General features: G+C 42.0%; 3 protein-coding genes and 1 long non-coding RNA gene across 4 annotated transcripts; 2 read left to right on the top strand and 2 right to left on the bottom strand.

Annotated features, from left to right (window-relative positions):
- Nucleotides 1–47,447: 47,447 nt before the first annotated feature.
- On the bottom strand, nt 47,448–49,540 carry LOC123650029 (G protein-activated inward rectifier potassium channel 1-like). Its single transcript, XM_045568411.1, has one exon. The coding sequence runs from the start codon at nt 49,518–49,520 to the stop codon at nt 48,015–48,017; it is 1,506 nt and encodes a 501-aa protein (XP_045424367.1). The 5' UTR covers nt 49,521–49,540; the 3' UTR covers nt 47,448–48,014.
- A 10,651-nt stretch (nt 49,541–60,191) lies between these two features.
- On the bottom strand, nt 60,192–61,086 carry LOC123650028. The gene is made up of 2 exons (XR_006739228.1): nt 60,932–61,086; nt 60,192–60,655 (listed from the first exon to the last, which is right to left on the bottom strand). It is a non-coding gene; the product is annotated as an uncharacterized LOC123650028 (long non-coding RNA).
- Nucleotides 61,087–61,248: 162 nt separating this feature from the next.
- On the top strand, nt 61,249–108,382 carry LOC123650026 (DNA excision repair protein ERCC-6-like). Its single transcript, XM_045568409.1, is given in 12 exon segments — nt 61,249–61,309; nt 64,673–64,774; nt 65,772–66,207; nt 67,901–68,021; nt 70,227–70,338; nt 75,138–75,870; nt 91,076–91,204; nt 95,212–95,412; nt 100,893–101,098; nt 101,869–102,038; nt 103,936–104,061; nt 107,113–108,382. Coding segments are annotated over 10 exon segments (2,262 nt in total). The 5' UTR covers nt 61,249–61,309; nt 64,673–64,774; nt 65,772–65,785; the 3' UTR covers nt 107,155–108,382.
- Nucleotides 108,383–108,716: 334 nt separating this feature from the next.
- On the top strand, nt 108,717–141,783 carry LOC123650027. The gene is made up of 13 exons (XM_045568410.1): nt 108,717–109,558; nt 109,870–109,992; nt 110,960–111,119; nt 112,204–112,296; nt 112,718–112,872; nt 113,199–113,339; nt 123,066–123,208; nt 123,962–124,102; nt 128,025–128,129; nt 129,484–129,549; nt 139,315–139,375; nt 141,317–141,421; nt 141,601–141,783. The coding sequence occupies exons 2-8, from the start codon at nt 109,954–109,956 to the stop codon at nt 123,993–123,995; spliced, it is 765 nt and encodes a 254-aa protein (XP_045424366.1). The 5' UTR covers nt 108,717–109,558; nt 109,870–109,953; the 3' UTR covers nt 123,996–124,102; nt 128,025–128,129; nt 129,484–129,549; nt 139,315–139,375; nt 141,317–141,421; nt 141,601–141,783.
- The last annotated feature ends 2,396 nt before the right edge of the window (nt 141,784–144,179 follow it).

Raw genomic sequence — 144,179 nt, 5'->3', positions numbered from 1 at the left:
ATAAATATGTGGATTTAATTCTGTGTTCTTTATTCTGTTCCATTGGTCTACGTGTTTGTTTTTATACCACTATCATGATGTTCTGGTTACAAAGTTACAGCCTTGTAATATATTTTGAAGTCAGGTAGTATGATGCCTCCAGGTTTGTTCTTTTTGCTCGGTATATCAAAGGAGTACCTGCATCCCCATGTCTATTGCAGCACTATTCACAATAGCAAAGATATGGAATCAACTTAAGTGTCCATCAATGGATGAGTGGATAAAGAAAATGTGGCATTTACATACAATGAAATATTATTTTGCCATAAAAATAATGTAATACTGCCATTTACAGCAACGTGGATGGAACTTGAGGTCATTAAGTGAAATATGCTGGGCACAGAAAGACAAATATTGCCTGTTCTAACTCATATATGGTAGCTAAAATAGTGGATCTCATGGAGGTAGAGTAGAGTGATAGATGCCAGAGGCTGGCAAGTGTATGTGTGGGGGGCGGGGAGGGATCAAGGGAGGTGGATTAATGGGTACAAATATGCAGTTAAATAGAAGGAATAGGTTCTAATGTTCAACAGCAGAGTAGGGTGACTATAGTATTGTATTGCATATTTGAAAGTAGCTAGAAGATAGGTCTTAAAATGTCTCCACCTCCTAGAAATGATAAATACTTGAAGTGATGGATATCCTTAACACCCTACCTTGATCATTACACAATTTATGCACATAGCAAAATGTCAGTGTACCCCATGAATACGTACAAATATTAGGTATAAAAAAAGGTATTTTTAAAAAAGATTTCTGGAATGATTTAAAATTCTGTGATGTCCTACAGCTGGAACTATCAACTACCCACAGGTGGTGGCAAACTCCAGACAGGTCCCATATAGATTTGGATTACACAGCTGGACTACTGCTCTCTCTCACCCTCACCACCATCCCAGACTTTAACCACACAGACTCATACTGGTCAATCCATTAACCTGTTAATAATATGGCACCACATTTTATGCAACTGTTATGTTTTGGACTCTACTTGCTACAATGTGGCATGGTTGGTCTTGCTGTCATGTATGGGCACCTACCTCTAGGGGAGCTCTCAGGATTAAATTAGATAACCCACATAAAACACTTATCACTGTGACTGGCACTCAGCAAATGAAAATAAATTGTGACTGGTTCTTGTTAATTGAAATACAGATCCAAATGTAAAAAGAAGTCTTATGTTTCAGTGCTATTTTCTTACCTTTTCCAAATAAAACAATACAATGCTTTCTTCACACTGACATATTAATATAAAAAAATCTTTTAAAATTACATATATATGTATATATGGTCTATATCTGTATGTATCAATCTATCTGCTTGAAACAGAATTGTTTTAAAATATAAGTGTATCAGACTATAGAAATGTCAAGAAACAATAAAATTTAGCTAGAATTGTCTGTACCTTTCTGGCACAAACATATTCAGAAGCACTGGGCACAGCCCTGAGACCGTAAGAAGACTCCACAATGGGAACGATCTTTGCATAAATTGAATTTAAAAGAGCGATTTGAAAAATGAGGCTCTTCTGATAAAACAACAGCCATTGTCCTGGTTAAATAATCATATTTACATAGGAGTGAAGGTTGGCTCTTTTGTGTGACATCAACATATTTTCAAGTGCCATTCAGACATCTAAGTTCTGTGTCCTCCCACTGGACAAAAATAAATAAAAGATATGTTTGGATTCCTTATCACTGAACTTTTACATTGTTCTCAGATTGACTGGAAAGACTAGGATCGTAACCATAGATGCTGTTTACCAGATCTTCGAATAATGAAATGAAAGAGCATCAATATATCTAATGAATCTGTGAGGGGACAGACATATAATGCCATATGCAACAGTAAAGATCAAAACGAAAAATTATGTATGTGTAAACATGCTACACACACACACAACATATACACATCAGCACCTGCATTCCTTTCACCACTGTTATCTTGACATTCATTTGCTAAGCTTTGTCAATTGTCAATGAAAAGGATTTGCATATGAATAAAACTATAAAAATTATATGTAAGTCATAATGTATCAATGAACTACTTCCAGAATAGTTTACTTAGGAATTTCCTTTCCCTGTCCAGAATGAAATATAGATGAAGTAAGGTATGCTCAAATTAAAACTGAGATGACAATTAGTATACATAGAATAATTCAATCTGTTTGGAGTATTATCATTTGTTGGATAACAAATTTCCACAATCCTTAGAATTTCCAAGTATTATTAATAGTAAAGAATGGACAAATGAAGGAATAAGAGTGATTTGTCTGAAAAAGCATAGTTTTGGGGTTAATAGCCTTGTGGACTTGGGTGAGTTAGTTATTTACTTTGGGCTTCTGTTTTTAACTACAACATAAGAATAATGGTAACCTCTATTATTGCAGGACTGTTGGAGGATTTGAGGTAATGCCAATGATGTTGTCCATGTAAAAGGAAGCCCTAGCTCTATTAATTGTGAGACAATTGAGATAATGTATAAAAATAGCCTCGCAGGTTGCCTGACACACAATAAGTCTTCCATGCACATTAGGACTTCCAACTGCCACACTCTGACAGACACATTCACACACACAATTTTAAAAAACTATCTTCTTATAGTAATAATGCAAAGTAATTTTAGTTATATTTACTGAATAGAAAGGTTAATCTTATTCATTTATAATAAATATTAAAATTATTTTTTTTAAAATAGACATGATTTATAAAGATTCAGCTTTAAATAATCCTGCATTTTAAGTGGACATATATGTGCATATACCCCACCTCCTCAATTCCATTCATCTTACTTGCCATCCATAGTCTGAATTCCATATCTGTCATTTCAACAAATTACTTTTGGTTGGAGTTCATTACTGGAGAGCTATTGTGAATCCTTTGGGGGTGGTGAGTCAGCCTGCTTTTTCATTTTACTGAGTTTTTATGCCGGTGCCTTCTCATCTGGGGCCACTTCTCTCAGCTCATAACAAACAGAAGATATGGTGCACCTGTTCTCCTCTGCTGGGACCTCTGTTGCTCAGTGAAGATAGGGATGGATTCCTGGGTGGTGTGATTGGATCTTACTCCGGAATCTTGACCAGGCAGGAGAGGGGTGGATGCACTGTAAGCCTTTATTGCTGCTGCTCTGCTCTGTCTCCCCTGTTTCCTTGTGTTTGTCACCAGGCTGCCATAACAGGGCCAGCCTGTTGCACGGGAGGTGGAGCTGGCCAGCAGGATGTGATGTGCATCGGGAATGGAGCAGTTCAGCTGGGCATGGTGCACACATGTGCAGGCCTGGGCAGCTGAAGTGCCAGGCATGTGGGCTGGATGAGGTCCACCCATAGTGTGGCACAGTGTGTAGTAGGCGCTTAGGGCACAGCAGTCCTGCAGGCCCACGGGGTGCAGGGTGGAGTGGCCTTCAGTGTGAAATGAGCTGGCAGGTCACAGCTCACACATGAAGCAGGTGAAGCAGGACTCCTGGACAAAGCAGACCCATGGGACAAGGTACCTACTATGGATGGATCAGGTTCACAGGATGAGACACTCATGGGCATGGGCCAGGGCAGCCATGGGCCAGGGTGTGTGGGTGGGGCAGGGCAGACATTGGGCATGGCACCCAGGATGCCTATGCAGGACAATGCAGGTCCCTGTCTTGCAGACCTCCATGAAAAGGCCATGGCTGTGCTAGCTTTCATCCTGCTTGGGGGCCTTTTAGGCAGTGGTGGCAGTGGCAGTGGTCCATTAGGTGTGAATTTACCCAACCTCTCCTCCCCACTCCCTCCTGCTTGATTTCCATTGAATTTTACAACCATATATGCCCATGAGTGTTGATCTAATTAGTCCCGATTTAGTAGTGAGTACCTGAGGTGTTTGTTTTTCCATTCTTGTGATACTTCACTTAAAAGGATGGTTTCCACTTCCATCCAGGTTGTTACAAGAGGTATTTGTTCGCCATTTTTTATGGCTGAGTAGTATTCCACAGTATACACGTACCATATTTTATTAATCCACTTACATATTGATGGACACTTGGATTGTTTCCACATCTTTGCAATTGCAAATGGTGCTGCTATAAATATTCCAATGCAAGTATTGTTTTTTTTTTTTTATAGGATGTCTCTTTCTTCCTTGGGTAAATACCCACTAGTGGGATTGCTGGATCAAGTGGTAGATCTACTTTTAGTTCTTTGAGGTATCTCCATATTACTTTAAGGTATCTCCATAGAGGTTGTGCTAGTTTTCAGCCCCACAAACAGTGTATACTCAGTGTCTCCAATCATCAGGAAAATGTGAATCAAAACCAAAATGAGATATGACCTAACTCCAGTGAGAATGGCTTTTATCAAAAATCCCAACCAACAAATGCTGACATGGATGTGGAGAGATTTTCTAATATTTTGTTTAGTGATTTTTGTACCTGAGTTTATGAGATAGACTGGTTAAATTTTTTTCTTGTAATAACCTTGTGAGGTCCTGATATTAAGATTATTTTGATCTTACAAAATGAATTGGAAAGTGTTTTTTTCTTCTTCTTCTTTTTTCTCTAGAGAAGTAAGTTTAAGATTGATGTTATTTCTTCAAATGCCTCAAAGGAAAGACTTATTCTGACAGTTTGAATCACATTTTTGTGTTTTCCTTCTGGGATATTGGTCTCAAGTTTCAGCTGTCTTGGTAGCTCTATAATGCAGTCAAAGAGATGTATTTTGCATTTTATCTAGCATTTATCCTTTTTCTTGGTAGAATATTTGTTTGCTACAAGCTAATCTGTTATAAGAAAGTGTAAATATGTTACTTAAAAATTTACACTACACCAACACAACTTCTTCAAAAGATTGAAGATGCTTTCTCCTAGGATCAACTCACAAAAATCCAAGTGTTTCAGATCATATACATGACTAGAGCTACATGCCCAACCTCATTCCCAGCTCTAAGCTACACAATAAGGATGTTAAGATAAAAACAAAGATTGGTTATTCGCAAAAGCAGGTGACCATGGGATTTATTAGTCATTAGTAGTTAAATAGTATAATGAAAAGAAATGTTTTGCAGTAAGTTGGGGGTGTTAATAACAGCTTCATAATACCCAGTGCCATCCACCAAATAAACAATAAAACCAAAAAAACTTTCATAAACTTTGACTAATGCCTTCAATAGACAACAAAATCATCTCATCAGATTAGGTGGATAGTTCAAGGTTGCAGCAACTTGATGCACTGCAAACAGCCTCGAAAGAGTTAGTATCTCCTTTGCTTATGAAGCCAAGGCATTTTTGGATTTAAATCCCGGCTCTGCTTTCTAAAACATGTGGGGCTTCTGAAATGACATTTGCCTTCTATATACATCTCATTATGTATAAATGGGTTAGTCTTGTACAAATCCATTCCCACATAATTGTTGGAATGCTTTCAATACAACCTAGTCAGATCATACCACTCCCTATTTGTGAAACATTTCTATGGATTTTCATCACCTTTCAATTAGAGTATAATTTACTTTGCCAATGATTGCCCTATCCGAGCCAATGAAACTTCTTCTTCATCCCAGGACTGTACCTCAGTAGTCTTTTATAGTTTCCATAGCAATCACCTTTCCCTGTCCTGCTCCTTCTCGTAGGAACATTCTTCCTCTAGGTATTCACGTGGGGGCTGCCGTCTCCTCATTGCTCATGTACACACTAAAGTGTCCTCTCCTTAGAATTGCCTGCCCTGACCACATGATAAAAAAAGAACTCCTCTCATATCTCCACTCCGCATGATACTCTATTGTACTGTTTTTATAAAATTTGTTGCTCTTCAAAAGAATCTTGTTTATTTATTTATTTATTGTTTTTATTCTCCCCTGCCCCCAAATATAAGCCCCATGAAATAAGGATCTTTTCTTTGTGTTTCTCAATTAAATCTCCAGTACGTAGAACAGTGTTTGTTAAAACATCAAGAAGACAGTTGATGGATTAATGAATGAATGAAATACTGTAAAGATTAAGTAAAATGCCTGCCTAAATAGCATGTTCTCAGTTAATAATAATTTTCTTCCCTTTTATTCCTACCTTAAATCCTTTTCTTATGAAGTCCCCAAATCTATGTCTGCTACCCCTATGTACAGAATATCAGCTGTACCTCATGCTTGACTTCTTTGTTTTAGAAAGGGTCATTCCTTTTAGTCACCAAGTTGTCAACTCAAACTTGGGTCTACCTCCCATAATTCATTTTCATAGTTGATAAGGAAATGGTTTCTCATTTGTATTTTCCAAAGCCATCTTGCATGGATGTAACTATTATTTTAATCTGAGTTCCAGCAGCTCGATCACACTCAGAGCTCACGATCCCTGGTGGAAAGACTGAAGCCTGGCCACACAGGCTAGGAAAGGTAGCTCACTCAGTCATGGAGTCACTCAGACATAGCCTGCCGGTTACTTTTCGGGGGAAGCAACATCAACCAAGGCAGCTTCCAGCTGGTCTGTTGCCATTATTGCTGTGATGAGTGCTGCCTTATAAGACAGAGAAAGTGCAATGTGTCTGGTTCTTTGTCATAAGGAAAAATGGGAATTTGAGACATTCATGCATGCCAGGAATAACACAAAGATAATGAGACTGTGTGTGTGCACATGTGTGTGTTGTGTGGTGGTAAGGAGAGTAATCAATGGCAATTAAAAGTGGAGACTGGAGACTATGTCAAAAGTGGGTTGTTTTAAACAGAGAGAGGAGTCAGAGACTCAGAGATGAGTTTTTGTGACCTACATAGGCTTTGGAGAAGGGCACACCCAGGATCAACAGCTCATTAACAACGGGACTTCGGATATGTTGTGATGAAAGAAGAGATAATGTATGCAGAGCAATTGGTACTATTTCAGGAGTATATGGGACACTCGCTACATGGAAGCTATTGTTATTCGGACCAGTTCTTCCTTCTTTATAATTGTGCATGGAAAAGTTCACAAATGCAAAGGTTTATGAAAGCAAATATGTTCTGATTTTCCCTTCTAAAATTATTGGGTGATCCTGTCTGCTTACTGCTAATAAGCCTGGTTGCATTATCAGAGACTGGAACAGGTTTGGCAAGACTCAACAGGAGAATATCAGTCTCCTAGGATGAACTATTTATTGGTTTCCTGTGTTATTTACAAGCACCTGATCTACTCTTAACTCACACATCTAATGGCACTAGCAGAATTGAATGGAGCTCAAATATAGATCAGAACCCCACTGGCCTTTATTGATTCTTTGTCTTCATTGAAATCTTCAGCCATCTGCATATTAAAATCTTTATTTAGGAGGAACAGATTTTATTATAACAATAACCCTAATGATAATATGTGTTATGGCTTTGAATAAATCAAGCTCTGTGTGCCACAAAATCATGCAGAATCTGTGTGTGTGCTTATTCACCCATATCTGACTCTACCCAGGTATTTATATACATATTTGCATATGCTTATCTACATATTACCCATTAATTATATGTATGTGTGTTTGCATATGCCTGTATAAGTGTGTTTCAGTTTAAGCAGATATGAGTGTGTCTCAGTGTGTGTGAGTTCACTCAGATAACTATATTCATATATGTCTTGAAAATATCTCCAAAATGCGGTAGAGAATACTATCTTTCTAAGAGTCTTTACGATGTACATAAAGAGCACAAGACTTAAGCAACCAGGATTGAAATTTGGGTTCTTCCACCTTTGTAATCTTTAGGTTTGTCATATGATGCTTAAATTTTTTGACCTGCCATATGTAAATCTGAATCATAAGATTTTTTTGAAGTTGAAATAAGATGACCTATATCAGAACATTATGCCTAGCACAAAGTAGACATTCAATAAATGATATATCTTTTCTTCCCTTCTTCGTTTCTTACTTCGTTTCTTTAGAACAAAGTTACTTCAACTGTAAATGGTTTCACTGACATCTAAAATATTTTATACAACATGGTAATTGAATGTTAGGACAAATATTTATTTTTGAAAAACTAATGGATATCTGGAATACTAATAAGAGAATGAAAGATAGAATTGAAGATAGTAACTAACTGTATTGCAATTATCATGGGATTTAACCATGTGTTCATCCAAGTCCCCTGAAAAGCAGATGCCAAGATGGGATTAAATGTGCAAGAAATGAATTAAAAAATGCTTGTGAAAGAAAATGGGAAGGGTGCTGGTAGTGCCGGGGAGAATGGAAACACTATGATGCAAGTCACTATTGAAGGAGAGGTGGAAGGAGGGCAGGAAGACAGGAAGGCAGGTAGGCAGGCAGGGAGGATGGAACAAAGGAAGACAGACAGGTCAAGTGGAAGAAACTTAGACCATTGTGCAGTTCTAATGAAGGTTAGACAAGACCATTTGAATGTTCTTGAGAAAAAACTGCCATCAAAGGAATTCTATGTCTCCTAGAAATGGGAAGAACAGCCTTGATGCAAAAGCAATGACGGATTTTAAGGCATAGAAGCTGGCACATGGCAATAGTGAATCTGAGATATATATTCTCATGTGGCCATAGGTAGGTGAGGAAGACAAAACGGATGTGCATGTATCATGACAGCAGCTTTGATAGGCACAGCCAAACTCCTCAGCTTCGAAGTAACTCCTCAATTAACGATACAGTATCACTAAGTATGTGCGGGTTCCATAATTTGTGTAACCATATATTAATTTAAGCTGTTAAGATTCATGGAGGAGAATTAGAAATACAGGGTTCTACAACTTTATAAGTGCAGTAGGATTTAAAGGTTCAGTTGAGGACCAAAGCAGGGGTTTTCGAGTTAGAGTCAAAGATTAGCTCTACTATTGGACTATGTAAACCTACCTGCCTGAGTTTCTAAATCTTTATAGATGGGCATTGTGATACTTACTTCAATGGGACTTTTTAAGAATTAAATAGGGATAAATCCCAAGAAATTAGCATTAGTTGACAGTTTAGTATATGACAAACACTATTTTATGCATGTTATATTAGTATCAAGTCCTACTAGGAAACATTAAATACAATATCTTATTCTTTTTAACAACATATATATATATATAATTTTAACACATTTAAAAGATGAGGAAACAGAGGCATGAAAAGGGTAAGCACTTAACTTATCCTAGTTTTTAAAAGTGTCAGAATCAGGGTTAAATTCAGGCAGTCTTCCTGGAGCCCTTTCCCTAACCACTGTACTACACTTTCCTGTCTTTTATCAAAGACATTGATGCATTCTTTGTGTATTTTTACAATATTGGATTAAACTGTGTAATTCCAAAAGTTGTATTATACTATGATTTTCTCCAAAATTATCACATGGTTAGCAGAAATCACCAAATACATTATAATACAGCATCTCAATTTTGTGAGATAATTGCATTTCACCCACTTTGTTACTTCCTTATGTGAATATAATGTGGGATTTTTAAAAAAAAACAGGAATATATCGGACATTATTAAGCACAAAGTCACTTGGTTGGTTACAGGTTCTACATGAAATAGCAAATCAAAAGAGCTTGCCTTGTCAGAGTTGGCTGTATGTGCAAAAGAAAATAACCCACATGTGTAATAGGAAGAGGGATTAAAGATCCAACAATCCCAAACGCTTCCTACCGCTCATCCTAAATGATGCTGAATTCTTAAGAATGGTTTTAACTTACATCACTAAAATCTGTTAAAATGGATGTGCTTTAAGGGAAAGGCACATTATATTAGTATTGTTAATTGATTTATTTTAAATACAATTATCAGTTTTTATCTTTAGCAGGGATCAAATGGGGAAAGATCATGTACATTTTGATGACTTCACCACTATAAAATATCAAGTGCATTTTGTAGGCCTGCTTTGGAAGCTGAGATGTTACTCTCATCCTGGTAGGAAAGGAGACACTTGGAAGAATAGGAGAATTAAGCAAAATTTCACATGATTTTGAATCGTGTCCTTAATCCAATTTACATATGTCAATATGGACTGATACCATTAGATAGTAACACATATTTGGAGTTGTAGTGATTGGGTAGCAAATGGATGATAAATTCTACAACAGTGATAATCAGAGTAATGACGATTACCAAAAGCAATAGCTTTGCCATAAAATCACTAATGCATAAGCCAAAATAGTAAGTAGGAGTCAATCCATTTACAGTGAAGGAGATGTCAGATTTTTCGGTCTTACCACTAGGTTCTGTAAAAATCAGTTCATAAATTAATAATACTGTTCAAAATGTTCCTATCTCACCTTTAGAATATAATATGATACTGATTTTTCTATGAAAGCACTAAAATGCCCGTCATATTTTTTGTTCACCTTGCCATTTCTTTTCCTAATACATCTTGTGTGGTTCTGAACACACTCATCTCTATTTCATTTGGGACCTGTTTTGAGTGTATCTGGCACCTGGGCTTCATGAGGTGGAGGGCCAGAAAGTCTCTAAGGCAAATCATTTTCTTTGACCGTTCACAGGAGCTCATGCCCAGCTGCTGGAGTATTGTAGGTGGAGGCAGTTCCACAAATAATGGAAGGCACAATAGTTTCTACCTTGGGAGACAGCAGAATGGCAGCAGCCAGGCTTTGAGTATCCTGTCAAAATACCATGTGTATCTTATGTATCTATGTTGTCTCAAGATCTTAGAACTCTAGGTAGAGAGGAATTAGTTTATCTTTTCTGTTTCTCCTCAACTCCCTGGGGCTAAGCTCCTCCAAATCTCAAGAATCTCCAGGGTCAAGTACGTCTCAGGATGAGCAAGTTTCTATTCCTTGTCCTGGGACATTCCAGTGCTGTCTCCAGGCTCTCCAATACCTGTGGCCTCAGTTTCGCTGTCTAAAGCAAGCTTCTAAAACTTTAATTTGCAAGCAAATCTTGTGAGGGACCTTGTAATAATGCAAGTTCTGATTCATAGGTTGAAGTGGATCCTAAGATTTTCCATTTATCACAGACTACTACATAAAGCCTTTGCTGGTAACCTACTTGACTTTGAGTAGCAAGTGACTAGGGCACCTACCTTGTATGCCACAAGTGCTAAATAGATAATTAGCTCAGATGGGATGAAATTGAAGTAGAGGGCAGCCAGGAGGAGTTTAAACTGCCATCTCCCCCAAGCCCCCCAAATTCCTAACTGGATTTGGATCCAGAATTCTAATCTGAATTAAAATCTCTACCAAGCCTTGGTTTCCACATTTTAAGATGGGAAAAATAATACCAATTTCACAAATCTGTTGTTAGAATTATATAAAAATTTGTGTGAGTGTGTTCTGAAAATGGAAGCACAAAACAAATATGAATTTCTATGATTTCTGTAATAGTCTGATTCAGAACTAATCTCTCACTGTCATAAGTGTCTGTAAATATCAAGCTCTAAGTTCTCTTTCATATAATAACAGTGCTCTCTGTTTCTGTGCTTGGTTAAAAAGAAAAAAAAAACCTGATCAATATCAAACTTAAATTAAACCACAACATAATTCAAAGATTGTTTTAGAAGTACATTAATCATTTCTTTTCAAAAGTAACCAGTCCAACTCTTTTAGACTTTTACCAGTTTTCCATCCTGTTAAATTAAGATAATTGTGTTTTGATGTGATCATCTCTGTTTCTTTCTTAAACAGTGGGAAGAACCAATGACCAGTGCATCTTAATAATTAGAATTTCACCAATACAAAAAAAATGTAGAATCATCCTGAGCCTTTGTTTCTCTTGAGTGTCCTAGAAGACTAGGAAATATTTCAATTAAAATAGCCATCTAATCTTTGACAAAATAGACAAAAACATACTCTGGGGACAAGAATCCCTATTCAATAAATGGTGCTGGGGAAAACTGGATAGCCACATGTAGAAGACTGAAACAGGACCCACAGATTTCACCTCTCACAAAAATCAAATCACGGTGGATAACAGATTTAAACCTTAAATGGGAAACCATTAGAATTCTAGAAGAAAATGTAGGAAAGACTCTTACAGACATTGGTCTAGGCAAAGAATTTATGAAGAAGACCCTTAAGGCAACCACAGCAACAACAAAAATAAACGAATGGGACCTGATTAAATTAAAAAGCTTCTGCACAGCCAAAGAAACAGTCACAAAAATAAACAGACAGCCTACAGAATGGGAAAAAAATTTTGCATACTACACATCAGATAAAGGACTGATAACAAGAATCTATTTAGAACTCAGGAAAATCAGCAAGAAAAAAATCAAACAACCTTATCAAAAAGTGGGCAAACAACATGAATAGAAATTTTTCAAAAGAAGATATAAGAATGGCTAACAAACGTGAAAAAATGCTCAGCATCCCTAATTATCAAGGAAATGCAAATCAAAACCACAATGAGATATCACTTAACTCCGGTGAGAATGGCCTTTATCAAAAAGTCCCAAAACAACACGTGTTGGCGTGGATGCGGAGAGACAGGAACACTCATACACTGCTGGTGGGACTGCAAACTAGTGCAACCCCTGTGGAAAGCATTATGGAGATACCTTAAACAGATTCAAGTAGACCTACCATTCGATCCAGCAATCCCTTTATTGGGCATCTACCCAGAAGAACAAAAGTCATTCTATAACAAAGACACCTGTACCCGAATGTTTATAGCAGCACAATTCACATGCAAAGATGTGGAAACAACCCAAATGCCCATCAATCCACGAATGGATTAGTAAACTGTAGTCTATGTATACCATGGAGTATTACTCAGCTATAAGAAATAATGATGATATGACATCTCTTTGGTTCTCCTGGAGAGAATTGGAACCAATTATATTAAGTGAAGTATCCAAAGAATGGAAAAACAAGCATCACATGTACTCACCAGATAATTGGTTTCCCTGATCATCACCTAAATGCACATCGGGGAAGGATACCAATTGGATATTAGACTGAGACAGGGGTGTGGGGAGAGGATGGGTGTATGCCTACATGATGAGTGCGTTGCACATCGTCTGGGGAATGGTCATGCTTGAAGGTGCTGACCCAGGGAGGTGGGGGGTGGGGGTAGGGGATGGAGAGATGACTACATGGTGAGTGCCAGGTACACTGTCTGGAGAATGGACACGCTTGAGGCTCTGACTCAGGGGGATGGGTGGGACATGGTCAATGTATATAACCTGAACTTATGTACCCCCATGATGAGCTAAAATTGAAAAAAAAAAAAAAAAAAAGCTGTTCCTAATTATGGTGGCTGGTGTTGTAGTTTAAGTGCTTTGTAATATTGAGAATATTCTGATCTATGAGACAATAGTACATCTCTTCATGTTAGATGTATTAATAATAATTTACATTTTAAAATATGGGTTTTTTTTGTTTGTTTGTTTGTTTTGAGACAGAGTCTCACTCTGTTGCCCAGGCTAGAGTGAGTGCCATGGCGTCAGCCTAGCTCACAGCAACCTCAAATCCTGGTCTTAAGCAATCCTACTGCCTCAGCCTCCCAAGTAGCTGGGACTACAGGCATGCACCACCATGCCCGGCTAATTTTTTCTATATATATTTTTAGTTATCCAGATAATTTATTTCTATTTTTAGTAGAGACAGAGTCTCGCTCAGGCTGGTCTCGAACTCTTGAGCTCGAGCGATCCACCCGCCTCGGCCTCCCAGAGGGCTAGGATTACAGGCGTGAACCACCGCACCCGGCCTTAAAATATGTTTTTAGGTAGATTTTTCATGCCTTTCATGAAAATAAACTATGCAGTAACTTATTTCTAAATAGCCCCATCTTCATCGATTGTGTCTGTATAACGTCAAGCCTCTACTGTAACCAGTATTCCCTGGTATCCAAAAAGTATATGTCATATAGACCAAACATCTGGTTAACTGAGTTTATAGCTACTATCTCTTACTCAAATGTTGCTCCCATTATTTATTTCATTAAACTGAAAAAAATTAAAATTAAAAACAAGCAGGTTTTATAGAATATGTTCAATATCTTTATTAATGCTTAGATGAGAGCACCATTATTTAAAGCATTTAAAAAAGCGTGAAGGGGCCAGGTGCGGTGGCTCACACCTGTAATCCTAGCTCTCTGGGAGGCTGAGGCGGGCGGATTGTTTGAGCTCAAGAGTTCGAGACCAGCCTGAGCAAGAGTGAGACCTAATCTCTACTCTAAAAAAATAGAAAGAAATGAGCTGGACAACTAAAAATATATACAGAAAAAATAAACCGGACATGGTGGTGCATGCCTGTGGTTCCAGCTACTCGGGAGGCTGAGGCAGAAGGATTGCTTGAGCCCAGGAGTTTGAGGTTGCTGTGAGCTAGGCTGACACCAGGCACTCTAGCCCAGGCAACAGAGCGAGACTTTGTCTCAAAAAAAAAAAAAAGTGTGAAGGGTGAATTAAATTTAAAAAAAGATTTTAAAGGGTAAATTGAAAGCCGTATACATAATTTTGAAAAATACAGATGCTGATGTTTTCTTAGTCTGAGTGTAGTAAGAACATATGGATATGCACATACGAACACACACATTTAAGAATCCTCTTTCTCTTTCATGAAGATTCACAAAGAAATAATAAATGTTTAAGGTGATGGATATCTCAGTTACCCTGACTTGATCATTATACATAGTTATGCTTGTATCAAAATATCACACGTACCCCATAAATATGTACAGCTACTATATATCCATAAATGGCATATTCACAGGCTTTCAACACACACGAGTTTTCTCACAAGTTTGTAAATTTGTTCAGCTCATCCTATTTCAGACTGGACACAGGTTTACTTGCGATGGCAGCCTCCTGAGTCTGCCATAGAGTTGGCTACATTTTCTTTCTTTTGTTTTGCTGTTTGTCTAAGTAAAATAACCCACATAATCAACTCCTACAATAGTGCCTGCTGATTTTGGAGAAACTGGCCCTGCGCTTGGCTGAAGGGTTTGCCAAAGGTAGTCAAATCAGAATTGCCTGGAGAGCTTGTTGAAATGCAGATTACTGAGCCCTACTCCCAGAAGTTTCTGATTCTGTGGGTTTGGGATTTGCATTTCTAACAAGTTCCCAGAATGGTGTTGTATGTCCTTGCCTGGAATTATTTTCTACCTTCCTGTGCTGGTTGGAAGACCATGCTTGGAGAACGGTAGCTGGGCGGATTCCATCACTGGTCTTTGCTGCCACCGTCTGGTCACTCCTGGGAATGACATGCTCTTCCTCCGGCTCGTGTCAATCACAGGTTCATCCATCTGGCTGTTCAGTTTAATTTTTATTTCACCAAAAGTATCTTCGCTGGGATACATTCTTTTCCTTGTAGATTTCTCAAGGAAGATTTGATTTATCCATTGGGCTTTAAAAATCTGTGTCAAATTTTTCCAATACAACTTCTACCTGTGAGTTTTCTTTAGAAACCATTGTTAATATTAATTTTTGAGTCAATTAATAATTTTATCTGTGCTCTTTTGCCTATTGAATTTTGTGTTGATTATGTCTGCTATGTCTTTCTCTTCTCCCTACCCAGGCAATTTGGTCAAATGTCACTGGTGTTAAAATAGCAGGGTCAAATGTCCTGCTTTGTGGTTCTTCAGGGTTAAGAACTGACTTCTAAGAAGAAACCAAGACCCAAGAAATGAGAAATCATCAGAGTTGGAGGGTCTGAACTTTAATTCAAGATCTGCTACTTGCTGATGTGATCTTGGGTGAGTTACTGATTTGCTTTCTCCTGAGGACTGAGTGAGATAATGACTGCAAAGCCCCGGGTACACAGTAGGTGTTCCAGGACCTGTGCAGATCTGGTCTGTGTCCCCACCCCAGGCTAGACTTCACCCTGATGCTCTGTTCTCCCTGCAATGGAAATAGAAGAGCCTGAGTGCAGTCTGAAGGTTTTAGTCCTTCTTTGTGCCGGGTCTATACAGTCCCAGGCAACATCCAGGCATCGTCTGCAGGTACAGGTGGGGTTTGGTAGGAGGTGATGGGTGTGGACCTGTCACGGAGCTGATGAGGCTTGCTTAGCAATGGTGGGGGGACACGGTGGCTTTTCCTGTAGCCTTAGTCAAGCCCCTCGAAGCACAATTGGGCAACTATTTCAGCGAAAGGTGAGAAATGTTCTGACCTCTGTCATCTCTTATAGAACAAAATTGTGGGTCCATGGTGACAGCCAGGAAACATTTCCTCTGCCTTATTGGGGCATAAAGAGAGAAGTTTCCCCTCTAAATTATTTATTGAGAGATGTCAAAAGAGTAAGCGAGCAGCATTTTAAAAGTGGATTCTGTATGTCTTTATTATATAATTCATTCAAACTGGTCCATGAACAGTTTTTTTAGAAAAGGCTTTCAAACATCTCCTGAGGCAGAAGACACACGTCCTCCTCCCTCAGGGCAGGCTGGCCTTTCAGAAGACGCAGGGAGGTCTGGGTGTGCCTCCAGGAAGGACAAGTACAGTCTACTGTCGTCTGTCCCCAGGGGAGGGACAATCACCTCCCAGCTGTGCTCAGCAGCACAGGCCCCATTCAAGGGAGTCTTACTCCATTTGTGCCACCGTAACAAAATACCTGGGACTGGGCAATTGGTAAACAACAGCAATTTATTGTCACAGTTTTGGAGGCTGGGCAGTCCAAGGGCAAGGCCCAGCAGGTCCAGAGTCTGGTGAGGACTTAGTCTGCTTCCAGATTGGGGCCATCTAGGTGTCCTCACGTGGCGGAGAGGGTGGGAGGGCAAGAGAGGGCAGAGCTGGCTCCCTCCAGCCTTCCATAAGGTTGCCGGTCCCATTTAGGGGGGCAGAGCCCACACAGCCCAGGCATCTCCTACAGGCTCCACCGCGTAACACTGTTGCACAGAGGATTAAGTTTCAACATGAATTTCAGAGGGAGCACAAAACTCAAACCATGGCAAAGGAGTTTTCCTTGGCAAGAAACATCACTATTATTTTATTTGTGCTTGGGGAAGTGCTAACTGACACTGAATGCCAAACTACGAAGTGACTAAAATTTGACTTTCTTTGCCTCATTTCTAATTCCCCAAGTCCTTCCATTTCTAGCAGGGGGTGAGTCATGTTCTGAAGTGGCTTCTACGGAGCTACCGATATCTCAGACTCCAGCACAGATCAGGGTGAAGGGAAGGAACCGTGTTACATTTGAACAGAGAGAAGCGCTCGTGGCTTAGGGGCTGCTGCTGTGCTTGCTTCACTGCCGAGCTTGGCCGACACCCGGGTAGGCTTTCCCAGTGCTTCCCAGACTCGCTGCCCACCCCGGGCCTGCGCTCGTCTGCAGAGCCGTCCTGCGGGCTCAGATGTTTGGGAAGCACGGGGCTGGTCTTTTTAAAAATGCCTTGGGAAGGGAGGTGGGCGGCAAAGCAACACGCCTCAGTGAGGGTTCGCTCTGGACCCTTCCAGGGTTTCTGGAAGGAGCCCAGGAGAAGCTCTGACCCAATGGGGGAAGATCAGGGGTTGGGGCTCAGAGGACGGATGTGGGAGAACCAGGGAAGGCTTCCCAAGCAATGACGTCTGAGCCAAGTCTAGCACTAATGTGGTCCAGAGGCCTGCGGTAGCCCCTGACTGCAGGGGCGTGTGCCGTGTAATCGCTCACGTTCCTTACCTCCGTGTGCACACATGCACACATGCACACGCACACACCCATTAAGGCTGCCGGTTTTCTTCTGAGATTCCACCACGGCATCTGTCCTGCTCTTTGACCCTGTACTGGACCATCTTGCAACGGCCTCTGTAAACTGGGAGCCATCCCTGTTCCTCGTCCTATATGATCACTGGGTGGTGTTCCAGAGGACATGGGTAAGCTTGCTACGTTTGCTCTTTAGTCCCACCCCTGGGCTTGGCTCATACTCAATTCTCTGGGCCTTCCCTGCATGCCTCTGGGGTCCCTGGCGCCAGCAAGGCCAGGCAGGAGCCAGCCCAGACTCGGCTCACCCCGGCCCTGACGGAGGCCCAGACGACAGGCGATGCTGTCCCTCCCCCGTGCAGGGCTGGTGGAGCACCTGGACTACAAGCTTGGGCGGCCCGGTGAGTAGGGGCCAGAGGGCATTCAGGGCACATTTCCCCATTTGCACAGAAATGATGACACGGGCCTGGAGTTGGGAAATTGAGGTCTGTGTGTCGTGTCAACAACATGACGCAGCTGCAGCCCCTGGTTCCTGGAGGCCCTGCGGGAGCGAGATGCTGGGCTGGGGAGGGCCGCACTGCAGGGCGGGTGGCGGAGTAGGCTGGGTGCTGCTGCGAAGCCTGGGGAGGGAGCGAAGCAACCCCACCCACCTGTGCCGGGACCCTGTTTTCAGCTGACATGTGGACACGTCCTGTCACAACCTTTAGTTCCGTGGTTAGGCGATGCTGCTTCTCTTGCCTGGGTGGCCTTGGTTGGGATTGTTTCTTTGCCATTTGAAGCGCCCCCCAAAGGAGTAAAATAACCACACATGTTCTACAGGGGAGGGGAGAGACCGAATACAAGGTGGAGAAGGCGTCTCCTAGCAGCAGGGCAGCGTGGGGGGGGATTCATACGATGGGCTGGAGATGCCCTTTGGGGGCTCAGATAGACCTCAGAGCAAATCCGAGTTCACTGGGCCTAGAGAGGAGGGCGCGGATTCTCCAGGAGGAGGGGCAGCCCGGGTGAGAGGAAGCCCGCCAGTCAGAGACCCACACAAAGCTGAGCAGGCGTGATGGCGTCAGGCGGCACAGCCACCACACCTCGTGGGCTGTCAGCCTAAACTGGAGGGCATCACACGGAGGCCTGGGTAGGGCACTGCGTGCAGAGAGACGGCGTGAGACACGATGAGTTGAGCCGAGGTGGACGGTATTAGAGACCTGAATTTTCTTCTTGTATTCCCTGAGTCTTCTTCACCTTGATTGAAATGGCCATAGTACATTCATTCATCCGTCAGCTCGTTTACCCGTCCGCCTCTGTCCGTGCGTCCAGCTTGAGTTCGTCTCTCTGCTGGGCGATGCAGACACAGGGAAAATTGGGCCATGCCCTGCTGTGCAGGTTCCAGACCCCAGAGCCTTTCCTCCCGTGGTTTGGTGATGAGTTGCTCACCCCACCCTGTCTTGCCCGTGAAATTCTATTCCCCTCTGAAGGATCACCTTTCAGTGAATCCCTCCTCTGCAAAGCTCCCCCCATGGCAGCAGGCAGAATCTAAGGGTCTTCTTGGCCTTTGAATCTCAAAACCAGGAAAGTTTCCTTTTTATAATCCACTTGTACTGTCCCTCCTTCTGCAGGGCCGCGTACACCCGGGAGGAAGGGCTGAGTGGTGCGAGGCAGGGGTAGTCTGGGAAGAACGTCATCCTCCTCACTGCCTCACAGCAGCTCAACTCCCACCTGTACCACGCAGCCCCTGCTCAAACCATGGCCACTGCCATGTGCTCGCACCAACTGATGCTGCTCTACTTCTGGAACCAGAAGCCCCTTCTCCCACTCTCTGACCAGGACCTCCAGTTTCTTGGGTTCACCTGCTCCTTTCTCGTTTCTCCTGCTTCTCAGCTCACTAACACCTGTACCCCTCCCTTGTCTCCTAGTGTATCCGTCACTCCCTTCGTCTGAAGCCCTTCTTATAGTGGCCAAGGTGGGTCAGGTAGGCTTGGGCTGGGGTTTGTGTCCCCAGAGCCTAATCTGGGGTGCAGAAACCTATCTAAGGGGACCTAGGTAGGAAGTACTGGAGCAGAGGAGGGTAAACCACCAACCCTGGGTCCTGTCCTTATTGAGTCCTATGTCAGGCAGGCTAAAGTTGCTCTAAAGAGAACACATGATTATGTGACTTAAAAAACAGAGACATTTCTCTCTCACACCAGGGTCCCAGGTGCACATTTCTTGTCAGCAGGAGGCTCTGTTCCATGTGGTTATTCAGAGATCGGGGGGATGATTTTGTCCTCTTTCTCCATCATCATACGGGTAAGTTGTTCTCAACCTTGACTGCATTAAAACCACCAGGGGAGGTTTTAGACATATCTAAAGTGCTGAAAGAAAAAACTATCAGCCAAGAATTCTATCTCCAGTAAAACTAACCTAAAAGTGAAGAAGAAATGAAGACATTCCCAGATAAGTAAAAATGATGAAGTTTGTCACTAGTCACCTACCTTACCAGCAATGCTGAAGGGAGTACTTCAGGCTGTAATGAAAGGACACTAGGCAGTAACTCACAGCCACATAGAGAAATAGAAAACTCTAGTGAAGGTGACTACATAGGTAAATACAAAAGACAGTAGCATTGTATTTTTGGCATATAACTGCTCTTTTTGTTTCCTATATGATTTAAAGCAGTGGTCCCCAAACTTTTTGGCACCAGGGACCAGTTTTATGGAAGAGAATTTTTCCACAGACTGGGGGTGGGAGGTGGGGGTGGTGGGTGGGGGTGGTGGGGGGAGCTCAGGCTGTGATGTGCTGCCCATTCCTAACAGGCCCTGGACATGGCCCAGGCATTGAGGCCCAGTGATTCAAAGGACAAATGCATCCAACAATACTTATATGTTAATGGTCACACAATGTTTAAGGATGCAATTTGTGACAATAACAACATAAAAGGAGGCAGGCAGAGGTATATAGAATCAAAGTTTTTGTGTGCTATTGAAACCAACTTGGTATCAATTCAAATTAGATTGTTATAAATTTAGAATGTTGGTAGTAATCCTCATTGTAACCACTAAACATAATCTTTAAAAATAAACAAAAGGAAATGAGAAGGAAATCACAGAGATACACTGCCAAAAAAAAAAATAAATTAAGCAGAAGGAAGTAGTAATGGGGGAAATGAGGAATAAAAAAAGTGAGGCACATACAGAAAACAATGGTGAAATGCCAGGAGGAGTCCTACCTTATCAGTAATTACTTTAAATGTAAATTGATTAGACTCTCCAATCAAAAGACAGAGATTGGCAGAATGGATTAAGAAAACATGACCCAACTATAAGGTGTCTACAGAAAACTCACTTTAGATCCAAAGACACAAATGGGTTGAACATGGAAGCATAGAAAATGATATTCTATGCAAATAATAACCAAAACAGAGCTGGGGTGGCTACACTCGTATCAGAAAAAGTAGTCTTTAAGTAAAAAATTTTAACAAGAGACAAAGAAGGTCATGATGTATTTATAAAGGGTACAGTTAATCAAGAAGATATAACAATTATAAGCATATATACAACAGTCAACAGAACCCCCAAATAAATGAAGTAAACATTGACAAGATTAAAACGAGAAATAGTTCTATAATAGCTGAAAACTTTGAATATCTACTTTAAATAATGGATAGAGCATCAATAAGGAAACAGAGGACTTGAACAACACTGAAGGTCAACCAGACCTAACGCACATGTGTAGAACACGCCACCCAACAGCAGCAGACACATTCTCAAGTGCTCACGGAGCATCTCCAGAATAGAACACGTTAGGTGACGAAGCAACTCTCAATGAGTTTAAAATGTTTGAAATCATGCAAACTATCTTCTCTGACCACAATGGAACTATACTAGAAATCAATAGTACAAAAAAAACTGGAAGGTTTACAAATATGTGCAAACTAAACAACATACTCTTAAAAAACCAACAGAGTCCTCCAAATCACAAAGAAATTAGAAAATACTTAATGAAATGAAGTGAATGAAAACATAAACATGACATATCAAAACTGATGGGATGCCCCCAAAACAGTGCTCAGAGAGAGATGTGTAGCTGTAAACACCTTCGTTAAAAAAGAAGGATCTCAAATCAACAACTGTATACACTAAAGAACTAGAAAAATCAGAGCAAACCAAACCCAAAGCTAACAGAAGGAAGGAAATAATAAATGTAGAGCAGAGAAAAAGGAAACAGAGACTAGAAAGACAACATAGATTATCAAAAAAACAAAGCTGGTTATTTGCAAAGAACAATAGGATTAACAAACCTTTAGCAAGATTGACTAAGAGAAAGAGAGAGAAGATGCAAATAATTAAAATCAAAGATAAAAATGGCATATCACTACTGTTTTACACAACAAATAAAAAGAATTATAAGAGAGTACGTTGAACAATTGTATTCCAACAAATATGACAACCCGGATGAAAGGGACACATTCCTAGAAACATACAAATTACCAAAACTGACTCAAAAAGACCTCACAATAACAACCCATTTTTTATTTTTAATTTTTGTAGAGATGGGGTCTTGCTATGTTGCCCAGGCTGGTCTCAAATTCCTGGCCTCAAGCCATTCTCTCACCTCAGCCTCCTGAGTAGCTGGGACTGTAAGTGCAAGACACCGCACCCAGCCCACATTTTCACTTTCAATGTGATCTCATCTAATCCTTTATCTTTAAACACTATCTAAACGCTGATGATTCTGATTTTTTTTCTCCAGCCTGACCTGTCTTCTGAACTCTAACATGTATATTCAACTTTCTGCTCAACAGCTCCAGTATGATAGCCACAGCATTTCAAATTTAAATGTTCAAAACTACTATCCTGATTTCCCTTCAGTGCACAAGCCTATCCTATCCTGACTAATACAACCCCTTCACAGCAAAACAGTAGCTCTTTTAGAAAATATATAATAAAATTTAAATTAACCATTTTAAAGTGGCATTTAGTACATTTGTAATGTTATATAATGACCACCTCTATAAAATGCCAAAATATTTTCATCACCCCAAAAGAAAAACTTGTGCCTATTAAATTGTCACACTCCATCTCCCCACCCCCCCACTGCCTGTTTATCCATCATCCATTGATGGGCATTTGGGTTGTTACTACCTTTTGCTATTGTGACTAGTGCTGATATGAACATTTGTGTATAAGCATTTTTTTTCAGTACTAATTTTCAATTCTTTCCAGTATATGCCTAGAATGGGAATTGCTAGGTTATACGAAATTCCATATTTGAATTTTTGAGGCCCCACCAAACTGTTTTCCACAGCAACTATATCATTTTCCATTCCCACCAGAAATGGATATGTGTTCTGATTTCTCCACATCCTCACCAACACTTACTACTTTTGAAATTTTTTTAAAAAATTGTGGTCACCTTAATGGGTGTGAAGTGGTATCTCTCCACGGTTTTGATTTGCATTTCCTTAATTAGTCAATGATGCTGAGCATGTTTTGATGTGCTTGTTGGCTATTTGTATCTTCTTTGGAGAAGTGTGTATTCAAGTCGTTTGCCCATTTTCAAATTAGATTTTTGTCTTTTTGTTTTTGAGCTGTGAGAGTTCTTTATATATTCTGGATATGAAATCACTATCAGATATAAGACCTGCAAATATGTTCTGTCCTTCTGTAGTTTGTCTTTTCACTCTCTTAATTAATAGTGTCATTTGACACACAAAAGTTTTTAATTTTGATGAAGTGAAATTTATCCATTTTTTTCTTTTGTTTGTGCTTTTGGTGTCATATCTAAGAAACTAATGTGAATCCAAGGTCAGGAAGATTTACCTGTATGTTTTCTTCTAAGAGTTCTACACTTGTGCTCTTAAATATATAGATCTTTCAACTATTTTGAGTTAATTTTTGTGTACGGTATGAAGTAAGGCTCAAACTTCATTCATTTGCATGTGGCTATCCAGTTGTTCTACCACCATTTGTTGGAGGGGCTGTTCTTTACTCATTTAAAAGGTCTTGGCACACTTGTTGAAAATTGATTGCTCGTAGATGCATGTTTTTATTTCTAAGATTCTCAAGTCTATTTCATTTCTCTATTATGTTTACCCTTCTGGCATTACCACATTCTTTTGATTACTATAGCTTTGCAGGAAGTTTTGAAATAGGAAGTGTGAGTCCTTAAACTTTGTTCTTCCTTTTCAAGATTTTTTTTTTCTGGAGACAGAGTTTTACTCTGTTGCCTGGGCTAGAGTGCTGTGGCATCTGCCTAGTTCACAGCAACCTCCAACTTCTGGGCTAAAGCAGCCCAAGATCCTCAGCCTCCAAAGTAGCTGGGACTGCAGGTGTGTGCCACCATGCCCAGCTAATTTTTTCTATTTTTGTTAGAGACAGGAGCTTACTCTTGCTCAGGCTGGTCTTGAACTGCTGAGCTGAAACAATCCTCCCGCCTTGGCCTCCCAGAGTGCTAGGATTACAGGTGTGAGCCACCTCTCCTGGCCTCAAGTTTGGTTTTTTTTTTGTTTTGTTTTGTTTTGGTTTGGTTTTCTTTGGCAATTTGGGGGCCCTTTTAATTCCATATGAATTGAATGTCAGTCAGGTTTTCCATTTCTGCAAAAAAGGCCATTGGGATTTTGATAGGAATTATATTGAATTTGTAGATAACTTGGAGTAATATTGACATGTTAATAACATTTACTCTTTCAATTCTTGAACATGAGAGGTCTTTCCCATTAAGTGTTCTTCAATTTCTTTCAGAAATGTTTTGTAGTTGCCAGTGTGCAAGTCTTACACCTCCTTGGTTAAATTTATTCCTAAATATTCTTTTTTATACTATTGTAAATGGAATTTGTCTTAATCCATTTTTCTGTTGCTATAACTGAGTACTTGAGACTGGGTAATTTATACAAAAAAATGTATTTCTTGCAGTTATTTTTTTAAATTTTTATTTTATTTTTAATTGATATATAATAGTTGTACATCTTTATTATTTTCTTTGTGGTGAGAACATTCAGAATCCTTTCTTCTAGCTATTTTGAAATATACATTATTGTTAACTATAATCACTCTACAATGCAATAGAACACCACAACTTATTCCTCCTATCTAACTGTAACTTCATAGCTATTGATCAACCTCTCCCCATCTCTCTTCCCCTTCCCCAGCCTCTGGTAACCATTTTCCTGCCTCTACTTCTGTGAGATCAACTTCTTTAGGTTCCACGTATGAATGAGATTATGCAATATTTGTCTTTCTGTGTCTGGCTCATTTCACTTAACGTAATGTCCTTCAGGTTCATCCATGTTGTTGTAAATGACAAGATCACATTCTATTTTTTTTTTTTTTTTTTTTTAGGGATAGGGTCTTCCTCTCATTCTGTTGCTAAGACTCAAGTGCAATGGCACCGTCCTAGCTCACTGTAATCTTGATATCCTGGGCTCAAGCAATCCTCCTGCCTCAGCCTCCCAAGAAGCTAGGATTATAGGTACATGCAGCTAATTTTTTAATTTTTTGTAGAGGTGGGGTCTTGCTATATTGCCCAGACTGGTAGCAAACTCCTGGCCTCAAGCAATCCTCCTGCCTCAACCTCCCAAGTAGCTGGGATTATGGGCAGGAGCCACTGTGCCGGGCCAGGATTTCATTCTTTTTTATGGCCAAATAGTATTCCACTGTGTATATATACCACATTTTTGTTATTCATTCATACATTGATGTACACTTAGGTTGATTCCATAACTTGGCCCTTGTGATTAATGGTGCAATAAATACAGTTCAGATATTTCTTTGACATACTGATTTCGCTTCCTTTGGATATATGTCAAATATATAGTGGTATACATAGTGGGCTTGCTGGATCTTCTTACAGTCCTGGAAGCTAGGAAGTTTAAAGTCTAGGGGCTGCACATCTGATGAGGGCCTTCATGTTGGTGGGACTCTCCGCCTTCACTCCCACCAAACCATTCTGCCCTTCTAGGCCTGTGGGCCTCTGATGGGAGGGGCAGCTTTGAAAATCTCTGAAATGCCTTTGGGGCCTTCCTCTCACTGTCCTGATGAAAAGTCTCTGGCACTCTTCTGTCGGGACTACTCTCTCTACCAACATTTTCTCTAGGCTGCTCCCAAACGCACCTTTTTCATTCTTTCCATGGCCAGGCTGTGAATTTTCCAAATTTTTATGTTGATTCTCTGTTAACTATAAATTCTGTCTTTGTCATCCCTTTCTCCAGATTCTCACTGTAAGCATCCAAAAGTAACCATGAAGCATCTTGAAGGCTTTGCTGCTTAGAAGTTTCTTCCACCAGATATCCTGGTTCATCCGTCTCAAGTTCAGCCTTCCACAAAGCCCTACTGCATGGACACAGTTTCACCAAGCTCTTTGCTCCTTTATAATGAGCATGGCCTTCATTTCAGGTTCCAATACCTTGTTCCTCATTTCCATCTGGATCACATCAGCACAGCTTTTAACGTCCAAATTTCTACCAGCATTCTGGTCATGCCTACTGAAGTAGTCTTTAAGAAGTTGCACACTTTTCTTACAGCTCTTCTCTTCTCACCCCTCACCAGCATTGTCCTTAATACTCTATTTACAGCAATCCAGGATTTTTCTAGTCTACTTCTTCAAATTCATCCAGCATCTACCCATTACCGAGTTCCAAAGTTGCTTCCAGATTTTCAGTTATCTGTGTAGCAGCAACCCCACTTCTCAGTATCAATTTTCTATCTTAGTCCATTCTCTGTTGCTATAACTAAATACCTGAGCCTGGATAATTTATTTAAAAAAATTATTTCTCAGAGGCTGGGAAGTCCAAAGTCTAGGGGCTGCATCTGGTGAGGACCTTTTCGCTGGTGGGGACTCTTTGCAGAGTCCTGAGGCAGCATAGGGCTCACATGGGGGGGATAGAGCATGCCACACTGGCTTTTATGACAGACCCACTCTTGGGACAACTAAAGCACTCTCATGATAACCCACTAATCCATGAATGGATTAATCCACACATGAGGACAGAGCCCTCAAGACCAAATCACCTCCTTTAAAGGCCCTGTCTCTTCATACTGTTATGTGGGGGATTAGGTTTCAACATGAATTTTGGAGGGGTGAAACATTCAAATTATAGCAGAATTGTTTTCTTAATTTCATTTTGGGATTGTTTATTGCTGGCATTTAGCAACACCACTGATTTGTGCGTTCATCTTGTACCCTACAACTTTGCAATACTCATTTATTAGCCCTATTAGGTTTTGTAAAAATGGATTCTTTGGGATTTTTCATATATAAGATTATGTCATCAATGAACAGACATAGTTTTACTTTCTCCCTTTTCTATTTGGAGACTTCTTTTCTTGCCTATTTGCTCCAGTTAGAAATTCCAGGATAGTGTTGAGTAGCAGTGGTGAGAGGGGGCATCCTTGCCTTGGTCCAGATAGGGGCACCTTAGTCCATTCAGGCTGTTATAACAAAATACTTTAAACTAGGTAATTTACAAAGAACAGAATTTTAATTCTTACACTTCTGGAGGCTGAGAGTCCAAGATCAAGGCATTGGCAGACTTGGTGTCTGGGAGGGCTTTCTCTCTGGTTCCAAGATGGTGCTTTGGTTGTCCTCTAGGGTGGAGGATCACTATGTCCTCACATGGCAGAAGGGACCACAGGGCAAACTCTCTCCCTAAAGCCCTTTTATGAGGGCACTAATCCCATCCATGAGGGGGGGGGGCCTCATGGCCTAATCATCTCCCAAGGGCCTCACCTCTCAATACCATCACCTTGGGGGTTAAGTTCCAACATATGAGTATGAAAGGGGTGCATCCATGCACTCAAAACACAGGAGGGAAAAAGTTTTGAGTTTATCATCATTGAGTATGATGTTAGCTGTAGGTTTTTCATAAATGTCCTTTATTATTTTGGAAGTTCCCTTCTATTCCTAGTTTTCTGAGTGCTGTTCTCATGGAAGAGTGTCAGATTTTGTGGCATTTTTTTTCTGCATCAACGGAGATGATCATGTGGGGTGTTTTCCTTTCATTTTCTTAATTACATTGATTGATTTTTTGTGTGTTGAAACATCCTTGCATTCCTTAAATAAACTGTACTTGGTCACGGTGTATAGTCCTTTTAATATGCCATTAGATTTGGTTTGCTAGTATTTTGTTGAGAACTTTTGCATTTATGTTCATAAAGGAAATTGGTGTGCAGTTTTTTTGTTTGCAGTGTAATGGCCTCATGGAATGAGTGAGGAGGTGTCCCTTCCTCTTCTATATTTGGGGGGAAGATTTTGTAAAGAATTGGTGTTAATTCTTCCTTATATGTTTTGTAGAATTCACCAGTGAAGCCATCTGGCCCTGGGCTTTTCTTTTTGGGGAGGTTTTTGGTTACTAATACAATCTTTTTTCTTGTTATAGGTCTGTTGACTTACATACATCCTTCTTATGAGGTCTTCTTCAGTCAATTTTGGTAATTTGTATGTTTCTAGGAACATGACCCTTTCAGCTGGGTTTTTAAATTTGTTGGGTGTACAGTTCTTCATAGTATTCTCTTATAATCTCGTTTATTTCTGCAAAGCAGTAGTAATGTATCCATTTTTGTTTTTCATTTTAGTCATTTGCATCTTCTTAGTCAGTCTAGCTAAAGGTCTGTCAATTTTGTTGTTCTTTTCAAATAACCAACTTTTTATTTTGTTGATTCTCTCTGTCATTTTTTAGTCTCTATTTGATTTATCTCTGCTCTATGTTTATTATTTCCTTATTTCTGTTAGCTTTGGGTTTGGTTTACTCTGATTTTTCTGGCTCTTTAATGCCTATAGTTAGTTTGTTGATTTGAGATTTTTTTTTTTTAAATCTAGGTGTTTACAGCTATATATCTCTTGATGAGCACTGTTTTTCCTGCATCTCATAAATTTTACTCTGCTGTGTTTATATTTTCATTTACCTTTAAGTATTTTCTAATTTCCCTGTGCTTTTTGGTACCTCTTGCTTGGTTGGGCTGAAAAGAGAAGATTGTTAAAGGCTGGGCTCTTGTGTGTTTCAACATTTAGAAGTTGGAAGACAGTAAGGAGACCAGAAAAAAACATGGCCAAATCTGTCCATTTCACCTAAGTCATGAATTAATTAATTAATTTATTTATTTTTTGAGATGAGGTCTTGTTATGTTGCCCATGCCGATCTTGAACTCGTGGGCTCAAGCAATCCTCCTGCCTCAGCTTCCCTCCCCAGTAGCTGGTAATACAGGCACATTGCACCACACCCTGCTTACTAAATCATGAATTTATTGGCATACATTTATTATGATGTTTATGATGTTTTCTTATTACTCTTTTAATATCTGTAGAATCTGTAGTGATAGCACCTCTCTCATTTCTGACATTGGCAATTTGTGTCTTCTCTCTTTTTTTTCTGATGAGTTTGTCTAAAAGTTTATCATGTTTATTGACCTTCCCAGAGAACCCACTTGTGGTTTCATTTTCTCTCTTCTTTTTTCTGTTTTTAATTTTATTGATTTTTCCATTGATCTTTATTATTTCTTTTTGTTTTCTGCTTTGGATTTAATTTGACCTCCCTTTTCTACTTTTTAAAGATGTAAACTGAGGTCATGGATTTGAGACCTTTCTTCTCCAATGTAGGGGTTTAGCACCATCATTTTCCCCCTAAGTACTGCTTTAGGGGTATCTCATGTTTTCATTCAGTTTAAGCTGATTTCTAGTTTCCATTTGCATTTCTTTTTTGACCCCCAGATTATTTAGAAGTGTGTTATTTAATTTCCAAATACTTGGGAATTGTCCAGATATCTTTCTGTTTTTAATTCCTAATTTAATTTCATTTTGGTCAAAGAACATACTTTATATGACTGGAACATTTTTGGATTTATTGAAACTAATTTTATAGTCCAGAATATCTTGGCAAACGTACAACATCCACTGGAGAAGAATGAGCACTTTGCTGTGAGCATTCTATAAATGTCAAACAGGTCAAGTTGGTTGGGAATGTTCAAGTCTACTATATCTTTGCTGATTTCCTGTCTGCTTCTTCTATCAATTAGTGAGGGAAGAGTATTGACATTTGTAACTCTAATTGTAGATTTGACCATTTCTCATTACAGTTCTATCAGCTTTTACTTCATGTGTTCTGAAGCTCTCTTACTAGGGTCACCAATGTCTATGATTGTTATGTCCTCTTGATAAATTGACTCCTTTATCTTTATGGAATGACCTTCTTCATCTCTGATATTATTCTTTGCTCTGAAATCTTCTTTGTCTGATATTGATATCACTGTAGCTTTCTTTTGACTAATGCTAACATGATACATCTTTTTTTCCATTCTCACTCTTAATCTATGTCTGTCTTCATATTTTAGGTAGCGTGTAGTTCTGGTATTGCTTTTTTATTCAGTCTGTCAATCTTTGCCTGTTTAGTTGGATGTTTAAACCATGTACATTTAATGTGATTTTTTGGATATGGTTAGGTTTAAGTCTATTATCTTATTATTTGTTTTCTATGTATTCCATCTCATCTGTTCTTTGTTCCTTTTTAACTCTTTTCTTGCCTTCTTTGGATCGGAGGTTTTCAATTATTCCATTTTATTTTCTCTGTTGCCTTGTTAACTCTTTCTTTTGTTATTTCAGTACTTGCTGTAGTGTTTGTTATGTATATTTAACTTATCACAGTCTGTCTTCAAGTGATATTAAATCTTTTCACAGTCATACAGCATTGGTTTTCAACTGGGAACAATTTTGTCCTTCAGAGGACAGTTAGCAAGGTCCAGAGACTAGGGGCCTTCAGCAGGTAGAGGCCAGGGATGCTGCTAAAATCCTAAAATTCACAGGATCATTCTTCACCATGAAAAATTATCTGGCCCAAAATGTCAATGGTGGTGTGGTTGAGAAACTCTGACACATAGTATAAGAACTTATAATAGTATACTTACTCTCTCTCTTGGCCTTTATGCTATTGTCATACATTTTGCACAATACATTGTCATTATTTTTATTTAAACTATTTATCTTTTTTTTTTTTTTGACAGAGTCTCACTCTGTTGCCTAGGCTAGAGTGCCATGGCGTCAACCTAGCTCACAGCAACCTCAAACTCCTGGGCTCAAGCGATCCTACTGCCTTAGCCTCCCGAGTAGCTGGGACTACAAGCATGCGCCACCATGCCTGGCTAATTTTTTCTATATATTTTTAGCTTTCCAGATCATTTCTTTCTATTTTTCAATAGAGATGGGGTCTCGCTCTTGCTCAGGCTGGTCTTGAACTCCTGACCTCGAGCCATCCTCCCGCCTCGGCCTCCCAGAGTGCCAGGATTATAGGTGTGAGCCACCTCGCCCGGCCAGAACTATTTATCTTTTAAAGCAACTTAAATAATAGAAAGTCATACAGATTTACCCACATGGTAACTATTTCCAATGTTCTTCATTCCTTCATGTAAATCCAGATTTCTATCTGGTATAATGTTACTTCTGCTTGAAGAATTTCCATTAACATATTGTGCATTTTGGGTCTACACATGATGAGTTCTTTCAGCTTTCATGTGTTGGAAAAAGTCTTCATTTTAGCTTTGTTTTGAAAAGATGTTTTTTGTTTTTTGAATGCAAAAGGTTTTTTATTCAAAAGTCTCATTACAAAGATAGCCAGAATGTGTATGTCAGCAGAGTTTAGGAAGGAGCCCCCACCCGGCTTCTGCAAGAGTGTGTGCGGCCCCTCACTCGGCCCTAACAGGGCAGTCAGCCCATGGCACGGATGTGTGCAGCTCAGGGCAGGAGGCAGTGGGTGAGACTCTGCCCACGAGCTCTGCCCAAAGGATGGGAGACTGGGCTTGGCTAACCCTGTCTACTCGGAACCCCTCCCAACTGCAAACAACATGCTCAGGTCAGGTCTTCCCCATGTCAGACACCTGTCCTGGAGACTTTCTTCCACCTGGCTGGCCAGGAAGGCAGTGGAGTGAAAAGATGTTTTTGTTGGGTACAGAATTCTAGATGTTGCTCCATTTTGTTCCTGCTTGCATCTTTTCCAAAGAGAAAACTGCAATCATTGTGATTTTTGTCCCTCTGTATACAACATGTCTTTTTCCTGTCTGGTTTTAAGATTTTTCTCCTTATCACTGGTTTTGAGAAATTCAATCATGATATACCTATGTGTAGTTTTCTTACTGTTTCTTGTGCTTGGGGTTTGTTGAGCTTCGTGGACCTGTGAGTTCATGATCTTCATCAAGCTTGGGAAACTTTCAGCCATTATTTCTCAAGTATTTTCTGCTCCTTCCCCTTTCAGGGACTCCAATTACATATATCTCAGGCTGCTTAAAGTTGTTCTACAACTCAGTGACGCTATTTTCATTTTTAAAATTTATTTGTCTCTCCATGTTTCATTTTGGGTAGTGTTTATTATAATGTTTTCAAGTTCATTAATGTTTTCTTCTGGAATGTCTGTTCTCCCATTAATCCCACTCAGTATATTTTCCTCTTATACAATGTACTTTTCATCTCAGGGATTTGACTTGAGTCTTTTTTATAACTTGGTTATCCTACTATAGGTCATGTTTTCCTGTCTCTCTGAATGCCTAGCAACCTTTTTTTTTCTTTTGGATCTCAGATATTGAGAGTTTACCTTATTAGGTGCCAAATAACTTTCATTCCTATAAGTCTTCTTGAGCTTTGTTCTGGGATGTAGTTAATTTACTCAGAGACAATTTGATCCTTTAAGTCTTGATTTATGATCTGTTTGGTGGGTCTGGATTGGTGCCCAGCGCAGGCTAATTAATTAGTTTGTGGTACTGAGGCAAAGCTTTCCCGAGCGCTCCCGCTGTGCATCATGAGGTTTTCCAGTCTGCGTGGTGGAAAAGTGCCTCGTTCCAGCCCTGCACGAGCACCGGGCGCTGCTCCTCCTAATCGTTTTAGATAGTTCTTTTTCCAGACCTGGGTAATTTCCTTACACACACATGGGTTTTTTTGTTGTTGTTTTGTTTGTTTGTTTTGTCTGTTTTGTTTTGTTTTGAGACAGAGTCTTGCTCTGTTGCCCGAGTAGAGTGCCATGGTGTCAGCCTAGCTCACTGCAACCTCAAACTCCTGGGTTCAAGTGATGCTCCTGCCTCAGCCTCCCGAGTAGCTGGGACTACAGGCATGTGCCACGACGCCTGATGCCTGGCTAATTTTTCTATTTTTAGTAGAGATGGGGTCTCACTCTTGCTCAGGCTGGTCTCAAACTCCTGACCTCAGGTGATCCTCCCGCCTCAGCCTCTCCCAAAGTGCTAGGATTACAGGCATGAGCCACCGTGCCTGGCCACACACATGTTGAGCTGTACTCTGCTGAGTACTCTAGATCAGTGGTCCCCAACCTTTTTGGCACCAGGGACGGGTTTCATGGAAGACCATTTTTCCATGGACGGTGGGGAAGCGGAACTTAGGCGGTGATGTTGTGGCCCTGTTTTCCTAACAAGCCACAGATCTTTACTGGCCGCAGCCCAGGACTTGGGGACCACAGCTCTAGACCTTCTGTAAGTCCCTGCAATTATCTCTTTGCTCTCTCCTCTCCGGTACTCTGTCCTCTGAACTCCAACTGTCTTGGTTGTTCCAGACTCTCAGCTGCATGTTCTCAAATCAGAGTCTTCCAGTTCTGCTCGGGTTTGTCCTCTCTCTGCCGAAGGCTGGAAACTCCCTCAAGGTGGTGAGCTGGGGAGATCGTGATGCGTTTCATTCCCCCATCTCTCAGGATCCTTGTCCTTTACTGCCTGGTGTACAACGTGTTGAAACCCACGGTTTCATACGTTTTGACAGGATTTTTGGTTGTTCCAGGTGAGAGGATAAATATGGTCCTTGTCACTCCATCTCCAAATCTGGTTTTGACCACTGTGGACCTATTGGAGTGGCCAAAATGCAGAACACTGACAACACCAAATGCTGGCGAGGATGTGGGGCAACAAGAACTCTCATTCACTGCTGGTGGGGATGGGGAATGGTACAGCCACTTTGGAAAACAGTTTGACACTTTCTTACAAAACCAAATGTACCATATGATCCAGTAACATGCTCCTTAGTATTGTATTTACCCAAAGGAGTTGAAAACAGGCTGAATGAGGTGGCTTATGGCTGTAATCCTGGAGACCAGCCTGAGCAAGAGCAAGACCCCATCTCTACAAAATGAATAGAAAAATTAGCCGGGTGTGGTGGCGTACACTTGTAGTGCCAACTACTCTGGAAGCTGAGGCAGGAGAATTGCTTGAGCCCAAGGAGTCTGAGGTTGCAGTGAGCTATGATGATGCCACTGCACTCTAGCTCAGGTGACAGAGCGAGACTCTCTCTCAAAAAAAAAAGAAAGAAAGAAAGAAAGAAAGAGAGAGAGAGAGAGAGAGAGAGAAAGAAAGAAAGAAAGAAAGAAAGAAAGAAAGAAAGAAAGAAAGAAAGAAAGAAAGAAAGAAAGAAAGAAAGAAAGAAAGAAAGAAAGAAAGAAAGAAAGAGAAGAAACCAAAGGAGTTGAAAACTTATGTCTACATAAAAACCTGCACACAGATGTTCATAGCAGCTTTACTCATAATTGCCAAAACCTGGAAGCTACCAAGATGTCCTTCAGTAGTGGATGGATTAACTGTGGTACACCCAGATAATTAAGTACTTTTTAGTACTAAAAAGAAATGAGCTATCAAGTCATGAAAAGATATGGAGAACCCTTAAATGCATATTGCTAAGTGAAGGAAGCCAATCTGAAAAGGCTGCACACTGTATGATTTCAACTCTATGACACTCTGGAAAATGCAAAACTATGGAGACAGTGGTTGCCAGGGTTTGGGGAGGGATGACCAGGCAGAGCACAGAGGATGTTTAGGGCAGTGAAACTACTCTGAATGATACTGCAATGGTAAATACATATCATCACACATTTGTAAAAACCCACAGACTATACAGCACCAAGAGTGAACCCTAATGTAGACTGTGGACTCTGGGTGATGATGGTGTGTCAACGTAGCTTCATCAGTTGCAACAAACAGTGGGAGATGTTGAGAAACGGGGAGGCTGTGCATGTGGGGGCCTATGTGGGAAATCTCTGTACCTTCCTTTCAATTTTGCTGTGAACTTGAAACTGCTCTAAAAAAAGTTTTTTTTAAAAATCTAGTTTCAATTTATGGTGGGTGTGTGACGTGTTGGTGCATAGGTCAGTGAGTGATGGGATGACAAAAGCAGAACGTGCTCCAGCTGAGCTGCCAGGGCCAGCACAGGGTGACAGAGCCTGGAACCGAGCACTAGGGAGAGGCTGGAGCACACCAGACGGGTTGCCAGAGTCCAGTAGAAGGACAGAGAAAAAGCCAACCAAGAGAGTCAGGAGAACTGGGATGGGCAGGAGCCAGCCAGGGCAGCTACTGAAGAAGCAAGACGGGGGACTGGGCCGTGACAATGTGAGGTCCATGGAAGGCTCTGATGGTGGTTTGAAAACTTCAAAAAGAAGTTTCAGGGCCTGTTCCATAGGCACTTCTGTGCTACCCCCCGAGGTGCAGTTAGGTTAGCATGAGCAGGTACAGCAGCCAGCTACTAATTCTTATCTTTGGGCCTTGGCCCTTTTAAACAGATTGGATACTGGGGTCAGCTCAGGGGCCTATGAAAATCCAAAATAACCACATAATTTATGTGGGTTTTCTTTTCACTTACTGTTAGGAATATAATACCAGTATAAGGAATACAATATGGGACCTTGTTTAGCCAGATGGAGATGCATCTGTAACTCAAATTTTAAAAGACAATGGTGCTGCACTGGGACAGAGACAGAAAGGAGTGGGAAGGGGCAAGAAAGAGAGAGACTTAGGGAGAAAGACTTAAAATGTAGCATTATGTAACAGAAAAAGCTGATTTTGAAGAGGTTAATTTATCCCCAAATTTAATGATCTGACTCTGTCTCCTTGTGAAGCTTTTATGGTAGCTTGTTCCAGACATGGAGAAACAACAGAGATCTTTGCAAATGGCGAGGCTGTTCCACATTTGGAAACAGTGATTTCATACTGTGTGCTCTTTATACCCATCCCGAATCACTCAGAACTTTCTGTTGACCTACCTACTCCACGAGATAATCCATTTCGTCAGTCAAGGTGTGGCCAGGACTTTGGTTCTGGTGTCCCACTGAGGTTTGGGTTGATCCTCTTCTACTTTTTCTTTGGCAAAACTTGTTTTCTGCATCCTTGGCGAAGATTGTGGTTCTCAGGCAGGACGTCTAGAAACTCTTCATTCCTTTCTCCACTTTCCTTTCCCATTTGCTCCTTCCAGGCCTTTTCTGTTAGAGGTTCCTGGTACCCAGTGGGCACCACAGATTCTGTTGGACTTCCTGAGGGAAATAGTGCTGTACTTGCTCTTCCTTTTGCTGAAAGTCTCTGGCAGTTTGGAACAGAGTGGCCCCCAGTGGACACAGGTAGCCTTATGAGAATGGTGGGGCCTGGGGGCAGGCGGTACTAGACCTTTTACCGTAATAACCGAGGTGCCCATTCGGGCACATCCCCGTGGGAGCTTTCACATATGCTGTTTCATTCGGTCCTTGAAGTGGTCATGTGGCGTTTGGCATAAACGCATTGGGCCACTCTCTTTTCTTGGATTTCATGACTTTCTCTCCTTCCCAATTTTTCTCCTATCCCAGTGGCCTGTTCTTTCTCAGTCTCCTTCGCTGGTTTCTTGTGCTTGACCTCTAAGTGTCAGAGGTGCCAGAGCCTGGCCCACCTTCTCTGTTTACACATCGCCTCAAGGTGCTCTCATCTGGTCTGGTGACCTCACATTCCATGCACACACAGTCATGCGCCTCGTAGCGACGTTTTGGTCCACCACGGCCCACACGTACACAGTGGTCCCATTGGATTATAATGGAGCTGAAAAATTCCTGTGGCTTAGCGATGTCATAGTCGTCGTATCGGCCTATCACAACCCATCACTCTCGTGTTCGTGGAGATGTGTAAACAAACCTACTGTGCTGCCCAGTTGTGTAAAGTATGGCACATGCAATTAGGTACAGTATGTAATAGTTGATAATAAATGACTATGATACTGACTTATGTATTTACCGCACTATACTTTTTGTCGTTATTTTAGAGCGTACTCCTTCTACTTATTGAAAAAAATAGCTAACTGTAAAACAGCCTCAGGCAGGTCCTCCAGGAGGTGTTGCAGAATAAAGCCCTGTTAAAATAGGAGACGACAGCTCCATGCGTGTTGTTGCCCCTGAAGACCTTCCAGTGGGACAAGACGTGGAGATGGAAGACAGTGACATCGATGATCCTGGCCTTGTGTAGGCCTAAGCTAATGTGTGTGTTTGTGTCTTAGTTTTTAACAAAAAAAGTTTAAAAAATAAAAAATATTAAAAATTTAAAAATAGAAAAAAGGTTATAGAATAAAAATGTAAAGAAAGAAGCTATTTTTGTACAGCTGTACAATGTGTTTGTGTTTAAGCTAAGTGTTGTTACAAGAGTCATAAAGTTTTAAAAAATTAAAACGTTTATAAATTTAAAAGGTTACAGTAAACGAAGATTAATTTATTACTGAAGAAATAAAAAAATTTAAAATAAGTTTAGCATAGCCTAAATGTATAGTGTTTTTTAAATTAATCTTATCATCCAGCCCAAAATGTTATAGTGTTTATAAGTCTACAGCAGTGTACAGCAATGCCCTAGGCCTTCACACTCACTCACCACTCACTCACTGACTCACCCAGAGCAACTTCCAGTCCTGCAAGCTCCATTCCTGGTAAGTGCCCTATACAGTTGTACCATTTTCTTTCTTATACCATATTTTTATTGTATGTTCTTTTTCTTTCTTTCTTTCTTTCTTTCTTTCTTTCTTTCTTTCTTTCTTTCTTGCTTTCTCTTTCTTTCTTTCTTTCTTTCTTTCTTTCTTTCTCTCTCTCTCTCTCTCTCTCTCTCTCTTTCTCTCTCTCTCTCTCTCTTTCTTTCTTTCTTTCTTTCTTTCTTTCTTTCTTTCTTGCTTTCTTTCTTGTCTTTCTTTCTTTCTTTCTTTTCTTTATTTTAGAGCCAGTATCTCACTCTGTTGTCCAGGCTGGAGTGCAGTGGCATGACCATAGCTTACTCCGATCCTCCTGCCCCAGCCTCCCAAGTAGCTGGGACTACAGACAGGCACCACCATGCCCAGCTATTTTTTTACTTTTTGTAAGGACGAGGTCTTGCTATGTTACCCAAGCTGGTCTCCAACTCCTGACCCCAAGCCATCCTCCCACCTTGGCTTCCCAGAGTGCTGGGATTATAGGCACGAGCCACCACTTTAGTGTACCTTTCCTATGTTTAGCTACACAAATACTTACCATTGTGTTACCACTGCCTACAGTATTCAATCCAGTAACTGAATACTGTAGCCTGGGAGCAACAGGCTGTACCACACAGCCTGGGTGTGTGGTGGGCTGTACCATCCAGGCTTGTATACGTGCACTCTAGGATGCGACACCATGACGCAATAGCCTAACAACTTGTTTCTCAGAATGTGTCCCTGTTGTTAAGTGATGCAGGACTGTACTGAGAATTCCCAAACTTATATTTCTACCCTGGACCTCTCTTCCCAACACTGGACTTATGTATCTGACTGCATACTTGGAATTTCCACTCAGATGTCTGAGAGGTCTCTAATGTGACCCAGCGCCTACATTCCTCGCTCCATCCTGTGGCCCACAGTGGCTTCTCACCAGGCTTCACCATCTCAGTAAGTCACCACTAGCCAACCAGTGGCTCCAGCAAAAGTTCTTCGGCCCATCCCTAACTCCTCCTTTCCCTAACGCTCCCGTCAAATCCACCGGCAAGATCTGCCGGGTTGATCTAAAGCGTATTCCAGATCTCTGCTGCTCTGTCTCAGCACTGCCAGCCTAATCTCTCTCCTGGACAACTGCAGAAGCCGCCTAAGAAGCCACCTGCCTCCAGCCATTCCACCCCGACCCCACTGCTGCCACCACCCACTTGCCACAGGGCAGGCAGAGTGAGGTTCTGAAAACCGAAATCCGATATCCTTCTCCTACTGAAAACCATCCAGTGGTTTTCTGTCGAGGCTGGAAGACAGTTCAAACAAGGAGGCCCCTGCAGCTCCCAGAGCCTTTAAGATCCAGCCCCTACACACGACTCAGCCTCATGTCACTCTCACCCCCTGGCTTACTTCACTCACCCTTGTGCTCCTTGAGTACATCCGAGTCCCCCGGACCTCTGCTCGCCTCTCCTCTCACCTCACCCTCAGTGTCTGCACGCTGGCCTCCTCCTAGGGCCAGGCCTCGCCTCAAAGATCACCTCCCCAGAGTGGCCTTCCCTGACCACTCTACCCAAGTCCCCTGTCTGACCAGCCGGCGCCCCTCTGCCACGGCACCCTCTGTTTTCCTCATGGCATTTATCACTGTCTGACTTTATTGCATTTATTTGTTTAATTGTGTCATGTGTTTCTTTCTCTGTAAACGGTAAGTGCCAAGAGAGCAGAGGTGGTACTTGGTTCTTTGCAGCTGTGACCTCAGTGTCCGGAACAGTGCAGGCCCGTGGCAAGCACGGTAAATGCTCACTGAATGAGTGAAGGATGAGGAATCCAAGGCTCAGAGATATTAACTCGCTTAGACATTGACTCGGGGTGCACACCAGGGACTGAGCCGGGACACCAGCCCGGCATGTTGCCACACGTGCATTCCGTGGCTGTCATGAGATAGAGTCCCAGAAGCCGCTCCTCTAGTTCCCTGAGTGGACCTGTGCAGATGGCTCAAGGTAGGGCCCCATCTGATCCCCTGCTGAAGGCTGTTAGCACCAGCACTTGGGGCAGGGGGTGTGGCGTGAGCCAGGCGGCCAGCCGTGCAGTGGCTAGAGTGTTCTGGGTGCGGGTCATGTGCCAGCCAGCACTGGCGCAGGGGGGTACGGTCCTCTGCAGGGAGGATGCTGCTCCCATGGAATTGGCTGTGCACAGCGGAGGGCCTGGCTGTTCTTTCTGGAGGTTCTAGTCATAGAGAAACTTAAATTTAGGGCCCTTGGGGCATGCTGTTGCCCATCTGGATGGGGTCATTCCAAGTGTTTAAAGGAAGCTTTCAAAACTGGGAAATACCTGGGGAGTGTGCCGTCGAACTGCTGCAGTCTGATCCAGGGCTGGAGATTTGCATTTTGGTGGGTGGCAGGTGAGGGAACACAAAGAGATTTTCAGGCTAAAGGGAAATAAAGGAGGTTTGTGAGCAGGTGCAGACACTTGGCAGAGAAGCAGAGCTAATTCCAGGTGAAGTCTCACCCACAGCATCTGGTGACAAATGGGGCAAAGAACTGGCAGCATGGTTGGTGAGAGGTCTACTCCACCCTTCTGCTGCTGGCCCAGAAACTTCTGAAGCACCCCCCAACCTTGGAGGTCCTGCTAAGAGCAGAAACCTGAGCCCGGACTCTCCCAGGTGAGCTATGACCTCGGCTTCACACGGTACTTGCGTGTCACTCGGAAGCCCAGCTTGTTCATCTGAAAAGTGGGAATAATACGAACAGTCACACGCTGTGGGAGGGTAAGATGAAAGCGTGGCGTGAAGAGTCGCAGAGCAGGGCCCCCGCCTGGCAGGCTCTGAACGTTCCTCCCAACCTCTGGGCAGTCCCGAGGGATCCTTGTTTAAATGAAAACTCAGCCCCCCAGGGTTGGAGAGGACAGCTCTGGAGGGGAGAAGGTGCATGAGCCCCCAAACCTTCGTTTTTTTCCACTCCAGCAGCCAACCCGTCTCCTCACGTTAGGTCCATGAAACCCAGGGCGCAGCCACTTGCTGTTGTTTCCCCTGGAGCCCAGGTGCTCGAGAGCCGCCCCCGGTGCACTTGAGCAGCTCCTGGTCGCTTCTCCTGAGAGTGCACAGCCCTGCCTGGCCACAACCTTGAAGTTTTCAAGTTTTATGATGTCAGAGATGACTCATTAGGTCGACGCTAGCCTTACTGATTAATCTTACTTATGCACATGTCTCATGTCTCCCCGAAGGTTTGCTGGGAGCATTTATTTCTGCTACACTAGGAACAAAATCACAGGCAGGTCTCTGGAGCGTTGCATATTGCAGACTCCATCTCTTTGGCCCTCCACATTAATTTCCCTCAAATGACACCAAGGGGCCAATATGTTGCACACACACCTTTGCCTTGACAAAATTTTTGCTTTCATTTCTAATCAGTTGTGCAAAAATCTCTGGTTTGGGTTTGTTCAGACCTTTTGGGCGGGGAATTGCTGTCCTCTGAACCACTTCCAAATTGCTTCCACTGCCCACTAAGTGTCTGTGGTGCTGCCCATCCTTGTTTCTACTGTCCCCCTTCACAAGGACCATGACATTAAGGGGTGCCCAGAGAACAAGCATCCTGTGTGTGACACTCCCCCTTGCTTTTTGGAAGGGCGAGAAAGCTGGAACACTTTCCTGCAGACTTAGTTAACACGATACACAAAATGTGGCTTCCACCAGCTTGCACACTGTGCCCGGGTGCAAGAGTGCTCTGCGGCCCCATTTCTGCTGCCCTCACACCTCCGCTAAAACACATCGCTTGCTGTGTGACACTTTCATTATTTACTGCTCCGGGGCTCAGAGAGCAAAGCTGCTGGTGGGTCTCCACTCACTCATTCATTAGTTTTAATTAAACCCTCTAATTTTATTTATGCTGCCACAAACTGATTAACAATTTTCCAGCATACAGCAGGAAGTCTTAAAAAGCACCTTGAGAAATCTGGGTCTCTAAACACAGACTTCCCACAGAAATGAAAGGAATGTGGGTAGGGGCTCCTGCCAGGCTGGAGGAGACAAAATTTTGAAGCCTCGATGCTTCTTACAACTCACGGCTTCCTACAACCTTGGAACTGCCAATGGGTCTGACATTGGGGGACCCAGGGGCTGATGCATTGAGAGACAGTATCTCTTCATCTGCAGCGCCTGACCTCTCTGAGGCTGTGGGAGAGGGGACGGACCTGTGTCCTTGTGTCAGTGTTGTGGGGACAGCAGAGATCTGTGGGAGAAAGAGACATTGACCCAGCCAGTGACAAAACAGTCTGGTGAGTGCCGAGGTAGAGATCTGAAACAGAGGGCCAGCCTGAAGCTGGGCATTGGGAAAGCTTTGTACACGGGCTGCGCTAAGGCATGGGGACTCATAGAATACTGGAGACTGGCAACCTGAAGAGAAGGACATGAGCAAAGACGCAGACCTTTATTCCTCCACTCTCCGCGGTCAGGCACAGTGCCAGTTCCAAATATGAGGGGAGAGATGGGAATGAGAGACTGTAACAGGCTGAACTGGGAGTTTTAATCCAGTAATAAGCAAGGTGATTCTCCCTGCCCCAATAACCACTACTATCAATTTTGCCTTTTCAGGTTCTTTTTCTGTTCCTGAAAGTGGGGAGTAAAGAAAACCTGGTCTTTTGCCAGATATTACCTAAGTCATGCCTGGTAAGTCTGGTCAGTTTTCCAATACGGAGTTAAAACCTTTGCCTCCTTTCAGGAAAACATTCAGCTTATTTTGGTGTTTGGATTCCCTGCCCAGGTTTTCAGCAGTGAGCTGCTGGCAGAGGAGACCATGTGGCCTGCCAACCCCCCAGCCTCCCTTTTTTCCCTCCCCTCCTCTGCTCCCTGCCCCAGAGGTGACATTGTGCTGGGGAGGCGGGAGGAAGGGTCTGGCTCTTGGCGGAAGCAGGGGTGGCTCTCTTTTTGCTAGCTCTTCCCTGCAATCTCCTTTGAACGCTGGCGATCTGTGCAGCCTTTGAGGTCCTGCAGATCTCCTCGCTGCACGCATGATGCGCCATGGCCCACTGGCTGCCCCCGTGCCTTTGTGCAAGTGGCAGGTCCTCTCTGGTACCGTGAGCCCTCAGCAGGGAGCCAGTTTTTTGTCTTCCACATATTTGGCACTGAGTATGTGATAGCTTTCTGGGTTGCATTCCGTATCAGTTAGCTTTTGCTGCATAACAAGGCATTCCAAAACACAATGCTTAATACAACTAGTTTGTATCAGTTCTCACAATTCTATGGGTCAGCTAGGAATTTTTCTGGTTTGGCTCAGCTCTGCTAAAGACTCAGCTGGGGCTGGATGGTCTAGGATGTCCTCACTCACATGTCCTGAGTTGACCTGACACCCACTGGGGCGAGAGAAATGACTTGGGCTCATCCACTTGGCTGTTGTCAAAAAGTCCCATAGAAAACTTTTAAATTTCTATGAAGTGCAATTGATCTATTTTTTTCCCTTTGTTGTTCATACTTTCAATATCATATCTGAGAATTCATTGCCAAATCCCAGGTCATAAAGATTTCCTGCTAAGTTTTCTTCTAAGAGTTTTATAGTTTTTGTACTTACCTTTAGGTCTTTGATTCATGTTAAATTAATTTGTGTATATGGTGTGAGGTAGGGGTCCAACGTCATTCTTTTCTTTGTGGATATCAACTCATCCCAGCACCATTTGTTAGAGAGACTATTATCTCCCCATGGAAAGGGCTTGGCACTCTTGTTGAAAATCAGTTAATTGTAGACATATGAGTTTATTTTTTGACTCTTAATTCTATCCCATTGATCCATATGATTATCCTTAATGCCAGAATAATATTTTTTAAGTATAAATTCAGTCATGTCACTTCCTTACCTAAAACCCTCAACAGATTTGAACTGTACCTAGGGTAAAGTCTAAATTTCATGCCTAGCTTACAGAGCTCTAGATATCTGGCCTCTTTCTTTCTTTCTTTTTTGAGACAGAGTCTTGCTCTGTGGCCTGAATAGAGTACAATGGCTTCATCGTAGCTCATAGCAACTTCAAACTCCTGGGCTCAAGCAATCCTCCTGCCTCAGCCTCCTAAGTAGCTGAGACTGCAGGTGTGCGCTGATAAGGAAAACCCCCATTTATTACTTGGCACATCAGCCACCTGAGACCCCACCCCTCACAGAAGACCCACAGCAGCATAATACTAACCTATTACCTGACACATCAACTAACCTATTACCTTAGCCACCTGAGACCCCACGCCTCAGACCACCCCAACTTAATAAAAGTGGGAAAAATCAGGTAGATGGGGCTCAGAGTTTGGTGGTGAGACCCCTCTGAGCCCGTCGGCGAATAAACCTTGATTCTCCAATGAGTCTCCGTGGACCGCTTGGTTTGTCCTCGGGACCACCTGCCGTAACACTTGCTGTAACAGCGCCACAATGCCTGGCTAATTTTTCTATTTTTAGTAGAGACGGGGGTCTCACTCTTGCCCAGGCTGGTCTCAAACTCCTGGACTCAAACAATCCTCCTACCTCGGCCTCCTGGAGTGCTAGGATTACAGGCATGAGCCATGGTGCCCCTAATTTCTAGTCTTAAAATTTGCCAGGTTAGTGCTTGCCTTACCCTCTGCACTACTGTTTCCTGCTGAGGATCTTCTTCCTGATCCTTCCACAGCTATCTTCTTCCAGTCATTCCCACGACAGCTTGTTGTCAAAACCTTAAGGGGATTTTGGCCTAGGTCCAGTTGCTCAAAAATCCAATTATCTGAGATGAGGAGGATTGCCAAGGAAGAAAAGATTTTTTTTTAACATGAAAGATGTCTGGTCAGGAGAAGGGGAGAAGCTGCCTCAAATCTGTCTCTCAACCAATCGTGGGCTTTTAAAAGAGGGGCCAGCTGGGTGTGGTGGCTTACGCCTGTAATACTAGCCCTTTGGGAGACCAGCCTGAGCTACAGCGAGACCTGTCTCTACAAAAAAATAGAAAAATTAGGAGTTGGAGGTTGCTGTAAGCTATGATGACGCCACTACACTCTAGCCAAAGGGAGACCCTATCTCAAAATAAATAAATACATAAATAAAATAAGGGATGGGCCATGTGCCTTAGGGCAGGTTGTGTTATAACTAACAGGGGGCTTTGCTCACTGGGGGCAGGTTGTGGGGGATGGGGAATGTTGGAGTCAGGCAGTCTGCTGGGGCCTTTGGAATCTCAGCCCTTTTGTCTTGCAGAAAACCTACCATTTCTGGGAAACAACTCAGAAAGTCAAGTATTTAGTTAAGGTTAAAGATTATAAAAAAATATACAGGGGTCATTCAAATTTGTTCATATAGCCAGTTACAAGCTGAAAAGTCTTGTATCCAGTAAAGAAGCATCCCAATCACTCTCTGTTAGCCTATTTCACATTCCTTAATAGCATTTATTACTTTGTATATTGTTTATGCATTTATTATTTCCTCCCTCTGCCAGAATGCAGGCTCTATGAGAGGAGGACCCTTGCCTGCCTTGTTCTCCTCTGTGGCCCCCACACTCAACAGAGCACCTGGCTCATAGCAGCCACTCAGTAAAATGACTCTGCTGAAATGAATAATGCCCACACCCATTAGTTGGTGCTATGGTTCCTCTAGTAGCCATTTGTGGAATAACATTCCCTGACAGTAGGCTGACTTTAAAGGGAATGGAGCTGACCATTAAAAAACAAACTGTAAAGCTGGTGGCAGGCACCCCTCCCCTCCCTAATGGAAAAAGAAGCCCCTCCTACTCCTCCATACCTGCCCTAAAGCTGAAACAAAGAAATTCCTCACTCTTCCTGCCAAAACCTTCCCTCCAGAGAAACTCCCATCCCCCACCCCTATAAAGGTATATAAGCCCACCCAGACTTCTGGGCGGGGCGGCTTCTCTGGTTCCACTCGTGGGACCATGAGGCTTGCCCAGGCCCCTCTCTTGGGACCCATTACCCCCACCCGGGAGCACCCCAATAAAGCCTCTTTACTTATCCCTTTTAACTCTGCTCGTCTTTCTTTCTCTGGCGCCGGCCACTCTGGTCTTAAAACCTTACACAAACAAGTAAAATTTCCCCACAGGGTACAGCATACTAAAATCAAGTGATGGATGACTAATTGTAGGTGTGGACTGGATTAAGGAATACCTAGAGAACTGGTAAAGCATTATTTCTGGGTGTGTCTGTGACGGGGTTTCCAGAGGAGAATGGCATGCAAGTTGGTGATCTGAGTGGGAAAGACCTACCCTCGGTGTGAGTGGGCACCATCAATGGGCTGGGGACCCAGGCAGGAAAAAAGGTAGAGGAAAGGCGAATTCTTTCTTCTCTCCCCTGGAGGTGGGACACTCTTCTCTTGCCCTTGGACATCAGCTTTAGAAAACAGATAAGAAACTATAAGATTACAAAACAATATAGCAGCTGAACTGGTCTGGTATCCAGGTCTCCCTCTTGATCTTCTTCCAGAAACCCATCATAATACATTTATGTTTAAAGGGTTGTAAAAAACATAACACAAGTCAAAACAGAACAAAACAAAAACAAGAACAGCTAAAGCTGTTAACTTAGCTTAAAATGATGGACAGTGTTAACCTGAATGAGCTCCACGATGCCTCTCATCTCTGACATTCTCTGAGCCTGCAGAGCAGTAATTACCCAATTTCAGAAGTGCCTTTTCCAGAGATGCTGGACAGCAGCTGTCACTCTTTGCCCCGTTTGTCTTCTCTGACTCTCCTCTGGTGTGCATTGTTCGTGGTGAGCAGTGACTTCCTCTGACTTATTTAAATCCAAATCCCCGGGAACTAGAAAATGCCTACGACATTAGAAGGCAGGCAAAAAATTGTGTTGAATGTGTGACTACGTTTGGAGAGTTTGTTTTTGGTTCCATCTTCTCCTTGGCACCAAAGACAAATGAAAATGACTCTCCAAAGTAAATTATGGCTCTGTTTGTATTTAAGTTGTTGGACTAAATGATCCATGCAGCTTTTTCCACTGCTAATAAACATACCGTGCCCTCTGGACCCCTTTCTCTCTCTGTCACTATTTTCCTTCCTACATCTAGCAAGTGAGAGAATTTGGTAATCAAAGGAAAGGGCAGTCCACTCTCTTCACAGTGGATGGATGCTCCAGTTTGATCATTTTGCCAGTAACAATTCCCTGGTATATTTTTGCACCTACAGAATTTGGTTGATATAGAGGTAGCCAGAAGGTATTAGTATAGTCAATGATAGAATTGTGAATGCAATAATTTGCCAATAATAAAATCATCACAGGATTCTGAAAAAACAGGCAACGATGGCAGCCCAAACCAGCGATTCATTATTTACATATTAATGAGAAATATTTTAATTCTGGGCAGACTTAGTAATGCCCAAAGAAGTTTTATAGGAAACCCCACAATATTCTGATAAGGAACACTTCTAAATTTTCTTAAAAATCTCATCATTCCAAATCTTTATTTTGAAGGTCATCTACTGATCACTTTTGATTACTGCCAATAAGTCATAAATATCAGACTTTGGGGTTAGAAAACCATACTGCAAAAATTATTTGAGTAAGCCAGGGATCCAAGAAACCAATAAAATCAGTGTTCAACAAAAACAACTGTGTGTAAGGTATCTTCAATTCATCTAGTTTTAATTTCTCTCAGGTCTTTTCAAAACAATCCTCCTGAACTACAAATGACAAGCATGGGATAGGTACCCCAGGTGAGGAAAAAGTCTATCCTGTTACAACAAATGCCATAAACAAGAAAACAGAATAAAAAAGAGACTCAGTTAGACATACATATTTTAAGCATAATTATTTATCATCTGTTTCACTGTATCGTCATGTCTTCTGAAAGATAAATGATTGGTTTTTTAAAATGGACAAAGATTCCAGAAAAATGATGAAAATGTTTCCAGATGACTCAGTTTGAAACAGGGACCATTAATTATGTAATTTCACACAGATTCTGATATATTCAATATAACTTGGCTACTAACTATTACAATGATTCAGCATTTGTTTAGAGCTCACCTTTGTATTAGATTGTATACAAAACAAATTTCCAGATTTTAATTAGTCCAGGAAAGGACCAACTCTCAAATTAATCAACATATATTCCCCCCAGTACTAGCAACTTTTAAAAATCATAAAAAAAATTTTTAATGATATACCATGACTGGTATGATCCAGAATTTACAAGTTAAACATATAATGGTTATATTTTTGCAGGGCCATAAATAGCACAAACTTGTGTGGCTCTCATAGAAAATACAAGTGAAAACCTCCCAGGACCTTAACAGCAGAAAACATAAATAAGATTTTAAAATGACAAATAATTTAAGGCTAAAATATTTGGTATTAATAATTAATGCCAGTAGCCTCTCTATTCTAATAAAGTAAACATGCACAAGAACTACAACTTTGAACAAAACATCACAATTTTATCAGATATTTATGTATGTATGTGTGTGTATGTATATCTATGTATATGTATATGTGTGTATACATACACACACACACACACATATATGTAGTTTTATCACCCTGAAAGCTATCCACTCATGTTTGGCTTAATACATATGTTAGAAATGTTGGGGAGAATACCTCCCTTTAAATATATATATATTTTTTTTTCCAGAATATACAATATAAATATGCCATATATAAATCATGCCATAAAACTAAATGCAAAATTTGCACATTATTGCATGCTTGATGTGATAATACATGCCCATTAATAACTTTCTTATAATATCCTCCCTTCATAACCTTTGTTTTCTGTCTATTAAGCGATGTTTGGGAAGGAAGGGTTTTCAAATATGCTTATAGGACTGGGAGAAAAATGTACCTTCAGATTCCTTAGGGAGGATTACCTCATCAGCCAAATATTGGACTATTACTAAATCAAACATTAAATAATGCCTAAGGGGGTGCTTTGTTATGTGAAGCGATCAGAGTTCATTTTTCTTAATTTGGCTGGGAGATTCCCTTCCATTCTAGCTGCTCCTCCAGCCATCTTTTGAAGCTTTGGTGGCAGATCAGCCACAGACTGGCTCATGGGATCAGACAACATCTTGGTGGTTTTAGAAACCAGTTTTTCTTCTGAGTTGCCAGGAACTGAACTTATTCGTTGAAGTTTCATGGGCAAATCTCCCAAGCTGTAGGCTTTTTCTGAAGTTGTAGAACTCATCCTCAAGAGTTTTTTGGGAAAGTCTTCTCTTCCCGTAATTTTCTGCAGCTTAGGTGGAAGTTTTGTACTAATGTCATCTAGACCATCTAAGCATTCCACAGAATTATGTCTTTCTTTGCTGTTAGTTATGGCTGGTGCTATTAAAGGGGATGACATAAGAAGCATTTCCTCCTGCTCTTTCACACTGTAAGGTGGGGTGGGGACTTCAAATGTTGCATGGAACTGGGAGTAATCAACTTTAAAGAATCCTTCTTCTAAGGAAATTACAGGAAAAAAACGATGACCCCAGAGAACTTCATCTTCTGTGTATGATGTCCGAGCTTGACAAGTCATCCCAGTTGTTTCCACAATGCCTTCTAGGATGACGACAATCTCGAACTGTTCAGTTTGCATGCTTCGCTGGGATAGGTCATAAAAGGGGCTTTTGGCATCGATCACGTGGCAAATTGTGAGGGGGGACACAAGAAAAAGTTGATCTGCCCCTGTACTAAAACCTACATCCAGTTCAAGTTGGTCAAGGGGAAGGAACTCACCCTCAGGTGTCTGCCGAGATTTGAGCAGCTTGCAGCGGATCTGCGCAGAGACCATGTGGCTGTTGCGCAGGTTGCCCACCCGGAACATGAGCGTGAGTCTCCCGTCCCTCATGGAGATCACCGCGTGCTCGCTAAACATGAGGATCTCGGCGCGCTTCTTGGGCTGGGACATCTTGATGAACATGCAACCGATGAGGAAGGCATCCACGATGGAGCCGAGGATGGACTGGAAGAGGAAGAGAATGATGCCCTCGGGGCACTTGTCGGTGATGTACCGGTAGCCATAGCCGATGGTGGCCTCCGTCTCGATAAAGAAGAGGAAGGCGGAGGGGAAGTTATAGACATTGGCCACGCAGGGCGTGTAGTTGCCGACGTGGGCTTTGTTCAGGTCGCCCCGAGTGTAGGCGATCACCCACCACATGGACGCCATGAAGAGCCAGGCCACCGTATAGGTGAGAATGAAGATGAAGAGGTTCCAGCGCCACTTGAGGTCCACCAGCGTGGTGAAGAGGTCCGAGAGGTAGCGGCTCGTCTCGCTGCCCAGGTTGCCGTGCTGCACATTGCACCGGCCGTTCCTGTCCACGAACCGCTGCCGCTTCTTCTTGGGCACAAGCTGCTGCTGCAGGTCCTGGCTCGGCCCCTGGGGCTGCAAGCCTGAGCCGCTGGACGAGGTGGTCACTACCTGGTAATCGTCCCCAAATTTCCTTCGGAGTGCAGACATAATACGGAGGGGCGAGCCAGTATTGTTGCAATTTTAGAGTATCTCTATTCTGGATATTAATCTCTTTTCAGGTATGTGATTTGCAAATCCTTTTCCCATTTTTTAGATTTCCTTTTTATTTTTTGATAGTGTTCTTTGATGTACAAAATTAATTTTGATGAAGTACACTTTATCTAATTTTTCTTTTGTTGCTTGTGCCTTTACTGTCATATCTAAGAAACTGCCTAATTCAATGTCATGAAGATTTTCCCCTGTTTTCTTCTAAGAGTATTATAGTTTTAGCTCTTATGTTTAAGTCCATGATCAATTTGAGTTAATTATTATCCATAGTGTTAGGTAAGACCCCCAATTCATTCTTTTGCATGTGAATATACACTTTCCTAGCACCATTTTTAAAGACTATTCTTTCCCCATTGAATGGTCTTGGAATCAGAGTTGAAAATCATTTTAACCATCTATGAGAAGGATTGTGTCTGAGCTCCCTATTCTATTCCATTGATCTATTTGTTGTATTTATGTCTGTGCCACATTGTTTTAATTACTGTAGCTTTGTAGTAGGCTTTAAAATTAGGAAATGAGAGTCCTTACTTTGTTTTCTTTTCAAGATTGTGTTGGCTATTCAGGATTTTGGGGAGTTCATATGAATTTTAGAATTTTTTTATTTCTTCAAAAGCCTAGTTGAAATTTTCATAGGGATTACTTTGAATCTGTAGGTCACTTCAGGTAGTACTGACATGTTATTAATACTAAGTCTGCCAAACCATGTATATGGAAGGTCTTTCCACTTATTTGTGTCTTTGTTGTTTTCTTTTAAAAAGCAATGTTTTGTATTTTTTATTGTACAAGTCTTTCATCTCCTTGGTTAAGTTAATTGCTAAGTATTTTATTCTTTTTGATGCTATTGTAAATGGAATTGTTTTCTTAATTTTCTTTTAAAAGTGTTTGTTGCTAGTGTATACAAATGCAACTGATTTTTATATGTTTATTTTGTATCCTACTAGTTTGCCAAATTTGGTTATTAGTTCTAACAGGTTACTTTTGTGGAATCCTTAGGGTTTTCTATATATAAGATTACTTCATCTACAAACAGATAATTCGGGTAATTTTACTTTTTCCATTCAAATTTCGAAGCCTTTTATTTTCTTTTCTTACCTAATTGTTCTGACTAGAGCTTTCAATATTATGTTAAATAGAATTGGCAAAAGTGCATGTCCTTGTCTTGTTCTTGATCTTGAAGGAAAAGCTTTCAGTCTTTCTCAATTGTAATGATAGATGTGGGTTTTTCCATGTGTGATTTTTATTATGTGAAGGTAGTTTCCTTCTCTTCCTAGTTTGTTGATAGTTTTTATCATAAAAGAGTGTTGAATTTTGGAAATGTTTTTTTCTACATCAATTGAGGTGATCATGTTTTGTTTTTTTTTTTTTCAATTATTCTGTTAGTGTGGTATAGTACATTGGTCAATTTTTGTATGTTGAACCATCCTTGCATTGCAGTACTAAATCCCACTTGGCCATGTTGTATGATAATTTTAATATACTGTTGAATTTGGTGTATTAGTATTTGAGGATTTTTGAATCAATGCTTAAAGGGTATATTGATCTGTAGCTTTCACTTCTTATAGTGTCATTTTCTGGCTTTGGTATCAGGGCATTACTGGCTTCATAAAATTAGGGAGTATTCCCACCTCTTCAATTCTTTTTGGAAGAGTTTCAGAAGGATTAGTTTAATTCTTCTTTAAATGTTTGGTAGAATTTACCAGTAAAACCATCAGGTCCAGGGCTTTTCTTTGCTGGGAGATTTTGATTATTGATTTACTCTCCTCCTAGTTATACATATATTCAGATTTTCTATTTCTTTGTTATTTAGTCTTGGTAGGTTTTATATGTCTAAGAATTTTTCCATTTCACTTAGGTTAATCGATTTTTTGCTGTACTATCATTCATAGCACTCTCTTATAATCCTTAATATTTTTCATTTCTGTAAAATTGGTAGTACTGATCCTGCTTTTATTTCTCATTTTAGTAAGTTGAGTCTTTTCTTTTTCTTTTCTTTTTTCATAGTCAGCCTAGCTAAAGGCTTGACAATTTTGCTAATCTTTTCAAAGAACCAATTTTTTATTTTGTTCATTTTTGTATTTTCTATTTGATTCCTCTATAATCTTTGTTATTTCCTTCCTTCTGCTAGCTTTGGGATTTGTTTGGTCTGCTTGCTCTAGTTCTTTAAGGTGTAAAGTTTGATAGTTGCTTTAAGATCTTTGTTTTTTAAGAACTGTAAGCATTTTTAGGTATTAATTTGCTCCTTAGCACTTCCTTTGCTATATCCCAAAAGTTTTAGTATACTGTGTTTTCATTTTCATTCATCTCTAAATATTTTCTAATTTCTTTTATGATTTCTTCTTTGACCTTTTGGCTTTTTCAAGAGTGTGTTACTTAATTTCTACAAATTTGTGAGTTTTCCTGTTTTCCTTCTTTTATTGATTTCTAGCTTTACCCTGTTGTAAATGGAGAAGATACTTTGTATTGAGAGCAACAATTTTTTTAGCTTCCACACATGAGTGAGAATATGTGGTATTTATCTTTCTGTGTCTGACTTATTTCACTAAACGTAATATTCTCTAGGCTCATCCATGTTGCCATGAATGACAGGATTTCATTCCTTTTCATCCTTGAATTGTATTCCATTGTGTATATATACATTTTCTTTATCCATTCACCTATTGATGGACCTTTAAGTTGATTCCATATCTTTGCTATCATGAATAGTGCTGCACTAAACATGGGGGTGCAGATCTCTCTCTGACATACTGATTTCCTTTCCTTTGGATAAATACCCAATAGTGGGATTACTGGATCATATCATAGTCCTATTTTTATCATTTTGAGAAACCTTCATACTCTTTTCCATAATGGCTATGCTAGTTTACATTCTCACCAACATTGTATAGGAGTTGAACATCTTTTCATATGCTTAATTGCCACATGTATATCTTCTTTGGTGAGGTGTCATTTTGTTCAGTTTTTAATTGGGTAGTTTCCTATTGTTAAATTTTGAGAGTTTTCCATACATCTTATATAACAGTCAGATTTGTCTGTTGAAGATATTTTCTGCTGGTCTGTGGCTTGCCTTCTCATCCTCTTGACATTGTCTTTTGTAGAGTAGGTGTTTTAATTATAATTAAATCCAGCTTATCAATTATTTCTTCCAAGGATCATACTTTAGGTATTGTATCTAAGATGTCATCTTCACACCCAAGGCCATATAGATTTTTTTCATATGTTATTTTCTAAGAGTTTTATATTTTTGCATTTTACATTATGTTTATGATCCATTTTGAAATAATTTTTTGGGATGAGTTAAGATCTTTGTCTGGATTCATTTTTTTGCATGTGGATATCCAGTTGTTCCAGCACCATTTGTTTATTTCAGGCTATCTTTTCTCCATTGTATTACGTTTGCACCTTTGTCAGAGGTCAATCGACTATATTCATGTGAGTATATTTCTGAGCTCTCTATTCTGTTCCATTGAACTATTTGTCTATTATTTAGCCAATACCATACTGTCTTCATTATTGTAGCTTTATAAGTAAATCTTAAAGTTGGTATTGTCAGACTGTCCTTCTTCAATATCAAGTTGTGTATTCTGGTTTATTTTTATTTTTTATTTTATTATTTTTTTTGCCTTTCCATATAAATTTTATAATCAGTTTGTCAAATTCCACAAAATAACTTGGGGGGATTTTGATTGGGATTGCATTGAACCCATAGATAGAGATGGGAAAAAATTACATATTGGCAAATATTGAGTCTACCTATCTATGAATATGGAATATTTCTCCATTTATTTAGTTCTTCTTTCCTCAGCTTTTGTTTATCTGGGCATGTATTGATTTCTCTTTCATTTCGGAAAGACCAGGGTGCTTTCTGCCCACTCTTGCTCCTGCAAGCTGTGTGCATGCTGCTACAGGAACATGGGCCCAACTACCAGCCCTAGGACTAGGGAACTGGGGGATGAGTAGCCACTACTATGCTAAGATCTAAAAATTGATCACAATTAACAATTGCAATTTATAGTCTAAACCTTTAATAGACCGAAGAGTTCCAAAACATTTACATCAGACAGATTCTGCCAGTGCAATTGCTGTCTAAATGGGGCTACACATTCCTAGTGCTTTTTACTCCACCATCTTCCCTCTAGCTACACCACTGTTCATTTCCATAAGTTGATTTTATACTCTACACCCCTGCTGATCTGTACTATTTATTGTAAAAGTTTTTGCTTTGATTATGTTTCTATTGGTCAATGTAGAAAGCTCATGCTGTCTGCAAGAATGGGGATTTTATCTCTTTCCTTCCAATCTTTCTCTTATTGTTTATTATTATGTTGTCTCTAATCTCCAGTTTTTTTTTAATTTCACAATATTATTGGGGTATAAATGTTTGTAACCTCCAGTTTTATGTTCCACAGTTGCTGTGATAGTGGGCATCCTTGTCTTATTCTAAGCTTCTAAGACAATGTATCAAGGTTTCTCTATTAGGTATAATGTTTTCTATAGGTTTTTTGTTTGTTTGTTTTTTTTACCAAATAGAGAAAGTTTTTTAACTTTTTGGTTTTTTGAGTTATTTTATTACTATAAATTTTTGTTGAATTTTATGAAATTATTTCATACCTGTAGTGAAACTTGTAGGATTTTCTTCCTTTATTCTATTAATACGGTGAATTATGTTGGTAGATTTTTCTGATGTGGAATTATACTGCAGTACTAACTTAAACCCTTTTTGTTACTGATGTATTTCTTAAAGTGTATTAGTCATTATTTATTAGTTATTGGTTATCTAATATTTTAGTTAGATTTTCTGCAAATAGATATATCATTCTCTTTTCTTGCACTCTTTATCTTGTTTTGGAAATAAATTTCATTTATCTCAAAAATTATTTCTAAATTATTTTCTTTTCATATGTTTTCAGAAACATATTATTTAAAGATTAATTTTCTTTGAAAAATTGGTATAAGTACCTGTAAAAGTATCTGCACAAGGGGATAGTCGGAAGAGACAGACATTTGTCATCCTATCAGTTTGATGTAGTAGTTTTTTTAGGTTTCAATTTTTTCTTTCTATTTTTTTGAATCAATTTTACCCATTTGTACATGTCCAAATATTATAAGGGTTTTCAGATTCATTTATATATAGTTATTTTGATACCCTTTCTGTTTTTAATATTTCTGATGGTCTCTCCAAAAACAACTCTTAGGGTTCTAACGGAGCATTGTTAATGAGTCATCAGTGTAAGGTTTCTTTGAAGTAGCCGGCGCCAGAGAAAGAAAGACGAGCAGAGTAGAAAGGGATAAGTAAAGAGGCTTTATTGGAGCACTCCCGGGTGGGGGTAACGGGTCCCTCTCCCTGAGAGAGGGACCCAGGCGAGCCTTACAGGACCCACAGAGTGGTACCAGAGAGACCGAACCGCCCAGAAGTCTGAGTGGGTTTATATAGGTTCTTAGGACTGGGGGATGGGAGCTTCTTCGGCCAGGTGATGTCAGTGCCAGGAGTGAGGAATTTCTTTGTTTCAGCTTTGGGGTGGGTATTGAGGGATAGGAGGGACTTCTTCTTTTTTCCATTAGGGAAGGGAGGGGTACCTGCCACCAACCTTACAATCAGGTTACATGTTCCTCTCTAATTTTTTTCTTTTCTCTCCTCTTCTCCTTTTTCTCTTTCTCTTGCTCCTCCTCCTCCCCTTCCTTCTCCTCCTCCTGTTTCGTTTTCTTTGCCTGTTGCTCTGGCCTTCCTGTGACAGTGTCACATGCTGTGCACACTCAAAAACCCTGGGCTCCGCTGTCTCTTTCCCTGCATACAGCCATGTCCATTTCTCCGCTGCTCTAATCCACAGCGGCTTCTGATGGGGACTACCCAGCCTGCCACGTCCTGTTGCAGCTTCTATCACGTAACCCCAGCTCTCACTTGATGCTAGCTTTTTACCGAGTGCTGCAGCTCCAGACGTCCTACTGTCTATGCTATTCTTTTTTGCTGTCGCATAACAGCATCACTATCTTCCTGCAGGTGCTGACGTCTCCTCGTGCCTTCCTGCAACTTTTCTGCACTCCCCTTCACTGAGGTTTGCAAGATGATCGTGGTCTATGGTGAATCCACTTTCTATGAGCTTCTTAGAAGGAGCCCTAAAGCAGTCCCACATATATCCCAATGTCTCAAAGGGATTTAGTAAACCAGATCTTGAAGTTTTTGTTATTAGCCACCAACTCTCTCTTCACATGTGAGCCTTTATGCCTGGGCCAGGAGATAGATTTTTATTACAAACAGTAATGCCCGTCCTCTGACATTCAGAACCCAGCTTGTATGCCAGCATTTCTCTGTATTGGAGCAAACATTCCCCTGCTTCTTATGGGAATGGACTTCAGTAGACTAACCTCCATCACTTAGCAAACATGCCTGGATGTTTTAGCACCTCAGGATGTATATTGTTCCCTCCCCCCAGCCCCACATACAAATAAGAAGGCCAGTGGAAAATAAAACTAGCAGATAGAAATAATGTTGGCAGAGGCCAGGCCAGTGTGCTTCTGCCTCCAAGCATGGTAAATTACAGAGTAAATAAAAATGATCAGATAAAAATGGGCACAGATTTAAGCACAAAGTAATTTACAATTCCTAATTTGTTTGCCAAGTGCTCCCACCACTGGACCGTATTTGGAGAGTCTTGCCGATCAAGATGTATCAACTGACCACCCTGGGGGTCATTGTGTCTGTTTCGTGGGACTTCTCTTATCTCTTTACTGATCTAGTCAGTACTCATTATAGATCATAATCTCCAAGGGACCAACATGATACTTTTCCTTTTCAAGTTCTTGGGAATCTTGACTCCATTCTTCTACCTATGCAGCATAGATACCAGACTTGATAAAACTTACTGTGTAATTAAAAAAATTTAAGTTAAAGTCCATGCTGGCTGAGAAAGCATGCCATTCTTAAGTTTTTTGGTTCCTTTTTCCTTATTAGAGAACCACTGATGAGGCTGATAAGAGGGGTGTTGTAACGTTCTTTTCTGCTCGAAGGAGTGTGCTTGTAGGGGAACTTTGGAATAAGAGAAAGAAAACTTGAGATTGAGTCCCAGATCACCTGCTCTTCAGACCTATGACCTTGGACAAGTAATTTAACCTTGCTAAGTATACTTCCAGGCTTCTTTTTAAAAAAATAATATATAGAGTTGTTATTTCTGGCTATTATTAAAACAAACTATTGGCCTGAAAATTGGTATAAAAATACTTTATTGTCTCTAAATTGGGTGCTTGTATAATAAGATGTGCAGAATTTTCTTAACAACTAATTAGGGGCAGTCTTGTTAGGGTAGAATTAACTTATTGGATCCATTATTTGTTGAGTGTGGTGGGGTAGAAGTTAGATATCTAGTTGGATAGGCTAGTGTAAACACTTTAAACAACTACTTTACATTGAGAACATGTACCAGAAATTTGGGAAAGGGCGAGGAGTGATGGGTTTTGTTAGGCTCCAGGATACTGCTCGGTGAGTAACGTGGTCCCTCCACTTGACTCTTTTCTAGCCCCCTCCTTGGTATTTGCAAATGTGTCAAGAAGTGTTTGAACATTTTGTAAAATCTAATGGAAGGGATTTTTTTTTTTTTCTGGACTCAGTGAGAAAGTCACTTCTGAAAGTGGCTAGAACTCAAGGGGTATGGCTGGGGTACTGCTCATGTGACATCAATGTTTACATCAGAAATATCTGTATTTGATGAGCTGACTGAGAAGAGAAAACAATTGAGCTTGCCTATGAATCAATCCAGGGGCTGGGAACCCCAAGTTAAGAGACCCGCCTCTACCATTAAGAAACACCCTGTTACCTTCTTTCTCTTTCTAAAGCCACATCCATATCACCCTTTTAAAATTTGGGGACCAAACCCTAGTTTCTCTTTATAACCTAACTATTTTAGCATTTAATTTAATTTATTAATTTGAGACAGAGTCTCCATAAGTTTCCATTGGTATGAAGAACAGATCAACAATGACCTTCCTTCTCATCATAATTTCCTTCAGAAACTTTTTAATGCATAACTGCACGTGCTAGTCACAATGCTGGTTACTAATGATAAAATCACATTGCAATAGTGGAGCCTGCTAAAATCAGGGCACACTGAGATTAACCCATAGCTTGTTCTGAAGTTTGGGCAGGGCTTTGCCCATCTGTGTTTTAGATCAGCTTTGAAAAGCAAGATGTTTGCTGGAGATTATTGAAATGACCCTAAAAGATTATGAAAAAAAGTAACACCCAAAATTAATCAAGGAGGAGTTTGAGAAAATGAGAGGATAAGAGAAAGATAAAAGTTGGATAGAATATATGAGACAACAAGAGTGATAAAGGTGTGGAACATCATGGTAGAGGTGTGACTAAAAAGCTGAGAGAGTTCCTCCCCACCACATGCATGCGCATGCACACACACAAATATTTTTCAATGGATTCATGTTTTTTTTACTAATAAAAAAATTATATTTACTTAGAAGCATTCAGAATGTCAACAAAACAGCTGTAATTTTTTAAAAAAATACAGAATGTCTTTCGGTTAACAGAAAAACAATTATTAAATTTTGTATGAGCTGCATCAGAGACAACTGAAGATCAAAAAACTACCATCTTCATACATAATGAATTTGTGCTGTGCACCAACAAGAACCTGCTTTGACTTTCTACGCCAATTTAAAATGCCTGTACCATACCAGGCAAGGTTAGTGCCTATTGAAAATACCATCAGGACGGGGCTATCCAAAGACACATCTGTACAAAAAACGACACTGTACAGTTTAAAAACAAATCTTACACAGCCTTACATTTCAATTGTTTAAAATGAGAGAGCTGTGTACAGAGGAGTTAGAGGCTTTGTAAATAGGAAAAAACTGCACTAGAACCAACTTATTCATCATCTTCCTCTTCATCTTCAAGTTCTTCATTTTCTTCCTCCTTCCCATCCTCTTCATCTTTCTTATCTTCCTTCTTTCTTTATCTTGCTTTTTTCAGGCTTGACAACTCCCTTTTGTGCTGCTCCAGGCCTTCTTTTAGCTTGGTATGCAGCAATATCCTTTTTGTGTTTTTCCTTCAGTTTAGCAGCCTTCTTTCCAAAAGGCTGCTTGTCATCTGCCCAGTGTTATTATTCCTGAGAAAAGAAAAATAGCTCGGAGCAATCTGAGCTAAGCGAGGTATGTAAAATTTATCAGGCCCAGTGAGGTGAGTATGGGATTTCAATCATGCCCCTACACCCATGTCCAGGGGCAATTGGTTAAAGACTTTTTGTTCTGGACTAGCTGCCCCACCCATTATCTTCTAGTTCCAGGAATTTGTCATACAAAGAACAAGGTACAGCCAATGAAGAGCTTGTGTTATTTTAATGTAAATTGTTGGTAAACAATTTAGGAACTGCTTTATCTTTTCCTTTAAAAACCTACCTGTAACTGCTAATCCAAGTGTATATTCAGGGCAGCTTGTATCTATGCTCCAGGGTTGCAATCCTCAATCTTGGCCCAAATAAATTCTCTACTATTAATGTTAGTTTTTCCTCAGTTTCTTCCTTTTAGCTCGGCATCCCACACCTCTCCCAGTTTCTTTGCAACATCACCAATGCATGGGCTCGATGTTCTCCTGTGACTTGGGCAATACTCAGAACAGAACATGAAAAAGGTCAAAAAAATCCTTTTGGGTGCATTGGGATCCTTAAACTTCTTTTTTGTTTCTCTTTTTGGAGGGATATAGGTTTTCCCTTCTTTATCATAATAGACCTGTCCACCTTTTCCATGTCTTCAAATTGTCCTTTCTCTTTAGCAGACATGGCCTCTCACCTCCCTGAGCACTTCTTAGAAAACTGGGAAGTTGACTGAAGCGTCTGCGGGTGCTCCTTGTGGTCACCCGGACAAGTCTGCACAAAGAATATGTATGATGACATTTTGCCTCTCGGCTCCTGAGGATCTCCTTTGCCCGTGTTTATTTATTTTTCTTCAGCAAGAAATATTACAAAATCAAACTGGGGTCCACTCATCTAGTGCCGCAAAGCCAGATACCAATGCCAAGAGTTGCAGCAGGAGAAGGAGGCACTTTATTGCCTGGTGCCATGGAAGGAGAATAGAGGGTAACTAAGGCTTGCCACCCAAATTCCCAATGACTTACAGTCTAGGGTTTTTAAAGGCAGGGGCACATTTCAGGAAAGCAGAAGTTGCAGGAAAAATCATAAATCAAAACATGAAGATTATACATTGGCTTGGCCCAAAAGGGTGGGATATCTTTTTTATTTTTTTTTGAGACAGAGTCTCACTCCGTTGCCCGGGCTAGAGTGCCATGGGGTCAGCTTAGCTCACAGCAACCTCAAACTCCTAGGCTCAAGCCATCCTTCTGCCTCAGCCTCCCAAGTAGCTAGGACTGCAGGCATGTGCCACTATGCCCGGCTAATTTTTTCTATATATTTTTAGTTGTCCAGCTAATTTCTTTCTATTTTTAGTAGACGGGGGTCTCGCTCTTGCTCAGGCTGGTCTTGAATTCCTGACCTCGAGCGATCCTCCCGCCTCGGCCTCCCACAGTGCTAGGATTACAGGCATGAACCACCTCGCCCAGCCTTGCTTTCATGTTGAAGCATTAAAATGAATATCCTACCAACTGCCTTTCTATTCTCAATACTTGATTGAAGTGATTCCTAGAATTTTTTCCTTTTTAAAAAACAAGTTACATTTTTATGTGGGATGCCCCAACACAGGTTGGGGCAACTGCCAGGAGTGACAGGATGTTATTACTGAGCATTACCGGGTCCCCTTCCCAACCTTTTTCCTACCGTCCAGCTTCAGGCTTAAAAACGAGGAAGACACTTCCCTACCCAGACTTGGTGACCACCAGAAGTCACTCCATTACCAGAGGACTTTCTACCTCAGGGCCCTGGAACAGCCATCCTCTCCCAGCGCTGGAATCCCTGGGTTGAGAAGTTCCCTCTGGTTTTGCCCCGTTTTGTACAGCCACCACTCACCTCTGGTGGCTGTTTTCCTCAGGCGAAGCTCAACTTCCTACCTTTATTCTGAATCTATGCATGAACATCTTATTTCTTCAAATGCTGCAAGCTGAAATTCTTGCCTACCTCCGAGATCTGCGGACAGATGTTAAATGATTGACTTAATGCAATCAAGCCATTTATGCAGGCCCACTATGTACACACACCACCCCCGCCCAGGTGTGTGACAGAGGGGGAGGGGAACAGATATAAATAAGACCTCTCTCTAGTTCTCAAGTGTTCCTAGAGGCACCAACCAATAAGAAAAGTGACAACGCCCACTGGGCCTGGCTGGCGACCAGAATGTGGGGCTCGCTCCCTTCCCCAAGCTGACTTTCTCTTTAGGATTCGTGGTTAACTGCAAGCATTTACCTGCAAACTCTCTCTCTCTCTCTGGAAATCTCTCTCTTAATTTTTATAACCGTCTCACTAGTGAGGTATTTCTCACTAGCGGTGAAGCGTCAGCCCCAAGCCACCCAGTTGGCCAGCAGCGGCGACCACATTTCCGCAGGTGCAAAGGCCGGGCTCCGCTCAGTGCCTCAAACCACGTGGCCGCGCCCGTGCTTAACAACAAACCCGGCAGCCCGGCGCATGCGCCGGCCTCACCGCGCATGCGCCGGCCTCACCGCGCAAGCCGGGGGTCGGGGCTGTTGGGGGCGGTGCCTACCGCCAGCCGAGGGCGCATGCACCACGGCCAGTGAGGCCGGCTTCGTTGGTGGCTGGCGGTAGCAGTGGCGTCTCTGCTTCCGTGTGCGCGGCCTGCGGCCCTGTGGTGTTTCGGTAGCCAGGCTGAGTGTCGGGCGGTGGGTGTCTGGACCCGGCTTAGGCTCCCCGGGCGGCTGCGGCCCGCGTCCCGGCCTCCGGCTGCAGTGATGGAGCCTCTCCGCGCCGGCGGCGGCGAGGAGCCGGTCGTGGGGCCGGGAGTGACTTCCGGTCGGCTCACCTGCGACCGCAAGTAATGCGGCGGCGCGCGGTCACCTGGGGCGGCTGGAGCCCCGGCTCCTGCTCTGGCCCCCGCCTAGGCTAGGGACGAAGTGTCAACTTCCCGAACTTGTATAAGGCTGCTGCACGCAGGGTCGGCCGGGCCCAGTTTGATATTGGTTAAAATACTGGAGTTGTTATTCGAGAGTTTCCGGGTGAATATATGCCCTGCACTTTGGGAGTTGATGTAGTCAGGTTCGATGGAGTATGTGGAGGCTTGCGCAGTCCGCTTGGCAGTGCTGTCCCATGATTGCCCACGTAGCGTAGCGTCGCGTCCTTCTTCACTGCTGTCATCCTGTTCCAAGCTGCCATTATTTTTCTCCTAAATGTTTTCCATCATCTCATTGCACTGCTTCCTCCAATCCGTTATCCATACAGTAGTCCAAGTAGTCTTTTACAAACAAATTGAGTCATGGCATCATAACCCTACTTAAAACTCTTAAAAGTCCGTCTACTGCACTTGGAGTAAAATCCATGCTCATGTTTTCCCAGGCCTTGTGTGATCTGGCCGTTGCCAGCCCCTTTGCAGAACTGTGCGTGTGTAGAACCAACTCTCCAAAGCAGGATCCACCTGGCCCCTGGCCACTGAATTCCCCCAGTGCTCAAGAGGAAGGACAAGGAAGATACTATTTTGCCACACGATTAAGCCTTGTAGTGTGTTAGAAGATATCCTGTGAGATTTAGACAATGGAGTTCTTACTGGCTCTTTTTAACTCCAAAATAAAGTAAAAAATTCTCACTGTTCCAGCCTTCTTGTGTTTCCCCAAATGCATCAGGTCTTTCCAACCTTAGAAATTACACGTTTCATTGCAAGATGTTTGTTCCACTTTTGGCCTGATTAACTCTTGGGTCAGATGTCACTATCAGAGAGGCCTCACTGACCTCCCACTACCTCCTCAATTTCAGTTAGGATTCTCTCATTTTATCAGAAAGAGTCTTGTACTTCCCTCATACAGCACTCACCACAAGTTTGTGTGTGTGTCTGTGTGTGTGTGTGTGTATTTTTTAAATGTCTTCCCCAAAGACTCCAAGCTCTGTGGGGATAGGAATTAGTTAACCTAGTATATTGCCTAGTGTAATTGACTTTTACTAGTTGTTGAATATGACTTATTTTACTTCTGAAACTCGTCTTTATCCTTCTGATGGGAGCCTTCTTGTTTCCAACTCTCACTTCTGGAAGGCTTGCTGTTTTGGGCACAGCCAGGCTCTTACGTGCCTTCCTGACCCTTTTCTCCATTTCCAGCCCCTTTTTGGTGCTTTTTTTTTTTTTTTAAACCTACCCAGTGTGGACCCCAAGGCCAGTTACTTTAATGGCTTTTCTCCTCAGCATCTTGACCCCATGACCTTTTGTTCTACCACTTCTCTGAAAACCCCCAATAATGACATTTCCCCCAGGAAATTACTAGAGGAGGAAATTGTATGGCCTTGGGATTGTTGTGAATCCATGGTTTTGGGGGGCCAACCTTAGGTTGGTCCTCCACACCCATCATCAGTGTTTGTTCCCCATTAACAACTCCTTTTTGTCTTCTACAGGAGATTTATTCCAGACTCCTCACTCTTCTCCAGCCTGTATCCTAACTTTGCCCCCTGACCAGGAGTTGCCCAAACTTCCTACCTTATGAGGTGTTTTCTCTGTAGTCCACTTCAGCTTCCCTCCTCTGCATCTACAGATTTAGGTCCATCAGGAGTCATCCTGCTAGAGTGAGAGAAACATGGGTGCCTTCTGTTCATCTCTGCTCTGGAGCTTTCCCTGCTGCTGTGTCATCTTGTGCAACTTTCTGTGTAGGTTATTTCCCTCCTCTCCCTGTAGCCATTACATTCTCTAGTTTTTCTTGCCATAATTTTTCTCTCCCCACTCCCATCTCATTATTACTTTATCACTCTGGCTGTCTCCTTCACGGCCAAGCTCATTAAAGGATAGGGCACTCCCTTGTGGCCTCTATTTCCTCATTTGCTCATTTCATAACCCACTATGGTCTGGATTTGGTCCCCGTTGCTCCACCTAAACAGCAACTAAGATAACCAGTGACCCGTTGGTATCCAAATTCACTGGATCCTTTCTGATTTCCTTATGTGAACTTGCTATATCACCTACTGGTAACCATTCTTTCTTCCTTCTTTATTGTTACCAGAAGTGTTCCCCAAACTTCATTCTTTTTTAACCTTTTCTGTACTACAGTACTGTTACTTAATATTTTTGGTTGAATTGACATCTTTTTTTTCTTAACTTAAACCCCTGTATGTATGCAAATAAGAAAATGAAAACATTTCCAGCTAATGCAAAGGCTCTGAGCCAGAATCCTGCCTCCTCTGTTGGAAAGGGAGCTGAGCACCAAGCTGAGCCTTTCTCTTGAAAAAAGTCAGAGGGCCCAAAGAGGAGGAACTTTCTCACTGTGTTGTTCACTTTTAACCTTCCCAGTGTTAGCCTCTTCATACCCTCTAAAACGATCTCTGGTACCTGGTGGCCTTGGGAACTTGGGAGCTGCTTGCTCTGCGGATGTAGCCATATGTGCCCATACTTGCCTTGAGCTCAGATTTGCATTTCTGACTGCATGCTGCCCAGGGCACTGGTGGTGTAAGTGCCTCTCCAGCCCCTCTCCCTGCTTCCCATCGCCTGCCTTTTTGAGAGCCTCATTTTTGTGACTGAATTCACTGGTGACTCAGCTGTCCAGACCAAACTTTTTATTATTTTAGACTTCTCTCTGAGCCGTACTTCCTTTTAGCAGATATTAAGCACCTCTGTGTATCAGACTGCAAGCCAGGTATTCAAATCTTAATTCCTACGTGATGTTTCTTGGGCCCTAGACACAATGTATTGTTGCCTCCTCTGTGTTCATGCGGCCTCTTGTCCGTGTCACCATTGGCTGACCTGCCCTGCTGTGTTGTTATGACGGACTTCTCCAGTAGAGAGGGAGTCTCTGGGGGCAGTTAATGCTCAATTCTTTGAATCCCAGTGCAATGCTGGTGGGATTGTTTTATTTGATGAGGAAGGAGTGAGGCTCATTGGGGGCACTTGTGGCCATTTCTTACAAATAAAGCTTCTGTGTTGAAAGAAACCTTAGTTTCTTCACAGTTAATTAAAAAGCAAGGCTGACTCCTGCTTATTGTGTTGCTTTTTAATGTATTTATTAGTGTTATACAGGTAATATCGTGAAAATTTTCTCCTTCAATCATCAGTTCCTATGTGGAGTAAAATGTGAAATTTCCCCTTCTTCCCCCTCTCAACTGTTGCAGGTTAGTATGTATCCTTCCAGATCTTTTTGTGTTCATTCCATGCACACAGATGGGGACACACTTTTTTTTCAACATAAATGTGTTCATACTATGTCCATGACTTTTTTCACTTAACGTGGTTTTTTATATCAATAGCACAGAAAATACTTAATGACTGTATTAAACTATTAAAGACATACTGCAGTAAGCATCCTTGTATATATGTGTGAGTATTTCTCTGGAATAAAAACCTAGAACTAGAATTTCTGGGCAGAGGTCAGGTGCATTTAAAATTTTGATAGATATTGCTAAATTGTCCCCCCAAAAGGGCTTTACTAATTTATTTCTACCAACAATGTATGAGCGTGGCTCCTCCTCCTCGTCAGTATTGGATGTTACCAAACTTCACATTCTTGCCAACCTGATGGGTGAGAAATTATATTGCGAATTGAAAGGGAGTTATTTTTGAGAACATTTTAATTAATCTTTCTGAGATTCTGATTTGTTTTGAGCTCCTGTTTATTGGATTAATATTCAGCCTAGAAGTTTCTAGTCTCTGATTTATACAGAAGCTACTTCCTCACATCCCTGATTCCGTGCATTACAGTTGGTCATGCTGCTGTGATATAAATCATTTGTGCCATAATGAAATGAAGATGCTAATTCGGAAAACAGCAGCCAAATGACTTCAGCTGTTATGGAGAACATTCATGGGCATCACTCAGGATTTTGGTTGCTGGCTTTCTTAGCTGGCTGCCCAAATGTTCTTTGTTGATGATACTGCATTTCTTCCTTCTCTGGTTAATTTTTCTTAGTCTTTATCAGAACTCATTAAAATATATAGTTTGTGCCCTTTTAAGAAGTTAATATTTGGAAACTTGAATTCATTTAATTGGAAGGATATTGATCTTTTAAGAAATCAGTCTACTTTAATTATAAAATATTTAAGAAAATATATATGATCAGTTCTGTATAACCAATTGATAATCAGGCATATCAATTTTCTTTTTCCTTTTAGAGAGTCTGCAGAGGATGCCAAATCAGAGAATCCCCTACTCAAGTCAAACTCAGGAGCAAGATTGTTTACAAAGTCAATATGTCAATAATAATGAAGAAATGGCAATCAGACAAGAAATTGGTGGTGATGCGAAGGCGGAGGAATGCCTCCCCTCTCGCTCCTGTGACGATGGGCCGTCCACCTCTGCTGAGGGATGTGCATCAGCAGCTCCAAGGTGGGGGCAGGCCCTGCTGCACATCGACAGACATCAGATCCAGGCAGTGGAGCCTAGTGCGCAGGCCCCTGAACTGCAGGGTTTGGGTGTGGATGTCTATGACCAGGATGTGCTAGAGCAGTGTGTGCTTCAGCAGGTGGACAATGCAATCCATGAGGCCAGCCGTATGGCCCAGCTCACTGACGCAGAGAAGGAGTATCGGTCAGTCGTGGATGACCTCACGTGAGTGTGGCCCATCTTCAGAATTTGTATTTAAACATGACAGGGAAATTCAGGTAATAAAGAGCTCTAGTATTCCTGAAATTTCAGAGAGTCATAGAACCTCTTATTTGGAGGACAGGGTCAATAAATGCAGTCCTCAACCTCATCTTGAAGCCCTGGCCCTTGCCCTCAGGAGCAGCATTGCACACAGAAGTCATGGTCCTAGTCCAGCTCACAAAAGCCTGTTTCTTGCGCAATGTCCTAGAGAAAGGGCTATTCTAAGTGCTCTAGGACTCACCAGTACATGCACAAACTGGTCTCAGAAGTGCACCTATAGCTCAGGTGTTTCTTGCTCATTATACCAGGAACGCATCCAGCTCCCTCACGTTTTTCTCTGTTCTGTAGTTTCTTTCCCGCTTGTCCCTAAACCAAGTGTTCAGTCCTTGGCAATTTTTCAGATTTGCACTTCTGGAAATAATGAGAAAGAGCTCCCTGGTTTTCCTTTCTTCTGTCCTGCTTTTGACTCTATAAGGAAATATGAAGTCCTGTGGAGACTTCATTTGTGTTTTAGAGGCAAGATTGACTTGAGCTATTTTGAGCATAGCACATTGGTGGGGAAGAGGGGAGGTGCTGGACCTGGGCCAGGGTTGGGGGAGCAAATGGGAGGGTAAGGGAAGGGAAGAGGGTTGAGCTCACTCATCATTGCTTATCTGCCCCCCATCAGGCAGTATTCTAGGCTGTGTCAGGCAAGTGAGAAAGAGAAGGTAAAAACTGGGCTGAGTGGAGGGTGGAGCAGTGTCACAGGGGGCCACTGGGGAGGCTGGAGGCTTTTGGCACTTAGAGAACATGTTTTCTGCTAGTGTTCCCTGGTGTGTTCTTTTGGCCTCTTGAGTAGCAGGTGCTTTTGCATAGTTGTAGTCTGACCTTGAGTGTTGAGGACCTCAACTTAGTTGGAGATGTGGCCACTTCCTACAGAGTTGACAGAGGAGAGTGCCGTGGAGTCTCCAGGCATCCAGGAGGGTGCCGCTAGATGGCTGGTAGTATATGGTACCTTTAATGGCTAGTGACTTGGCACTGTTTATCCTGAAAGCCACAAAGGATGCAAACAGCAAATTACACAAGTTTCGAGAAGATTGAATTTGTGTTCTGAAAATTGAAAGCTACAATTCTATGGTGTCTGTTTTAGGAGTAATTTATTTTAAATTGATTTTTTTTTCTTTGCAGCACAAAGTTTAATGCTACAGTAAATGAATCTTCCAGTTCTGTGAAAGAAAAATATTGTTACAGATATGATTTGTATAAGAAAACGCTTAAGCATTTTTAGGACTTTCAAAGCTTCGGAAGGCTTCCATAATGGGCTTATAAAAACCCATGTATGCATTTTTTCATATAAAAGGACAACTTATTGCACATTGTTCTAGCACAGTGTTTTGAATGAAGTAGATACTTAAAGAAATGCTTGTACAGTAAGTGAATCAGCTTACAAATGAGAATGCGCTGATTTAAATCAACCAGATTAAAAAAAAAACACTAGCAGCCATTTCAAACCTCTAATGATCCTTCAAGTTCTATTTGTGGCTGGTAGGGATGTGCATTCTTGTTTAGTTTGTTTTAGTTAATAAGTAAAAGTGACATGTTTTTAGCATTTTTGTCTATGTTATGCTATTAAAATGTTACCAGAGTTGAAAAGTAGATAATTTGTCTTATTTTTCAGGTCATGTATGACATCGCTAAGGCAAATCAATAAAATTATTGAACAACTTAGCCCTCAAGCTGCCACCAACAGAGACATCAACAGGAAACTATATTCTGTAAAACGATAGAAGTATAATAAGGTGATTCAAAATGACACATAAATACTGCATTTTTTTAAAAGTCATCATTTAGGCCCATTTAATAATTTAGGAAGTATTCTAAAAAGTGCATATAAGATGTGAAGCAAATATTTATAATTACAGTAGAGAAATTTTGGGTTGCTTTTGTATGTTTAATCTTTCAGCTATTTTCCTTTAATCTCTTCTATTATACAGCATTTTTAACAACACACAGATGTGTAGACACACACCCATCCATCCATCCATTCATTGATACATGCATCCATATATATACAGATGCTTCTCACCTCAGGGTGGTACTATGTCTTGATAGATGCATCATAAGTTGAAAACGCTGTAAGTTGAAAATGCATTTAAATACCCTGATAAGCCCATCTTAAAGTAAAAAAATCGTAAGTGAAACCCTTGTTAAGTCCAGAAGCTCCTCAGTATGTGACGGGGTTGTGTCCTGCTAAATCCATTATAAAGCTATAAAATCACAACTTGAATGATTGTAAGGTGGGGACTGTCTGTATATTTGAGAATAAGTTGTTTTTGGTGTTGCTTACCTTGTCACTTACGTGCACTGCATAGTCATCCTTGCTTCACCATCTGTTTCACCCAGCTCCTCTTGGGCACTCTGGCCTCTCACTCAGTCTCCTGGTGTTGTATGAATGCTTTTCTGCTCAGCCCCTGCTTGCTGTAATTGTCTTCACTCTGTTTCCTGCTGATGCACCCATCACCCCTCACACACTCCTGCTCCCTGTTTGGAGAGTCAGCACCCAGACGCACTGGGGCTATGCTTAGGGTTGGAGAACTTAAGGGTAGGAAACATCTGTTACTTAGGATGTTATTTTTATGAGGTTTGAAACATTTTTTTAGGATTTTTGTATAGCTTTGTGAGGTAGAAATATTTTTTAAGATTTATATAACCCTTTATAAAAAATACATTGCAGTGGATAGGAATGACTAGTTTTGATCATTCCGTTCTGCCATCCAAAGTGACTATCAGTGTCCTGGTGCTTATAGTTGATTTGCTGCAGTGAGTGGAGTCCTTTATCTTTTCTTTACGCTCTCTTGGGGGTGTGCATAGACTCAGTTCATGTGGCCTTCCTTTTACTTTCCACTCACCAGTCTATTATTTTCTCTGATTCACCTTCGGAATAGCAGCCCAAAGGTCAGAGTTAGTAGTAGCTTGGGGCAACAGGGTCACCCCAAATCAAATCAGAGAGGGGACATTTGACCTTTTGTGGAAGCTTGTGAAGTTGATGTGCAGAGGCCTTCTCTGCCCTTCTTGGGCATCTGGTGGGCTAGGATTTCAAGGGCAGAGAGGACCAAACTTTAGGCCACTTCAGGTTCTACTCTAAATTATATATTCTTGGCCTTCTTTGGCAGCTCTTTGATGTTTAGAGATAGACTATTCAGAGGAAAAGTTTTAAACAGGATTTTGTTGAGAGAAAGACTGAGAAAAAACCAAATTGCAAGTTGTTGCAGTTGGAGTTTATGTCCAGGATTTTGCCTCAGTCTATGCTCATATTTAGAGTTGAAATATTCTTGACCTTGGGAAGATGAACCAGGTACCACAGGCCCAGTTCATAGGGGAGGCCCCAGGAAGGCCATGTATCCCAGATCTGGTGATGTTGAAGGTAACAGGAGAAAGAGGAGTCTGGGGTGGGAGGAGTCTAGGGTAAGGAGGCATAGCAAAATATATTTTTCTTTTAAAGTTTTGTGATCAGTAGAATACTATAAAGGACAGTCATAAATATGGTAGTTGTCAGAAGGGACTCACTTTTTTGACTGATCATTTGTGTTTTTATTTCTTACCCGTAGGACCTGTTGACCTCCATAGCCCATTGACTGCTAAGGTCAGAAACACAGAGAGGTTTAGTGATGTACCCAGTGTGTAATGGGGAACACCAAGTAGAACAGTTCTGTCTCCCAAGTCAGTGTGCAGGTACTTAAGTGCTTGGGCACATGGAAAGCTGTTTGCTGCCCAGTCAGGAAGGCGTGTGGTGCAAGGCTGCCTGCTGGGAGCGCTGAGACCCACTTTTTGCTAGAAAAGTGGTGGTTGCCCAGATAAGGCTCTCTCTAGTAATAGCAGTGTATGGAATTTCTGGTTTATTTTTGTTTTACTTTTGCCTAAAGTTTTAAAATTTTATAATGCTGTCTTTTTTATTTAACAATCATGTCATTACTGTTTTCTGTATTCAATATTTACCATTTAAGGAACAACAGCTAAAAAAGATCACTGCAAAACAAAAACGTCTCCAGGCCATCCTTGGAGGAGCAGAGGTAAAAGTTGAACTAGACCATGCCAGTCTGGAGGAGGAGGATGCAGGTGAGGATGCTGTGAGCAGTTTCACTGTGTTCTTGAATTGTTGCCCAATGCCTGTGGTCAGTGGAGGGTCTCTTTAGTCTTTGCCCGGGTTTTGAGAAAAATACATTTTTTGCCTTAGTGTAAAAAAAGATTTAGGAAAATTTTATTCACTATACTTGTAGAACCAAATTCCTCTTTATAAAGAGAATGAAAATAAATTTTTAACTCAGTTCACTGGTGGCTGCTGGTGCACATTTATTACAACATTTAATAAATTTGAAATCTTAAACATTCTCAAATAGTTAATTTGATAAGGATAACATGATGATTAAATTACACGTTGGAAGCCCAGCATCAATACACATTCGTAGAATTGCTCTCAAATATCTTTAAGGACTGTATTCGGCAGGCTTTGTAAGCATCAGTTCTGTTTAAGAAAAGACATCTTTATTCAGGTTATACCATGGCCATGATTTCATTTATATTACTGCCTTGGATAGTTGTCTTTTGGAAAACCTTTTGGGAAATTGCATAAGCTCTAGAACTAAATATCTTTGCAGTCATTTTGTGTGTGTGTGTGTGTGTGTGTGTGTGTGTGTTTAGAAATTGTTGGTAGCTATTTAGTCATTTACTGCTTGAAATACAGATTAAGCCTTCTTAATATTTAAGCTCTACAAGCAATTATTTTCTACTAGCTCCAGAAGTTTATTCAGTAAAACAAGAGAATTATTATGAAGAATTAATTGAGGCAGTAGAGAAGTATGTGCTTTTAAAGTTCAGTCTCTCAGAATTCATTAGGCCTATGGCAGTGCTTTCTGCTGCTGTGGTACCGTGTGTCTCATTGGTAACAGATGTTTGTTCCTGTCTGGCTACTGAAAACCTGCTGCTGTCTTTCACCTTTTGCTGCTACTTCGGTAAAACTTAGCCCAGGGTTAATAGTTCACCTCCCCAAATCCAAAAGCCCCTTTTCACCCTTGCTCCATTTGGCCTGTCTACAGCAGCTGATGCTTCCCGTGCCTTCTGAGATTCCTGTCTGTCTCCTGGTTTTCCTTTCTCTCTTTGACTACTTCTGTTTAGTTATTTCTGGCCAGCTTTCTTGGCCTTATCTTAAATGCTAATGTTTCTCAGGATTTCTTGTTGAGCCCTCTTCTTGTTCTGCTACACCCCTTAAACCCCCACCCCCAATAATCTAATCCCCTGGCTTTGGCAGCCACCTGGGTTCTAGTGCCTTACAAATCTGTACACTTCTGGCCTTGCCCTTTTTATGAGCTCCAGTTCCTGCTATATCTCTCCATCTGGGCACCAGCCAACACTTGAGACTCCTGGTCTCTTTTACTGCCCTCCCTCCTCTGTCCTGTCTGGGGAGGCGGTAGAGCAGAGTGCCTGAGAGCCCAGGCTTTGTGGGTCTAGCTCTGCATTGCCTAGGTAAGGACCCTGGCTATGTTTCCTACCTTTCTGTTTGAACCCCAGCGGTAGGCATAAGTGCAGTAGCCTCCACTTCTCCTCTCATGCTTTCCTGAGGTTTCTTTTCCCCTGGTCTCCACTTGGTGATCCATTTCATAAGGTGGTGGTGAGGATTACCTAACAAAGAATCCTTTCTTGGAAGTAGGTGGGATGAGGATAAATTATAAACAAAACGAAGCTTTGGCTTAGCCACTACGGTCTGGGAGAAGGTGAGGGTACTTACCATCACCATTCCTATTCAGCATTGTACTGGACAGTGTAATAACGGAAGAAAAGAAATCAAAAGCATAAGGATTGAAAAGAAGAAATAAAACCATCATTATTCACAGAATACATGATTATCTAGAAAATCCAAAAGAATCTGTGGACCATCTGTTGGAATTACTATGTGAATTTAGCAATATAATTGAATACAAGGTCAATATATAGAATTCAGTCATATTTCTGTATGCCAGGGAAAAAAATTTAATAGAGATGCCAATTACAATCAAAATACCTGAAAATAAATCTTGGCAAAAAATGTAGTTTTCTACAATGTTTTCTATATTAATAACTCTAAAATGTATTGAAAAATTAAAGAAGATCTAAATAAATGTGAGTGAGATACGAATTGGAAGATCCAGTATTGTCAATGTGTCAGTTCTCCTATCTAGCTACAGTTTCAGTGCAACCCTTAAATAAATTTCCGTTTTTTTTTTCTTTTTTTTTTTTTATGTTGAGGGGAAAGGCATAGGAGAGAAAGTATAGGGTAAGGATGGGGGGGACATTAACAAGCTGACTCCAAAATTTGTATAAACATGCATTGGGCCAAGAATAGCCAAGGCAATCTTGAAGAAGAATAAAATATCAAGACCTATTTTAAAGCTATAGTAATTAAGACAGTGTGATATTGGTACAGGGATAGACACACGGACCAATGGACAGAATAGAAGGTCCAGCAAATAGACCCACCCACCCACATATGTCACTTGATTCATTACAAAGGTGGCAGGCAGTGCTGTGGAGAAGAGTGATCTTTTCAATGAATGGTGCTGGGTTAGTCCACATGAAAATAAAATTAATCTTGACCCATTACACTATGTACAAAAATGGATTCGGGATTATAGATCTAAATATGAATAGTAAAACAAAGCTTTTAGACTATAACATAGGGAAAACATTTTCATGATCTTGGGATAGGCAAAAACTTAAAAACAGGACACAAAATGCTCACTGTAAAGGAAAATATATGTTAAATGGGCTATATTAAAACTAAGAACTTCTTTTTGTGTCTCGCTCTGTCACTCTGGGTAGAGTGCCGTGACATCAGCCTAGCTCACAGCAACCTCAAACTCCTGGGCTCAAGTGATCCTCCTCAGTCTCCCAAATAGCTGGGACTACAGTCATGTGCACCATGCCCGGCTCATTTTTCTAGTTTTTTGTAGAGATGGGGTGTTGCTCTTGCTCAGGCTGGTCTCGAACTCCTGAGCTCAAGCAGTCCTCCCACCTCAGCCTCCCAGAGTGCTAGGAGTACAGGCGTTAAGAACTTCTGTTTGTCAAAAGGTATCATTGAGAGAGTGAAAAGGCAAGCTTCAGAGTGGGAGAAGGTATTTGGAATGCATGACTCGAATCCAGAATATATGAAAATCTAGAAATCTTTTTTTTTTTTTTTTTTTTTTTTTTTTTTTTTTCAAAAAAGCCAGACTAAGAGAAAAATGGTCAAAGGACTTAACATTTCCTGCACAAAAGAGGCTGTCCAAAAAATTGATAAATCTGCAAAAGGCATGATATTTCATTAGTCATCAGGGAAATGCAAATTACAGCCACAATATGGTACCACTATGCACCTACCATAATAGCCAAAATGGAATGGCAAGAATGTGGACCAGCTGGAACTCTCAAACACTGTTGGTGGAACTTTGGTGCCACTTTGGAAAATTGTTTGGCAGTGTCTGCTAAAGCTTAACATAACCAAAGAATTATATATATATATTACCAAAGGATGCGTACCAGAATATTCATAGCAACAGTATTCTTAGTAGCCAAAACCTGAAAGTCACCCAAATGTCCATTAAAAGTGATATGGAAAAATTATAGTATAGTCATATAATAGTATACCAACAGTAGTGAGAATTTACAAACTGCAACTCCACTCGACAATTAAGTATGTAGCTCACAGGCATGATGTTGAGCAAAAGAAGGTGGACACACAAGCACTGACATTTCCATCTCCATCGAGTTCTGAGCCCGGTGCAACTCACCTACAGTGTCAGGAGTCAGGTCCATCATTATCTGGGGGCGGGTAGAGGCTGGGAGGTAGCCCGAGGGGCACGTCTGGAGGTGCCAGTAATTTCCGTTACTTGATCTGGGTGCTAGTTTATGAGCTTTTCTGTGAGTATTCATTGAGCTATACAGTTATGATTGGTGCACTTTCTGATGTATATTTTATTTCAGTGCAGGCTTAATGAAATACTGGCTGTAGTATCATTGGCCTGTAAGAATTGTGTATTTTAGGATGTGGATTCCTTCCTGTTAAGTATTAGATCTTTTGGTGTTTCGGCTACATGGTGAAGTAATTTTGCCAGAGGTTAATTTCAGCTATTGAAAGGGGGATGATTTCTGGGTAGCTGTGCCCTTACTGTGGCATAACTTCCAATTTTAGTTCCATCTCTTCGAGTCAGTTAACTTCATGTATTTAACACAGTGCTGTCGAGTAGACCTTTTTGCAGTGACGGAAATGTTCTTCTCTGTTGTCCATTGTGGTAGCCATTAGTCACGTGTAGCTATTGAGCGCTTGAAGTACGGCCAAGTGTAAATGTGGAACTGAGTTTTTAACTTAATTTAAATTTAAATAGCCATAGGTGACTGGTAACTAACCTGTTCGGCAGTATAGAGCTAATATTTATGTTTTTCCTGTTTAGGTACATTTTGATCCCTTAGATGTCTGTTTTATTATCTCTTGAATTTAAGTCTACCTGAGTGTTGGTGTTAGCAATGACGTGGAAACTTTGGAGATTGCTTCCTCAGGGGCTACTCCTCAGTTGATAAGGAAACATAGCTAAATTTCTCTCTCTATAACTGTAATTTCTATAGTAATAGTTCTGTCCTTAGATGCACAGAGTATATTTATAGTGTGATATTTTGGAGAAAAGTTACTGAGAAATCACCCTTTTGAATAGGAAAATATTAAATATGGCATGATTAATGCTATAATAAATTTAACTCTGTCCTTTACATATAGCATGCTTTAGTACATCGATGATGTGTTTTTTACAAGTTATTTATAGGTGCCTACTGTTTATCCAATAAATGAGTATTTCCATTGTACTCTTGGAAAGTTTATGCTAGCGCCAAATGCGTTGTCATTACTTTTTCAGAAGCGGGACCGTCCTGTCTTGGCAGCATGCTCATGCCTGTCCAGGAGACTGCTTGGGAAGAGCTCATCCGCACTGGCCAGATGACACCTTTTGGTACCGAGATCCCTCAGAAACAGGAGAAAAAGCCTAGAAAAATAATGCTCAATGAAGAATCAGGCTTTGAAAAATATTTGGCAGATCAAGCCAAGCTGTCTTTTGAAAGGAAGAAGCAAGCTTGTAATAAAAGAGCAGCTAGAAAAGCTCCAAATTCAGTCACGCCTGAGTTGAACCCAACACAAAACGACAACAAACCAAACAAGAAAACCGAAGTTCTTTCTAAAACAAATAAGCGCTTGAAAAAGCACATCAAGAAACTCCAGAAGAGAGCTCTGCAGTTCCAGGGGAAAGTGGGATTGCCAAGGGGAAAGAAACCGTGGGAGTCAGATGTGAGGTCAATGGCAGAGGGGGACTCTGAGAGTGAAGAGTCCGAGTACTTCCCCACTGAGGAGGAGGATGATGATGAGGCATATTGGGCAGGGGCGGACCTGTCCAGAGATGGCACCGACTATGAGCTGGGGCCTGTGCTCAAGGGCCAGAAACGGCAGAAGAAAGTCTCAGTGCAGGAGATTGATGATGACTTTTTCCCAAGTTCCGGGGAAGAATCTGAAGCCACAGGAGGAGGAGGAGGAGCAGGTCGGAAAGTAGCGAGATGCCAAGATGATGGAGATGAAGATTATTATAAGCAGCAGTTAAGGTCAGTCTGCAGGGATCGTAAACAGATTGCACTGCTTACTTGATTTGAGGCAGCAGGCTTGTTAATACTTAAGCAGTCTAGATCCAGCTTAATATGTTGGCATTCAGGCAGAGGTTGGACTTCCTATAGCCTTAGCCTGCTAGAACCAGCGAGAACCCTGGGTCCTTAATAGACCTGGCCCCAAATGCTTGTACGTCTAGGTCTTTATATGGATTTGGAGGAAATTTAAGTTGAAAAGCTTAAGGGGAGGCTGGGGCAAGATGCATACAAAGGACTGAGCATGAGGTATGTGGCCTTCACACCCAGAGTTAAGTGTCATCCTGGAGTGTCAGGAAAAAGAAGAGTGAGATACGTCCTGTGTACTGGGTAGGAGTTTTTGCTTTTCCTTTTGAAGTGGGAAAGTAATTTTAGAGAACTTTCCTTCAAAAAAAGAGCTGAAGCTTGAGCTCACTTTCTTAAACCTTCTTTCCTTGTCTTGAAAAAATAGTTATCCACATAATTATAAATCATTGTCGTGCCAGAAGTGTACGTGGCATACCTTTCTCTTCATTGTCATTTTTAATGCTAGAGACTGACTTTGGCTTTTATCTGCATGACTTTGTCAGTATGTGATGCAAGTGGGATAAAAGGGAAAGTGAATGTGTGAAATGTGAAGTCAAGATTGTGTATCGGCATCTGTGTCTGTGAGCCAGGAAAAACGATCTGTGCACTGCGGGCCTCCCACAGTGTCCCACTGAACACCGAGTCTGTGTTAGTACAGCAGGGGGTCACAGGGGAGGAGGAATCTCATTGCTTTGTAAATATTTAATCGTGGGATGGCTTTTTCTCAGTCCTCAACAGTTTTTTCTTATTTTTCAAGGTGGGGAGATCTATTTTGTGGTATTTATTGTAGCTTTCTACTGGCCTACACGAATGAAGGTTGACCTGATATTTTTATTCTCTTGTTTGAGAACTGCTCATGGCCCATGTCCAGACTGCCAGGCAACAGAGTTCTTTTAAAAAATAATTTGAGGCCCTATAATGTAAATCCAGTTTGTTAGCGCTGTTAAACTCACATTCTAGTAGCACTAGTAGCTGCTCCAACTATGTAGTAATACATAGTTGAGGAGTGGCTTATATTTGTCATTTCTCACTGAAACTTTAATCCCTGTACATACTTAATATCTGTGGAGTTATTTGAGGAGTATCACTCAATACTCCTGAAAAGTGAGCAGTGTCAGTCTTAACGACTGTAGAGAATTAATAAAAGTGTTAATCTCAACATATTGATTATAAATGGGGCAATATATATTCTTCCCATTAAATTGGGTCAATATTAAGTATATTTTAAATGTATCATTTTGATCAAGAGCAATTTATTTTGGCTGAATTTTAAATGTTGGTTTAGTTTAATTTCATGGCATTAGTTTTTCTTAATAATGTTAAGATTGTAAAACAATTTATTATTTCCAAACCCATATCATAAGCCAATATTTTGCTAAAGTTACAGTAAAATCTCAAATGAATTTTAGAAATATCAGTAACTCTTAATTGCCACCAAAATACGATAGCTCTTAAAATTTTATAGCTATAGTTATTAAAGCTGTTAAACTGCAAATATCCACATTGAAATGTTTGTATTACATCTCCTTTGGTGCTGTTTGGATTGGGGGACGTTAAAAGAAAATAAAATGCTCAGGTTTGAGAAGCATATTAAGAACATTTTAGAACTGCCAGTCACTATATTTTGTTACTTGTTGCTGATCTTTGTAGATGGACTGGAATTGTAATGTATTCCTTTGAGGAAAGAAAAAGACCTTTAGGATTGCTTGTCTTAGTAATGATTTGATAGTGGATGATCAGAATAAAGTTAGAAAAACATAGAAAATGAGATAGAATTTAGAAATTGTACCCAGGCTAGACACCTTTTACTGAGGTTACAGCCTGTTAGTTATAACGCTCTTTTAAACTTGTGGGAGTGGGAGTGGGTGACTCCTAGACATCCCGTCTCCTTTATTCTCTCACCTTGAGAGTCACAAGCCTTGCCTTAGCTCTGGGTTTGTCCTAACTAGTGTCCTTGATGCTCAGTGGGAATTTCCTACCAAGCCTTTTCTACCTTTTCTGGAGCTGGGCAGTAGCACTCAGGATCCTGTTTTCTTTGGTTTGGCCAAGACCTCAGCTCAATCTTTGATGTTTTAACCATTTTTTAAAGTGTATTTTCACTTTCCGCATGTTTATCCTGCCTTCTTCTGTGTACACATTGGGTGTGGAGGCTGGCTCCTCAGTTGATGTTCCCTGGCTTTCATATCCTTTTGTGTCACACAGGATAGATGAGCCACTGCTGAGAAGTAAATGTTCTGTCGGTTCTTATTCACGTCAGTGGTATGCAGGTCTTAGAAAACATACGTTATTTTTTCATTTTAATTTTGTGCTACCAGGGCATGGCTCTTGATTGTGGGGTTTAGTGCTTTCTTAAAATATATTGCTGCTTTAGAAATTGCAGGCCTGGGAGCTCCAGGAGCCAAATAAAGACTTAATAGAACTAACACACCTTCAATGTTTGAGTGATAAATGATCCTGGTGAGCACCTGCATGCCACTTACCTAGTCCAGGCTGTGCAGCCAAGACAGCCAGAGTGCCCAGAAGGCCAAACATTTCATGTACACCTTTCCCCTTCAGGGTGATGAAGATCAGGATACTTGTCCCCAGTCTTTGTCACCTTGGTGGTGTTGATTCACTTCCCAGTTGACATATGAGGTCAACTCTGGTCACTTCATCTTTGCTTCCACGGCAGGAGTGCATGGAACCAGGGCTGGCTTCAAGAATTTCCGGCAAAGAATTTGCAGTCTGTTAGTGGGCATGGGCACAAATAGGTCCTAGCCAAGTGTGATGGGAACAATGAATTCAGACTGAGGTGTTTGGGGGAGACTGTGGAGGAAGTTCACCCAGTACAGGGCCTTGTCTACTGGGTAGTTCAGATGGATGGGGTTGATATGGACCTTATGATGTGAGTTAAAAGCTTTGCTCATTTGCCCCAAAACTTTGGGTGCATCATTGAGAAGGAAGGAACTTGGTTTGCTTTGGAGGCACATTATTTCCTCAGGAGTCTCTGGATTGCCTTGGAGATTGGTGTGGTGGCCATGGTGTGCAGAGAGGCCCAGTTTCTAACCTTTCCCCATTAGAACAGGGAGGACATGTGGATTTCACCTCAGCAGCCAGCTCTGATCTCTGGGGAGTCTGTTCAGGGGGAGATCGAGGCTCTATTTGGGTTGGCTGGGAAAGTCTGCCACAGGCCCTTCAAGATGTCTGTCTTGGGCATGGGGCGGGAGGACCAGCAGCATTTGTGCTAGGCATTTGCCAACCCTGAGAAAGTAAAACCAAAAATGTCCCCGACTGTGGCCTCTTTCCCCAGCAGTGGCCAGCACTGCCTGGTCAGGCTGTGGGACATAGATCAGGTTGCATCCTGAGTGAGAGGTCACACGTGCAAAGAAGTTTTGTCTCTCCTCGGTGTCAGTACTAAGGTTAGCATTTATCATTTGACTTAAACCCGTTCCTTAGGCTCTTGTTTCCATTTGCCAGCGGTTATCGTTTAAGTTGCGAACCTCGAACCTCACAGCCTGTACTTCCTTGGCAGTGAGCACAGACTAAAGCCGAGCTTCCAGCCCACAGCTGATGCTGTAGAACCACTGGGCACCCCACCCCGGAGATGCTAGCGTAAGGCCTACAGGGCAGTACTTTTAAAAAGCTTTCTCAGGTGATTCTGATGTACTGGCGGAAACTATTGGATGTATATGAGTCGATCTTAATTTTCCTTTCTGAGGCTGTAGTTTTTGGCTGATGTTGTTTATGTATCAGTTTCTCTAGACTCCTCTTCTATCTGCACAATTGTGTTTACATAGGAGGAGGCCTGGAGGGGAGCCTCAGCTAAGTGCTGTACGGTACGCCATGGGTGGTCTGGTTTTTCTCGGGCGCCTGCATCAGAATTGCTCAGGGAGCATCTGCAGCATGCAGGGGCCTGGGTTCCGGCCTGGAGAGCCGGAGGCGCAGTCAGGGTTGGGAGAAGCCAGGCACGGCGCTTGTGCTTTGCCTAAGCTCCGCTGATCCTGACCTGAGGTTGGTGGCATTCTTCACTGCCCTGAGCCCTTGTTTGGAAAGAACTATGTTCCCATTTAGGAGACCTTTGGGGAGACTGAAAGAATTGTTGGTAAGGATGTTGGCGTTTGAGAACATAATGCTTTTTTCTCTACTTAGCCCGAAGTCAGCAAATAATTGCCTCCGGGATAAATCCCCAACCCACCCCACCCCCAATCAGCAAAGACCATCAGAGCATTGAGAAGCAGACTCTTCAGCAGGTGGTGCCTGAGTCTTCTCAGATGACGCTGGGATAAGCTGCCGAGATCACAGCCTGAAACAGGTTTGAGTTGGTACCACCGATGCTTTGAAGGCTCCCCCCAACCCCACCTTTCAGCACTTCTGATGATTCCCTGTTGTTTTGACTGTGAAAATATGATATAATAAGATTAAAAAGACTACCTCTATTTTTTATGTTTCTCAGTGGCATTCCAGTCTTTGACCCTGTGCATACATATCTTTACATTGTTGTAATCATGGCCCTTCCAAGTTAATCAACTTGCCCACCCTCTCACTGTTCTTTCGTTTTGTTTCATTTTTGAGACAGAGTCTTGCTTTGTCATCGCGCTTAGAGTGCCGTGGCGTCAGCCTAGCTTATAGCAACCTCAAACTCCTGGGCTCAAGTGATCCTCCTGCCTCAGTCTGCCAAGTAGCTGGGACTACAGGTGTGCGCCATGATGCCTGGCTAGTTTTTTCTATTTTTAGTAGAAACAGGATCTCACTCTTGTTCAAGCGATCCTCTCACCTCGGCCTCCCAGAGTGCTAGGATTACAGGCATGAGCCTCTGCGCCTGGCTCCCCTCTCACTGTTAAGAGGTAGAGCTGAGCTTGAAGTTGGGCAGGGCTGTGTGAATGTGTTTCTTTCCATTTGTGGGATGGGGTGGAAGGTGCAGTATCTAGGTATAACCACGGGGTGGTGCCAGGAATCAACACATAGCTGCCTCCACTTCCATGGACTGGAAGCCAAACCAAAAAGGCAAGCCTGGGATCTGGGAGTTGGATGAGGATTTGGGGAGATGGCTCAGGAGTCAAGGAGACCTGACAAGTATGGTGTGGATGGGGCTAGAATTTACCTGGTCTGATGTAACCTGAGTCTGTAGTCTTGATCCCTGTTGATGTGCCCTGCACGATTGTGTGTTTTTAATACATTTTTGATCCTAAAGGGGTTTTTTCTTGTGCCTCATTTTTTACTTTATTTTACATGAATAATTTTGAGTTAAAAAAGGCTGATAAAGACTCCACTCCTTTCATTGTCTTACGAAATGCCTTGTAATAGTCTGTCAGGCTTAATCATCTGGGAAAATAACATTCTTCCTTGTCTGCCCCCTTGAGCACTGGGCTTCTGTGCCAGGGGCCGGTTGGATCCTGGTTGGAGGTTTGGTTGTACACATGCACAGTTCTGAGAAGGGGCAGGCTGTTGGCATTTCCGATGCTGAGAGGGATCTAGCCAGGTAGGATAAATGTTGCAGAGTCTTGTGGATTTGGAAAGTCGGAGGCCTCCGTGGCCTGAGCAAGGGTGGCATCAGGTGGGTCAGGGGGAGTGTGTACACACAAGGACAGCTACCAGGCTTACTGCTTCCCCTTATATGGGTTAATTGGTTTAATCCTCACACCCGCTAGGAGACAGGCCCTTGAGCCCAGAGAGATGAAGTCATTTGCCCCAGGCAGCAGTCGTGGAAGGGTCCAGAGAACAGGTCTGAAGGTGGTTTGGGGCTGTGAGAATGATCTGGCAGGTTGTTTTGCTGCAGTGGACACACACAAGCATTGCCTTGGTGACTGGTTTCTCCCCTCATTGACGGAGACCAACTCCATGCCACCTGGGTTGCCTATTCCTAGCCTGTAATGCTGCTAAGGGTCTCGCCTCCAGAACCACTGCTGTCCCAGTCTCTCTGCCTCCATGTTATTGTCTTCCTTGAGCCTGTGTCTCTTCCTTTTGCCTAAAGCCTATTTGCCCGGGGATGGTTCTGTCTGTCCTGTTGCATTCAGCAATTTTACGCCATGCTTAAGCAAAGACCAACTTAAATTGTGGAGCTTGATTTGCTTGTACTTTTTTTTTAACCCCCCCCCCCAAAAAAACTCTGAAAATCCAAATTTAGTAAAAGTTTAATCTAGATTTGATCCAGAAACCTAAATGTAATAATTTGAAGAGTGTTCTTATTCTCTCTTTCTGGGAGTTCATTTCTTTTTCTAGAAATAAGCCCACGTCGTTGTTGTTGTTCTTCTTGTTCCTTTTTTCTTTTAGGAATCTATATGTGAAATTGAAAAAAAAAAATTTACTTCTTTAAGGATGTTTTCTTAGGGAGCACATTGGCTTCTTTTAAATGACAAAGCTGGGACACAAATGAAGACTAATTCTGCTTCCTGCTCTGCACACACCTTTCATTCTCAGCTCCATGCATAAGTGCATAATTGTCCGCATCAGTCTTAATTTACTCTGTGAGATCTGCACTCCTAACTGAGGGTATTTCATCTACTCATGCGTGCCAATTAAGTCCAGCCAGATAGACCATAAAGAGGCAGATAAGAAAAGTAAAACACCAAGTACCTCAATTTAGCAAATTAGACTAATCTGTAAGGGATTCTTAGCTGTCTGAAATAGAAAACCTATGGCACTACAGAAATGCAAACTATGTTAAATACCCAGCTTGGTGCCTGAATATATTTTAAAAAATCAAATTGTACTCATTGTGCTTCTGTTGTAGAATGTCTTTCATGGATATTGCAATAAGTGGAGAATGATCCTGGGTTGAAATTTCACTCTGTTAAGAATGACTTAACTGTGTGATGTGTGGCTTTTCCCTTGCAGACAATGCAGATTTAAACGGTTACTATGCTCAGTGACACTTGCAACAAAAATAAAAAGACAGAGCAGTAAGGTCAGTTTTGAATTTTAAGTACCTCTACAGGTGACTTCCATAAAGTTTTGGAGAGGGCATCTTAGTTTTATTAATATATGATCTCAGGCTACTAATATTTGATAGTTCCCATTAATAGGTTTATTTTGTCCCTTTTGAGGGTTGGTACAGGCAGTTATGTGCATCAATTTGTCTGATATTAAATATTTCTTATGTGATTATTCAGCCCAGATTATCTGTAGTTTAAAGAACTGCTAAATTTATTTTACCGTTACGTGGAAAAGTTTGCAGGTGTCTAGTGGAGAGTGAGTTTTGTCTTATCTGCACAGTATTGATGTGAGGAAGGCGTTGTTATTGTACAAAAATGAAGGCAGTCTTTCCTCTCTTTTAAAAACCTTGGCTCTGACATTTTTTAAGACAAAATTTGAAGTTTTAGAATTTGGTTTGCTCTTGTACAATAGTTTTCATTATGTGGCAATTAAAGAGGTGATTTTTGACCCTTTGGCTGGCGCTGTGAGGGAAGGGAGGTGGGTTTCTAGGGAGTTTGGAAAATACTTTCTGAGAGACAGTATTTTGGAACAGATGGGAGTATAGACGAGAGCCTGATTATCTGAGTTTGAATCTTTACCTTAACTCATTGGCAATCTCGAGAAGCCTCCTTTATCTCTCCCTGTCTGCCTTGTTTTAGCTGTAAAACAAACAAACAAACAAAAAAGAGTAACAATAGTTACTCTCATTGGGTTGTTAGGGTTGAATGAATTATTAACAATAAATATGAAATACTTAAAATAGTGCCCAACGCACAGTGAGCATCAGTAACTGTCAGCTGTTAATGACTATTTGTTTTCTAACTCAACTTAAAAATATATATGTATGTATGTATGTATAGTTTCAAAACAAAACTTGTTCAGAGCTAGCCAGTTTTACTTAAGGAGGCAATAAATAGTGTAGGGGTTAGACATCACAGGCCATGGGATCAAAATGCCAAAGCCTCACCTAATAGTTAAGAGATCTCATGTCTCTCATCTGTAAAATGGGATCATAGTAGTACCTTCTTCAAGGGTGCTAGGATTACAATAGATCATACACGTAAGATATTTGACATATATCAGTCACTCAGTAAATGTTAGCTGTTCTTATTATTTACATGCTCACTAACTAAAACAGTTATGAAAAGGATTTTGTCAAGCCAGTAAGATGTTTGAAAAGAGGGTCTTTGAGGACCATGAAGAAGAGCTTGTAAATATTGATAGATAAGAAAAATGACCTCTTTTCTCAAATAAAAGGCAGTGGAACAATTGATATTGCAGGTTGACCATCCCTAATCTGAAAATCCAAAATCTTAAATGATCTGAAATTTGAAAATGTTTGAACACCAACATGATACCACAAGTGGAAAATTCCACACCTGACCTCATGTGACAGATCTCAGTCAAAATGCAGTCAAAACTGCTTCATGCACAAAATTATTAAATAATTGTAAAAAATTACCTTAAAGCTATGTGTATAAGGTGTATATGAAACATAAATGAATTCGTTTTTAGACTTGGTCTCATCCCCCAGATATCTCATTATGTATATGCAAATATTCCAAAATCTGAAATCTGAAGCACTTCTAGTCCCAAGCATTTCAGGTAAGGGATACTCAGCCTATAGTATGCATAGCCAGATCATCAGCTATGGTAAACTTTGTTTTGCTGATGTTATACTTTTTGTTCCTTTCATACATTTTTTGTTAAGAGTAAGGCCCACTTAGTGATAAAATTCCTATATGAATGTAAGTACATTATCAAGTTTGGAGATAAATAAAAAATTATTTCTCCTTTGAACACACTAGGGGGCACTAGACATCTTTCCAGGGGACAGACTTCACAGCCTACTCCTTGGTTCTAAGTAGGTAGGTCAGGATTACACTGTGGTTCCTCACTGGTCTATTCTCAGGCAGATGTGTCAGATCTTTGTCTTGTATCTCTTCAGTGTGTTCTCTTATGGCCTGATTTCCAGACCCCGTGCTGCTCTGCATGGTAGGATGTCATGACCAGGATGTCCTGTCGATCTTAACTGACCAGTGTGGCGTGGGGTAGCATGACGGTCTGCTGTGCTTGGGGGTGGAACTGGACTGCCTACCTGCTCAAGATTGGAAGAGGTGTTTCATTATTTGTTTTTTTTTATTCACATTTAATCTGTAATTATCTAAAATTTCTCAGTTTTACTTTTTTGTGTAATCTCCTGCCAACAATTGTAAGATAGTATCTGATATTTATGTAGGTTCCAAAGCATGTTTTACATATATTATCTCATTTAGTCCTCATAAGAACCCATTATTTGGCCCATTTTGTGGGCAAGGAGGCATATTCAGCAATGTTAAATGACATTTTCCAAAGTTTGGGCCTCCCCTTACCAGTTAAAGGACCATAATGCACCTCTTCTGCCTTCCTCCAGTTTTCACTTCTCTGTGGGTCTCTTAAATGTGTATTTATTGCTGGGTTCTCTTCTTGTGGCCTCCTCCTGGTGTAGAGCCTGACAGGGGCTTTGGGAATTAGAATATGGTCCAATGAGTAACACACTTCATTTTATTTGGTTGCAGCTGTGCCTGTTACATGTATGGATTAAAGGAAAAAAATGAAGGAAGGAACATAGAAAAAATTACTTTCTTCCTAGTAATGTAAATATAGTTTAGGGCTATTTAAAATCCCCTTTTCCTATTATAAGAAGAATTCTTTCATAAGAACTTGGATCTTTTGCCTACCCTGTCCTACCTGGTCCTGGGGAAACTGTGGCCAAACCAGGGTTCCTGATTCTTCCCTTCGGCTGGTGTGCGAGAACTAGTCTCGCTACAAAGTGGACTCACTGGTGAACCCAAAACATGGAGCTCAGACTTGAAAAAAACTTACACAATTTATATTTTGTTTATTTTTAAGTATTCAAAATAATGAGCTTCGCCTCTCCTCTTTTTTCTAAGATTCTAAATTAAGAATTTCTCTGACGTTGCATTTGCACTCTGTTGTGGGTCATTCTTTGCAGTGGACCTTAACCATGTTTATCCAGTGGATAGAACTAGGAGTAGAGCCTTAAAGTCATGCAGGTAGAAGTATTAGGAAATGCAGCAGGAGGTAGGTCTAAATGAGATAGATCAGAAAGTTCCTAGAACCCATTTCTGGATAACCCACTTTGACCATTTTCAAGTCACACTTCTCTATTTCTGTGTCTTCCTTATCCCTAGCCCTATTCTGAACTTCCACCGTTCATACGCTCAGTACTTACTGAATGTCTGCCATGAGGAGGGCGTTCGCTTGATGGGCGCTATCCTAGAGATCCCAGGTGTGCCCAAGATGTCATGGCGTTGGGAGGGCCCTTGAAAGACAGGATGCCTAAGGCTGGCTGGCCAGGGAAGGTTCCCCTGAGCGGGGGTGTTCTTTGAGTGAAGCTCTGAAGGGTCTGCTGAGGGTGTGGATGTGTGTGTTGAGGGGGGAGCCTGCGGGCAGTGCAGGACATGCAGGTGCACAGGGATGAGGCCGTGTGCCTGGTATGGCACAGTGGTAGATAGCTGTGTTTTTCCACTTAGGTATTTTGAACATCCTGGGAATACTGGAAATTCTTCTGAGATAAATTAACTTTAAATGGTGGCAGCTGGTTCTCAGGTGTATTCTTAGGGTTCCTCTATTGACAAGGCATGCCAGCAGGTTCCAGCTGGAGGATGCCTTGTTCCTGGTATAGTTCAACTGGTTATGTTGGGTCCGACGTGCTTCTGATAGATGATCATTGCAGTGTCAGCCCCAGGCCACACAGCCTGGGCCAGGTTCTCATTCCAGCATGAGTGTAGGGAAGCTGGGAGTGTTTTCTCTGCCTGCATCTGACTGGGATTGTAGGTTTATGTTTGTTCCTGGCTTCTCTTGTAAGTGGCTGCCAGTGGAGTCGATGGCAGGCTGAATCTGGCAATCGTGTGAGGGGTTGGAAACTTGGCCAGTGAACACCATGCCCACTTCGTTTTATGTGGCTGCAGCTGTGACTATTACATGTGTGGATTTTTTAAAATGAGAGGATAGAGAACATGAGAAAGTGATTTCTTTTCTAAAAAGGTAAATGTTGGAGTAGTTAATGCCCCCTTCTGCTTTTTCTTAGTTAACTGCCCTATTTATGGAGATAACTGCATTTAAATTTGGGGGTAATTTCTAATTCTTAAGATTTCAGCTCACTTGGGCCCAGACCTTAACTTTGACCCACTCCTAACCAATTTTAAGTCATCTGTAGCTATTTTTGTTACTATCATATAAAAGACTATCATACTCATGACAGTTTACTGTTTACAAATTCATGACAGAACTTTTAAATTGGGATATTCCAGCAGGTGCCTTCTGAAGGCCAGATGTCTTTACCCATATGGTGATCGTACCATTCATAATAATTTACTGAGCATCCATTTGGTAAACTGTCACAGTTTTTGTTCAAAGATAAATGTTCATGTATTTCTGTGAAACATTCGTGGTGCATTACATTATCACATGCTTATCATATTGGGCCATATATGTGTGTGTGTGTAAATATATATATATGTATCTATCTATCTAGTTTCCTCCTCTTTAAGTGAACATAGTAGTAGTATCTGCTGTAGGGTGGTTGTCAGGATTTCAGTAAGTGTATATGATTATAATACTATATTCATTAAACATTTCTTATCTTCTAGTCTCTTTGGTAAGTGCTTTACACGGGACACCTCATTTAATCCTTCCCAAACCCAGTGAAGGTAGGTGCTGTTGTTCCCGCAGTCTCACAGTGGAGGAAACTTAGATGCTGATGAAGTTAAGTCACTTGTTGAGGGTTGAAGAGCTAATAAATGACACTAGGATTTGACTCTAGCAGTCTGAGCCCAGACTTTTGTGAGAGGCCTGCATTGCTCTATATGTCAAACCCAGTGTGTTCATAGCACAGAATCCCGCTTTGCATCTGCTGGCCAGACAGACTGCACAGCCTGCCGGGCTACGGGACAGGCTGGTTAAACACGCTAAAGAGAGCACCTTTGAGGTTCTTGGCAGTATCCAGGATGGGGAAGGCATGTTTCTTTTGTGCAGATGAACTCACCTCTCCATGTCCCAGAGTGCTGTGCCCTCCCGTACTTGCTGTAGACCAGCACCTTCATGCTGTGCTGCTTCCGTGGCCCTCGTCAGATGGTCAGGTCTTTTGGCTGCAAGCCACATGAGGAAGTATTGCTTATGTAACAGAAGAATCTCTTAGCCAGAGCCACATATGCATGTGGTTTTATAACCCTGGTGTTTTCTGTCTTTATTATGTGTATATGATTCTACTGGGGCAATTTGTCTTCACAATGATACAAATACTTGTAGCAATAATGATTTTTCCCCACCACCTTTAGTCATCCTTTAGCCAAACTGAATAAATGTTTAGCCCTTTTCATCTTTCTTTATGAAGCGGAAGGCGCTGGAATGCAATCATTTCTGTAGTGGCTTATGTGGTTTCCTAGGTGCTGAGTTCTGTGGTGACATGATGCCTGTATATTTTAGGAGGGGGCGAGGAGGAGGAAGCTGAAACCCTGTCTATGCAGTTTGATGTGGTGGGAAATTTAACAGCCACAAAGATTTGCTGGCTAAGCCTAAGGAAATAGCCATTGTCTATCAATGAAGTTTAATATCTGTTACTACTGTATGTAAAATATTTAATGATCTTGTTGTGCCAAACTTTTAAAGTGCATATTTTCTGGTGTTTTTATTTTTCTTCTTGTAAAATTACCTTTGAGAAATTGCAAAAATGAAGTGTTTTCAAGTGGCTATGACAGTTTTCATGATTTTTCCAAGTTTCACATTGTCAACAAATTGGCTAAATTCAAATATCCTTTTTTATGCAGATGTTTGGTTCTGGGTTCAGAGGGTAGGATTTGGATACTGAGGAATATCTTACCTGAAACTGCTTGATTGCTAAGTTTCATAGTGAGTAGCAAGAGTTCAGATGTGTGCATCAAATCCTAGCACTCTCAGAGGCCGAGGCGGGAGGATCGCTCGAGGTCAGGAGTTCGAGACCAGCCTGAGCAAGAGCGAGACCTCGTCTCTACTAAAAATAGAAAGAAATGATCTGGACAGCTAAATATATGTAGAAAAAAATTAGCCGGGCATGGTGGCGCATGCCTGTAGTCCCAGCTACTCGGGAGGCTGAGGCAGGAGGATCACTTGAGTCCAGGAGTCTGAAGTTGCTGTGAGCTTGACGCCATGGCACTCTAGCCTGGGCAACGAAGCGAGACTCTGTCTCAAAAAAAAAAAAAAAAAACAGATATGTGCATCAGGAGGATGTGTATGCATCTTTTCAGTTTCTAAGTTCTGATAGTAAGGAATACCTGGATGCCAGGGTTTCTCAGCTTCAGCACTATTGACATTCGAGACTAGATAGCTTTTTACTTTGGGGGAAGGGGCCAACCTGTGTGTTGTAGGATATTTGGCAGCATCCTTGGACTCCACCTGCAGGATGCTGGTAGTAGTTTGTCCCCAGACTCAGTCGCAGTTGTAACAACCAAGAATGTCTCCAGGCATTGTCAAGTTACCTTGGGGGGGGGGGCGGTGTGGGGGCAAAATTGCCATTGCTGTACAACACTGCACTTAACAGAACTTGTAAATCACATGAAACCCAGAAGCCACCTAGAGATACTTCATTTGGTCAGTTGTGTGGATATAATTTTTAAGGGAGAAAAATACTAATAGAAGAGATTGCCTTTAGAAGTTAAGCTCAAAAAAGGACATTAAATTTTTATATAAAAAGAGTATCACATATTAAACCTTATGGTTAGATGATATCCATTTCCTTAGACTTGGCCATGTATTGCCTCTTCCATTTGCTGTTCTTCTCTGGAAATTACCAACAGGGCTTCATTGATCTTATTGATACATTCTCTTACTATGCTGCAGTGCAGTTTCAAATCACCAACTAGTGCTTTCTTATTGATCACAAATAAATTTCAGCTACTCCTTCCTTTTGTTACTTTGAAGAGCTGAAATTTTCAGCAAGGCAAGAATTTATCAGAGGATGTGCTTTATGATCCGCCAGCAGCTACCTGGAGGAGGTTGCCTGTCGCTCTGGCGCTAGGCCTCTGCTGGTTTTTCAGTGGATGCTAGAAAATATACCATGCCTCTAACCAGGCAGGGTGTGCAGTATTATCTTCATTTTCTCTCTTGCCTTCCCTCGGACATTCTCTGTTATTCTTGCATAGTCAGTGACAGATAAATGCCTTTTTATATATGTTGCTGCTCTCATTCCCTTGCTATGAGCTTTTTAGTTTGAAGGCATTTATCTGTTTTATTGTCTCATTCCATTTCCGCCATTTTGTGAAATTCAGAGTGTCACTTGTATGCATGCTGAAAAAAGTCATCCTTTTATTTTCCAAGTGAATAGAATTTGAGGCTGTTGACTTTCATATTTTTTTTAAACTTATGACACTAGGGTCCATTATAGTTGTATAGTTGTATGAATGCATTATGGTTAGGGGCTGCATCTTCCCCACAACCTTGATGTGTTGCTAAGACTTTTACATGTTTATATGACCAACATTTCTTCTGTTAAATGTACATGGTGACTCCCTTCTGAAATATAAACGCTCATTTTATGTCTGAAAAGCATCATATTACTAAATTCATAACTTAGACTTTATTCAGTGAACACATTTTTTTCTTAGTGGCATAACTATCAGTACTTTTATATTGTTGATGTCTCCCCTAGTAGAGTAATCAATAATGTGAATCTGATACAGTGGTTTTGACCAAAAAGTTGCTTTATGTCCAAGGTACTATGCTGTTTTATGCTATGACTATCTTGAGCACAGAAATAGTAATAGTAAATGAAATCTATTTTTATTACACTGTATTGTTTTGGAGATACGTTAGTTATGTTGAAATTTTTCCTGAATCTTTTATAGAGCTAAGTTCATATATCTTAGGAACTAGCAGAGAAATTTCTCCCTTAGGGTATGCCAGAAGAGGAACAAGTAGTTTTGATAATGAAATGAGACCTTACAGAAATGTTTCTAGAGCAGCTATAACAATTCAAACAAGAAATGAATTGGGAAGGAAGGAAGAGAGAACTGTTTTTCTTTTTTGAATATTAGTGTTTCAGATAATGATGGCAGCAGAAACCTGAAAGACCATTCTGATTTGCCTGTTGTTTCCTGTGCATGATCTGGAACTATATATTTTAATCTGTCTTGTACCCAAAATAACAGAAATATGATTTTTATTTTCATTGTAGGAGATGGAATAAATTGAGACTGCAGGACAAAGAGAAGCATCTGAAACTAGAAGATGATTCTGAGGAAAGCGATGCCGAGTTCAATGAAGGTTTTAAAGTGCCAGGCTTTCTGTTCAAAAAGCTTTTTAAGTATGTGCCATGTGATCAGTTCTTTATATTTGTCATCAAGCCATTATGTGCAAATTAATGTTTTAGGAATTACACAGTAGTTACCTGTAGGCCCTTAACGTACTAGCAGCAATTTATTGCAAAAACAGACACTGTCAAATGAAATTTTAGCCACATGCTGTTCATTAAAATTAGATGATAATAAATTGACTAAAGTGCGCATTGGGTATGCTTGTGAACTGATGAATCTGTATGGACCTATTTCAGCAGACTAAAAGCAACACATTTAAAAGCCATCTGTGTTGAATTATTTTTTGTTCTTAGTAATTTTAAGGTGCCAAACTTGTATCAGATTAATTTAATATATTAAAATTAATATTGGGGAGGGTTTGTGTTTTTTTTACTTCTATAGGGAAGTAAAAAACTTGAGATTATTTTCTGAGTGTCTTGTGTTGTACCTGAGGGTATAATACGTTCGAGCCTACCAAATGTACATCTAAATATTTTATGTAGATGTCGTTCTGATGTCAAAAGAGAAGATACAGGCAACACCTTGAGGATTAAGTTGCTATTTGAAGCTGCCTACGTTTCATATGTAAAGTGGCCAAGTGTTACAGATGACCGGATGCTGCCTGGTAGACAGATGCAGGCTTACAGTCTGGAAGGGCTGGCCAGTCTCCTGTGATGAATGGAGATGCTGAGGAGCATTTTCAGTCTCATCCCTCCAGGGATTTACTTAACAAGATGCTTTAGCAAGGCTTCTTAGATGCATGTATGAAGCTAAACCATTAAATAGCTTCTCTAGGACTCTTTTGTATCATCAGTTTGTAATTGGGAGCAGGATGTAGACTTCTTTCTTTGAGATGATTAAGTTTAATCTCCTTCATAGATTCAGCTGTCAGCCATGTCCTAAACTTGTGGAGAAAGTCTACTTAAAAACAACGTGCTCTTTGTATTTCCTCTCAAGGAGCTTATATCAAATATAGTTTTAATTTTTCTCTCTCTGGGGAGGTTGGGGGGTGAAGAGTAGTTATTTTAACCTCTTAAACATACAGGAAGCCATATCCTAAAGGTGTGAAGTGACATGGCTGGATTGCTACAGCTGGGCAGAGGAAGAACTAACTATGCAGAAGGTAAAAGCAGAATTTCTAGTGATTTTTGCAGATAAAATAGCCCAGAGAGGTGGCTACTTTGTTTATTGCTTCTCCCAAATGAAAATTAACTAGGGAAAGGTAAATAAAGACAACATTTATTGGCAACTCTTTTCATTTTCTGTAAAGTGATTGCTTTTCAAGGAATAGGCCAAATAGTATCAGTGTTGAACTAGCAAAAGGATTACCCAATTATAGATTAAATTGATTTCGCAGAGGCACAGTACTTCTGCATGTAGGGGAAGTGATACAGCGAACATCCTCAAGGGTCAAGTGTGCATTTATGTATAAATGTCAGATTTTCTAGCAAAGAAATCTCACAGTTAATAGAACCAAACTTTGCTTACTACGAGTGTATAGGATTCAGTGTATTGATAGTTAACTCTATACTAGTTAATATAAATACATGTTTTTTTAATTAATTGCATATTCCTGGAAAGTATTTTGTTTTTATCTCTACAATAACCAGGATTTTTAATATTTTATAGATGTCATAAAAATTCTGTTCCTTTTCTTTGGATGTATGAAAAAAATTAATAGAATTGATATAGTCTCCATTTTTCTTTTATGACAAAGTTTTAGCCAGCCAATTTAATTTTAAACTGTAGAGATATTTTTCTTTTTTTACTGCATTTACTGCACTCTGTGGAATTGAATTAACAGGGCATATAGTTGTACACAAGGGAGTTAGAAGGTACAATTAGCCATTTAAGTGCTATTTTCTGCAAGATAATGTTTAACTTTTAAATTGGTTTTGAAAGTTTGCCCAGCAAATGCATTGGTCTGTATAATTTAGCAGTCAAATGACAAACATCATTCTTTTGACCTTACTTTCAGCCACACTAGTGAGTGCAGTCTTGGGTTAGTGTGACAATGCAAGGTACACCAATTATCCGTGGTCATGTTATGATGCTTCAGTCTCCTGGGGATAACAGGATATAATAATTTCCTTATTGTTGTACAATAGTTTATACAAATCTTTAACTTTTCCTAAGGAGTAGGGCCTTCATGTGTTATGGGTGGAAAGAAAGAGCCCCTCTTTGCCATCTTTGTACACTGTCCCTAGTTTTGAGGATTTCCATGTAGAGATATGACTTACAGGACTGCTTAGTAAATATTTTTTTAAATCATTTTTGTAGTGGTAATCATCTTCTTGTGAACACAAAATCATGTGCTGTTTGAAGCCAGTGGAGATGAGATTTGTAGACGAGGAAACACCCGGAATACTGTTACTGCCTCTCCTGGGTCACATCGAATCCAGATGTCCCAATTCCCTCCCCAACTCCTGGGATACCATACTGGTTACCATTCCTTTCAGAATTTCTCAATTGCTCCTTTCCAGATTCTCCTCACTCTAATTAAGTGGATCACCCCAAACAAAGAAAGTTGTTGGACCCATGTTGGAAGTGGGCGGTGTGATGTAGTGGTAAAATGCCAACATGGTCACTGGGAGGTTTTTGGTCCCTGCCTAGAAGGAATTGGTCCCATAGTTGTTCTGTACCTCAGTAAAAGGAGGTTAATTGACCAGAATTTAGTGATTCCAGAAACTGATTACACATTAGTTTTTTTGCAGAGCTTTTGGGAGTATGTCTTTTTCAAAAGCTGAGATCATATATTATAAGTAGTAGTGGCTGTGGCTAGAGTCTGACTTTTAGAATTGCTTTGCAAAAGACTGGGGGAAAATTAATTAGGATGTATTTATGGAGAGGAAATTAAAACCAGTTCAGCAAGAACCCTAGTCCAAAATGAGATTTTAGATAGACATACCAAGTACCAAATAGTAAATATTTGGGCAGCAAAACAACAACAAAACCACCTTTTTAAAGGTGAGTTAAAGGTGAAGTAACAAGGCAACTCAGCCTTGGTATTCTCTTTGGGGAAAAAAAAAAATCCGTCAGCTTTCATTGGTGGTTTTTGCTTTAGATTTTTTAACCTGGCGTATAATCTTCACACCATTCCTCCTAGAAATGTTTTTTGCATTGTTCCGTTTTAAACTTCATTTTTAGGTTACAGACTAAACATGACATTGATGGAGAAAGGAAGATACCAATTCCTACTTTTGGTTGGAAGAGGGAGGGGATATATTCTTTCTCTTTGACCTGTATTCTTTATTTAAAATCTTCATAGCTGGGGTCTTTTTGTACCGATGGTAAAATTCCCGAATCAATTTCTGCTTTCAAATATTGAAAAGACCTTTTGTACTGTTGAGTCTTTAAACTGTTCTTTTTTGCTTCTGCTAGTAATATGACAGAATCATCTTTTATGTACTAATTTTGAGAGCAGCCCTATTATTTACACTTGTTTATGGCTTTAAAATGTAATTTAATTTTTCCTATAAAAAGATATGATTACCAAGTGACTTTTCAACAGTATAAGTTGTAAATTGTGGTGGTCTGCTTCCTGCTTTTTTGATGCAGTTGAGATTGAAAAAATAAATGTTAATGCCTCTTTTTTGTGGAAAAATTAATGGAGCTTTATATACAAAAAAATTTGGGATTTTTTTCCCAGAAAGAGAGTGAATAAAAGATAATAAGTTTATGCTTGTTTACCAAGCTATTTCTAATGTTGAAAAAGAAATGAGATAGTCCCTAATTACCCTCTCTATCAGTTTAATTAGAAATGTGTTAACGTTCTGTAAAGAAAAATTTGTGATTTTATGCCTAGGTGATCAAAAATGTATGACCTTATAAATATAATCCTCATGTAAAACACATATGCGGCGTGTTTCTCTGACTGGTACTTTGAGAAGCTGGCCGAGGACCTGTGCCTGCTGGACTGTTTTGGGGCCTCTGAGGAACAGGGAGCCCCTCTGCACTCCGGGGCTGACACGAAGGCCAGGCCATTTGCTGATTTGCTGAGCGCTGCCTTCTCCTCCAGCAGGTCCCTCCCGCCCAGGGTGCAGAGCTGTCTCCAGATCCTTGGCTTTCTGGACAGCATGGCCAGCGGCACCCTCCACCTGCGCAGGGACCTGAAGGAGTCCCTGAGGGCCAGCCAGGAGCCAGTTGTGGATACCTGGAAGGAAGAAGCTGGCAGTGACCCCCAAGGTGACTGCAAGCAGTGGCCAGACCTGGAGGAGAGGTAGAGCAGAGCTTTGTTGCCTTCTTCTGCCGATGTGTATCTCTGTCTCCTGTTTCTTACCCGAACATCCTTTGCAGTAGTTGGGAGGGCTAAGCTACAGATTGGGTGTGCCTAAATGTCACAAGACTCATTTCTTAAAATCAAGTTATTGCTGCCTCCAAGCTCTGCTACCCTGGGAGCTGACAGAAGACTCAGTCTGAGTCAGTGCAGGGTTGGAGGATGCTGTTGAGTCATGTGGGAACCAGGGAGGCTCACAGGATGCCTGGAGACCCGGGGCGGGAGTCCGCTGAGGTACCCACTTTCTCCTTTGGGATCTTTACTGCGGCAAGGAGCCCTGGTGCCTGGGCCAGCCTCCCTGGCTGTGCTGGCAGCCTTTGCCTTCTGAGGTCTTCTCTCCGCCCCAGGGCTCTGCCAGAGGCCAGGTTGAAGTCCTTCAGTTTGCAGGGCACAAACCACAGTGTCCATGCCAATCACGGGACTCTTCCTGTTCTTTCTTGCTGCTTCCACTGCCCCTAGCAAGACAATGGCTCCTCTGCATCCACTGCCACACCCTTCCATGGGCTCAGACTTTTGTAAACAGCCTTTTACTTCATTTCTGTGACACAGAATTCCACTAAAGCAAGGGAACACAAAGAACCACCCCATCCCACGCCCCACGGAGTGGGAGGGGAAATGCAAGAACGCAACAGCAATAGTTGGTGTGTTTTTCTTTCTTCTAAGTGATCAGTGACAGAATAGCAATTAATATTGCAATAGATTATCCTTCTGAAAGACACTGTGCAGTTTTATCCGAAGAGTGTTCTCATGTCCCAGACTGCGGTGTGGGGTGGTGGTGGTGAGAGGTGATTATACTGGTAATCATAGGATTTTTTTGCCTCATAGGTTACTCTGGTAAATTGACTGGTTTCCTAATCTTGCATTTCTGCACAAATCAACTTGTTCATGTTATATTTATTGCTGAGTTTGATTTGCTAATTTTTAAAAAGGATTTTTGCATCTATTTTTATGAGAGAGTTTGGCCTTTATACTCCTTTCTTGACTAATTTCCTATCAAATTTGTGCCAGCCTCATGGCATGAGTTGCACAGTGTTCCTCTTCTATGCTCTGGAAGAGTTTATGTAAAGATTGTTTACTTCTGTCACTCAGCCATGTGATAGAACTTGCCAGTAAAACACTGTGAGCCTAGAGTTTTCTTACAAGATTTATTCTTGTGGAAATAAGTTTCTATTTATTCTTTAATTTTTCTTGATAAGTTATTTTTCAAGCTTATTTTCCCATTTCATGTCAGTTTCAACTCACTGGCATACAGCCTCTTCCAGTGTAACGTCTTCACGTTTGTCTCCGCCAGCCGCTGTGAGCTTCCCGGCTGTCACGCCTCTCAGTGAGCCGTGTGTCTTCCCTGGCCTCCCCTCAGTGTGTTGCCAGAGGTTTATTTATGTTTATTTATTTATTTATTTTTTGAGACAGAGTCTCACTTTGTTGCCCTGGCTAGAGTGAGTGCCGTGGCGTCAGCCTAGCTCACAGCAACCTCAAACTCCTGGGCTGAAGCAATCCTACTGCCTCAGCCTCCCGAGTAGCTGGGACTACAGGCATGCGCCACCATGCCCGGCTAATTTTTTCTATATATATTTTTAGTTGTCCAGATAATTTTTATTTCTATTTTTAGTAGAGACGGGGTCTCGCTCAGGCTGGTCTCGAACTCCTGACCTCGAGTAATCCACCCGCCTCGGCCTCCCAGAGGGCTAGGATTACAGGGGTGAGCCACCGTGCCCGGCCGAGGTTTATTTTTTATGTGTCCTAGGAACCAACTTTTGACTTTCCCTCTTTCTCCTACTGAAATTTTTTGTTTTATTATTTTTTGTTCTTATAATTTCCTTCTATCTTTGGGCTTGTTCTGGTATTCTTTTTCTTAACTTGCGTGTTTTCTTTTTGAATATAAATTTCTCTGTAATCCACAAGTTTTATTTTCAATATTATTTAATTCTAAATATTTTTCTAATTTCCTTTGTAATTTGTAGTTGACTCTTGGATGTTGTTTGAATTTTTTCCAATGCTACAGAGTGTTTCTAGTCATGTTTTTGTGATTGACTTCTCACTCCACCATGGCAAGGGAAGGTGGACGGTGTGGTTTGCATCTTTTGAAATTAGTTGAGGTTGACTTCATGGCCTTTCATGTGGTACGTTTTCATAATATCCCATGCATGCTTAGAAAGAATATATATTCTCTGATTGTTAGATTCGATGTTCTGTTTATGTCCATTGGATGGAAGCTGTCAATTTTTTCATTCAAATTTCCCCTATCATTAAATTTTTAAAATCTGCTTGACATATCACTTAAGAAAGCTACATTAAAAATCACGCACTATAATAGTGTATATGTCAATTTCTGTTAATTTTTAACTTACATATATTTGAGGCTCTAAGAATCATCAATTTTTACATTCTTATGGAGTCTAAATTTTTTTTATTTTTTCTTCATTTCAGCATATTATGGGGGTACAAATGTTTAGGTTATATACATTGCCCTTGCCCCACCTGAGTCAGAGCTTCAAGCATGTCCATCCTCCAGATGGTGCACACCGCACCCATTACACCCATTACGTGTGTATATACCAATCCCCCCCCCCGCTGCTTGACCCCCAGTGAACGTTACTACTATATGTGTACTTAAGTGTTGATCAGTTAAAACCAATTTGATGGTGAGTGCATGTGATGCTTATTTTTCCATTCTTGCGATATTTCACTTAGTAGAATGGGTTCCAGCTCTATCCAGGATAATATAAGTGGTGCTATATCACTATTGTTTTTTGTGACTGAATAGAACTCCATGGTAAACATACAGCACATTTTATTAATCCACTCATGTATCGATGGGCACTTGGGTTGTTTCCACATCTTTGCAATTGTGAATTGTGCTGCTATAAACATTTGAGTGCAGAGGTCTATTTTATAGAATGTCTTTTGTTCTTTTGGGTACATGTCCAGTAATGGGATTGCTGGATCAAATGGTAGATCTACTTGTATCTCTTTATGGTATCTCCATATTGCTTTCCACAGAGGTTGTACTAGTTTGCAGTCCCACCAGCAGTATATGAGTGTTCCTATCTCTCCACATCCATGCCAACATTTATTGTTTTGGGACTTTTTGATAAAGGCCATTTTTACTGGAGATAAGTGATACCTCATTGTGGTTTTGATTTGCATTTCCTTGATGATTAGAGATGTTGAGCATTTTTTCATGTTTGTTGGCCATTAGTCTATCTTCTTTTGAAAAGTTTCTGTTCATGTCCTTTGCCCACTTTTTGATGGGGTTGTTTGATTTTTTCTTGCTGATTTTCCTGAGTTCTAAATAGATTCTAGTTATCAGCCCTTTATTGGATGTGTAGCACGCGAAAATTTTTTCCCGTTCTGTAGGTTGTCTGTTTGCTCTTGTGACAGTTTCTTTGGCTGTGCAGAAGCTTTTTAATTTGATTAGGTCCCATTTATTTATTTTTGTTGTTGCTGTGATTGCCTTAGGGGTCTTGTTCATAAATTCTTTGCCTAGACCAATGTCTATAAGAGTTTCTCCAACATTTTCTCCTAGAATTCTTATAGTTTCATGCCTTAGGTTTAAATCTCTTATCCACTGTGAGTTGATTTTTGTGATAGGTGAAAGGTGTGGATCCTGTTTCATTCTTCTACATGTGGCTGTCCAGTTCAGAGAAATGGTTAGCCTAAATAACATCTATCAAGGAAAAGGCTTGCCGAATTCTTCTGCTATTTACTGTTAGTGATTTAGTTATTTTTCCAAGTTGGAGGAAGCCTCTACCTTCAATTAGCTTTCAAAATAATGTGTAATCATAAAGCTGATTCCATTAAATCCCCCCTGCTGCCTCCCTGGAGTCACTCATTCAGCATCTATTTCTTGAGCACCTACTGTGTGCCAACACTGTTCCTGGCTCCTAGGAGGCAGCCCTGAGCAAGTCAGCCCAGATCCTTGGTCTTGTTATGTGCACGCCTTAGTGTGTATGTGTGTTTGAGGGTGGAGGTGAGGAGTTACCCTTCAGTAAATCAGCCTTGCAAATGGTGCTTAGAAATTTACCAGCCTACAGGGCTTTACATTCCTAGAATCAAAATGTGGTATAGCTGAAAGGTCCTTTGGAGATGAGCTGTTCTAACACCTTTCTTCTCCATCTTTTTGGAAGGGGTTGTATTATAGTGCAGCACTTAACAGCTGGACTCCAGGATCTAGACCTTCTGGGTTTGAATCCCAGCCCTGTCCCCTCCCCTGGACTGGGGGTCAGTTACTTAAGCCTCTCTCTATTCATCTGTATGAAAACAAAAATGGTACTTTCAGTAGATGGCTGTGGTGAGGATGAAATGAATCAATGTATAGATAGATAGCCCTGAGAATGGTGCCTGGGGTACTGTAAATACTCTATAAGTGAACTGCTCTCATCCCCATCACCTTCATCACCATCACCTTCATCACCATGACCATCACCACCATCATCATCACCATCACCACCATCACCATTATCACCGTCATCACCGTCATCACCATCACCATCACCACCATCATCACCATCATCATCATCATCACCATCATCACCATCATCACCATCATCACCATCACCATCACCATCACTATCATCATCATCACCATCACCATGACCGTCATTACCCACCATCCTTGTCATCTACGTCCTCACTGGGGAAGTGACCAGAGCACAGCACGAGCCCTGTCAAAGTCATCCAGTTGGTAAACATCAGAGGCAGGGCTGGAAGAGAGGATGGTCTCTTCTCCTCACTCCTAGTGCAGTGCTCAGCTCATCCCAGTGGGTACCAGCCACACCCTCATTGCCCAGGACCGTCCCCTGCCTCCCAGAAGGCTGATCCTTCGCTAAACCCATCATCTTGGCTGGGTTGGCCACTTACCCTCTGCCCTCCAGTTAAGTCTCTAAAATGACTCATCATTTTAAAGTTCATTTTTGAAAGTAACAGTTCATCATGGGTTTTTTATTTTTGCCTAAACTGATAAAAATGCATAAACATTAGACTATTCCATTTAGATGAATTTTTATCAGTGTCTATAAAAAGGGCAGTGAATAATCATTTGTGTTTTATATGACTATGTTGATGGTAATTAAATTAGATGGGAGGCTTGGGATACACTACTGTGTACATGTGAATAGTACTGAAGTAGGGCTCTTAAGGGGCATGTGCATTTTTACATCTATTGATACATAGTTTCCAATTGCTTTGAAAGGCTTTGGCCAGTTTACACTGCAGCCATTAAGAGACAAATGGATCTAAATGCTTGCCAGCATTTTATTTACCATTCTTTTGAAATGTAATATGTACTTTGCCAAATATTATCCAAATGTTGACCTTAACTTTCCTTTCCTAGGCAACTCATGAGGCTGTACATTTCATATTTTCTGGACATGTCACCTGCTCAGGGACTGAGAGATAATTGCTTGCATTTTTTGACCTTCCAGGTCAAAGGAAGAGCTGTTTCTGCACCTGGGGCCCGACTGGTTCCTGCTGCTCCTACAGGGCCACCTGCATCCAGGCACCGCTGTACTGGCACTGAAGCTGCTGCTGCACTTTCTGGCAAACCCCTCCCTCCGTGGGCGATTTAAAGACGGCCTGTCTGCGGGATCCTGGTTGGAATGCAGCACCAAGGGTGTGGACGTTGTGATGGGTGAGCGCTGCTGGCTCCAAGAAGCAGGGCGCCACCCGGTCCTGGGGTGTGAGTGAGGACCAAGCAGGCCCCCCCACACACTTGGGACCTCTGCAGCTCCCTGCAGTAGGATCCCCTTGACCCCAGACTCCAAGGCCCACACCCACACCAGCCCCAACGCCCTCTAACTCCCTTTGCAGCCTCTCTGCACGCCGGGCACTGGAGGCCGCCTTCCACGCCTCAAGGGCTGCTTAGCTCTGCTCTCCTAGACATTATATATTCTGCTTCTCTTCCTGGAATGCCTCCGATGTGGATCCAAATGCCACTTCCTCCAGGAAGGGAGGGGTCTCCCTGAATTGTGGCACTTCTGTTATTCTCTCTGCCTCTATCATTTTCCTCTGTAGTGCTTATCACAATACATAAGCATACATTTATTTGGGTATTTAATTGCATAATGTCTGACCCTCCTATTACACTGTAAGCTTCATAAGTGTCCAGAATTCTGTACATCTGTGGAAACCCTATGTCCTTGTTGCCTAGTACAAAGTTGCCTTGTTGCCTCCTACCTAGCAGGCATCAAGTACCTGTTCTTGAGTGAATGAATGAGCATGGCAGGAACAGGGAAGGAATTATTGTTGAGCACTTTCCTGTTCTCATCTGAGGAGGGCGTATATTTCTACCTGGTGTTTTCTGTGATGTGAGAGGGTGGCAGGGTGTTCCCTCACGTGTCCAGTCCCCACCTTGATTGACAGCTGTTCTCACCTGGATTTCATGCCCCTCCCCTGTAATAGACAACCTGAAGAGCCACCCTCCACCGCCTGAGCAGAGTCCCTGCCGGCTTCCTGGGTTCCGCGTCTTGAGCGACTTTCTGGCCCACCATGTTCACATTCCAGAAGTCTACCTCATCGTGTCCACCTTCTTCCTGCAGACGCCACTTACAGAGCCGATGGACAGTCCCAAAGTAAGTCCTTGGAGCACTCCTGGCACAGAGCATCATGCTTGGTTTTATGATTCCATGTGACTAAGGCCATCCCCTAAGCCACTCTCTGCTTATCTCCCAGTGCTTTTTCTGACTGGGACTGTGTTCTGACCTGCTTCCTCCCCTAGCAGACCCGCACCCTTTGCTGGCCTGCCACATGCCTCCTACCGGCCCCTTGGCTTCTTTGGCCTCTGCCTCCCATCATCCCTTCTGGAAGGTCTCTGATTTGGATCATCCCATTTTCAAATCTTCCCCATCTGGACACAGCTGGGGAAGTTACATGATGCTGGGGGGTGGCATTGCCTCGGCACCCTGCTATCCACCATCCACCTGTGCTGACCCTGGGAAAGGGAGGCTTTCCATGGCTGATCTTGGATTCCTTCAGCTCCTTCCCTGGGTGACCTCACCCCACAGTTATCCTTTTTTCATTTTCATTCTGTACTTTCAGTTTCTCATTTTCTGCTGACTCTTTCCTCATAGACCATAGTATGTTAAACCATGTCCCACTTAAAACTAGAAGCTGCCCCTGGATTCACACATGTGGCCAACTGCTGTCCTGTTTATTGTTTTCCTGTCCTTCCTTGGCCAAATTTCTCCAACGAGGAGTCTGTGCTCACTGTGTGCACCTTCCCACCACCCACTCTCACCTGCTTGCACACGGTCCAAGTGTTCATTTGCTTTGGCTCCTGCGGGATCAGGTTCAGACTCCACAGCTGGCACTGGGATCCTTCATCTCGGGGGGCCTGACTTGTCTTTCCAAGCAGGCTGCAAGTCGCCAACCCTTTATCTGTGATTCCGCTAAATCGCCTCCCCAGTGAGACTGGCTGTTACTGATTCCTTGTTCCCACCATCACCCTCCTGGGTGGAGTGTCCTCCGCCAGCACTCAGCTCAGATGCCACCTCCTGCTTTGACTCCCTTGGCAGAGGGAACCATTTCCTCCTTTGTGCCTCAGTGTACCTTTACCTTATATGGTACCAACACATTTGCATGCTTGCCTTCCCCCTTAGTTACCGAGCATCTGAACAGCAAACCCAGCTTTTCCTCACCTTCCTGGACACCTGACAAATAGCAGACTTGGAAATTGTTTCCTGGTCTTAAGGAGTTGAGTCAAACTGAACTGAAGTGAAATATGGGAGGGGATGGACTTTGCAAAGAGAAGGCTAAAAAATTTACCTCTCTTGCGTATCTTTGCGGTTAACAAATTTAAATCTTGATATAGACTAATAGTATTATAGGTCGCACTTCAAAATAAAGTTCTTAACGTGCTGTGCTAAGGTAATTGAAACCCTAAATTTTTATTTCTCTAACATATTGTAGGAAACAAACATCTGCTAAGTGTTGGGATCCATGATAGATATTTTACATATTTTATTTTGCTTGATATTTAAAGAATCCCATGGGGTAGATAATGTAATTTCCATTTCACAGAGAAGGAAACTGAACTGCCAAGAAACTGAATAGCTTGCCTGAGCTCAGATATTAAAAAGACAAAGTCAGGCCATTCTGATTCTAAACCTCATGCTCTCTCCTCTACACTCTGCACTGTCCTTTCCCCTGAAGCCTTTGAATTCTTCATATGTCTTATGTAATCCCATTTACAAAAATTCGTTAAAGTTGATTAGGACATTGAGTACTTGTGATGTCAGACCAGAGGAACTAAACTCGATGCAAGTTGCTAGGGAGTCTTCATTCAGCACCTTCTTAGAGGTGTGTGTTTTCTTTATGCAACATCAACTGGGCTGGGGTTTTTCACATGGGCTCACCTAGACTGCTACTATGCTGTTTTGCATTTCCCACTGAAGCCCCCCAGAAACATGATGCACCGGCTGGAAAGCTGGTCCCCTTCCTAGGTCTTACAACCCCAGCCTCCTCCTTCAGGACAGCCTTGATGCCATGCTTCAGTGGCTCCTGCAGAAGTACCACCAGGAAGAAGTTCTCCGGGCAGGGCTGTGCACAGAAGGTGCCCTGCTGCTCCTCGAAATGCTAAAAGCCACCACGAGCCAGGTGAGATCCACTCCCCACATGCAGCCCTGAAGAGGTTCTAATGGGAAGGCCAGTTTGGAAGGGTCACCTTGACTTTTCCTAGCAGCTTCCCAGCAAGGCTGGTAACTAGCAAGATGAGATAGAAGAGGCAGGGAAGGTTCCTAGGGATGACTCAGGTGCACAACTGGAATCTCAGCCTAATGGTCCTCAAGAAGCACATAAAGCTCCCTGGGGACATCTATTTTCCATTTAAGCATTTGTGTAAACATTGGCTTTCTTCACTGGGAGATTTACTGCCTTCAGTCAAAGGGAACATTACTGAGGAGGAAGAGGGTCCCCTCTTCTCAAGGAGCCCACCTCCACCAAGACAGGGAGGCCTCGCCCATGAGTGACCTGTGAGGCAAAGACCTGTCAGAGAAGACAGGTGGCAACCAGCTACAGGCACAGCGTGCAGAGGTTTCCACAGCGGGAAGCCTTTGACCTGGGCCTTGGAGGTCCACTAGACGTGGATAGAGAGGTTATCTCAGATGTGGAGCGAAGGCCATGTGGCCTGTGAGCAGGAGTGATTAATTAACGGTGAGTCGGATCAGCAAGAACTTGCAGGAAAGGCTAGAAACTTCCAACCTCATTCTGTAGACACCAAGTGCCATTGGAGGCTTATTGTAAGGGGAAACTTACTGCTTTTCTAAAATGATACATGATTATCTTTAACATTTAAACAAAAGAGAAAAGCAGAAAGTAAAAATCACCTGACATACACCCTCCCAGAAATGACCACTTTGAACTTTAGTGGAATATCCTTCTGGACACCTCTCCAAGATCATGCCATATCCTTACAGAGGATGTGACCACAAGACCACATAAACTCCGTTTGCCTTTTGTTTTCAACGTTTTCAGACATCTTTCCATGTCAATAAAGTGGAAAAACGTGGGAATCATCTATATTAGTAATAGTAATTTATGCTGTTTTTTGGAGTGTGTATTGTTATAAAATGGTTGTAATGAACTTTCTTAAATAATTTTTTTTTTTTAGCTTTATGACCTCAGCACAAATTCTGGGATGCGGGATAGCAGGTCAAAGCATACTTTGTGTGTTTTCTTTTAGATGCACTTCTTAGAAGGATTTCACTAGCCATTACGCACACACGTCCCACCAGCTAGTTTCTATCTCAGTATCTCATATGGATGTGCACAGCCCACCCCCACAGCCTCCGCAGCACGGCCAAACTGCGATGCTTTCATAGTGGAGTTCTTTTGCATTTATTATTACTGAGGTTGAAACCACTTTTCATATGCTCATTAATTATCTCTATTTATTTTGTTCTATCTCTATTTATTTTAATGTAAACTACTTGTTTCTATCTTTTGCCAGTTTTTCTGTGTGTGTGTTTAATTATGCTGAGAAAGCACAAATCCCACTTTTTTCCCTTTTTGAAACGGAAAATTTTTTCATTTTTATTAAATTTTTAGCATATAATTAGGTGATCATATGCCTTTTTTCTTTTAACCAGTTACCTGTGATGAATTACACCAATAGATTTCTTTGCATTCTTGCAAAGACCTCATTTAGTCACTCTGTTCTTATTCTGTTTGTTAATATTTTATTTATGATTTAGTATGCATGTATATAAATAGTATTAGCTTGCATGTTTCTTTTTGTTATAATTTTGTCAGGTTTTGATATCAGTATTATGCTAGTTTTATATTTAAAAGAGACTGCTTTCCCTTCTTTATACTCAAGAAGATATTAAATCCATGATTCTTATATTATTTAAATTGTTCCGATGAAACTGATTGGCCCTAAGTTTGTTTCAGGATTATTGACTTGTTTAGACTTTTAACTGTTTTTTTGACTCTGTTCAGTTAATTGACATTTTAAAATAATTTCCCATTTATTTAATTTGCACAAATACTCTCTTTCAATTCATTTCATTTTGAGTGTATTTCCCCTTCTCAGTCTCAGTTTGTGTGTCCATGTTCTCTCGTTACCTGCCTCTCCTGGTACTTAAGGAGCTGAAGGCTTGTGGGTTTATTTAAAGGACAACTTCCTTGGATACATTTATCAGTCTCCTGATTTTGTTTTCCTGTCGATTTCTAAAATTTTGATTTTGGTATCTTCATTTTCTTATTGCTTTCTAGAATTTCTGTGATTGCAGTTTAGAGTTCTCTTTGATTCATATTTTTAAAATCCGTGTGGTTGAGCTTCTTGTTTTTTATTTTTATCTATTTCTAATTTTGTTTTTGCCCTGGTTGGGTTATATGATCTGCACATTTTTCATCTTTGATAAATTTATTCATGGTTCCATTGTAGGATAATGTGCAGTTAATCTGGGGGGTGCCTAAGAAGGCATATATTTTCTGTTTGTAGCATAAGGAATATGTTACCTATGTAACCAATTAATGTTTTAATGTTATTAAAAATAAAGCAAATAAAAATAATAACATACAAGCATTTAAAACAAAGAAAATATATAATATGGTAAGTGAAGTAAAAATATAAGACCAAATCTTTATATCATAATAGTAAACATAAAAAGATTAAATGCCTGTGTTAAAGATATGACTTTTAGATTGAGTAAAAAACAAGACCCAGCCTTCTGGGATCTAATATATATGTATACATAACAAGAACAAAGTCACACAATGATTGATTTGGTAAAATGATGATGTCTATCTTGAAAGCATCATTTACCAAATACAGGAGACAAGAATCAAAATATAAAAGACGAAAGCTGAAAGAATAAGAAAAAAAAGGCTAGAAACTTAATTGTAGTGAATAGTTCTAACATATCTTTCTCAGACTGTACAGATTTTATTATTTTATTTTATTTTTTGCCTGAAACTTTACTTTGGTATTATGCCCTTGCCCAATAGTAACCATAGATTAGTTTGCCTGTTTCAGAACTTCATATAAATGGAATCATACAGTCTGTATTGTTTTTGCATCTGACCTCTCTCATTACATTTCGTGGGATTCACCCATGTTGTGCATATCAGTAATTCATTTTTTTTTTATCATTGAGTGCTATTTTACTGTGATAATCACTATTTATCCATTCTGATTCATTTCAGCTTGGAAATGCTGTCGTGGCAAGACCCCCTGAAAGAAATTGACCCTGACTCTTTAGCTATATTTTCTGCATGTGCTGCTCAACAGAGCTGTTGGAACACATTCCGTTCAAGCACAAGCGGATGACGATGGTACAGAGTTTACAGACAAGGGAAACAGCTCTCCTTTGAATCCATTTCCAAAGGCCCTTTGCAAAGCTGGGACACTTCGCTGCACGTTGAGTGCTCTGCAGGCTCCAGGGTTTCTCCTGGGCCCGGAACTTAGCTGTGGTGGAGAGCGAGAGCCCCCAACCCTCCCCCTAGAGCCCGGCAGCAGACTGGGGAGGGAGGGGTCTGACAGGAACCAAAGGTTTTCTGTCAGGGCTTGGCTGACAGGACGGAATCCTGCACGCGCGACCTACAGAGCCCATGCTCCGTGGCCCGGGGGCGTGGCACGCGGCTGGAGCGTGGCATCGCGGTAAGGGAGGGCGTCTGTGTTGACGTGAGACCCCATTGGCAAAGGGGCGGGGCGAATCAGCCTGTGAAAAGAGTCACCAACTGCAGGGGTGGGGCCAGTGTCTGATTGACAGTCGGGCGGCCAATGAGAGAAGGCAGGCCAGACCAAGGGACAGGCCATCTTCAGTTAAACTGTCATGGCCCCTGGGAATTCTAACAGGTATTGCCTCAGGTTATCAAGAAGCTCGGCTCTGGCCCAGCGCTCTCAAAACTGATCTTTTCTGGTACACAAGAGCTTTGATGTTGAGAAACACAGAAATAACTGGCTTCTTCGCAGATTCAACATACTGTCTCAGTCTCCAGGCAGTAGTTGACTGAGCACTGGAGGGATCTGATCAAGGTCCCCTGAGTTTTTCCTCCCTGGCTGGGAGTGAGGGAGGCATTTATTCCAGGTTGGCCATTGAGGAGAGGGGGAGGCCTGAGGCAGTGGCCTCCAGCATCTCTCCTCGGTTTATTACCTTTTATAGCAGGTATTGTGTGCTGGTGAAATGAGTATGTTTCAGTGCGGGGATCTCCTAGAGGAGGAGGACCTGTGAGCCACCTCGCTGTGTCCCTGTCCTCTAGGGGGATTGGCAAGTCTGGCCCATGGGAGGCTCTTAATATGTGTGTGCTGAGTGAAGGAATAAGAGAATGTGACTCATGCTTTTTCTCACTGATGGGAGCATGTCACTGTTTCTGGAGATGACACAGGGATCTCCAGGGACAACAGAAGTGCCCAGTTGGATACTCTTGCTTTTCCATTTTGTTCCTTCACATGCAGGAAGTGGCAGACAATAAGTCCCACCAGTTAACAAAGAGAAGTTCATGTATATGGTGTGCATGGTTTTCTTAGGCAGTATGCTGCTAGCATTCTTACCTTCCATGTAAACCCAAAGCCATGTGCCTTCTTCCCCTAAAAACACAGTGAAATATTTCTTTTAGGGTCAATACTGACTCCCTGGGTAACAGATTTGGATATTTCAAGTCCTTAACTGTTTGCTACGTTTAATATTGTTGAATATGTCTTCCTTTTTTCTGCTTAAAGTAATTTTAAGTTAATCAAAGAATAATGCATAAAATTTCTGCAATCAGGGAGATTTGACACCTTAAAATATTGTGTACAAATCCCTGACCATCATATAATCCTCTAATTATTTAGGTATTCTTTATTTTCTTCCCAACAACGTTGTATGATTTCCAGTGTAGAGATCTTGCACCTCTCTTACTAGATATATTCCTTGGTGTTTTTTGGTTTGGGCACTATTTTAAATGCTCTTTTCAAAAGTTTATTTTCTAATTGTTTATTGTCAGTATATAGAGTGCAGTTGAGTTTGGGTGGCAGTTTATTTAATTGTGATAAAATATACCTAACAGAAAATTTTCCACTTTAACCATTTTTAGGTGTATAGTTCAGTGACATTAAGTACATTCACACTATTGTACAACCACCATTGATTTTTCATATCAACTGTATTGAGATGTAACTTATATGTGTTTAAAATTCACCACATTTAGGTGTACACTTCAAGAAGTTTTGATACATATGTCCACATCTAGAACATTTCAAACGCCCCCCAAGGGTCACATATTTCCCTTTACATGTGAAGAAACAGAGACCCTAAAAGTTAAGCAAATTGCCTAAGGAAATGTTGGTAGGGAGGTGCAGTGTCTTGTCTGGAGCCAAGCTGCCACCTTCTGATTCTTAAGCATTATTCTTTGCATGTCTTCACCATCCATGATGAAATACCCTGAAAAAAATAACCACGTCCAGCAGAAGAGAAACACCCCTTCTTTATTCCTTACAGAAACATCAGCAGCCATGGGTACCTCATTGTCACTAAAGTACTGCCCAGCAACCATGCATCCCTCATCCCCTGTAGAGGACTCCACAACATCCTCTAGAAGGGACTCAGCATGGCGTATGCCCACTGCATCCAAGAACACCTTTGAGGGGTCCCTGCAAAGAGCTGGTAAGGTAAGGATATCTCAGACATCTTTCTGGCTCCAGCCAAGGTAGGACACCTCCATCCATATAGCTGGTTGGGCGCCTACCCAGCAAAATTTCCTGTGAGCAGAGCATGACTTGGTCCAGTTCATTCACAGCTCCAGGTCTGATTCTCATGTCCCTGATGTGACCCATAACCTCACTCCCAGAACGACTGGTCAGGCTTGAATCCTTTCTCCACACTCACTCCTCCTCTTCCTTTCTCTGCCAGAGATTGTCATTCTCTTTATTATTTCCACCCTGAAACCTTCCCTTCTTCCTGAGTACCCTCTCTCCTCTAGGTTTTTGCAGAAGATATGCTGGGCACTCTGAAGGCCCTCAAAATCAAGATGCAGAACAAGGAGTTGGCCAATGGGTAGTGCCAGATGGTGGCAGATATAACCATCTTATATCTGAAAAGAATGGTGAGGAGCCCTTGCCTCTGGGCTGGGGGAAAGGAAGAAAGGACCCCGGGTCTGAGACCAGGAGTTCTCTTTTGGTGGGTGATGACATTTGGACCCAATTGGGACCTGGGATATAAGCACCTCACGTCTCTAAATAGTGTCATCAAGTCCATATCTTACACCCTGGGTGCACCTCAAGAAATGTGACCTAGGCAGAACAGAAGACCCAGTAATGGAGGGAAGGGGTGAGGCAAAAGAGCTGAGATGGACAATGGGAAGGATTTGTGCTATTGGCTTCAGCACCTGACCAGATCCTCAGCCTGCATCCACTACTTCCTCCTGGGATACCATAGGCAGTCACCTTTGTTATTGTGACTCAACTAGCTGTCCCACTCAATATTCTTACCTATATAAATCCACTCACCAGTGTGCTGGCCCACCTCTACACTGAATGTTCATGCGATCAACATGTCTATCCATCCACATAGTTTTGTAGTTACTTTCCTGGCACTGGCTTAATGTGTCATCTTATTTTCTTGGTTAATTACTACCTGGGAGGTATCCTCCTTCCAGTTAAGCTGCCTTCCCCTGGCACAGTTGTCTTGTGACCTAGACCTCTGACCTCCCAGGGACTTTCAAAAGTTGTTTCCACCACTTCCATCCACCCTCCTGATGGTTCACTCACAGCTACAGGGGACACTCTGTGCTTTGGAACCGCCAGTCCCCACTCACCCTCACCCCAACACACAAGCCAGAGACATTGCAGGCTGAGAACTTGTCCCTTCTTGTCTTCTCGTCCTTTTGCACACTCAAGGAAGCTCTTGCCCTCCAGCACTGGGAAGGTGAATGCTGGATGGGTGGGGTTGAGGTGAGTAAGCTCCTGCCTTCTTGAGAGAAGAGAATCACTGATTGGTGAAAGCTGATTCTCAGAAGCCTGAGGACTCATCTTGGGGATGAGCCTGGGAACAGCTAGTCCTTCTCTTTCCAGAAGCCACAGGGAGAACTGGAGGGTGCATGTACATCACTCCTGGCTCTGGGGTATCACAGCATAGAAATGATCATCCATATGCTGTTCTATGACGTCGAGGCAGACAGAATGCCCCCAAGGAGCCTGCTGCTGGCACCTGAGCAACTCAGTCTGCACCCAGGTCTGGACCCTTCTGATGGGAGAGTTTGTGTGAGAAGGGGATGGGGCAGCAGGAGAGGGGTCACTGTACAGAGTCTTGATACTCCTAATTCTTCTCATGGGACAGCTCCACTTGGGCCACCAGGGGGATGTGTTGGGGAGGAGGGTGACAATCCAGGATCCGTGTGGGCTGATGGGAACTGAGGAGGAGTTCTTGGGGACCAGGAATGGCTCAGAAGAAACAGTATTAGGGTGTGAGAGACTGGGGCTGGGGAGAAGCCCGAGGAACAGAGATGAGTGAGAAGGTAGAACAGAAACCCCCATTCCGCAGAGGTGGGAGGGGCAAAGGTGGCAGTGACCGGATGTTGCTTAGGTAATACTGGGGCTGTGGATCAGATGAGAGGCTTGGAAGAGCAATTGTGTAGCAGGAGCAGGTAGAGAATCACCACACAATCTTCGTCCTCCACGCTGTCCCTGTGGCACCTGGTGACAGCCGTGGTTCTCTTACCCATTCCACTCCTATCCCTCAATCAATGACAAATCAAGTCATGAGGCAAATCACAGTCCCTGCCCTTTGTTGACCACTTGGAGCTGGAGCCAAAGAGAGGCTGAGGAGTCAGCCAGCCTTCTGGGCATCAGGTTCCAAAGGACAAGGCACAAGGGTTGGGCTATAAGATAAGCCCAGAGGACACAGGAAAAGAAGCTGGAAATGTGACTCCTGATCTAATCATGACGAATGCTGTCACATCCAGCTCAGACAGCACATGTCTTTGGTCCTTCAGGTGTTCCTGAAAGGGGATGTGTGTGCAGGTTGTGGCAGCCCCTGGCATTGTGTGCTGTGCTCACACTGACATGGGCTTTACCCTCCCAGCGCTCCTTCCCAGAGGCAGCCAGGTCAGGACTGCGGTCCCCTTACATAGCTGCAGAAACTGCAATTCAGGTCAATGACGTACCTTGTTCCAGGTTACCCGGACTCTTTGCAGGCAAAGCTAAGGTCAGAAGCCAGGCCTTGTGGTTCCTAATCAGTAAGGCCTCCTACACTACAGCATGGCTTGAAGGCTCCCATCCCTAGGACGGGGGTGTCATTCCTGCTGTCTGCCTCCCAGGCATAGAGAATTACCGGGATGCCACGTGGGCCCGTATCCTGAGCCTGCTGAGGAAGAGTGACAAGGAGAAGGACATGCTGTTGCTGTGTCAGGGTGAGGGTCAGGGTTCTGGGGAAATCTCTGTGGGAATCAGGGAGGAAGCAAAGAAGGGCAGGAAAAGACGGGGTCTCTGAATGTGGATCCCAGGAGCCCAGAGAAGGGGTGGGAGGTGGCTGGGAGCAGGCCAGGGTGTCCGCAGATGCTGTGCTCCATCGCCTGGTTGGGGCAAGAGCCACCTTGATTGGGATGCCGGCAGTGTTGGCAGCCTCACCCCTTCCCTTGCCCCTCTGGGTGGACCAGGTGCCATCACGGGGAAGATAGCTGGGGAGATGGTGACTGGGCAGTGTTGCCAGCACAGGGCCCCAGGGGCCCTCTTGGGGTCAGGAGGGGGGACTGTGTGCACCTGTCTGTGTGTCTGTTTCCTCTGTGGGGAGGGAAGGGTGACGGCAGCTCCAATGCCCTGCTCCCCTCACAGTGCTCCATGGACTGGCCACCAGTGCCCAGGCTGTCCTGGACGATGCCTCTCTGCAGGAGGGAGCGATGACCAGAGCGTTCATCAAAGTGGCCACCAAGGCTGACAAAACCCTCCAGGTTTTCTTCCGCCATCAGCCCCTGGCCAGCAAAAGCCAGGTGGGAGTGGGAGGTAGCTGGTGTTGGGTGGATGGGCTGAAGGGGAGAGTCTGGAGCCAAAGGTGGGGAGGGGCAGTGTCTGTCCACTTGCTTATGAAAGGCTGACTCACCAGGGAGGGGGACCCTCTTCAGCCACCTCTTCCTGTTGACCGGAAAAGGGGACAGTCAGAATACACTGTGCTGTCCAGTCACTTACTTGGTAATGATGCAGTTCTGTCATTTGCATTTGCTGGGCACCCTCTGCCTGCCAGTCACTGTGCCATGCCCTGGGGATACCAAGATGAATGACGAGCTGAGGCAAACTCATTGTGTCTCTTTGGACACAGGTGGCAGAGAAAGCTCTAGAGACCACTGGCCACCTCTGCTGTCTCCTGCAACTCTCAGAACGTGAGAGGCTGGTGTACTCGTTAACTGGATGGTTAACGACGTTGACAACCACACCAGTGAGGCCGCTCTACATCTGCAAGGTGATTGGGGGGTGAGAAGGAAACATGTCTGGTTCATGCATTCGGTATTTATTGAGTAGTTCATGCTGAAGCGTGTTTGTAAATAAGCTTTCTCTGGCACTCGGCCACGTCCATGCATTCACACACAGTTTGCGTGTTGTCCAAGGCTGCTTCTGAGCTGCCGCAGCAGAGCAGCGGCTGCCACAGAAACCCTATGGCTGGCAGAGCCTAAAGCGTTTCCTGCCTGGCCTTTTACACAGAACATTTGCTGAGCCTGAGTGAGTGCAGCCCACATTTATTGAGTAGCTGCTCTCAACAGGGCTGGGGAAGTGGAGATGGATAAGCCACTGTGCTTGTGTCAGAGCTGCTTTCTAGCTATGGGGGAGGGGTGACTAGAAGAAGTGGAGAAACTGTGACTAATTCTGCCTGAAGGGATTTAAGGAAGCTTCAGATGTCAGAAGGGGTGATGTTTGAATTGCACCTTGAAGAATGAGGCAGACAGCATAGACCAATAATGAGCACGGAGGTTGAATTAGTAGTAAAAGTCTCCCAGGGAAGAAAAGCCCAGGACCTGATGGCTTCACTGCCAAATTCTACCAAACATTTAAAGAACTACTAAGAACACTTCTCAAACTCTTCCCCAAAATGAATACAATTGAAAAAACTCCTTTTATGAGGACAGCATTGCCATTATGCCCAAACCAGACAAGGACACTACAAGAAAATCCAATTTTACACCAATATCACTGATGAACATACATGCAAAAATTCTCAACAAAACGCAGACAGCCAGATTCAACAGCACATTAAAATCATTGTTCTCCGTGATCAATGGGATGTTCTACACACACAGATTCATGAATATGACAGAGCACGTTAAGAGAATGAAGGAAAAGAACCATGTGATTATCTTGAGTGATGGCAGAAAAATCATTTCAGAAAATTCAACATCGTTTCATGATAAAAACTCTCAACAATTAGGTACAGAGGGAATGTGCGAGAACACAGTAAGAGCACATGTGACAGGCCAAAGCTGACATCACACTCAGTGGACAGATGGTGGAAGCTTTCTCTCCTTTTGCATCACAGCCTTCTGCACAGTAGCCAAGGCATGGAATCCATAAAAAGTCACTAGGCATGCAAAGAAGCAGGAAATATGACCTATCTTAAGGATAAACATCAACCCAAACTGACCCAGGACTCACACAGGGGTTAAAGGTATCAGACAAGTGCATTACACCAGATATTATAACTACATTTCACAGGTTTCAAAGCTAGAGGAACTCTTAAGTAAGTTAAGTAGAAACAGAGAAGACATATTTTGAAAAGACCCAAATCAAACTTCTAGAGCTAAAAATTAAAATGTCTGCAGTGACAAAAATACTAGATGGGATTAATGGCAGATGAGACATCACAAGGTCAAATATTGGTTAATTTAAAGACATAGCAGTAGAAATGACACAAAATGAAAACACACAGAGAAAGAAGACTGAAAAGAGAATAAAACATCAGTGAGGTGTAGGACAACTTCAAGCAGCTTAATTTTTGTGCAGTGGAGCCTCCATAGAATGGGGAAATAAAGAAAGAAATATTTGAAGAAATATTGGTGGAAAAAATATCAAATCTAAAGAAATTTATGAATGCACAGATCCAAGATGCTCAATGAATTCCGAGCGCAAGAATCATAAAGCACCCACACCAAGGCATATCATGATCAAATTTCTCAAAATCAGTGAAAAAGAGAAAATTTTCAGTGTAGCCAGAGTGAAGGCATTAAGAAAACCGGAAGTAACAACAAAAACCTTATTTCATACAGAGGAACAAAGGTAAGGAGAATAGCAGCTTTGTCATTGGAAACAATGCAAGCAGGAAGATAGTGCTCAGACACATTCAAAGTACTGAAAGAAACACACTGTGTCCTAGAATTCTATTTTTTTTTCAATTTTAAAATATTAAGGGGGTACAAAAGTTTTTGTTACATGGATATAGTCTGTAATGCAGAGCTTTCAGTGTTCCTGCCACCAGGACAGTGTTCATTGTACCCAATAGGTAAATTTTTACCCCTCACCCCCATTCCAACCTTCTCCCTTCTTAGTTTCTAATGTCCTTTATGCCTTTTGTGTCCATGTTCACCCAGCATTTAGCTCCCGCTTATTAGTGAGAATAGGTAGCATTTGTTTTCCAATCCTGAAATGCTCCACTTGAGGATAATGGTCTCCAGTTCTAGCCAAGTTGCTGCAAATGACATTATTTCATTCCTTTTGTCTGGCTGAGTAGTAGTCCATGGTGTGTGTGTTTGTGTGTGTATTCTGACCACATTTTCTTTATCCACTCACGTGTCAGTGGACACTTAGGCTGATTCCATATGTTTGCAATTGTGAATTGTACAGTCATAAACATTTGAGTGCAGCTGTCTCTTTGATAAAATGATTTCTTTTCTTTTGGGTAGATACCAATAGTGGGATTGCTGGATCAAACGGTAGGCCTACTTTTAGGTCTTTGAGGAGTCGTCATAGGGTTTTGCATAGGCTGTACTAGTTTTCAGTCCCAGCAACACAGTATCAGTGTACCTTTTTCTCTGCATACATGCCAGTGTCTGTTGGTTTTTTTGACTTTACTAATGGCCATTCTGGCAGGGATAAGGTAGAATCTCATGTGGTTTTAATTTGCATTACCATAATGATTAATGATATTAAACATTTCTTCATGACTTTTGGCCATTTGTCTATCTTGTTTTGAAAAAATTCTGTTCATGTCCTTTGCCCGCTTTTTGATGAAGTTGTTTGCTTTTTTTCTCACTATTTTGTTTGAGTTCTTTGTAGATTCTGGAAATTAGTCCTTTGCTGGATGTATAGTGTGTGAATATTTCCTCCCCTTCTGCAGGTTGCCTGCTTATTCTGTTAATTATTTCCTTTGCTGTGCAGAAGCTTTTTCATTTAATTAAGTCCCATTTATTTATTTTGCTGCTGTTTTACTTGCCTTTGGGGTCTTAGTCAAAAATTCTTTGACTAGGAAGAGTATTTCTTGTTTTGTTTTTTCTAGAATTTTTAAGGTTTCATGGCTTGCATTTAAGTCTTTAACTGATCTTGAATTAATTTTTGGTAATGGTGAGAGATAGAGCTCCTGTTTTATTCTTCTGCATGTGGCTATCCAATTTTCCCAGCATCATTTATTGAATAGGGCTTCCTTTCCTCAGTATATGTTTTTGTCTGCTTCATTGAAGATGAGTTGTTCATAGCCGTCTGCTTTTATTTCCATGTTTTCTATTTGGTTGCCTTGGTCTTTGTCTCTACTTTAATACCAGTAAATACCATGGTGTTTTCGTTACTGTAGACTTGTAGTATAATTTGAAGTCAGGGAATGTGATGCTTCCAGACTTGTTCTTTTTGCATTATACTGTGACTATTCAGGCACTTTTTTCATTGCAAATGAAACTTAGGATTATTTTTCCTAGATCTATGAAGAAAGACATTGATATTTTGATGGGCATTCCATTGAATCTGTAAATCACCTTGAGCAGAATGGATATTTTAACGAAGTTATTTTTACCAATCCGTGAGCATGGGATATTTTCCACTGGTTTGTGTCATCTGTGATTTCTTTCCCCAGTGTTTTGGGGTTCTCCTTGTAGAGATCTATTACCTTTCTTATTAAATATATTCCTAAGTATTTTATTTTCATCATAGCTATCATAAATTGTATTGAGTCCTTTATTTGACACTCTACTTGGCTGTTGTTAATATATGGAAATGCTACTGATTTGTGTACATGGATTTTGTAACCTGAGACTTTGGTGAATTTATAAATTCTAGGAGTCTTTTGGTGGCATCTTGAGGGTTTTCTAAATACAGGATCATATTGATGGCAAACAGGGATTGTTTGACCTCCACTTTCCTAACATGGATGCCATTAATTTCTTTCTCTTGATTGATTGCTCTAGCGAGGCCTTCCAGTGCTATGTTGAATAGAAGTGGTGACATTAGGCACCCTTGCCTTGTCCCATTTCTTAGGGGAATGCTTTCAAGTTTTCCCCACTCAATATAATGTTGGCTGTAGTTTTGTTGTAAACAGCTTCTATCATTTTGAGGCATGCTGCTTCTATGCCTAGTTGGTTGAGGGTTTTTATCATGAAATGGTGCTGGATTTTATTGTATGCCTTTTCTTGTTCTATGGAGATGATCACATGGTCTTTGTTTTTGCTTCTCTTTATGCAGCGAATCACATTTATTGATTTGCGTATGTTGAACCATCCTTACATCCCTGGAATGAAACCCACATGATCATGGTGAATTATCTTTTGATGTGCTGCTGCATTCAGTTTCCTAGTGTCTTGCTGAAGATTTTTGTGTCACTGTCCATAGGGATATTGGTGGCCAATAGTTTTCTTTTCTTGTTGTACCCTTTTATAGCTTTCGTGTCAAGGTTATACTGGGTTTTTAGAATCAGTTAGGAAGGATTTCCTCCTCGATCTTATGGAATAATTTCTGTAGGATAGGTGCCAGTTCGTCTTTGTAGGTCTGGTAGAATTTGGCTGTAAATCTGTCTGTTCTGGGGCTTTTCTCTGTCAGGGGACTTTTCATTAATGCCTCAATTTCGTGCTAATTATTGGTCTGTTCAAAATTTCTATTTTTTCCTGATTCTGGCTTGTGAGACTGTGTGTTTCCAGGAATTTATCCCTTTCCCCTAGATTTCTAGTAATTTTTGTAGTAATTATGGATGATGTTTTGGATTTCTGTGGTATCAATTGTCACATCTCCTTTTTCATTTATCATTCAGGTTATTTGAATCCTCTTCCTTCTATTTCTGGATCATTGGGCTTGTGGTCTATCAATTTTGTTTATATTTGCAAAGAACCAACTTTTTGTTTCATTGTTCCTCTGAATTATTGTTTTTCTGTTTGTTTCCCTTTCATTTACTTTCATTTGTAGCTCTGTTATTTCCTTTCTTCTACTGGCTTTGGGTTTGGTTTGTTCTTCTTGTTCTAGTTCCTTGAGATGTGACATCAGGTTGGTAATTTAAGATCTTTCTATCTTTTTGATGTAAGCATTTAAGGCTATGAATTTTGCCCTTAGCACTGACTTTGCTGTATCCTATAGATTTTTGAAAGCTTATGTCCCCTCTGTCATTCAGTTCAAAGAACATTTTGATTTCCCTCTTACTTTCATCATTGACAGAAGGAAAATTTAGCAGTAGTTTCTTTAATTTCTGTGAGTTTGTGTGGATTTGAGAGTTTCTCTCGGAATTGATTTCTAGTTTTATTTCACTGTGGTCTGAGAAACTACATGCTATGATATTGATTTTCTGAATTTACTGAGACTTGCTTTGTGGTCTAGGATAGGAGCAATCTTAGAAAATGTCTCATGTGCTGATGAGAAGAATGTACATTCTATAGTTTTGGGGTAGAGTGTTCCGTAAATGTCCGTCAGGTTCATTTGTTCTAGGTTTCCATTTAAATTCAGTGTTTCTTTGTTTGTTTTCTGATTTCATGATCTGTCCAGTTTTGTCAGTGGGATATTGAAGTCCCTGGTGACTATGATGCAACTGTTTATTTGTTTGCTCGGCTCTTGTAGAATTTGCTTTGTGCATCTGGGAGCTCATGTGTTTGGTGCACATACATTTAGATTTGTTATACATTATTGATGAATTGCCCCTTTATCATTATGTAATGAACATCTTTGTCTTTTTTTTTTAACCACTTCTGGTTTAAAGTCAATTTTATCTGATATGAGAATGGCTTTCCCAGCTCACTTTAGGCTTCCATTTGCATTGAATATTATTTCTACTCCTTTACCTTGAGTCTGTACATGTCCTTGTGAGTTAGATGGGTTTCTTGGAAACAATATATACTTTAGCAATGACTTTTTATCCATTCAGCCAATCTATATCTTTTAATGGAAGCATTAAGACCATTCACATTCAGTGTTAGTAATGATATCTATGTTCTGTTCATCATGTTGAATGATATCTTTTTGTTTTGTCTTCCCTCTTGTGCTATTGTTTTATAAGAGCTGTGAGCTTTAATTTTGGGGTGTTTTACACTGGAGGGTATCTGTTGTGCTATTCTATGTATAGTGCACTATTAAACATTTCCTGTAGGGCAGGTCTAGTGGTGGCAAATTACCTTAGTCTGGAATTCCCTTTGCTTGTCTGGAAAAGTCTTTATTTCTTTATGACTTATGAAACTTAGTTTTGCAGGATACAAAATTGTTGGCTGACAGTTGTTCTGCTGAAGAAGATTAAAATGGGCCCCTGTCCCTTCCGGCTTGCAAGGACTCAGCTGAGAATCTGTTGTTAGCCTGGTGGGCTTTCCTTTGTAGGTTAGTTGTTGCTTTCATCTTGCAGCTTGTGGAGTTTTCTCCTTCATTCTGACTTTGACCAGGTTGCTGACTATGTCTTGGAGATGTCCTCTTTGCTGCTGGTGTTTAATGACCATCTTGTATCTGGATGTCTGAATCTCTAGTGATGTCAAATATTGTGGCATGTGGGTCTGTAGTTTCATGGGCCACCACACGGTGCATGGGTACGTGGTTGCATGGATGTAAGCATGGCACACAGTGCCAGAGGCTTGCTCTTCTGGTCAGCATGGAAGCTCATGGGGGCTAGGACCTCCACGCAGCACACAAGTTCCTGGGAATGTGTATTTCAGCACCATGGCACATGAGGTTGGGGAACTGTTCTGCTGGTTGGTGCATGGGGCTGCATGGGTTGGGCTGCTAGATGGCTGGCTGTCTCTCCTCACACAGATTCTACTGGGGCTGCTACCGTGGGACCTCTCAAGTGGTGACATCATCCATTCTGTTCAAGTTCCCTGGTGGGTGGTATGCTTGGCTCCCAGTCACAAGCATGGAAGAGAATCCCCTCTCCCTGCTCCCTCCCGGGGTCAACAAGGGGTGATGCAGGGGCATCTGCAGCAAAGCTGATCCCTGTGTAGACTGGGCTCTCTGGAGCTGAGAGCTTCAATTGGTTTCAGCTGTGGCAACCTGGGAACAGAGGCCAGCAGGTCACTGCTGAGCCTGCTCTCTGATGCAACTTTACAGTACAGTTGCCAACTAGTTCCCTGATCAGAATGGAGGCCCATGGTGGTGGTAGGGGCCTCCAACAGCTCAAGTCACAGTGTCCAGGCACAGAGGGTGGGGTCCTGGGGTTCTCTCCTTTAACCCTTCCTGATTTGTATGTGTCTCCCCTAGGTACCTTGAGATCTTGGTAAATGGGTCTCCCCATCCCCATTTCCTTCACTCTGAGTGTCTCCCATACCTTCTGTGATGATTTATAATGCTCTCTCCAAGAGGGTCCGTGTGTAGCTGGGCATCTACTTGCAATGTTCTTTCCTCCCCTTGAAAGCAGCATGTCCAGGCTGCTACTACTTCACTGTCTACGCCCTTATGTCCTGTCTCATAGAATTCTATACCCAGTAAAACTATCTTTCAGAAATGAATTGGAAATAAAAATGTTTTCAGACATACAAAAGCTGAGCGACTTGATCATCAGTAGATCCACCATCTAAAAAAATGTTAAAGGAAGTGTTTCAACCAGAAGTAAAATGATACCAGTTGAAAATACATTATAGCTGCAGTCCCCAATCCCTAGGCCATGGCCTGGTATCAGTCTTTGGCCTGTTAGGAGCCGGGCCACATATCACTGCCTGAGCTCTGCCTCCCCCACCCCCCCAGCTGTGGAAATATTGTACCTGGTGCCAAAAAGTTTGGGACCACTACCTGTGCAAAGGAGTGAAGAGAAGCAGAAAGTATGACTATGTAGATAAATATATATATTTTTCTTATTTTTAAGATCTGTCTATTAGATAGGTGTTCAAACAAAAATGAACCTGGGCATGGTGGCATGTGCCTGTAGTCCCACTACTCAGGAGGCCTAGGTGGGAGGATGGCTTGAGCCCAGCAGTTCTGGGCCAGCCTGGGCAACATAGTAAGACCCTGTCTCAAAAACAGAAAACAACAACAACAACAACAAAGAAACACAAAATTAAACAGCAAATATAACAGTGCATTGTGGAGTCGGTAACATGGAGAAGTGAAATGTATGGCAATAGCTCAAAGTATGCTTATAGTGTAAACATACTAATTCTTACTATACAGAAGGTAGTATACTATCCCTTGAAGTGTGACTGGGACAAGTTAAAGATGTGCTATCAACTCTACCAACCACTGAAACAACAAAGAGTTATAGCTAATAAGCCAATGAAGAATATAAAGTGAAATTATTAAAAATATTCAATTAATTTTTAAGGAAGACTGAAAGAAAGGGAAAAGGAAACAAAGAATTTAGACTAATAGAAAGCAAATAGCAAGATGGTAGACTTAACCACATAAATCATCACGTTAGATATCAATCACCTAAACATCCCAATTAGAAGGCAGAGATTGTCAAATGGATAAAAAAGGAAGACTCATCGTTCTGCTACCTTCAGGAAATGCACTGGAAAGATAAAGCAACAAAGAGGTTAAAAGTAAAAGTACAGAAAATGACATACTGTGCTAATGCCTCTCAACCAAAAGGCTGTATTAGCTATATTCATGTCAGAAAAAGTAGATTTCAGAGCAAAAACTGTGTTCAGGGATAAAGAAGGTCATTTCATAATGACAGAGGGGTCAATTCATCATGAGCACATAACAATTGTAATGATTTTGTACATAATGACAGAGCTTCAAAATACCTAAAGCAAAAACTGATAGAACTGCAAGAAGAAATAGACAAATCCATAATTACACTCAGAGATTTCAACATGCCCCTTTCAATAACTGATAGAATGACTAGACCACCAGTACACATATGAAAGTTATGAACAATGCTATAAATCAATTGGACCCGATTGGCATACACATCAGAAAGGAAGCAGTACAACTGGCTTTGTTTTCAGTCAACATGATCAGCTATATAAAAATATGAAATACTTGGGAATAAGTCTGAAAATAGGTACATAAAACCTGTATACTGGAAACTATGCATCATTGTTGTGAGAAATTTAAAAAAGGCCTAAGGAATGGAACTATGTGAGATTCCAGTACACGTGCATTAGAACGCATTGGCACACCACTTTGGAAAACAGTTTGGCAGTTTGGCAAAATACAAGGGACAGGTCTATATTGACAGAAAACAGAGCCCTGGTGGCCTGGGGGAGGACAGGGAAGGAGGGATTACGCAGAGGAAGGTCCAACTTTGGGGGATGATGGAAATGTTCATTCTTTTAATTGTGGGGACAGTTTCACAGGTGTATACATTTGTCAAAATTTATCAAATTGTACATTTAATATGTGTGGTTTATGATATGTCAGTTATCCTTCCACAAAGCTGCTTTTCAAAAAAAATCAAAGGCATGTGCTCACATGTAGAATCTAAGGCTGTTTCCTCACACCAGTGGTAAGAACAAGCCACAAAACAGAAGAATCCAGAAGGCATAAGGGAGCTATTCAGGGTTTTAGACTTAGTTTTCAGAAATGTTAATGTCAGAGAGCAATAGAACCAGTTCTTGCTTTGGCCGTGATTAAGTCATCCTGTTTCTTTGAAGTCAGCCAACACTTGCAGTGTTCAATTGGCCTCACAGTTTCTGTGGAATAATGGGGTCATTTGAAAATCAGTATCGCAATTGGAGATGGGGCCGTGAAGTCATGACCTCTTGTCAGCTGCAGAGCAGAACCAGCTACCAGGTCTGAGAACAGTCTCCAACTTGCCAGCACAGGAATGCACCCCAGGGGTAACGCCTTGTCCATCTTTTTGTTTTTTTCTTTTCAGAAACTCAGTTGTGCCCTGAAGGTTGTCAAGTTGGTATTGGCAGCAGCAGTCAGGGGAGTGGTGTCCCATGCAGATGACCTCCACTTCTGGGACCTTCTTCCCAGCTCCACGTCTTTCTACACTTGGGTCATGGACCTGATAAGGTGGAACCACTTCCCCAGTGTCCCTGGCACCACTCTGACCCCTGACCCTAGTCTCCCAGGTCCCAGCACTCGAATATAGTAGCCTTGCACCCTCCCTCCTCCACCTCCCAGCCCTCTGCACTTCCGAGTCCTCAGCCCTCATGTCTTCCCTGTTGTGGGCACGCTGGCTCTGGCCACTTCCCCCACCCCCGGCAACTAACTGCTTGCTTCCTGTGTCCCATCCCAGAGCAGTGGGAAAGACGTGTGACCCCTCCCTCCTTCATGAAATGATGGCCCTTGTGCAGAATTCCCTCCACTGCATCAATGAGGGGCAGAAAATCCTGGTCAGGGCCATTTATGCTCAGATGAGAGCTGGGGAGAGCCCAGCAGCTGTAGCTTTACCCTTCCTGTAGCTGAGGGACCGACTATTTAATGAGATGTTAACTTGTCCCAGGAAGGAGAAAAAAGAGAATGAAGCCATCTCAAATGGGAGTCCTTTCCCTGGCATGTCAGGGGACTGGTTTAAGGAGGCCAGGATAGCTGGGAAGGGGTTAGCAGTTCTAGTCCTCCCAGAATGACTGGGCTCCAAATTCAAGTCTTACCAGCATTACCAACCAAGCCCTTCCCCGTAGTCTCCACCCCATGTGACCAGATCTGCCACTGTTCTCCCTTACACACAGTCCTTGCCTGAGCAGGGGCCTGAGGGAGGGCTGAGGGAGCACAGGGTCCCCGTGACCTCTCCTCCATCCATAACTGTGGTGTCCTGCCCTGCAGCTCCTCTGTCACCCATCGGTGGCCCAGAGCCTGATGCACAAATCTCTGGGTATTGTCACCCAGTGGGTCAATGACCCCAATGTCAGCATGGTGGGAATCGGCCTGCGGGGCATCAGCAACCTGGCCCTGCCCCCAGGACAGGTAAGAGTGGGGGAGGGTCCAGGGGGACCACCTGGGAGTCCCTGAAGCATTTGCTTTTCCTCCTTGGGTACCTCGGCTGTCCCAGGGTTAGTACATCCACCACCCTCATCCAAGGGCATCACAACATCCAGTGTGTGGGCCTTGCTAGGCCTGTCCACAAGCTGCCTGAGCCATCATTTCCTTGGCATGTCCAGCCCCTAGGTCTCCCACATCTGTTTCTCTTAGGCATCATCCGTGTGCTCTAAACCCTGTGCACAGAGTGCTGCATGACCCCCAGGTGGTGAGTCATCTCTGCCTTCTTCCCATCAGTCAAAGGCTCTCAGGAGGCTGGTTCCGTACTTACGCGGCTTCCTGAGTGCTGAGGCGCGGGTGGCCGTGCGGGCGCTGGAGAGCCTGCAGAACATCGTGCAGCACGCGCGGGACAAGGACATCCAGGGAATGTTCTGCAGCATCTGCCAGCACCTGCGTCCCCTCATCAATGATGTATGTGCCTACAGCCCTAGGAGCCCTTGGGAACAATATGGGCTGGGGCTTGGGGTGAACCTTGGGGCTGAACTAAGGGTTGGGCTAGGCCAAGGGCCTGTGGCCCAAGGCTGAGATAATGGAGGGGCAGACGAAAGGAGACCTGGCCACAGGGAGCAGTGCACAGGGCATGTCCCAAGTGCATTCCCACTACATCCAGACGCAGCACACGCCTCCACTTACTCTGCCCTGAGAATTCCCCGGCGGAGCCACTGGACCAACAATTGCAAGCTCACACTCTGATATGAAGCCGGGTTTTTCTCTGAGGACCCAGACTCCACGTACAGAGTGAAGAGGGGAGAGAACTGATGGCTCTACCCTTCTCCCACATCACACAGGACTATAGAATGCCAGGGTCCTGTGGCAAGACAAATCTGAGACTCAGAAATTTGCACTAATGGACCAACACCAACCCTCCCCATCTCTCATCCTCCTTATAGATCATGGCATCTTAGAGCAGGAGGGAACTCCATGTGCCTGAGACACATGCTGATGGTAGTCCTGTTGTGGCATTTGTAACTTTTTTGGCTTTGGAACCTTGTGTTGGAATAATTTTGATATGGGTCTCATCTCCGATATGACCCTGGAAACTCCTGAATGGCTGGGTCAATATCTCACTCATCCATCTTTCCATGACTTTTAAAATTCAGCGTGCGTACTTTTCTTGACCTAAGCAGGCCTAAAGGTAACATCTTTTCCCTCCATCCAAACAACATAAAGATGGGAATGCTTTAAATCTGATCACGCGTTCCCACGTTAGATATGAATGTTGTCTAGCATATAATTCCACCTGCTTATTAGATCTCCAAATGAGGTCTTTATATCATCATCATGATCATGATTATTATTACTTATACAGTCAACACTTATTTAGAATTACCCACATGTTTACAGATCTCCTTGCTCACCTTCCCTTCTTACGGCTCTTTCCTCCCTCCTAGAGTCTGCTTTCCCTCCCTCTCGGGTTCCTTGAGTGAGGGTCTGAAACAGTAAACATTTTCAGTCTTTGTATGAAAATGTCCTTATTTTCCCTCATAATTGTCTTAAGTTGTTAGTAGTTTATGATGTAAACATCACGATATTTCTCGAATGTGGTCCCTTTCTTTTGCAGCGTTGGTTTTCCTCAATGTTTGTGGGTCGATTTTTATGCTAGAGGTTCTTGTGGGCCCTCTGTGGAAGCAACGCCCATCACTGCAGCCTGACTTCAGGAATCGTGGGGAGCATCCTGGGACAAGTGGACAGTCGGATGTGCCAATAGCCAGTCTTTTGACTCTAGTGCTCCCTACACTCCCTGGGGGACATCAGACACCCAGGGAACTGTCCCCTCTCTCTGCAGTAGACACCACACTCCCTGCTGTGCTGGGGTGTTCTGTGCCCCTGCTCCTTGGTTATTGATAAGAGGGATATCAGGAGGGAGAAACCGAATGAGGTGGCTGGCTACACCCACCCCCAAACCACCAGATGTTGCCTTCCCAGGACCATCCCTCCCTCCCTATATTCACAGCCCCTAAGCTTAGAGCACTCCGGGAACTGCTGCCACCTCCTGCAGTAGTATTTTCTTGTCCACACCCTGGGCTATAATTTCTACCTTAATTCCAATTGTGTCTACTGTTCACCTTTCAGGTATACCCTAGTCCTCTGGAGGGGAATGGAAAACCCCCATCTAATATTTCAGATCTATTATGAATTGTAAAAACACATTTGCACTCTTTCTGCTAGGGATGGGATGACTGCAGCAATGCTCAAGTGCCCGTTGTGAGCTACTGTGCCTGGGACGTTATTCTCTTTGTTTTTGTCATTAAAGTACTAATAAGGAATCATCTGTTTCGCCATCATACTGTAACACGCACATCCCACTGGCTGGAAAGTCTCCCTCTGTGTTCAGGAACCGTCTGTCTTGTGCTGCTGTGCCTCTATCACTTGGCACTGAGCCTAGCTCAGGAGAGATGCTCAAGAAATATTAGTTCAACTAATATATAGCATCCTCCTGAAAGTGTACAAAGCTTTGCTCTTTGTGGTCATTATGCATTCACATACGCTAATACAGACCTCAACAGTTTTCTTTACTGCGTAACTAGGGTAAAAATATGCATTTTTAAAAATGTGGCATGCTTGAGCTAAATCCTTAGAAGGATGAAAGCTACGAGCTGTTGATATGGTCCATGGCAGCATTCAAGCTCTGGTGCTGGTTTCCCTGGCACTGTGCCTTCATGAACTGACTTCTCGGCTCTGGGGATCTAAAGAGAGTCCCTCGGAGACACAGGCAGCGTGGTCTCCACAGGCAGAGCCCCTTCCCTTCGGCTCTTTGTTCAGGAGCCTGGCTGTGGCTGTGCGCTCTACAGCCACCTCTGGCATCATCCTCTGTGCTGGCCCTGAGCACTGTCACCCTCTCTTTGTGATGTGGGGCTCCCACTCAGCCCCTGGCCTGGGCAGTCCTAAGAGTGGGCTCGGGGGGCTCACTCTCTCCACCCACAGGCCTGTGGAGGGGCCCTTACTGAATGGGCAGAGCTGACTGGCTGGGCGTCTCTGACCCGCAGCTTGCGGCACACCACCCTCAGTGACCCCCCGCAGGTGCTACAGGACACATGCGCGTACCTGGTGAGCAAGAGTCTCAACGTTCATCCCGGGGACAGAACAGTGGCCTCAGTGGATAGAGGGGGCAGGTGACAGATATGTTCCTTCAGTTCCCTGATTCTCATTCTTTAGTATCAGCTGCCTCTGAGGACCCTCACCTGGCCCTGGTTCTCTGTATGTGAACCTCAAGGCATCCCGATCCCTTCCTCAGAGCCTAGGGCCACCGTGCCGGGTTACTGGAGGGACAGAGGACAGAGGTCTTCTGGTTAGAGGGGCGGGAAGCCCTGCAGGCGGGAGACGTGGGGCTGAGGCTCCTGCAGTCAGGAACCGGCCAGAGGGCAGGAATCCCAGGTGAAAAGTAGCCATTTAAGGGCCAAGCAAGCAGGTGAGGAGGTGACACAGTAATCCCCACGTTATGAATCCCTCCCACAGGTAGAGCACTGGACACAGCACTTTACAGCCATTTCCCACTGACGCCTCGCAATTACCTGAGGGCGGCTGGGCGGGTTTCCCTCAAGTCTCCAGACACAAGAGTGAAGCCAGGAAGTGCCAGGGCCGGTACTGACACCTGGGTCTCCGGCTGCACAGCTGTTGTGTTGTCTCTGCTGTCAGGGGCAGGGACAGCCTTGTCCCTGTGAACGTCCCACTGAGTCTGTGCTGCTGCTGGGCTGGGAGGGGCTGGGGTCAGCCTGCAGGTCGCGCAGTCATGCCTGGAGACGGACTGCTGCTGCTGTGCTCAGGGTGGGGGTGTGGCTGCTAGAAGGTCTGTAGTAGAGTCCCCAGTGGCCCCCTCTCCCTGTCAGCACCACCCTCTTTGGCTCCACAGGTCCACGAGGGCGAATACCAGCTGGTGGGGCAGTGACTGTCCCAGAGCCTTGAGTTCCTGGAGAGCCCACAGACCTCCCTCAGGCAGCTGCCCTCAATTTCATAGGTAAGGCGGGGGCTCCTGGTGACTCCTCCCTCCTCTCTGCAGCAGGGGGACCCTCCGTGACCTTCCGCTAAAGGCCAGGTCATGGCATGATGACACAGGTCACCTCCTGTCCCAGCATTGACCTGATGAGGGAGGTTGGCCTGTGGCCAGGCCTGCAATTCTGCTTTGAAGAGGCTCAGGGGAGGGAGAGGAAGCTGCGTGTCCTTACCCCAGCTCTCTGGGGGTCTCCCCACTGTCTGGGCTGTGCTTGGTGGGGCCGACGGCCATAAGCATTGGAAATGGGGAAAAAAAACTATTGTTTGAACTGGGGCCCTATAGGAGTTCCAAAATATTTTGATTTGAATTACAGTGGTAGTGAGTGTTAATGTTAGAAAAACTAAAAAATTCTGATTTGCAAAAAGAAGAAAATAAACAATTTCACCATTTGGATGTAAGCACTGCTACCATTCTGGAGTTTTTCCTGACTATACTACGTGCGCGCGCACACACACACACACCCACACACACACACATGTCTACGTGAGCACTTTGTAACACTGCGGTTTGGTGTACTGTTTTTCTACCCTTGCTGGATCACAAATATATACCATGATATATTCTTCAACATTATTGTTAATGACTGCATGTTATTAAATCCATTTTTATGGATGGATTTATGAGACAATTTATTAAATCAGATCATATTGTTGAATACATACGCAGACTGTGTCCTTTCTTATTTTTATAAGCAGGGATGCAGTGATTAAGTCTCTGCATGACATCATGATTATTTTGTTAAGGTAAATTTCAAGTAGAATTGCTGGGCCCAAAGGGTATGCACAATTTTAAGGCTCTTGATGCTTATTGCCAACTGCTCTCTACAGCGGTTGACTCATGTCCTACTCCCACCGTGCTGTACATGAGCATCTATTTCTGCAGACATCTGCCAACCCTGGGTAGTCTCTTAAAAATCATTACCAATTCGACAGGTGAAAATAGTTGTTTTGATTGTTAACATTTGTTATCAGCAGTGAGGTTCAATCTTTTTCCTTTTGTTGGCAGTGTGTATTTCCTTTTTTCTAATTAATAGCCTTGTGCCCTTTGCCCATCTTCCTATGGGTGTGGGAGCCCCATGCAGGTTAGCATCCTGGGCTCATGGTCTACTTGTCACGTGCTCACAACAATGTTTGGGTCACAGCCACTCTGAGCTTTGTTGTTTTACTAAGACGCTGCTGTCTAGGCTGCAAGTCATCTCTGAAGCACACTCCCTGCTCGGACTTCTTTAAACATTTCCTTATTGACTACTGAATGTGGGAAAGGGGCAGCCCAAAGGTCTGGGAGCTCTGGAATGATTTTACATGTGTCTTGTCTTTAGGATACACACTGAGAAACATTGACGTGAGCCGCGTCCGTGAGGAGGACGTGCAGGTGATCAGGACTGGTGAGTCTGGGCCTGGTGCCAGGGGTCTGCATGGCACACGGGGGCTGGGTGGGACAGAATGCAGGGTGGGGACATTTCCCAAGAGCATGTTTTATACTTTTATTTTTACCAAGATTGAAGTATTACAGAAAAGTAGAAAATGAAGAAAAGTAGTAGGAAGAGACACAATTTTCCATTGTCCCACTCATCAGAGGAAACACTGCTAATATTTGGGGATAGATCCTGTCAGTCAGTGAACACTTACCGTGTGCTGTAGGAGCTTACACTGCGATGGTGCTCAAGACAGACACAGTCCTCGCCCCTAAAAATCTTGTAGTTTTGTTTTTATTATGTTAAACCCCTTTAAACACTAATTTATGTTTTATAGGAGAAATACACAAATAAAGTCTTTTTGTAAAAAAAAAAGAGGCAATATCAGTAAATGTAAAGTCCCATTTACACACCCTGCCGTGTCTTGCCCGTCTCCCCTCCCCCACCTGTTTGCTGTAGACTTTCATATTCTTTTTGTGTGTATACATTCTGTACATATGTGAACAGTTTCTGAACCTTGCTCTTTTCCCCACTATTAGGTGGGTATTTAGGGAACCCAGATCTACTGCATTCCCTAAACTGCAACATAATCTTCCATACTACTGAGATACTGTTGTTCATTAATCATCTCCCATGTTCATGAACATTTAAGGTGTTACCAATGTTTTGCTATTAAAAAACCACACCAGAAGCATTCTTATCTATGTCCCTTTAAATATATATACAGATATGTATATATATCTGGAAAAGTTTCTACAGGCTACATACCAAAACATAGACTGTTGTCATGCGTATTAAGCTTAACAGAGTGTAAAGTAAAACCACATTTTAAACTTCCCTCTTGTCTTGACATTCATTCCAACCCCTGTCCTCCCCAATTTATAGGCTTTTGTTCACTGGTGTTTTAGTTCCATTTGTTAACTCAGAATTGAGGTGCTATGATTGTTGCTGTTCTTATATACAAACGCTCTAGACTTACATACATCCCTCAATATCCTGTTTTGCGTTTCTGACCATCCTTTGGGGACCATTTGTCTTCATCCTGGAGAATATATTTTAGAAGATTCTTCGGTGCTGGTATCTTGAGGTGTGCTCTCTTGGATTTTATTTGTAATGATGTTATCTTACTCTCATTCTTTTTTTCATTTTTTATGTAAGTAGGTTTAGGGGGGGTATACGTGGTTTCTTCCTTACATGGGTGAATTGTACAGTGGCAAAGTCAGGGCTTTCAGTGTACCAGTCACCCAAATTGTAGCCTTGTACTGGATAGGCAGTTTTTGATCCCTCACCATCTTCCCACTCTCCCCGCTTCTTAGTCTCCAGAGTCCCTTAGAGCACTCTGTGTGACCAGGTGTGCCCATCATTAAGCTCCCACTTGTAAGGGAATATTGGCAGTTTTTCTTTTTCCATACTTCAGATACTTCCCTTCGGATTATGACTTCCAGTTCCATCCAAGTTGCTGTGAACGACATCCTCCCATTCTGTGTTACAGCTGAGTAGTATTCTACAGGGGGGAGTGTGTGAATATATTGTTGTTATCCCCTCATTGGTTGATGGGCACTTAGGCTGATTCCATATCTTTGCAATCGTGAATTGTGCTGCAATAAACACTGAGTGTGTGTGTCTTTTTGATATGACTTCTTTTGCTTTGGGTAGATACTCCGTAGTGGGATTGCTGGAATGAATGTTAGGTCTACTTTTAATTCTTTGAGGATTCTCCATACTGTTTCCTATAGAGCTTGTACTAATTTACATTTTGACGAACAGTGAATAGGCATTCCCCTTTCCCACATCCACACCAACATCTATTGTTTTTTGACTTTTTAATAATGGCCATTCTGCCAGGGGTAAGGTGGTCTCTCACTGTGGTTTTAAGTTGCATTTCCCTGATGCCTAGAGATGTTGAGCATTTTTTAACATATTTCTTGGCCATTTTTATCTCTTCTTCTGAAAAATATATGTTCATATAATTTGCCCATTTTTTAATGGGGTTATTTGGCAGTTTTGTCTTGCTCATTTGTTTAAATTCTCTTTAGATTCTGGACATGAGTCCTTTGCTGGAAGTAGAGAGTGCAAATATTATCTCCCATTCTTAAGGTTGTCTACTCTATGGATTTTATCTTTGGCAGTGTAAAACTTCTGTAGTTTAGTTAAGTCCCCTTTATTTATTTTTCTTTTGGTTGCATTTGCTTTTGGGACTTAGTCACAAATTCTTTGCCAAGCCAATATCTGGAATTATTTTTTCTACGTTTCCTTCTGGAAATTTTTGGTGTTAGGTCTTCCATTTAAGTCTTTAATGCATTTTGAGTTAATTTTTAGGTATGGTCAAAGGTAGGAATCAAGTTTCATTCTTCTACACATGGCTCTCCAATTTTTCCAGGATGATTTGTTGAATAGGGCATCTTTTCCCCAGTGTATGTTTTTGTCTGCTTTGTCAAAGATCAGTTGATTGTAGGTATTTGGTTATTTTTCTGTGTTCTCTATATTTTTTCGTTGATTTATGTACCTACTTTTATACCAGTACCATTCTGTTTTGGTTACTATAGCCTTGTAGTATCACTTGAAATTAGGTAATATGTTACATCAAGATTTGTTCTTCTTCTTTTTTTTAGCATGGCTTTGACTATTTGCGGGGAGTTAGCTACGCTCCCCGCAAAGAGGTGTTCTCTTTTCGGTCGGGTCTCTCAGGCAGCGGTCGTCGCAAAGGATGAAAAAATAGTAGGAAACAGAAATAAAAGAATAATAATAATAATACACAGAGCCAAAGATATAGTTTAGAAAGTAAAGGTTTATGAAGATAGACAAAGGGAGGGTGTCCGGATGGATATATTTCTTCCCGCAGAAATATATCAAAGACTGAAACTCCACACAGGTATTTTATAGGGTAGATACAGGCTCCCATTGCCAAGGGCAATGGGATTTACATACTAACAGGCACTTTGGTTTAGGGTCAAAGTCTTCTAAAAGGCTACTACAGATCCTTTAACTAGCTCTATCTAGGGGAGCAATGAATTACAAAATCTTCTTAGGGCAAACTTCTAAGTTTTATGATAAGGCTATTACTTTAGCAAAAAACAGAGACATCTTGGCTCCAGTGATTGTGTTCTTGGAGACAGAGAGGATCTAAGAAGTCAACATGAGCTGTGCCTTGTGTTAATTACTTTAACCGCATGGTTCCATCTGGGCCTGGCTTGGGCATTAGCATATCTATTTGATCAGCTCTCATCTCTGGCGGTCTTTGTTGGTCAGCTCTGGCAACCTATGGCCCTAGGTGAAGCCTGTCTTGTCTTTCAAAACAGGTGAGAACCATAGGCCCAGTTTATAGCTGTCTCTTTGAAATGCAGCTGTTACTGACCAATGAGAAGCCCTCCTGAGACGAGGCAGCTTTTGAATTAACACATTTATTTTTTCTTTAAGGCAAAGCCTTATTTGACTTCTGAAATCAAATCTTGTCTCAAAAAATACAGGGGCATTTCTATAACTCAGTATTCTTAGGCTCAACAACTATTCAAGCTCTTTTTGGATTCATGTGAAACCTATAATTGTTTTTTCTAATTATGTGAAAAGTGACATTGGTATTTTGATGGGAATTGCATTGAGTCTGTAGAACACTTTTGGCAGTATGGAATTTTAACAAGATTGTTTTTTCCAATCCATGAGCATGGGATTTTTTCCATTTGTTTGTGTCATCAACAATTTCTTTCATCAGTGTTCCATAGTTCTCCTTATAGAGATCATTCACCTCCCAGGTTAAGTATATTCGTAGGACTTTATGTTTTCTTTTGCAGCTATTTGGAAATGGTAGTGAGTTCTTAATTTTATTCTCATGTTCGCTGTTTTTAGAATATAGAAATGCTACTGATTTGTATACATAAATTTTGTCATCTGAGACATTACTGAATTTATTTATCAATTCTAGGAGTCTTTTGATAAAGTCTTTAGGGTTTTCTAGATAGAAGATGATACCATTGGCCACTAGGGACAGTTTGATCTCTTCTGGCGTGGATGTTCTTTATTTCTTTCCCTTGCCTGATTGCTTCAGGTAGGACTTCCCATATGATCTTGAATAGAAGTGGTGAAAGTGGGACTCTTGTGTTGATCCAGTTTGTAGGAGGAATGCCTTTCAACTTTACCCCATTCAGCATGAGGTTGGCTGTGTGTTTGTCATATGCACCTTTTACTATTTTGAAGAATGTTCGTTCTATGCCTAGTTTGTTAAGGGTTTTTATCATGAAGGGGTGCTGGACTTTATTGAGTGCTTTTTCCAAGATCTATTGTGATGATCACATGATTTTGTTTTTAATTCTGTTTATGTTGTGAGGCACATTTATTGATTTGTGTATATTGAACCATCATTGCATCCCTAAGATGAAACTCACTTGATCAGAGTGAATTATTTCTTTGATATGCTGTTGGATTCAATTTGCTGGTATTTTGTTGAGTATTTTTAAAGCTATCTTCTTAAGGGATATTGGTCTGTAGTGTTTCGTTGTTGTTGTTGTGTCCTTTCCTGGCTTTGGTATCAGTGTGATACTGGCTTTGTACAATGAGTTAGGGAGGACTCCCTCCTTCTCAATGTATGAAATACTTTCAGTAGGATAGGTACCAGTTCTTTGTAGGTCTGGTAGAATTCATCTGTGACTCCATCTAGTCCTGGGTATTTTTTTCTTGGGATTTTTAAAATTATTATTATTATTACTGATACAATCTCTCTACCTGATATTAATCTGTTTAAGGATTTGTATTTCTTCCTGATTCAGGCTTGGGAAAATTTTTGAAAATTTATCTATTTCCTTTGCATTTTCTACTTTGTGCAAAGAGATGTTCATCCTAGTCTTGGAGAATCTTTTGTATTTCTACAGTATAAGTTGTAATGCCTCCTGTTTCATTTATGACTGAGCTTATTTAAATTCTCTTCTTTAATTGTATAATCTAGCGAGTGGTCACTCAATTTGTTTAGCTTTTCAGAGATACAACTTTTCCTTTCGTTGATCCTTCCGTGTGTGTGTGTGTGTGTGTGTGTGTGTGTGTGTGTGTGTGTGTGTGTGTGTGAGATCTAAATCTCAGGATTTAGATCTGAGCTCACATGTCACCTTCCCAGAGAGGCATTCCCTGACTGGCCTGTCTGAAGGGTCCCTTCCCACTTATTCTCGCTCATTAGTCCATTCAGCTTCCTTCTCTGGGCTGAATTTGTGTTTCCTCATTTTTTTTTCTTTCCCCCACCTGATAACTGCTTGAGGGTAGGGACTCTGTCTCTCTTGGTCACCACTATGTTGCCAGCACCTAGCATAGTGCCAAGTGACAGGAAGTACTCAGTAAATAGTTGCTGACTGAATTTATGATTATTTATATTAATAACAGTGAAAAATTACAAAAAATCTAAGCAGTCACTGGTAAAGGGTTCATCAAAAAAGATATGATAGAATCATGTGATTGGATTTTATGCTGTATAGAGGAATATTTTATGGGAGAAAAAATTTTAATGTTATTTTTGTAAAAAAAGTTTTATCTATATTAGGTATTTGTCTATATTATATATTTTAATATAGGTACCAAGCTATTAGCAGTGTTATCCATGGGGCTGAGAGATTTTTCTTCCTTTCCTTTTTTAAAAAAATAATTTTTATTTCAAATATTTGTCCAATGAAGCAAGCATGGCTTTGATTGTGAGAAAAATGATTCTAAATGAAATCACGTGATAATGACCTGGTGTGTGAAGTGGAGAAGGCTGAGGTTGGGGCAACGGTCCTCAGGATCTGGAGTCTTAGTAGACCTCTGTCTTGTTTCGGCTCTGGAAAGCGTAGAAGACGATGGGGACCAAAGTATAAAATCTTTGGCCCAAGCCATACTGGGAGAAGTTGGGAGCAATCCTGCCTCCCAGTTCCCCACTCCAAGGAAGACCATACTGGGCATCAGAATCCCACAGAGGAAGACATACCTCTTCAAATTAGTCAGAAATGACCCTCGGCAAAAGAGCTCTCGCCAACAAATTCGAGGCTCCTTTCACAGGTGGTGCAACAGATGCATTATGGATGCTCCACCTTGAGAGGCTGCAAGAACTGAGGCACAAGAACATCTCGAGGTCCACATAAGGCCAGGCATGGTGGCATGCACCTCAGTCCCAGCGACTCAGCAGGCTGAGGTGGGAGGATCGCTTGAAGCCAGGAGTTCCAGCTGCAGTGAACAACAGCAACGACGACAACCACGCAGAGACCTGCTGTGGCCACCAAGATCAAATCTGCCTCCTCAGTTTTCATCCAAAGCAGCCCCTTGCCTCAGACCAAAGATATTCTCACTGACATCTGGACAGACAAGTGGGAGAAGCTTCAGTGCCCTACTCTAAATATTCACAGTGACTCACAAACGGCTTTTAGTCAGAACCAATTCTTTAGGTGGATTCTTATTGTTTTTACTTTTTTAAGAGATACAGTGTTGCTCGGTCACCCATGCTGGGGTGTGGTGGTGCCATCATAGCTTAGTGCAGCCTGGAACTCCTGGCCTCAAGCCATCCTCCCGCCTCAGCCTCCTGAGTAGCTGGGACTCCAGGCACACGCCACTACACCCACCTAATGTATTTTTCACCTTATTTTCAAGAATCCATGTCTAGCTCTGTTGCCTAGGCTGGTGTCAAATTCCTGGCCTCAAGTGATGCACCCGTCTCAGCCTCCTGAGTAGTTGGGACTCAGGCAACACACCCACACCAAGCTAGTTTATTTTTTACATTTTACTTTTTATATTGTTAAAATATTTTTTCAAGCCAATTGTCACGAGCAGCACAAGGCCAGAGATAACCAGGCCTGCGCACATTTGTGTATCTCCACAACTGGAACAAAATGGTAAATATTTGTTTCTCTAAACATAGTTAATGTACAAAAGGTATAGTTAAAATATGGTGTGAAAGACTAAAATGTTACACATATTTAGGACACTATGATATGACAATGTATATATATATATATATATGTGTGTGTGTGTGTGTGTGTGTGTGTGTGTGTGTGTGTGTGTTTGTCCGTGGTTCCTGGCTTATAACTCCCATAGCCCTTCTACAGTCTTTTGTTATAATGTTGGGGGATTTAGGCCCTAGAAGTAGGACTCTGAAAACAGAATTTCTCTTTGACCCTCTCCCATCATCCCTTCCCCTGCCCAAGACAGGACTCTAATCTGCTTGTGGGTCTCAAGACCCTCATTCCAGATAGGATCCTGCCCTATTCCTGGGCAGAAGGAAAGCTGCACAACGAGGCCAAGAAGAATCTTTGCACAGGGTTGGCTGGGTTTCCCACTCAGTCTAATAGGATTAGATTTCATCCTTTTTGTCCAATCACATTTCTACCTGGTTGTCAATCATGTCTGTCCAATGAAGTCTCCCCCAAAGGCCCAAAAAGACAGGGTTCAAGGAACTCCCAGGCAGTTGAACAGCTGGAGGCTTACAGGCAGGTGAGCCAGAACTCATCCACCCACATGCCAGGAGGGTGGTGCACTCAACTCCACAAAGACAGATGCTTCAGCACTGGGACCTTTCCAGACCTCACCCCATGTAACCCTTCATCTGCCTGTGTATTGGCATCATATAAAATGAGTCCTTTGTGATAAGCCCGCAAGGTAAGTGTTTCCCTGAGTCCTGTGAGCTGCTCTAGCAACTTAATGAAGATTTACATAAAATTAGCAAGAAGTAATGAGAACAGAAAAAACAAAGTATCAAAAAAAATGCTTGCCACTGAAAACTAAAACAACGCACAATACAAAGCTTGGAGATTACTAGCAGTGGAGGCAAAGAGGAACACAGAATATATAAGCAGGCCTCACTGCTGAGTTATGGAAAGCCTGTGTGCATTAGCAGGAGAATTTTGCTTCCTAGGCCTGAGTTTTGAGAGGAGTTTGTTAAGAAGGCCTTTGAGTTATTAAATAATTCATTGACTGGCAGCATCTAATGCTGTTTAGTAAAAATTGCTGTGGTCGTCCACATAGGGCTGACTTCTGATCTTACCTTTGAGCCTGTTGGGGCTCAGAAACTGATGCCCCAAACTGTGGCACTTTGACAGGCTGAACTGCAGAAGCCTCCAGGTCTCTCTGACCTCACCCTCCCCACTGTCTCCCCCAAAGAAGTAGAAGTTCCTGTATCTGCCTAAGACCCAGACCCCCCAAGGGGAACACTTGTTCCTTTTCTTCCCCTCCCTGTAAGACTGGAATCTAAGCACACGTGCCCAGACTCATTTAGAAGATAGTGTTCTGCCTCTCAGGCTCATTCAAATTCCAGAGAGAACCCCTTAGGAGTTACTTTCTCTTCCCCAGCCTTCACTCTCCCTAGCAACCATTTATTGCCCCTCAACAGAGTCCTCTTCTCCCCTCCCATAACCTGCTCTTCCAGGGTCCAGGCCCCACCCTTTCTGTTCCCTCAAGGTGGCATATAAGCATCTGCACCTCCCCAGGGGTGCGGTCTCCATTCTGAAGGAGAACGTATTCATACATCCTCAGTGTATGCACTGAAATAGATGTGTTTGCCTTTTCTCCTGCTCACCAATCTGCCTCCTGTCAGTGCTTGTCCCTGAACCTCCAGGAGGCCAAAGCCCTTGGCCCACTAGGCCAAGCCCGGGTCTGGTGTTGGCAGTGTGGCTCTCTAGACACCAGCCCCTGGGTGGGAGAGAGGGCAGGTAGGGACAGGACTCACAGCCTGGTGTTGACGGCCTCTGTCCTCTCCGTGCCGGCTGCCTCCTGTGCTCCACTCCCCATGGCGTTGTCTGTTTCCTGCACAGCCTAACTTGTTCGCTTTTTTCCTCATCCCTTCCCACCAAACCACCCTTCACACTGTGTCTGGCTTAGTGTTGCCAAGACACTGCAGTTTGATCCCTGTGTTTGCAGCGTTCCCATGACTTGCAGGTTTCTCACAACGTGAAGTCTAAACTCGCTGGCTTGCAGCTGAAAGCCTTCCACAACCAGCCCGGGACTGACCCCGACTCAGCAGCTTAGACTGGAGGAGTCACACCCCGGGACTGTGGGGGGATGTGAAGCAACAGGATAAAACCTGCTGTATCTCCTATTCTGGAGCTGCCCTTTTGCCAGACAACGATTACTTCACAATGTTATTGTGTATACTAAAGCACACACAGATGTTATAGGGTGCATCGTAACATTTACATGGATTTTAAAGTTAAAATTAAGACTTTAAAGGCCTTAGGATTTTGCTGAACCACATTCCAAGACCCGGAAGGGTGCCAGTTCCTGGTCCTCTCCAAACTGGCCCAGTCAGTGGTAGTTGGAAGCAGATGACAGAAAACTGACCCTGGAATCACGTTTTGTCCATTCCCACCCCCAATCTTTTAGACAGCTTGTTACACTGATTGCAGAAGTTATTTACGTTTCCATTTGATGAGTAGTTTGCCTTTGCCTGAGACTCCAGTGAAATATTCACTTAGCAGTTGAGCTGGGCATGTGGTTCTCATAACAGTCTGTTGTAAAATCATTTGTTCCTTCACTGACTTCCTTGCACATCTTTGTGTCTCAGGGCTGTGCTACCTAGGCGTGCACACACGTATATATCTAAATGAAACTGTGTTCTACCTCCTAGTTATTGACCATGTTTTCAAAGGACCTGTCTGAACATTTATGTTCAAAGCTTGACCTACCCTCTGGCTGTCATTATCTTCCCAATCATGTCTTTAGTGTGTCAGGCCTGTTTAACTTGAACTTCAGCATAGTCCAGTTATTAATTGATGTTACCCTTTTGCATTCTTCTTTTAGCACCTGAATATATTCTATCAGCTTTGACATGCAAGTATACTTCCAGGGACACACAGAAAAGGTAAACAAGAAGCTTTGAAATGGTATCTAAATAAAATAAATAAAGTTTGATCAGCATAAGTCTGATTCTACAGTACAAACATTATTATCTCTATAAAATGGTACAATATCCACCCACCCTGCTTGTGGTCCTCATATGATAAATGTATTAAGAGACCAGTTCATTTTTATGTCCTTTTACCCCATTTATACATCATTTTAAAAATCCATTCCTTAATTGGTATATATCCAAGAGCTTCTATTCCTTTGAATTCTGATTCCAAAGAAAGGTTTCATTTAGAGTACTAAGAAAGATAATATTTGAAGATCATATATGTATAAGTTTTGATTTTTTGCATATCTCTAAGTTTTATTTTAATAAAAATAAATTATTTACTTATGATTTTAGCATGAAACTATGCTGCCCATAGTTTCTGTGATTTTCTTTCTTCACTTAACAATATACCTCGAACAGCCTTCTCTGTCATTGCTTTGTGGCAGAGTAGTTTGTAATGGCTGCATAGCATGTATCTGTCCATTCATGAATACTTATGTATCTCCAGGCAGGGAGCTAGGCACAGGAGATAACAGCAGTTAACACAATAAAGTATTTGGCCCTCTAGGGTTGACCTTTATTAGAGTAAAAGACTTAAAATTTCTAATATAAATAATCACCAGGATAAAATAAAATTGAACATTTCTCAAGTTGCTGAAACAGAGAGGAATTTGAGTGGATAAAATCACAAAATAAAAGATTGATGCATTTATTTTATTATTTCTTAAAATGTTTTTATTTCAGAACTTTAAGGGAGTACAAATGTTTTTGATACATGGCTTGAGTCAGGACTGTAAATGTGCCCCTCACCTGAATAGTGTTCCTTGTGCCTGTTAGGTGGTTTTTCCTGCTCCCCTCCTCCCTCTCCCCCTGCTTGATTTCCTGTGACTTTTACTGCCCTCCGTGCCCCTGTGTGCCAGCGGCTAGCGCCAGTTTGTTAGAGAGTACACTGGTGTCTGTTTTTCCATCCTTGACATGCTTCACTTATGGTGGCCTCCAGGTCCTCCCAAATTGCTGCAAAGGGCATTAATTCATCCTTTTTTATGGCTGAGTAGTACTATATTTTTAAGAGATGAGTCGAAAAGACAAAATAATAGAAAAAGTTCCAGAAACAGTAGCTCATGACAAGGTCAGTTTGGGGACCAAAAAGGAGGAAAGCAAACCACAATACAAAACACATGGAACTGACTGGAGTAATAAATGAAGCGCTTAAAGCTGCAGTATTTTTCAGATAGTTGAATCAATTCAAAAATGAAATATATTTCCTATTAAAAAGGGAGGTTTTATGTGCAAAGTGTTTCAACATGATTCAGAGAACAGAATGTTGTGTGTGAGTTTGCTGTTTCAGTTGGTGGTTAGCCTAGTGAGGATAAAGGGCATATCTGGCCAGGCACCGTGGCTCACACCTGTAATCCTAGCACTCTGGGAGGCCGAGGTGGGAGGATCGCTTTGAGGTCAGGAGTTCGAGACCAGCCTGAACAAGAGCAAGACCCCATCTCCATATTAAAAAAGAAAGAAAGAAAGAAGGAAGGAAAGACAGAAAGAAAAACAGAAAAGATAAAGGGCATATCTGAAGTTTCTAATCCATATCAGGCAGCTCCACATTTCTTTTTCTCTACAAACTTATCTAAATTTAAGCATATTTGTGATTTGTCCCAATGCCAATTTTGGTGACATGTTTGGGCTCTTTTCCCTAAGAATTTTAATAAATTAAGTTTATTTGACTTTAAAGGTAAATATTTTAATTTAGGGCTCAGAATAGCTGTTTTCATTTTTCCTTTGTGATGTGAGTTCTTTGTGAAGTGCTTTGTTTTAGCTGCTTTGGACTTTTAGTGTGATGTTGTCTTTTTACATTAGCTGTGGATCCAGAAATCACAGCTCAAAGTACTGTTGTCTTTTCTGGAGCAGAGTTGGAGAATCCTGTGAACCAAACTGCATTAAAGGCCACTGTTGATGGAAAAGAAATGGTTACCATGAAGAAACTTGATTTTTCCAAAGACAGAATTCTAATGGGTGGGTTTTCTTTATGTTTTTTCTATCTTTTACTTTTCATTTATTAGACAATAAATTATTTTCTTGGCAAATATTCTATTTAGACAACTAAATCTGTGTTGAAGCTCATCTTCATCTAAACTTTATCTAAAACTTTCCTGCCTTAGTACTTACATTTTGCAATAAATAATTTCACACAGCCCTGGCGTTGGCGCGAGATCTAAATGGTGGAAGCGGCGGTTCCAGCCGCTCCCTGAGGCGTCCTGAGCCTGGCCGGGTCTCTTCTCTTGCTGGCCTGGTCTCCGCGGCAGCCAGCAGGCGACAGGCATCGAGAAGGAGGCCTGAAGCCTGTGGATGGACACTGCGGTGCTGAAGAGGCCAGAGTGCAGGTGGGACACTGGCAGGTGGCAGGCCCGGGGGCGCTCACAGCCTGTAGGAGTCAGGGCCAGAGTCCTGCAGAGCGCGGGAGAATCCTTGCCTGAAAGGCTGGGACTATGGCCCTGTCATGTCGCTCCTATAATCTCTATTTACCGCCATACTGATTGAGGCCCACAGAACATTAAAGGTCATTTAAGGTCGGGTGACAATCAAAACTGTGCTAGTGATAGTGGTATGTGCTGTTTGCTTCGTATAGGAAATATATGTGAAGAAATTGAGCACAAATTGGAAAATTCTAGAGGTCTTGAGTCCAAACTCCTCCTTTTACACATTTTTGAACTGAGACTTGGGGAGGAGATATAACTTGAGTGACAGCCCAGACAGGTTAGCGTAGGAGCCAGAGTATACCCCAGTTCTCTTTGGTGCTAAGGGTATTTTTATTTTTTAAACGTTGCTTATAAAACATACTTTCCAGCTTGCCTTTGTAGAGCAACTAGGTTTGAAAAAGATTATTTTCTTCTAGCATGGAAACACGAACATCTTAAAACTTTCTAAAACACTCATTCAATAAAGACATGTTGAGGCCAGGCCCCGTGGCTCAGGCCTGTAATCCCAGCACTCTGGGAGGCCGAGGCGGGAGGATCGCTTGAGCTCAGGAGTCTGAGACCAGCCTGAGCAAGAGTGAGACCCCATCTCTACTAAAAAGAGAAAAATTAGGTGGGCCTGGTGGTGCCCTTGTAGTCCCAGCTATTTGGGAGGCTGAAGCGAGAGGATCACTGGAGCTCAGGAGTTTGAAGTTGCAGTAGTGATCTGTGATGATGCCACTGCACTCTAGCCCTGGTGACAAGAGCAAGGAGAAAACAAAGACTTGTTGAGTGTTGCCTCAATGAAACAAAGGAAACAGACTCTCAGGGTGAGAATTCCTCAAATTTGCATATGCACCCATTTCCCACTATCTCACCCTCCACTAGAAGCATCTTGAGGAGACTCTAAGCTCCTAAGGAGTCTGCTCTCTGCTCAGTTAAACTCCTTACAGCAAACTTTCCACCCTCTCCCACTGCCTGGAAACCTTGCTGTCCCTGTCTCTCCATATCTCTTTCAACCTAATTGAAAAAGAGTGGAGGAGGTTTTAAAGAGACAGCTTCTAATACATTTTGCCCTTGGGAATCACTGGAGCAAAGAATGTTATCTGTTTTTAAAATTCAGTAAAAAACTGATAATAATAATTTCACACATTCCCAAGTTCAGAGTCAAACAAATGTCAATAAACAGGAACATCTTGTTGACAATTCCCACCTTATTAGTGATGTAGACCTGATTTTCTAGTGTAGCACATTCACTAGTTCTGTCTTTTTCTTAGAAGGCCTTTTGATCTGACTGAAGAGAGGTTAAAAAAATAAAGGTTATGGGAACATGAAAATATATTCTTGAAAATGACAAAATGTGGCCTCTTAAAGAATAAATATATTCCAGTTGCTTATATAATTACACTGGTTGTGACCAGGGAGGGGGTCCCCAAGCATTTCCTCTTGTCCAATATTGTGATAGACAAGCTGGTTAATTTAATTTATTCTTTGTTTAATTTTTATTTTAAATTTCAGATTGTCTTAAAAGCTGCTTAACTAGGACATTCTTGTTAAATAGCAAGTTAATTTTCTAGAAATAGAATTATTGCTTCCCTTTTGGCCCAAGGATGAAGATGATACTTCTAACACTTTTGGTTTGTAGTTGCAAATTGTTATAGTTTGCATGTGTTGTGGAGTGAATTGTATCCATTTTCTTTTAAAAAACTCTTTTACTCTGTTTAAAATATTTATGAATAATATTAAATTACGTTCCTCTAAAATGACTTTAAGGAGAATGATTTTCGTTTTCTTCAAGATTCCTGCGAGATCATTTACATTCATCCATCCCTCAGTATCTGTGGGCAGGACTGGTTCCAGGAACCCTGTGGAGACCAGAATTCAGGGAGGCTCAAGTCTCTTATGCAAAGTGACAGACTTTATATATATAACCTCTGCTCATTCCCCCAAATTCATTAAATCATCCCTAGATTACATATAATACCCAATACCTTGTGGAGGCTGTACAACTAGTTGCTATCCTGTATCATCCTTTTATTGTATGTTTTTATTGGTTTTCCCCCTATATTTTCAATCCCCAGTTGGTTGAATCCATGGATGAGGAACCCATGGACAGGGATTTCTGACTGTATTTGATTTGCAAAGGAAAATGGGTTTCATTGACTTAAATGCACCTTTTTCATGCAGTACTTTGCTCAATTCAATTTTTGTTGGAGGGTCTGAAAGAGAAAGTGTGGAAATTGATAACAAAAGTCAAACCATCACGTGAATCTGGTCGTGCTATTATTGCATATTGCACAGAAGAGGCGATACCTTTC

This window comes from Lemur catta, chromosome 14 (assembly GCF_020740605.2).
Source record: "Lemur catta isolate mLemCat1 chromosome 14, mLemCat1.pri, whole genome shotgun sequence".
NCBI classification, from domain to species: Eukaryota; Metazoa; Chordata; class Mammalia; order Primates; family Lemuridae; genus Lemur; species Lemur catta.
This window is presented reverse-complemented; position numbering and strand designations above follow the sequence as displayed.

What these genes read in the sequence shown, in the direction of transcription:
- LOC123650027 (XM_045568410.1), top strand. Translation starts at nt 109,954, where the DNA reads ATGGTGGCAGATATAACCATCTTATATCTGAAAAGAATG. An exon ending in TCTTATATCTGAAAAGAATG is followed by an intron (nt 109,993 to 110,959) that starts GTGAGGAGCCCT and finishes TTCTCTTTCCAG; the next exon opens with AAGCCACAGGGAGAACTGGA. An exon ending in CATGCTGTTGCTGTGTCAGG is followed by an intron (nt 112,297 to 112,717) that starts GTGAGGGTCAGG and finishes CTCCCCTCACAG; the next exon opens with TGCTCCATGGACTGGCCACC.
- LOC123650029 (XM_045568411.1), bottom strand. Translation starts at nt 49,520, where the DNA reads ATGTCTGCACTCCGAAGGAAATTTGGGGACGATTACCAGGTAGTGACC.